The sequence below is a fragment of the Eretmochelys imbricata genome, chromosome 28 (assembly GCF_965152235.1).
Source record: "Eretmochelys imbricata isolate rEreImb1 chromosome 28, rEreImb1.hap1, whole genome shotgun sequence".
Classification (NCBI taxonomy): domain Eukaryota; kingdom Metazoa; phylum Chordata; order Testudines; family Cheloniidae; genus Eretmochelys; species Eretmochelys imbricata.
The window spans coordinates 2,637,800-2,779,520 of record NC_135599.1 but is presented as its reverse complement, the minus strand read 5'-3'; the positions used below and the strand labels follow the sequence as shown (position 1 = coordinate 2,779,520).

Here is a 141,721-nt window from a genome sequence, read left to right as displayed (position 1 = left end):
AGTGAGATCTCAGGGACACATTGTAAGGCAGAATCACAGGAATATATATGAAAGGAGCATAGGGCCATAAGGACGTAAGAACGGCCATACTGGGTCAGACCAAAGGGCCCTGTAGCCCAGTCTCCTGTCTTCCCATAGTGGCCAATGTCAAGTGCTTCAGAAGGAATGAACACAACACGTAATCATCAAGTGATCTATCCCTTGTCGGCCATTCACAGATCCTGGCAAACAGAGGGTAGGAACACCATCCCTATCCATCTTGGCTAATACCCATTGGTAGGCCTATCCTCCATGAATATATCTGGTTCATTTTTTGAACCCTGTTATAGTCTTGGCCTTCACAATATCCTTTGGCAAGGAGTTCCACATGTAGACTGTGGGTTGTGTGAAAAAATACTTCTTTTTGTTTGTTTTAAACATGCTGCCTATTAATTTCATTTGGTGGCCCCTAGTTCTTGTCTTAGGAGATGGAGTCAATAACACTGCCTTATTTACTTACTCACACCAGTCATGATTTTATAGACCTCTAGAATATCCCCCCTTAGTCATCTTTTTTCCAAGCTGAAAAGTCCCAGTCTTATTAATCTCTCCTCCTATGGCAGATGCTCCATACCCCTAATCATTTTTGTTGTCCTTTTCTGAACTTTTTTAATCCAATATGTCTTTGAGGTGGGGCGACCACATCTGCATGCAGTATTCAAGATGTAGGTGTTCCATGGATTTATATAGAGGCAATATGATCATTTCTGTCTTACTATCTATCCCTTTCTTAATGATTCCCAAGATTCTCTTTGCTTTTTTGACGGCCGCTGCACATTGAGTGGATGTTTTCAGAGAACTATTCACCGTGACTCCAAGATCCCTCTCTTGAGTGGCAACAGCTATTTTAGACCTCATCATTTTATATGTATAGTTGGGATTATGGTTTCCAATGTGCATGATTTTGCATTTATCAACATTGAATTTCCTCTGACATTTTGTTGCCCTTTCACGCTGTTTTGTGAGGTTTTTTTGTAACTCTTTGCATTCTGCTTTGGACTTTGAGTAATTTTGGATCATCTGCAAATTTTGCCACCTCACTGTTTACTCCCTTTTTCCAGATCATTTATTAATACGCTGAAGAGTACTGATCCCAGTACCGACCCCCTGGGGGACACCACTATTTACCTTTCTCCATTTTGAAAACTGACCATTTATTCCTACCTTTTAGCCAGTTATTGATCCATGAGAGGACCTCCCCTTTCATCCCATGACAGCGTAATAGAGCAGAATAGGGTTTCCTTGGCAGGGGGAGTAAACTGAGAACATATCAAGAGGTTGTACACATTTATTATCCTGGTGAAAAAGTGTGTCTGATACTCAGTCTTTGCTGCTCCTGCCGGCTGTGACTGCTGAGGACATTTTCCTTCTCTCCTCCTGGGTCTCTCTTCTGCCAGATTCTTGGCCAGTGCGGCCACCCTGCAGGCGATGGCAGAGCAGTTTGGTAATAGGCTGCTGGACTCACCACATAAGAGCGCAGCTGCTATAGCACCTTGACTGATCATGGGCCAGGTCCTGCAGCCCTGGCAGCCCAGGATAACCTCCCACTGATGGCAATGGGAATTTAGCCTTTGTAACTAGCTGCTTGTACCTGAGGTCTCAGCTATGAAGTAAGCTGGTGGCACACACAGCTTCATCCAAAGAAGTGAAGGATGTAAGCGAAAGAAGAAAGTTGGCCACCTGGGGAGCTGCTGCAGTCCCATAAGCACAGCTGGAAGGGAGAAGAGGAAAAACTCCCTGAAGTACTCAAAGCAGCACCAAGAAAAGGAAGTTTGTCAGTGAGATCAGTAGCAATAAATATGAAATGAAGGAGTGCTTTCCCCTCTGTGATTCCATGTTCGAATTATGTTACTTTACGATGAGATAAAGCTTGAAAATATCCTGCTCTAATTTCAGGATGGGTCTGTAACCATAATCGTTCTCTGTGGGAAGTGGCCTCTAGATAGCGATCTTTGGGAAGAGCTGGCTGAAGAGCCTTCCTACGAACCAGGAGATCATGGCTTGGCCTGCCAGTTCTTCCTTGCTGAACCTGGCTTGTCTGCTAGGCTCCTCTTTTTGTATCTCTTCTCATAAAAAGAAAAGACCTCACAGCACAATCCTTGTAAGTGCTCATTCAGGACGGAGAGAGCTTCCTTGTGGTAAAGCCTTGGAAAGTGGCAAATGCTAAGTCTGAAGCTGATGGAAAGGTACCATGAGTCAGAGTTGAGTTGAAGTTGCTGTGACTGAAACCCAGAGCACTAACCACTCTAGGATGACAGCAGCTTGTGGGAGAAGCGCATGTTAGAAGCCCTCTGTCAACTCAGCTGTGGCTTTCCAAGCACAGAAAGCCAGCCCACTCAAGCTCTGCAAGTTTTGTGGGAAATGGGGAACGTCTGTACTTTGGCATAGGAAGGTGTTGTCTTGGACCATCAAGGGGAACAGTTGCAAATAGCTAGTTGAGGAAGGCACCACGGCTTAGTAGGTTAAAGCACCTGTCTTGTAAACAGGAGATCCTGGGTTCAACTCCCAGTAGTGCCTTGTTGTAAAGCTTTTTTCTCCTCTGCTCATGTTTTCCTCTGTCTTCCTAGGAAACAGAAGAGACCTCTCTTGGCAATGTAAGTAATTGCTTCCTAAGGAAAAGGCTTCTTTGCAGAGGAGCGTTGGAGAGAATCAAATCACCAGCCTGGAGTTGATGAAAAGGCTATTGGTGTTGGGAAGGAGGTTGCTTTGACTGCAATTGCTATGACACCAGACCTTGTGTCCCATGCCCATGCAATTCACTAGAAATGTCTATGCACAGAGACCCTTCTAGAGGGTTCCCTGTAGGGCTTGCAGGAAATGGAGAATTACTGTCCTTTCACCTTTCATTTTATTGTTGATGAAAGATGGAGCAGTTACGTGAGAAGTCCCAGAGAGTGGCACCGTGGCAGAGCTTCCCAATAAACCTGCTGGATAAAGAGAAAATTCAGGATCCAGCATCCAGTGCTTCCTTGCTGAACGTGCCTCCTCTTGTCACCTTTTGGTCAATGTTTTTTGTTCACGGAGAAACCCGCCTTTGACTAGCCATACCCATGCTTGCAAAAGGAACAGGTCTTTTTGCTGACAAGTGTTGAAAGGAGGCATCAGATGAACATGGAAACAAGGCAAAGGTTGCTGTAACACATCTTCAGGCACGGCTGTTGAATCTGGGCTGCCTCTTACAATACTGTGCTAGTGACAAGTAGCAAAACCCCTCCAGGTGCTGTGATCACTTGGCCAACAACATGCCGTGACACACTATGGACACGCTATGGTCCATGTTAAAGAGCTTTCCCTCAACCCTCCCGCTTCCCTGGTTCTTGTCAGACAAGCAGCAAAAGGCCAGAAGTCCAAAGCACAGACAATGCGATGTTTACTGGGGTTAGTTTCCAAGCAATCATATTTCGGAGCCCTTCACACCACTTGGGCTTATCTCTATACGCCAATAGAGTCTGTTCCCCAGTGTTCCCTTCCAAGCTCTCATGCCACAGAGCATTTACCCTGTATCCCCCTTCCCAGCTCTGACGCCGCAGAGCCTTGCCTGTGTCCCTGTTTCCCGTCCCCTCCCTTAGCAAGCATGATTCCAATTTCCCTTCCACTTCCTGTTTGACCCCAGTTTATATAATATTCTCAGCTATACTTTAAGCAATCGTTTTACTGAAATTTAACTAACCAATCCTAACATATCGTAACATAATTCTCTAACCAACTATATCCCACTACCTTAATTAACTTACATCTAGCAAAATTAATTATAGAGCAGACAGAAACAAATAGCAAACCAGACAGATTAACAATAGAAAACTGGGGGGCATAAAGATAAAACATACAGAAATGAGGGTTTCACAGCCACAACCATTGATAAGTGATTTCTTGCCAGACAGGATGCTGGCAAACGAAGTTTTCTTTAACCATCTTAAGATCCGTTCCTTTATCTAGTGGTGATGGGCACTCTCTGGACAGGATCTTCTTCCTAACCGCTCAATACCACCTTATTTCAGTGTGTCTGGTTTGGGATGTGACAATGTGACCGTACGCTTCCCAGCTTATGGCTGCCCCTGCTGCTTAGCCAAAGGGCTTAGCCTAAGAACAGGGTCTCCGACTATCCTAGTGAGAGCAGGCCCATACACAGGTGGACTGTGATTTTGATTCTTCATTTTTATACCCCTGTAACTAGCTAAGTGATAAAAACACACCTAAGTGCTATAGCAGTCTCACATCTAGATGTAGCGAGGCCAGAGCTGGCTCCGGTTCGCACTGTGGATGCTCACACACAAAAACAACAGCGATGACAACACAAAAATATTTCTGTTGTTGACAGGATTTGAACCTGCGTCGGGGGGACCCCCACAAGGGATTTTAAATCCATCACCTTAACCACTCGGCCACAACTATTTGATGGACAGCTGCTTAGCTACACTATGATTCTGTTCTCACAGAATTATCCCTTCAAATTGCTTGCTCAGACCAGCTTCCCCAACACAAGTGTGTCCATGGCGGAACAGAGAGAATTTCTGCCCATTTCTCTTCCGGCTGGAGCATGATCGGAGTATGTTTGTCGTTAATGACTTTGCAATAGATTGTTGTTCATTCCCCACTTCGACAAGTCAGACAGTCCCTTTCCTATTCAAATATCCAGCACATCGCTTCAACAGCAGGGGTCAGGATTTCTGTGGGGCACTGTCAGGGATGCAGGTAGCTACATCCCCTCTGTCTGACTATAGCCATTGTAGGAGAGAAGGTTTCAATGGAATTGAATGCCCTGGCTCAGACAAGAGACACAGGGAGGTTTTACTGTTCATGGATCTGTGCAAAGGAAATTGTGTTTCTGTGTGAAATTGAGGAGGGAAATAAAACATTCATGTGGTGGCCCAATGCCCTAAGGAATGTGGGCGAAGGACTCGGGCTGAGAAATGATTTAACGGGTTTGTATCAATTTCTTGCCCTGATTAAAAACTATGGCTAAAAGGCAGCCTTTGTTGTTAGTACTGCTACCTGTGTAGCGACACCCGGGTGGGTGTCAAGTCCATGGCCTTAACCAGGGGTAGTCGATTATTTTATCAAGGTCCAAATTTCTTGGTCAAGGTATAGTCATTGTCTAGATTCCAGAGAAAATAATACACTGATGATAATAAGTATAGGAATTCTTTTGCAATCACTATGGGCATAACTGTGATGATTGTAAAACGAAAAGGAGTACTTGTGGCACCTTAGAGACTAAATAATTTATTTGAACATAAGCTTTCGTGAGCTACAGCTCACTTCATCGGATGCATGTTGTGGAAAGTTTAGAAGATCTTATATACACACAAAGCATAAAAAAATACCTCCTCCCACCCCACTCTCCTGCTGGTAATAACTTATCTAAAGTGATCACTCTCCTTACAATGTGTATGATAATCAAGTTGGGCCATTTCCAACACAAATCCAGGATTTCTCACCCCCCCCAACACAAAAACTCACTCTCCTGATGGTAAAAGCTTATCCAAAGTGACCACTCTCCTTACATTGTGTATGTTAATGAAGGTGGGCCATTTCCAGCGCAAATCCAGGGTTTAACAAGAATGTCTGGGGGGGGGGGTAGGAAAAAACAAGGGGAAATAGGCTACCTGGCATAATGACTAAGCCACTCCCAGTCTCTAGTCAAGCCTAAGTTAATTGTATCCAATTTGCAAATGAATTCCAATTCAGCAGTTTCTCGCTGGAGTCTGGATTTGAAGTTTTTTTGTTGTAAAATAGCGACTTTCATGTCTGTAATCGCGTGACCAGAGAGATTGAAGTGTTCTCCGACTGGTTTATGAATGTTATAATTCTTGACATCTGATTTGTGTCCATTTATTCTTTTACGTCGAGACTGTCCAGTTTGACCAATGTACATAGCAGAGGGGCATTGCTGGCACATGATGGCATATATCACATTGGTGGATGTGCAGGTGAAGGAGCCTCTGATAGTGTGGCTGATGTTCTTAGGCCCTGTGATGGTGTCCCCTGAATAGATATGTGGGCTCAGTTGGCAACGGGCTTCTGTTGTGTGGTATGTGGTTGCTGGTGAGTATTTCCTTCAGGTTGGGGGGCTGTCTGCAGGCAAGGACTGGCCTGTCTCCCAAGATTTGTGAGAGTGTTGGGTCATCCTTCAGGATAGGTTGTAGATCCTTAATAATGCATTGGAGGGGTTTTAGTTGGGGGCTGAAGGTGACAGCTATTGGCATTCTGTTATATTCTTTATTAGGCCTGTCCTGTAGTAGGTGACTTCTGGGATTTCTTCTGGCTCTATCAATCTGTTTCTTCACTTCCGCAGGTGGGTACTGTAGTTGTAAGAATGCTTGATAGAGATCTTGTAGGTGTCTGTCTCTGTCTGAGGGGTTGGAGCAAATGCGGTTGTATCGCAGAGTTTGGCTGTAGACGATATATCGTGTGGTGTGGTCAGGGTGAAAGCTGGAGGCATGTAGGTAGGAATAGCGGTCAGTAGGTTTCCGGTATAGGGTGGTGTTTATATGACCATCGTTTATTAGCACTGTAGTGTCCAGGAAGTGGATTTCCTGTGTGGACTGGACCAGGCTGAGGTTGATGGTGGGATGGAAATTGTTGAAATCATGGTGGAATTCCTCAAGAGCTTCTTTTCCATGGGTCCAGATGATGAAGATGTCATCAATATAGCGCAAATGGAGTAGGGGCGTTAGGGGACGAGAGCTGAGGAAGCGTTGTTCTAAATCAGCCATAAAAATGTTGGCATACTGTGGGGCCATGCGGTTACCCATAGCAGTTCCGCTGATCTCAAGGTATACATTGTCCCCAAATGTAAAATAGTTATGGGTAAGGACAAAGACACAAAGTTCAGCTGTTACTCTGAAACCTGTGATGATTGTGTCGTGTTTCACTCTATATCTTGTGCCACCACCTTTCCCTTTAGCCTTGTCGTTTACCAAGGGTAAAAACTAAACATCTCTTCAGACACAAGGGAGTGTTTGTGTTCATTCCTGTGAGCTACAGAAGGGTTTGATGTTGCTGCTTTCAATCCTCCGGCTCTTCCGGGACAAGGAACAATTCAGGCTGTCACTGAACTGAAGGAGGGAGATCATTTTTTGACAGGGAGAGGGATGCCTCCTCTTAAAGGTGTTTGTCTGGCTGGCAGCCCTGGTTCCCAGGTCTCTCCTGAGAGAAGAAATTTTTGATATAAAATACTAAAACTTTTAAGGTAGAGGAGGGAAAGGTGATGGCCACATGATGGGGCCGGTCTGAACCACAAGATGGTTCTTTCACGTGGGATGACTCTGAACACTGACTGATCTCCACGCCCTCGGATTTGAAGAGATGTTTAGTTTCGCACTTGGTAGACTACAAGGCTGAAGCAATTTTATGGATGGTGACACTATGATTGAAGTGTTATTTAATGTTGTAAAAATTGGTAAAAACACTTAGCTTAAACTTGAGCTGCCTGTTATTAAAGGTTGATTTCCCCACGTCAGTTCCATCAGCTCTTCTAGTATTCCCCTGGGTTGTCTCATGCCTCTGTGGGAAGTAAAGGGAATCGTCCCATGCTGCCCTTGGCTCCAGGCTGATTTATCGGGGAAGGGGACGTGGAATTGATTTGTTTGCTGTTGAGAAGTGAGCCAGGCCAGTTCTCAGGGAACGAGAACTCCCAGCATCTTTAGCAAAGCTTTCGACACGGTCTCCCACAGTATTCTTGTCAGCAAGTTAAAGAATACGGGCTCGATGAATGCACTATAAGGTGGGTAGAAAGTTGGCTACATTGTCGGGCTCAACGGGTAGTGATCAATGGCTCCATGTCTAGTTGGCAGCTGGTATCAAGTGGAGTACCCCAAGGGTCGGTCCTGGGGCCGGTTTTGTTCAATATCTTCATAAATGATCTGGAGGATGGTGTGGATTGCACTCTCAGCAAATTTGCGGATGATACGAAACTAGGAGGAGTGGTAGATACAGTGGCAGGTAGGGATAGGATACAGAGGGACCTAGACAAATTGCAGGATTGGGCCACAAGAAATCTGATGAGGTTCAACAAGGATAAGTGCAGGGTCCTGCACTTAGGACGGAAGACTCCCATGCACCGCTACAGACTAGGGACTGAATGGCTAGGCAGCAGTTCTGTGGAAAAGGAGCTAGTGGTGACAGTGGATGAGAAGCTGGATATGATTCAACAGTGTGCCCTTGTTGCCAAGACGGCCAATGGCATTTTCGGATGTATAAGTAGGGGCATAGCCAGCAGATGGAGGGATGTGATCGTTCCCCTCTATTGGACATTGGTGAGGCCTCATCTGGAGTACTGCGTCCAGTTTTGGACCCCACACTACAAGAAGGATGTGGATAAATTGGAGAGAGTCTACGAAGGGCAGCAAAAATGATTAGGGGTCTGGAACACATAAGTTATGAGGAGAGGCTGAGGGAACTGGGATTGTTTAGCCTGCAGAAGGGAAGAATGAGGGGGGATTTGATAGCTGCTTTCAACTACCTGAAAGGGGGTTCCAAAGAGGATGGTTCTAGACTATTCTGAGTGGCAGAAGATGGCAGGACAAGGAGTAATGGTCTCAAGTTGCAGTGGGGGAGGTTTAGGTTGGATATTAGGAAAAACTTTTTCACTAGGAGGGTGGTGAAACACTGGAATGCGTTACCTAGGGAGGTGGTAGAATCTCCTTCCTTAGAAGTTTTTAAGGTCAGGCTTGACAAAGCTCTGGCTGGGATGATTTAATTGGGGATTGGTCCTGCTTTGAGCAGGGGGTGGGACTAGATGACCTCCTGAGGTCCCTTCCAACCCTGGTATTCTATGATTCTATGATTCCCAGCCCAACCCAGGCTGCTGTCCTGTCCCAGCCTCTGTCCCCCTGGGGGCCATGCATGTCTGACCCGAGACCATGCTGGGAGCAGCAGCTGACGCAGAGGACAGTCTGGGCTGGGCAAGTGCTAGAAGCTCAGCTCCAGAGGCTCCCTGCTCAGGAGGAAACAATCAGTCCCCGACCCCACCCCAGGACAGCAGCCGAGAGCTAAGGGTAGGGCCGAGTGGGGGTTTCTCTTTTTTCTCTTCCTGGAGTGAGCAGGCACCTGGGGGGGTTTCTAGCAGAGCAGTTGGAACTAAATTGGGGAACCAGCTTTTAATAACAGGCAGCTCAGGTTCAGACTAATTTTGTTACAATTTTCTCTATAATGTAAAATAAATCGAAAGTAAACGGGCAACAATTATTGGAACTCTTCTCTGCTAGTGTTCCCTGCCATAGAACGAAATGGCTTTGTGACTTTTCATGATGTGGGAGTCAGGTTCCCTCACTGTTCAGAGTCAATGTGCACAGAAGAAGCCTTTTGTGTTTCATTTCTTGTGTTTCATTTCATTTCTGCTGCTATCGTGTGGCCATTTCCTTCCCCTCCTTTCTGTCCAAAGGGCAGAGCTCAGTTCCTCCAGGGAGAGAGGGACATCTTTCTTCCTTCCTTCCTAAACAGCCCCTTTCCTTGGATTACCCTTTGCTGGGATCTGGATGGGGAAAAGCCATTTCTGAGGATTCATCTAACACCATATTTGGTGTTGATATATAGATTTTACAGCCAGACTAGATCACTATATACATCTGGTCTGACAAAGGAGCTCTGCGTTTCTGGTCTAAATGGAATTATTTGGCCATTAATTCTATCGGGATGAAGGGGTTCTAGTTACCTGTGCCCTGTACCGCTCGGGCAACGCTGGAGAGATTGGAGGGCGTGGAGCTGGGGAGCAGTGTGTGCTCCAAGGAAAGTTGTTGCTGTCCCCTGGTAACAGAGGGCAGGTGTGGTGATTTTGTAAGCCGTGGTGTTTGTATATATATAAAGTGTACTAAATCTCCAGGTTCCAACCCATCCCTTGTCTGGGCTATCCAAGGCGCTCTTTGTTGAGTGTATAGCTCAGTGATTGAACATTTGCCTGCCTGGCAATGGGTTCCTCCTTCAAATCCCAGTGCTTCTGTTTATAAACTTTGTTGAATGAAAATCGATTTCCTTACCCCTCTCCAGTATGATCAGGAATGATGCTTGTAATAAATTTAAAAACTCCGCATTTTACTAGGCAAATGTATAAAAACCTAGCAAACCTGTCCATCAGCTGAAATCCATTCCAGTCCTCGGCATCTCTCAGAGGGACACTGTATTTGAGGCATGTGGGACACCTCTGTGATGATGATCGGTTGAAAAATGCTGGATTCAATGAAAGATGAGACCATAGGAGGGAAAGGTGAATGGCAGCACCACACAGGGTCATAACACTCAGACACGGGGCTTCACTGTCACTACCCCTGTGTGTTCCATCATTTATATCCTAGAGAATCATACCCTCCCCATCCCCACACACTGTCACACAAAATCTTTTCCCCTTGAGCCCAATCCAACCCCAATGATTAGGGGAGTGGAACACATGACTTATGAGGAGAGGCTGAGGGAAGTGGGGTTGTTTAGTCTGCAGAAGGGAAGAATGAGGGGGGATTTGATAGCTGCTTTCAACTACCTGAAAGGGGGTTCCAAAGAGGATGGCTCTAGACTGTTCTCAGTGGTAGCAGATGACAGAACAAGGAGTAATGGTCTCAAGTTCAGTGGGGGAGGTTTAGGTTGGATATTAGGAAAAGCTTTTTCATTAGGAGGGTGGTGAAACACTGGAATGCGTTAGCTAGGGAGGCAGTGGAATCTCCTTCCTTAGAAGTTTTTAAGGTCAGGCTTGACAAAGCCCTGGCTGGGATGATTTAGTTGGGGATTGGTCCTGCTTTGAGCAGGGTGTTGGACTAGATGACCTCCTGAGGTCCCTTCCAACCCTGATATTCTATGATTCTATGATTCAACCCCACTGTAAGGGGACTGTTGCCTCCTTACTAACATTGAGTGGGCATGTTTTAGTTGCTAGCTCCCAGTACTCAAAGGGGAAGGGTTGATGGGGAATCAGGACCCTGAGACTGACGGTCACCAGGAACAATGGGGAGAGGCCAGTGCTCCAGGTCAGCGTGAGTGACAGGGCGGGCAGGCTAATCAGGGAGTCAGGAGGCCAGGGAGGTCCCATCCTCCATGTGAGCTGGAATTGCCTGGGTCAGACAGAGTGGGGCCGAGCGAAGGAGAAAGCAGGGGCCCAAGCTTAGGTGGGGAGCAGAGCTGGGCCAGATCCAGAGGGACCAGAAAAGCAGCCCAGAGAGAGCAGCCGCTGTCCTGGGAGCAGAGCTGCAGCCCCAAAGCCAGAGGCACAGCCCAGAGACAGGAAACCCTGTTGTGACGAAGTGGGACTGTTCTTAATGTTTCCTCTGAATAATGTGGGGGTGCCTCAGTTTCCCCTAGGCAGTTCTTAAGTCTCTAGGTGGCGGGTAAGGGTGTATGATCATTGCAGAGCCCTAGAGGGCAGGTGTGTGCAGGGTTCTGGACACAGAGAATGGCCGACACCCTGTTTCCTGGCAACTGATGGCCTGGGACATTCCCCCCTGCAAGGTGAGAGCTAAAGGGTTGGAGAACAAAGGAATCCGGTGACCTCCTGGCCCAGGGAAAGGAACAAAGCCCAGGGGGGAGGGGCTGGAGGGAGTTTCAGTTTGGGACTGGCTGGGACATGGAGTGAACGGCAGACGTGCCTGTTTGGCTCACTGCCCCCCAAAATGGACCCAGATGAGGGGTCCCGTTCTCTGCACCTACAAGCTCTGTTTTAGACCGTGTTCATGTCATTTAATGGACCTCTGTTTTGCTGGCTGGCTGAGAGTCACTGCGAAGTTGGGGTGCAGGACCCTCTGGCTTCCCCAGGAGCCCCACCTGAGCGGACTCGCTGTGGGAAGCGCATGGAGGGGCAGAGAATGCTGAATGCTCTGAGGTCAGACCCAGGAAGGTGGAAGCTGTGTGAGCTGTGTGTCCTGAAGGCAGGCTGCTCACAGAAAGGAGACTTCCCCAGAGTCCTGACTGGCTTCATGGGGAGCAGTTCCAGAATATCGCCCAGGGACTCCGTGACAACGGTGGTAGCGGTGGGATGTACTGCCCCCCATGGATGGCACTTCCTGCAGTAAGTGAATGGGGGAGCAATAAAACGAAGGGGGATTGACGAGGACCAGGCGTGCTGAAGGCTCAGAGAGGAGCTGTTTGGGGGGGCGGTTAACACCTGTGAGTGTGTGACCAGCGAGAAGGACTGTGCAGTAATGGGGTCCCCCTGGGGACTGTGGTGAACAGTCTCAGGGGTGGAGGTGCCTACGGCTTGGCCCTGGGACAGAGAAGGACTTTTTCAGAAACAGAGTTCCCCTGGGGATTGCAGCGAGTGCTGGGACCGGAGGAGTCTGCAGCTCGACCCTGGCAAAGAGGTGGTGACCTCGAGAAGGGCTGGCACACAAGGGGTTATCCCTGGAAATCGTGGGCAGCTGAGAGCACACAGGCCTGTGAGTCCACAACAACTTGGGAAGAGCGGAGTGACGGCCTATCACCATCTCCTTAAGAAGGACATTGTAACCCGGTGCAGAAAGAGAGGGTTACACGTTGGAAAGTTCACCAAGGCACAGTTAATCGTGCAGCTGGAGAAGGATGATCCCTCTAAGGAGCAGATTCCTGACCCCAAATTGGGCTATAGCAGGATCTGGGAGCAGCTGGAGTAGTAGCCAGGCATCGCCGAGACTCCTGTCCTCGACTAGACGGGGGTCTTCACGATCGGGTTCCCCATCGGGGGATCGGAGACGGACGGGATTGGAGGCTGAGTCTGAGAGAGCCAGAGGACTGTGAGAGACAGTGAGAGCCCGAGAAAAAGCTGCAGAAGCAGCAGCAGCATGAACTGGCGGTGGGGGAGCGGAGAGGCCTTGGGGACCTCCCAGGGGTGAGTGGGGATAGAGCCCGGGGGGCCAGTTCCGCAGGGAACCTCGAGACTAAATTTCTGCCCCTGGTTAAGGAGGGCGGAGGATGTGGTAGCCCACTTCGCTGCCTTTGAGCAGGCTGGAGATTTGAACTAGGGGGACCCTGCAGAAAAGCCCCAGTATCTAGCTCCCTTGCTGGGTTCCAAGGCCATAGACTCCGTCAGCCAGATGGGTGGGGAGGTGGACAAGCTCTCACTCCTGACCCCAACCTGTATGTCTGTGTGGAGTTCCCTGGGGCCAGGCCCCTCGAACCTCCAGTAGGAGCAGATGGTGATGGTCAATGGGGAGACATTCATGGGGTGGCGAGATCCTGGGACAGAGAGAACTGTTGTCAGGCCCCGGGCGGTTCAGCCTCAGATGCTGAGGGGCTGTGTGAGCTGGGTGAGGGTCCCAGGGACGAAGCCCCTCGCCCTGCCTATGGCCCAGATCCCTGTGCAGACCCAGGAGGGGTGGGGCTGGCTGGCCGTTGGGGTTCTCCGGGATTTCGGCTGTGAGTCTCCATTGTGGGGTGACTGTGTCTCTTTGGGATAGGATCCAGGCCCTGCTCCGGTAACTGCCGAGGGTTTGAATTTGAATCCAGGGAACCAATCGGTGGAGAGGGAAATGGTCAGTGAAAATGCAGATGACCTGGCTGGCAGCAGGGAGGAGCTTCTAGGCTCAGGATACCTACCTGCCTGTAACCAGACCCCTGGGTTTGGGTGGGACAGAGAGACGCCCCTTGCCCTGTTGCCACATTGGAAACTGGAGAGGGGGGCTCAGGGGGCTCACGCTGGCTCTGAAGCAGCAAGGAAAGCAGCGAGCTTGCTGCCTACCCCTACTGGGACAGCAAGGGCAGTGCTGAGCACAGTGGGAGCTGAGACCCCAGCTGAGGGTGGGGAGACACAGGCAGGGCAGGGGATCTGTTGGGAGTGGCAAGGTGCTTGGTAAGGAAAGCCTGGATGAGCCTAGGCAGCCTTGTGAGCTGCTGGCTGTGTCTAGTCAGCAGGGTGTGAAGGCGAGGAGAGTGGAAGATGAGTGTCCCTGGACCTTACCTGTTAGCTGGGTGGAGGATTGTGAAAGGGAAGGAAACGTGCCTGTGTCTGCCAGGGGTATTGACTTGCCTATGGAGGGAGCTACCCTTATCACCAAGCAGTTGACTGTGACCAGCCCTGTGTGCTTGGACAAGGGGAAAGAGATCCCAAGCTGGGTGTCTGGGAAAGGAGAATGTGTCTCCGGCTCTTAAAGGGGCCTTTCAGCCTGTGATGGTTGAGGGTCGTGCAGTTGTCTCAGAGTTGGTTCTGGATTCAGCTAAAGCCCAGGAAGGGAAGGGTCCTAAGGTTTTGTCTACTTAGGAGAATGGCACCGTAAAAAGCTCACCTCCAGTTAGTGTCTATGTAAAATCCCAGAGACCAGACAATTCTGGTGCTTGTATTTTGCCTGTTGCTAGTGTGTTGTTGGAAAGGGTGCAGCAACTCTGTCTAATCAGGGTGAGATCCTAGCCAGGGCACAAGAAGAGCAGAAAGGTGATTTGATCGTGTTACCTCCTGAGGGTGTGGAAACCTGTAGCAAGAAGGAAAAGATTCCTGAACTTATGTGTGGCACAGGGAAGGAGAATGCTTCTAACCTTTTATCTAAGAAGTCTGTAAGTTTGTCTGAAAGGGGATGGTGTAGGAATCTGCCGGATGGGCCAGAGATAATTCTGGATGTAAGGGAGACCCAGAAAGAGTCTGTTGTTGCTCAGGAAAGTGTTCCTCTATAGCAAGCCCTAGGTGAAGAGGGTAAGAGCAGAATTTCTATGAAGGCTGAATTGTTGCATAGAAAAGCCCTAGGGAAAGGAATCCTCATGGAGTTTTTGCAAGCAGTTTTCTGCAGCTGAAGGATGTGAAAGTGATTTAATCAAGAAAATTTCAGTTCCTAACAGCCAGAAATTTTCTGTTGTGAATGGATCCACTGACTTTCCTGTTGAAAGATGCAGTGTGGAGAGCTTTGAGAAGGTCTTGGTGGCTTTGAACTTCCCCAGGTCACTGGCCAAAGTGACCCCGCTCAGTTCAATCTTGAAGGAGGGACAGATGTGACGAAGTGGGACTATTCTTAATGTTTCCTCTGAATATTGTGGGGGTGCCTCAGTTTCCCCTATGCAATTCTTAAGTCTCTAGGTGGTGGGGTAAGGGTGTATGATCATTGCAGAGCCCTAGAGGGCAGGCGTGTGCAGGGGTCTGGACACAGACAATGGCCGACACCCTGTTTCCTGGCAACTGATGGCCTGGTCCTTCCCCCCTGCAAGGTGGAAGCTGTGTGAGCTGTGTGTCCTGAAGACAGGCTGCTCACAGGAAGGCGACTGCCCCAGAGTCCTGACTGGCTTCTTGGGGGCAGTTCCAGAGCATCGCCCGGGGACTCCGTGACACCTGTCCTGGGAGCAGAACTGCAGCAACCAGAGCCAGAGGGGCCAGAGAAGCAGCCCAGGGAGCTGGAGGCAGAGCAGCAGCTGTGCTGAGGCAGAGTGAAGCTGGAGCTGGAGCAGTCCGGAATCGGGTGTGGTGAGCAGCGGGGGAGAGTGAGGTGGGACCATGGGTAGTGGGCCCAGCACAGGGAGACGCCTCAGCCAGGAGGCTCTGCAGGCCAGACTTGAAGGGGGATTGGTAACCCCGACAGTCCTCAGGGGAGTGGGGGAGGGCCTGGGACGGAGCAGGGGTTGGGAAGAGGCGGGGTGGGGCAGATAAGGGGTGGGGATTTGGGGAAGGGGTGGAGTGGGGTGGGGGCTATGGAGAGGACGTGGAGCAGGGGCTGGAGCAGCACCCAGCTGCAGAGGGTGCCAGGAAATTTGCAGCTGTGTACTTTGTGTATGGGTAAGGATGGCCCTGGTGGTGACACTAGGATTGAAGGATTATTTAGTGCGATAGTGAATTGTAAAACACAAACAAACCCAGTTAGCTTAAATTAGAGCTGCCTGTTATTAAAGGCTGTTTTCCCCACATCAGTTCCAAAAGTTCTTCTAGAAACGCCCTGGCTTCCCTCACGCCTCGATGGGAAGTAAAGGGAATTGTCCAGTGCTGCCCTTGGCTCCAGGCTGATTTTCCTGGGAGGGGATGTGGAACTGATTTGTTTGCTGTTGAGAAGGGAGCCAGGCCAGTTCTCAGGGAAGGAGAACTCCCAGCATCTTCCCAGCTCAAGCCAGGCTGCTGCCCTGTCCCACCCTCTGTCCCCCTGGGGGCCCTGCATGTATGACTCGACAGCATGCAGGGAGCAGCCGCTGACGCAGAGGACAGCCTGGGCTGGGCAAGTGTTTGGAGCTCAGCACCAGAGGCCTATACTGCCTCCCTCCCCAGCAGCAAACAATTGGTCCCCACCCCCACCCTGGGAGAGCAGCCTGGAGTTAAGGGCAGCACCCAGTGGGGGTTTCTCTTTTTGCCCTACTGGGGTGAGCAGGGACCTGGGGGTGTTTCTAGCAGAGGAGTTGGCACTGAATTGGGGAACCAGTTTTTAATACCAGGCAGCTCACGTTCAGACAAATCTTGTGGCAAATTTATTTAGAACATAAAAGAATTCATAAGTAAATGGGCAGGAATTATTGGAACTCTTTTCTCTTAGTGTTCCCGGCCATAGAAAGAAATGGCTTTTTGGCTTTTCATGATGTGGGAATCAGATTCGTTTGCTGTTCAGAATCAATGTACAAACAAGCCTGTTGTGTTTCATTTCTTAGGTTACAGCGCCATCATGTGTCCATTTCCTTCCCCTCCTTTGGCACCTTAGAGACTAACCAGTTTATTTGAGCATAAGCTTTCGTGAGCTACAGCTCACTTCATCGGATGCGTACTGTGGAAAGTGTAGAAGATCTTTTTATACACACAAAGCATGAAAACCCCTCCCACACACTAACCCACTCTCCTGCTGGTAATAGCTTATCTCCTAACAACGTGTACGATAATCAAGTTGGGCCATTTCCAGCACAAATCCAGGTTTTCTCCTCCCCCGACCCCACTCTCCTGCTGGTAATAGCTTATCAAAAGTGATCACTCTCCTTACAATGTGTATGATAATCAAGTTGGGCCATTTCCAGCACAAATCCAGGTTTTCTCCCCTCCCACACATACACACAAACCCACTCTCCTGCTGGTAATAGCCTGTCTAAAGTGACCACTCTCCTTACAATGTGTATGATAATCAAGGTGGGCCATTTCCAGAACAAATCCACGGTTTAACAAGAACGTCTGGAGGGGGGTGGGGGTAGGAAAAATCAAAGGAAAATAGGTTACCTTGCAGAATGACTTAGCCACTCCCAGTCTCTATTCAAGCCTAAGTTAATTATATCCAATTTGCAAATAAACTCCAATTCAACAGTCTCTTTGAATTGAATACACATTGTAAGGTAGATAAGCTATTACCAGCAGGAGAGTGGGTTTTGGGGGTGGGGGGGGGAAACCTGGATTTTGGCTGGAAATGGCCAAACTTGATTATCATACACATTGTAAGGAGTCTCTACGTAAAAGAATAAATGGACACAAATCAGATGTCAAGAATTATAACATTCATAAACCAGTCGGAGAACACTTCAATCTCTCTGGTCACATTATTACACACATGAAAGTTGCGATATTACAACAGAAAAACTTCAAATCCAGACTCCAGCGAGAGACTGTTGAATTGGAATTCATTTGCAAATTGGATACAATTAACTTAGGCTTGAATAGAGACTGGGAGTGGCTAAGTCATTATACAAGGTAACCTATTTCCCCTTGATTTTTCCTTCCCCCTCCCCTCCCCGACGTTCTTGTTACTTGCACGGCTGTTACTCTGAAACCTTTCGCCTCCTTTCTGTGCAAAGCACTGGTATTTTGCACAGTAAAGGTACTTCCTGAGGAGGGAAAGGGAGCTGCATTCACTTAATGAACAATCACTAGAAAATGAACATCAGAACAGCCACGCTATGTCAGACCAATGGTCCAGCTAACCAGTATCCTGTCTTCTGACAGTGGCCAATGCTAGGTACTTCTGAGGGAATGAACAGAACAGGGACTCATCAAGTGATCCATCCCCTGTTGCCCATTCCCAGCTTCTGGTGACAGTTTAAACCCATTAGATGAGGCCTCCATCCCTCACAGAAATCATCTCCCTTCTTCAATTAAGGGACATTCTGGATCTTTCCTTATCCTTGAAAAGACCAATGGTTGGAATCTGCTGTATCCAGCCACTTCTGTACATAGCAGGAATGAACACAAAAAGTTCCTTTAGAAGGAGCTGTCTCCTTCCTTCGCAGGTTAGATTTTTCTATGATTTTTCTTCCTCCCACACTTTTCATCACGCTTGGAGCCTGACTCAGTTCAGAGCTGAAATGCTGCCTCTTTGAACACATTCAAGAAAATGTCTGTGCTATGGACAGAAATGAGATTCAGACCCCCTTCTCTACAGGAAGCTATTGCTTGAATACATTGAAATACATTGTGCGACCCTCTGTGTAGGTGGGAAAAGAGAAGCCAGCTCAGCACATGATGAAACTGGAGCCTAATTCCTCCGAGGAGAGGAAGACCTCTTTCTTCTCTTTGTCCTAAACAGCCCCCTTCCTTGGATAACCCTTTGCTGGGATCAGAATGGATGGGGAACAGCCGTTTCTGAGGATTAAATTCACATCATATTTGGTGTTGATTCCTAGATTTTACAGCCAGACTAGATCACTATGTACATCCGGTCTGACCTCATTCGTAACAGAGTCCAGAGAATTTTTCCCAGTGACTCCTACATCCACCCCAACGTCTTCTGGTTGAATGAGCACGGTTCATTCAGAAAGTCATAAGGTTTGGATGTAAAAGGTGTGGAAGTGATGGGAAAACTGGCCCTTCCTCCTAGCTTAAATTCTTTAACTCCTACATCTAGACAATAATATTCTGCTCTTTACTGGCCATAAATGAAACCCAGGTCTCGGTAGGGTTGATCAAAGCGGTTTTTCTGTACCGTCAGCAGGGTTGAGTGGTCTAAGGCACAAGACTCTATATCTCAAGTCAGTGTTCTGGTCTCTGTATAGAGATGTTCAAATCACACTCCATTGGCTCATTTCAATCAGCTTTGTCACATGGAGACACAGTAGCTGGAGAAAGCCTAGTATGGCTGTCAAAAATCTGTGTGCATGCATTCCCCAGTGGTTAGAATTTTGTTCTCTTACTCTCAATTCCCAGTTGGGGAAGGACTTTTTCTAACAAAAATTTACTTCCCATTCTTCACTTGCAAGTCAAACAAGAAATACAATATTCCCCCCACCCCAACTCCCCATCCTTCTTCATTCTGCTGGAAAACTCTGTACCTTAAAGCCCAGGCTCTACGCCCTTTTATAGAACTAGATCTGCTTTTCCCCCCTGATTCATTGCATCAGGTTTCTCAGCTTTGGCTGCCCCGTTTGTCAACTCTGTGCAGGCAGGAAGCAGCCAAAGTGCTGATTTCCTGGCGCATTGGTTATGGGATCATGGTTTTTGCACAGCATCTGCAGGTCCATCTTTCACCTCCTTGTCCTCCTCAGTAAGCCGAACCCTTTCCCACAGATACTTCGATCAGAAACCGTAGTGACCCAAGGACCTGCAGGTTTCCCTAACTCATCTTTATTATACTGCATTTCAGTGTTTTGTATGGTTGTCACTGGAAGCTGTCAGGGAAACGTCCGTGAAAAAGCAGAGTGGATATGAGCTTTGTTGGTTGTGAGATTTGTTTGTGTTTTGTGTCATTGTGAGATGCGCAAATTGGAGGTGCCCTTGCAGCATTTGTGAGGATTGTCTGAGTTAAAACAGAAGTTCTTGGTGCCGTTTGCTTCCCTGTTCTTCAAAGTGACACCAGCTGATGTAGTGGCTTCTGAGAGAGCCTTCAAAAAGGGCCCCAAAAGTGACAGTAACTGGTTTCTGTAGTGTAGTGGTTATCACATTTGCCTAATGCGCAAAAGGTCCCTGGTTCAAAACCAGGCAGAAACAGTGCTGCTTTCTCTCTTGTGGCTCCTGTTGTCTTCTTTCCATCCAACTCCTTTCTCAAATGCATCCATAGCTTCTATGCTTTCTTCCTCGTTGTTTTTTTTTTCTTTCATGAAACTTGAAGTTCAAAAGGAGAACGTTAGCCTGCATGTTCAGGGGCGGAATAGACCATCATTTGGGAGATTCCCAGCTACATATCAAATCTGAGCATAGAAGAATCCCAACACTTTGTCCAGCATAGCTACCTCCCAGCCAGCAGTGTTCCTCCTCGCTTTTGTTTATTTTGAGCTAACCGCAAACAGCCTCGTGTACCCTTTCTATGTCAGAAAAATCTATTTCCTGATTACCACATTTCCCCTCCTTTCCTGGCTAGGCAGGGTTGTGATGTAAGGAATCAGAACATAATAATTGGAAGTCGCTAGCCTAGTCACAACATAATCATTGTAGAGCTTAAACTTTGTTCTGTAAACCAGCTAATACCTGTTATCTGCCCATGTATTTTCTGTTCCTAGACCAAACACTGCCCTGTTGGATCCGAGTTCTCCGGAATTCTCAGCCATTGTTTCTGTGGGGGATTGGCTCCAGGCCATTAAAATGGATCACTATAAGGATAACTTCACAGCTGCTGGCTATACAACATCACTTTTCCCTTTCTAAATAACATTTTTCCCATAATATTTTTTAACACTCAACAGCTTGCTCATCTTCAAACCATGTAAACACAAGCTCTGAGCTACAAATTTCCTACCTGTTCCCTTGATTTTTTTAGCACAGTAAATTGATATAAAAGAAACAGAAATCAAAACAATTTCCAATATTATACATTGAGGACAGGTCTTTTTTTTTTTTTTTTTCATGCAGGTCCCCAACAGATGTGGGGACCTGCATGAAAACCTCCTAAGCTTATCTTTACCAGCTTAGGTCAAAACTTCCCCAAGGTACAAAATATTCCACCCTTTGTCCTTGGATTGGCCGCTACCACCACCAAACAAATACTGGTTACTGGGGAAGAGCTGTTTGGAAACATCTTTCCCCCAAAATTCTTCTCAAAACCTTGCACCCCACTTCCTGGACAAGGTTTGGTAAAAAGCCTCACCAATTTGCCTAGGTGACTACAGGCCCAGACCCTTGGATCTTAAGAACAATGAACAATCCTCCCAACACTTGCACCCCCCCATTCCTGGGAAATGTTGGATAAAAAACCTCACCAATTTGCATAGGTGACGGCAGACCCAAACCCTTGGATCTGAGAACAATGCAAAAGCATTCAGTTTTCTTACAAGAAGACTTTTAATAGAAATAGGAGTAAATAGAAGTAAAGAAATCCTCTCTGTAAAATCAGGATGGTAGATACCTTACAGGGTAATTAGATTCAAAAACATAGAGAACCCCTCTAGGCAATTCAGCACAATTCTTTTCTCAGCCATTTAAAGAAATCATAATCTAACACATACCTAGCTAGATTACTTACTAAAAGTTCTAAGACTCCATTCCTGGTCTGTCCCCGACAAAAGCAGCATATAGACAGACAGAGACCCTTTGTTTCTCTCCCTCCTTCCAGCTTTTGAAAGTATCTTGTCTCCTCATTGGTCATTTTGGTCAGGTGCCAGCGAGGTTTCAACACATATCTTCACTTCTTCTTCCCTCAACCGGTACTTCATCATGCTCAGATGGGTTTTGGATACTACGTGAAACTCAAACGGCCTCAGAACAGAGCATAGGCATGTTCCGATTGTGGACCTTTCATACAAGTAGAGCTGTGCAAATCATTTATTTCCTTCCTTGCTAGCTAGCCTAACCTATATAATAATAATACTAATTAATAATCATCCAGCTTGACCCAAGATTATTTTTTTTCAGTTTTCTTGGTGAAACAAAATTTAAAATAATCATTTTTGGTCCACCAAAATATTTCAGTAAATAAAATATTCATCCAAAAACTATTCACCCAGCTCCATAAACTAGTCTTCAGAATTAAGCAGCTGGAGAGAAGGATCAGTAGCCTCTTCCATTCCTGAAGTCTAGCTGCTGAAGGGTGGGATGGATCAGAAAATAACAACTGGAAATTTCTAAGCCAGCCTTTCAACACACACAGCACCACTTTTCCCTTTTGAAATACCATTATTTCCTTAGCCCTTTTTCACATCAACCTCTTGTTCTTCTTCAAATGATGTTACCACAAGCTCTGAGATACTAATTTCCTTACTGCGCCCCTAATATTTTTAAAAACAACAAGGAGTCCTTGTGGCACCTTAAAGACTAGAAAATTTATTTGGGCATAAAATTTTGTGGGCTATAACCCACTTCATCAGATGTATGGAGTGGAAAATACCATAGGCAGGTATAAATACACAGCACATGAAAAGATGGGAGTTACCTTACAGAGTGTGTGTGGAGGGGGGTCAATGCTAACGAGTCCAATTCAGTTAGGGTGGATGTGGCCCATTTCCAACAGTTGACAAGGAGTTGTGAGTATCAACAGAGGGAAAATTATTTTTTGTAGTGACTTGGCCACTCCCAGTCTTTATTCAGGCCTAAGTTGATGGTGTAAAGTTTGCAAATTAATTCCAGTTATGCAGTTTCTCATTGAACTCTGTTTTTGAAGGGTTGTTTTGTTAAAAAATGGCCACTTTTAAATCTATTACTGACGGTCCAGGGAGATTGAAGTGCTCTCCTACTGGTTTTTTAATGTTACAATTTTTGATGTCTGATTTGTGTCCATTTACTCTTTTGCATCGAGAATGTCTGGTTTCTCCAATGTACATGGCAGAGGGGCATTGCTGGCACATGATGGTATCTCTCAGGGGGTGGGATAAGTCAGGGTTTGAGCATTGGCCTGCTAAACCCAGGGTTGTGAGTTCACTTCTTGATGGGGCCATTTAGGGATCAGGGGCCAAAATTGGGGATGGGTCCTGCTTTGAGCAGGGAGTTAGACTAGATGACCTCCCTGAGGTCCCTTCCAACCCTGGTAGTCTATGATCATGTTAGTAGATGTGCAAGTGAACAAGCCCCTGATGCTGTGGGTCCTATGATGGTGTCCCTTGAATATGTGAAAATGTGAGTTTGTTGTCTCTTCCTGTGCTATCTAAACTAAGAGGAAGAGACATTTCCTGCATAAGATTGTTGAGAGGCAAGAAAGTGCATTTCATTTTGGGCTCACCATGTAAACAAAAAAGTACTCTTTAGGTAGTAAGATCAAGCACCCAACATGGGGCTCAAACCCATGACCCTGAGATTAAGAGTCTCATGTTCTACCAACTGAGCTAGCCAGGCTGTGTGTAGCATTTCTTCAAAAGGCACAGTCCCAGTGTGAGTTGAGATTCCTTTTCTGACATTTGCCTTCTGTCTTCATTCCTTCACTCTCCAGCTAGCAAGCAGGGGCTATTACAAGGCTGGTTAGATGCTGGTTTCTACATCAGAGAGCTGGGGTTGATTTACCAGCCTGTCAGAGAAACAAGGATGGGAGGGTGGAATTTAGTGTTCTCCCACCATGGGGAGATGCTCTTTGACTCAGCTCTCAGCTCCCAGAGAGGGGGTAGACAAGTAGATCTCCCCAAGCCACACACATATTTTTACAGGACATCAGACCTCCTGCGGAGAAGCTTCTCAAAGAATATGTGGCCTCAGGAAGGTCAGAGAAGGGAATCACAGTTTGCCTTACGAGGTAGGGGAGGGAAACCTGTAGGTCCTTAGGTCCCTCCAGTATCTGATGAAACCATTTGTGGGAAAGAGTCTGGGGTAGCCGAGCAGGACAAGGAGAGGACAGAAGGGCTTGCAGCTGGTGTGCAATCCCCAGACTTCCATGGCCCAAAAGAAGCAGGGTTCAGCACTTTGTCAGCTTCCTGAGAGCGCAGCGCTGACAAAATGAGAGCTACACTAAGGGGCAGCTAAAGCCATGAGACCTGTGAAAATGAATCAGCCTCCCATCAGGTGGCATCAACTCCCCTCTCTGGGTTTCTATCCCAGAAATACTTTCAGCTCAGTGATTTTTTCCCCTGACAGAGGCTCCAGATTATAAACAGAAGAAGAAGCGGAGAGGAGTGCACTGGGGTCAATGAAAGCAGAGGAAAATTGCTCCTCTGGTGATTTCTTTGTTTTGCTCCTGTGATGCTGATGGAGGAACTGGAAGCATAATTTGAGATTGCGATACCGTGTTGTCCATTTTTGGGGCTCGGTTTGTGACACTGAGCACAGGGGATCCTTCACTCTCTGTTTTTGTTCCTTCAGGGCAATGGAGACTGGAGCAGCATCTGAGATTGGCGAAGTAGGAGCCTGAGAAAGCCAAAGCTGGTTGTCAGAAAGAAATGGCCCTACGTGGCCCTTTAAGTGGTGGACTCTGGGGTTTTAACAGCTGAGTTGTGGGTTCGATTCCCACAGGGCAATGAAAGTTTTTTAAACAAAAATCTCCATTCATTGCGCATTTGAAATTGGGAGCAAAAGAGGGCTCCTTGTCCTTATCAACAAGGGAGAGAATGGCTTTTTTCTTAGCAAATATTTTTAAAAGGCACTGACTAGAGCTGCAGGTCTCATTTCATTTGTATTTACAATGATATGATTCTTTCTAGTATAGACAGAAATTCTTCAGCTAGCCTTGGATTCCACAGGAATACTAGAAGCAATGGTGTCTAACTAATACCTGCCTTTTTTTCGGAGAACAGGAATATCTGAGTTTTCCATGGACATTTCCCGTCCAGCACCTTCGGCCTCATCCAACAATATAGGAAACCGACATGCAGTCAAATACATGGAAAGTTTCTCAGCAAAGGGTTCACTGAGCAGGCCAGGTGAAAAGTTTTGCCAGAACTCTTGGTTATAATATCCCACCCTGACCTGAAATGGAAAGCAAGGAGATGACTCTCAGAGCACACAACCAGAGTAGGTAGGGCACCCACTTACGACTCAAAACCACCAATTGTGAGTCTCACGTTCTACATTGTCAATGTACTGCGCCCTTCTCCCTCCACCTGTATATTGAACAGATAAGCCTGCCTCCCCTCAAGCCATGTCAAGTCTCTTCTGGATAAGGAGCATGGAATTTACCCAACTAGGTGGCCTGAATGCACAGCTTTGGAGGATCTTTGAATTCCCTCCAACTTCTACCATAAAATGCTAAGCAGTTGGTTTTGTAATGTTACTGGAGAGGTTGAAATCATAGAATCATAGAAACGATAGAAATGAGGACATTTCTTCAGGTAGAAGACAACGATTGTGTCAGGAGGAAGCCTCATAGTCACCACTGTCATATAATGATGATATGGTTTGTACAACATGTGTCTTGTGAGGTATCATTGTAAAAGTTATGATCTGTTGAACATTAATACCCGGTTGGATGGTGTGTGCTATCGTTTTTTGTCTGGGAAGTGATGAAGTTTTACTGTGTGTGCGTTATTGAAATATGTTCTGAGGTTCGGAAATGCTCAACAGCAGCCTTTCAGGTGCGACAATGGAAAAGCTATGCTCGCTGCTGGCCCATTAAAGGTATCCACACTCCCAAGGTCTATCCCAGGAACCATGTATAATGCAGAGTTCTCCAAGATAGCACAGAGACAATGGACACTGCTTGACTCACATCCTAGCAAAGGAGCTTTCTAGAAAGTTGGAAGAAACTATGAAAGAGGGGAAGAGACATCATGACTTGGCCTCGCTCCCCCACAAATCAACAACTTGAAACACATCAGGAGGACAAAGACTGAACTGAAATAATTCAGAGATCAGAAGAGAATAATAATAATTCATTCAAATCAAAGTCCCCAAACAGACTAGTATTGGTTTTTCAGAAGAAAATTTTCAATTTGGGAGATTTTGTTTTCCCAGTCAGACCTTGCCAAGGGAGGCAGAGAGAAAATGTTTGAGTTGCCTCCTTCAGAACAGCTTGGCCTGGACACTCTAGCTGTGGGTCACTGTCGTGGCCTTGCTGTGGACGGGGGCATTTTAATAATTTGGGGAGGTCCCAGGGTGTTTGGGGGAGATTATGAGGATATTACCTTTTGAGATAAGTTATAGTGAGCTAGACAATTCTTTCAGCACCACATTTCATTTAAAGCGGGGGATCTGAGTTCCTAAGAAGGTTTTTGTTTGCAGGAAGCACCATGGTTTGGTCTGTCATTGTACCAAAGGGGGATATGGTTGTTTGTAAAGGAAGAGAGAAGACTGAACGCCTTCGATGAGGATGGGATTCGAACCCATGCGTGCAGAGCACAATGGATTAGCAGTCCATCCCCTTAACCACTCGGCCACCTCATCCAAGCTGTCAGGGAAAGGACATGAGGAGAAATCTAAGGCCAGCAGAGATAGGGCCAATAAGGAGTTTTTAAATACAAAGCGTAAGCAGGGTCTGAATGAGCTCCCCCCTCACATCTCGTGAGGAGCTGGGAGGAAAGACTTCAGGAACAGACCGTTTGGATAGACACGCCTACTCTGCCTACCTACGCAGCGTGATGGAGCCACTTTGCCAGAATGACCCATTTTGGCTGGTGTCAGGTTACAAATCACTTTAGCATTCAGTGAAATGAAATGTTATCCTTCCTGTATGAGTGAAGGGCAGCAGAACATACCTAGTCCATCCTGATGGAGGGGCTAGGTGGGTGAGGGAATACTTTTTACTGGACTGCATAGAAGTGATTGAGGACTTCACCTAAACCAGTTGTCCCCAAACTTGTGCCCTTTTATCCGTGTCTGCGGCCCCTCGGAAGCTGCAGTCGAGAACCACGGCTGGGAGTGAGGCTCTTGTTTCCTGGGAAGAGGGGTGCGGACGGTGGTAAAGGGGATGAGGCTGGGCCAGAAGCCAGGGGCCCAGGCTGAGGGTGGGGTTGGGGAATAGAATCATAGAATATTAGGGTTGGAAGGGACCTCAGGAGGTCATCTAGTCCACCCCCCTGCTCAAAGCAGGACCAATCCCCAATTAAATCATACCAGCCAGGGCTTTGTCAAGCCTGACCTTAAAAACTTCTAAGGAAGGAGGTTCTACCACCTCCCTAGGTAACACTTTCCAGTGTTTCACCACCCTCCTAGTGAAAAAGTTTTTCCTAATATCCAACCTAAACCTCCCCCACTGCAACTTGACACCATTACTCCTTGTCCTGTCCTCTTCTACCACAGAGAATAGTCTAGAACCATCCTCTTTGGAACCACCTCTCAGGTAGTTGAAAGCAGCTATCAAATCCCCTCTCATTCTTCTCTTCTGCAGACTAAACAATCCCAGTTCCCTCAGCCTCTCCTCATAAGTCATGCGTTCCAGACCCCTAGTCATTTTTGTTGCCCTTCGCTGGACTCTGTTCAATTTATCCACATCCTTCTTGTAGTGTGGGGCCCAAAACTGGACACAGTAGTCCAGAGGAGGCCTCACCACTGTCGAATAGAGGGGAACAATCACGTCCCTCGATCTGCTGGCTATGCCCCTACTTATACATCCCAAAATGCCATTGGTCTTCTTGGCAACAAGGGCACACTGTTGACTCATATCCAGCTTCTCATCCACAGTCACCCCTAGGTCCTTTTCCGCAGAACTGCTGCCTATCCATTCCGTTCCTAGTCTGTAGCGGTGCATTGGGTTCTTCCATCCTAAGTGCAGGACCCTGCACTTATCCTGATTGAACCTCATCAGATTTCTTTTGGCCCAATCCTCCAATTTGTCTAGGTCGCTCTGTATCCTATCCCTCCCCTCCAGCGTATCTACCACTCCTCCCAGTTTAGTATCATCCGCAAATTTGCTGAGAGTGCAATCCACACCATCCTCCAGATCGTTTATGAAGATATTGAATAAAACCGGCCCCAGGACTGACCCTTGGGGGCCCTCCACTTGATACCGGCTGCCAACTAGACATGGAGCCATTGATCACTACCCGTTGAGCCCGACAATCTAGCCAACTTTCTACCTAGCTTATAGTGCATTCATCCAACCCATACTTCTTTCACTTGCTGACAAGAATACTGTGGGAGACCGTGTCAAAAGATTGGCTAAAGTCAAGAAACAATACATCCACTGCTTTCCCTTCATCCAAAGAACCAGTAATCTCATCATAGAAGGCGATTAGATTAGTCAGGCATGACCTTCCCTTGGTGAATCCATGCTGACTGTTCCTGATCACTTTCCTCTCGTGTAAGTGCTTCAGGATAGATTCCTTGAGGACCTGCTCCATGATTTTTCCAGGGACTGAAGTGAGGCTGACTGGCCTGTAGTTCCCAGGATCCTCCTTCTTCCCTTTTTTAAAGATTGGCACTATATTAGCCTTTTTCCAGTCATCCGGGACTTCCCCTGTTCGCCACGAGTTTTCAAAGATCATGGCCAATGGCTCTGCAATCACAGCTGCCAATTCCTTTAGCACTCTCGGATGCAATGCATCCGGCCCCATGGACTTGTGCATGTACAGCTTTTCTAAATAGTCCCTAACCACCTCTTTCTCCATAGAGGGCTGCCCACCTACTCCCCATGCTATGTTGCCCAGCGCAGCAGTCTGGGAGCTGACCTTGTTCGTGAAGACAGAGGCAAAGAAAGCATTGAGTACATTAGTTTTTTCCACATCCTCTGTCACTAGGTTGCCTCCCTCATTCATTAAGGGGCCCACACTTTCCTTGGCTTTCTTCTTGTTACCAACATACCTGAAGAAACCCTTCTTGTTACTCTTAACATCTCTTTCTAGCTGCAGCTCCAGATGTGATTTGGCCCTCCTGATTTCATTCCTACATGCCCGAGGACTATTTTTATACTCTTCCCTGGTCATCTGTCCAATTGTCCACTTCTTGTAAGCTTCTTTTTTATGTTTAAGATCCCCAAGGATTTCACCATTAAGCCAAGCTGATCGCCTGCCATATTTACTATTCTTTCAACACATCGGGATGGTTTGTCCCTGTAACCTCAATAGGGATTCCTTGAAATAAAGCCAGCTCTCCTGGACTCCTTTCCCCCTCATGTTATTCCCCCAGGGGATCCTGCCCATCAGTTCCCTGAGGGAGTCGAAGTCTCCTTTCCTAAAGTCCAGTGTCCATATTCTGCTGCTTACCTTTCTTCCCTGTGTCAAGATCCTGAACTCGACAAACTCATGGTCAGTGCCTCCCAGGTTCCCATCCACTTTTGCTTCCCCCACTAATTCTTCCCAGTTTGTGAGCAGCAGGTCAAGAAAAGCTCCCCCTGTAGTTGGCTCCTCCAGCACTTGCACTAGTAAATTGTCCCCTACGCTTTCCAAAAACTTCCTGGATTGTCTATGCACCGCTGTAGTGCGCTCCCAGCAGATATCAGGATGATAAAAGTCTCCCATGAGAACCAGGGCGTGTGATCTAGTAGATTCTGCGAGCTGCCGGAAGAAAGCCTCGTCCACCTCATCCCCCTGGTCCGGTGGTCTATAGCAGACTCCCACCACAACATCACCCTTGTTGCTCACACTTCTAAACTTAATCCAGAGACACTCAGGTTTTTCTGCAGTTTCGTACCGGAGCTCTGAGCAGCCATACTGCTCCCTTACATACAGTGCTACTCCTCCAGCTTTTCTGCCCTGCCTGTCCTTCCTGAACAGCTTATATCCATCCATGACAGTACTCCAGTCATGTGAGTTATCCCACCAAGTCTCTGTTATCCCAATCATGTCATAATTCCTTGACATCACCAGGACCTCCAGTTCTCCCTGCTTGTTTCCAAGGCTTTGTGCATTTGTGTATAGGCACTTGAGATAACCTGCTGATCGCCCCTCATTCTCAGTATGAGGTAGGAGCCCTCCCCTCTCACACGCTCCTGCTCGTGCTTCCTCCCGGTATCCCGCTTCCCCACTTACCTCAGGGCTTTGGTCTCCTTCCCCCGGTGAACCTAGTTTAAAGCCCTCCTCACTAGGTTAGCCAGCCTGCTCGTGAAGATGCTCTTCCCTCTGCTCGTAAGGTGGAGCCCGTCTCTGCCCAGCACTCCTCCTTCATGGAACACCATCCCATGGTCAAAGAATCCAAAGCCTTCTCTCCGACACTACCTGCGTAGACATTCGTTGACTTCCACAATTTGATGATCCCTACCCCGGCCTTTTCCTTCCACAGGGAGGATGGACGAGAAGACCACTTGCGCCTCAAACTCCTTTATCCTTCTTCCCAGAGCCACGTAGTCCGCAGTGATCCACTCAAGGTCATCCTTGGCAGTATCATTTGTGCCCACGTGGAGAAGCAGGAAGGGGTAGCAATCTGAGGGCTTGATGAGTCTCGGCAGTCTCTCCGTGACATCCCGAATATGAAGAGCAGGGGCAGAGTGGAGCTGAGTGGTGCTCCCTCCCTGCCCTCCATGGGGGCTGGCTCAGGCCCTGAGGTGCCCCCATGAACATTCCTCTGTGCCTCCCTTGGAGGCATACCCCACATTTTGGGGACCACTGACCCAACTCGCTAAGCAGGGACTAGTGATGCCAAAGCCCAGGGAAAGGGAGAAGAAGTGCAGGGACCCCGGCACTGGAACCATGGCCCTGCCCCCCCTTCTGCCTGCAGCCCCACCCTCTTCACGCCTTCCACCCATGGCCCCATCAACTACGTCATTTCTGTTTTACCCCTTCCCCCACTGCCCCACCCTGCTCGCTCCTTAACCCCCCCGTGTCCCTGAGACCAGAGAAACTCTGTGCCCCTGCTGCAGGCCCCCGGCCATAGCAGGGGGTGAGAGCACCTCCAGCCCTGGGGCCGACATAGGGGTGACTTTTCCAGGGGGCCTAATTTGGCCAGGTGCCCTAATCATGGGCCCCACAACTTTGGGAAGGCTTAGCTTCCCCGAGCCTGCATTACATACCACCCAGGCTACCACTGCTCAGTGTGTGACCAGTGTCTCTGTGTCCTTTGCTGTTTGTGCTGGCCTTCGGGGTGGGCCACCCGAGCAGGCACCCAGGGCACCCGGTCATCAAAGGGGCACCATGCAGCAGTGCAAAGGTGCACACTGCCAGTGGAGTGTCAGAAACTGCTTCCTGGGGGGGGCTCCCAGATTTCTCCCTGCTTCTTCCCGGCTCAACCCCTCCCACAGTGTTCCTCCATAGCCCCATAGAGGGTTGCGGGGGAGCGAGGAGCAACACGAAGTGTTCCATGCATCCTGGTCACTTTCCCCACCTGGGCTGTGCTCAGAGGCGAGCATCAGAAGCTGCTTCTCTCTGCCCTCCCCTTATACAGCCCAGGGGAGGAAAGTGACCTGGATGCAGGGAGCTCTGAAGTCACTCCTCACCCCCCTCAAGCCCCGCAGCCCCTAGGGGTGCCCGGAAGAGCAGCATTCCAGAGAGAAGAAGGCAGCAATGCCAGCTGCTCTATGCACACAGGTCAGTTTCCCCACATGGGTGCAGGAGGGGTACAGAAATTAGTGGTGAAGGGGGTGCAGGAGGGGAATATGGGAGTTAAGGGCAAAGGGGACACAGTGTAGTGGTTAGGGCACAGGAGGGGGCAGGGGTTGGGGTGAAGGAGGTGCAAGGGTTGGGAGTGCAGGAACTAGGGGCAAAGGGGGAGTGGGGAGCCCACAGGGGCCTGGGGCAATGGGTGTGCCAAAGTACAAGTTTTGCCCAGGGTGCCATTTTCCCTAAGGCTGGTCCTGGGGAGGAGTTTCCCCATTGATAACAATTCTTGCTGGGAGGGGGAAGAAGAGAAAAGAGGTGTTTTCTCTCTCTCTTTCCTCTCCATTTTTTTTACATTCCTTCATTTCCAGAATTCTTCCTTGTATTTCAGACTGGGATTAAAGGCAGCTCCAGGCTTTCCCTGTCTCCCTTCTGGGAAATCAAGTTCAAGTTTTTACAAGGAACGAAAGAAGTCTCAATTCCGCATCTGAATTAATGTCACATTTCTCACTACTTGACAGAAAGAAATGTCATGTCAATCCCAGGTGAGTCCACTCCAGTCATGCCATAGGGCATTGCGTCACCACGTGGCCATTTCACTTCCCTCCTCAGTTTCACCCAGAGACACAATTTCCTTTGCACAGATCCATGAACAGCAAAAGCTTTCTGTGTCTCTAGTCTGAGCGAGGGCATTCAATTGCATTGAAACCTTCTCTCCTGCAATGGCAACTTTTGGACAGAGGGGACGTGGCCACCTTCAGCCCTGACAGTGAGATATTCCCTCTCCTCTTTCTTCATGCTGCTGCTGTTATTCCATGAAACATGATGATGGAATAAAAATCTAGGTTTACTCCAGGCTGAGGAAAGAAAAGAACTCCCCAAAAAATCTCAGTGACCTAAAGAAAACCCGCCCCTGCTATTGGAGATACAAAAGGAAAAGGGACTGTCTGAATTGTCAAAGCAGGGAATGAACAATCTACAGCAAAATCATTAACCACAAACACACTCTAACCATGCTCCAGCCAGTAGGGAAACGGGCAGAAATTCTCGCTGTTCAGCCATGGCCACACTTAGAGAACTGCACAGCGGCGAGTGTGCTGGGTAAGCTGGTCTGAGCAAACAATCGGAAATGACCTTTCTATGAGAACAGAACCATAGTGTAGAAAAGCCCGTGTATTAAGTGGTTGTGGCTGAGTGCTTAGGGAGGTGGACTAGGAAACCATGGGGGTCTTTCTGCGGAGGTTTGGTTCTTGCCAACTAGGGAAGGCTGGTGTGTGGTGTCTTCATGGCTGTACCTTCAGTGCCTGAGCACCAGGGAGCCAAGTCTAGTCTTCCTCTCAGGCCAAGGACAAGTCTACATTTCAAGCATTGAGTCTACACTGCTGCAGCTCGGTAATGAAGATGCTCTGTGCCAGGGTTTCTCAAACTTCATTTCACTGCAACCCCCTGCTGCCAAAGAAACTTACTGCATAACCCCGGGAAGGGGGACCAAACACCAAGCCCCTCCACATTTGGCCGGGGGGAGCTAAAGCTGAAGCCCAAGCCCTGCCCCACTGGGGGGAGGGCAAAAGCAAAGCTTGAGGGCTTCAGCCCTGGGTGGTGGGTAATCAGACTTTTGGCTTCAGACCCAAGCCCCAACAACTCTAACGCCAGCCCTGGTGACCCCATTAAAACAGGGTCACGACCCACCTTGGGATCTTCTCCCACAGTTTGAAAACCACTGCTCTGTGCTGATGGGTGTTACGAATTACACCTGATAGGACACACACAGTTCGAATCTAGGCTGAGTCCACAACTGCAGAGTTCCCAAAAAACACCAAGTTTATTACGCTCGAGCGTGGTGCCTGGAGGGGACCCCGAATACAGATTGTACAAAGGTTATATACTTTTTAGCAAAGCATGTTGCCCTCGTGCATCGGAAACCTTAGCCAATAAACAAACCCTTTTCTTATCTCCCACCTATCCCTGCTTGGTGCATTCCTCGTGCTAAACTAGTATGTTAATTAGACAGCATGGTCCTAAAGCCATGCATCAGTAACTTTTATTATCAGGATGGGAGGCCTCACATCAAAGGCCAGGAGATAGGGAGTTAGGGACAGACAAAGAACAGATACTGGGAGTCAAGGCATGCTGGAGACAAGGAGGAGAATTTTCACAGGAATGCAGTATCTAAGGAACACTCCTCGTGGTGCATGATGTGCTTGCTTTTAGACAATGGTGGGCCCCAAACCAAAATGGAGTCACATGTGCTAACTTTTCCTTACCATGGGAGAGAGTTTTCTGTCAGTGTAGTTAATTCACTTCCCCAGGAGGTGGGAGCAATGTCAGTGGGAGAAGCTATGTCATTGGGTGTGCAAGTTGTGGTGTTTACCACATTTATGAAGTTTAATCAAACCCCGTTATTAAAACCACCTGTGGTCTGGGAGTAGTAAAGGAGCTCGCTGAAGCAGGGTCTGTCCTTCAAAGTGGGGATTGGTCCTGCTTTGAGCAGGGGGTTGGACTAGATGACCTCCTGAGGTCCCTTCCAACCCTGATATTCTATGATTCTATGCTTCTATGAAAGTCCTGGAGATCATGTTTCCAGCCCGTTGTTGTTATGGGGGTATAGCTCAGTGGTAGTGCAGTGTTTGACTGCAAATCAAGTGGTCTGTGGTTCAAATTCAAGTGCCCTCTTATAAGCGCTTTTTTTTAAAAAAGAAAAGGAAAACATTTTCATTTCCATTCTCCATTATGTTCATGAATTCAACTGTATGAGGATTCTTGAAATGAATGTAAACCCTCGATGTTTCACTGTGCAAATGCATAAAAACATAGCAAACCTGGCTATCAACTGAAATCATTCCAGTCTTCTGTGTCTAGTTTATGTTTTCATAAATTAAACAAAGGTATAGTATGAATAAGCATTTCCAGATCCGTGTTCTCCAGGGGCTATTGTTAGGATATAGATATTCAGGCCTGTCTGTAAAGGCCTGTACTCTAAGAATTTCGGTGTATTCTTATCACTTGGCTAGTTCTAGAGGTATAAAAGAATCAAAATCACTGTCTGCCGGTATAAGGGCCTTCTCTTAACTGTGACAGTCTGAGGCCCCTGTGCTTAGGGCTAAGGCCTTTGGCTAAGCAGCAGAGGCAGCCATAAGCTGGGAAGTGAAAGGTCACCTCCTCACATTTCAACCTAGTCACATTGAAATAAGGTGCTATTGGGCTGAGAGTAATACAATCCTGTCCTGATAATGCCTATCCCTCCAGAGAAAGGGAAGTGCCTAAAAGATGTAAAAGGAAACTTAGTTTGATAGCATCCTGTCTGGCAAGAACTGACTTATCAATAGCTGGGATGTGAAATCCTCATTTCTGTCTTTGTTCTATCACTGTAGTCCCCATTTCCCTATTGTTTGTCTGTATCATCTCTGTCTAGTTCTGTGATTGTTTCTGTCTGCTGTATAATTAATTTTGCTGGGTGTAAACTAATTAAGGTGGTGGGATACAATTGGTTCCATAATCATGTTACAATATGTTAGGATTGGTTAGTTAAATTTCAGGAAAATGTTTGGTTAAGGTATAGCTAAGCAGAACTCCCGGGTGGGGAAATTGGAATCATATTTAGCTAAAGGGGGAAATGGGAACAGGGACACAGGTGTAAGGCTCGGTGGTGTCAGAGCTGGGAAGGGGGACACTAAGGAAGGAAACTGGAATCCTGCTTGCTGGAAGTTCACCCCAATAAACATCGAATTGTTTGCACCTTTGGACTTTGGGTATTGTTGCTCTCTGTTCATGCGAGAAGGACCAGGGAAGGAAGTGGGGGAAGGAATAAATCCCCTAACAGCTATGCTGTGCAGAAGAAGATAAAGCGCATCCAGTTGGGGTTCAGGATTCTGATGAGCAAAGGCAACTTGGTGCAGGCTAAAGTCACCAGCACCTTGCCTGCTTCACATTCAACCAGCAGCTAGGAAAAGGACATGGCATGAGAAGAAGACAGTGGCTCTGAGTGGAATATAGCCACCAAGAAGCTGGCTAAAGCTGCCAAGATCCCCAGGAAGGCCACCATGCCCATGTCTAGGAACAATCATCAGAATACGGTGACTGCAGGGAGGACTAAAAAGGCAGAGAAAAGCCCTCAAAAGGTGTAATCTGCCAAGCCCCAAAAGGTGGTCAAGATCCCACCTAAAATCAAGACTGGAGAGCCAACTTCAAAGCACCCAAATCCAGGGCTAAGAAGGTGCACTGAGAAAGAAGTGAAGAGATTTCTATTGGGATGACTCCTGCTCCCCGAATGGCTCTTTTATGAATCACCATGGACCACCCAGAGAGATCAAAGTCCTGCAGAACAAACAGCCCCATGGATAGTATCATGAAGTGGTGGCAGTGGGGGGAAGGGTTTCTCTTCCAGAGGGGAAGTGCTGTGTTTTGTGTAACACCTCCCAGGTGTATGATGCACTGACAGGGCAGCTGCCTAGAGCTCCCACATGAGCTCATTCTCTTTGACCTGCTTCTCTTCTTATTTCAGAACCAGCACGAGTGGGAGTGTGTCCCTGTCACTTCACCAGCTATAGAACAGGCTCTGTCTGCATCCCATCTTTGATTAATCCCACTTCTTAATGTATTCCTATTGTGATACTTTCCCAGTTCTCTGCCTCATTCTAACATTCTGGTCAGAGATTGACTATGGGGAGGAATGGACTAGTTTGCATGACATTTGGTAAGTTGCCATAGTACGTGATTGAAAACTCTGCTGGAGGTGGGCAAGAGCCTGTTACAAACATAAAATAGCTAAGCTTTACCAAACGTACCTGTTAAACATTCAAACCTTCCTGTGTACACACAATAGAAATCAACAGCCTCTGGAACAACTCTGACATCATAATAAAAAAGGCTAACAAAGGATGTGCTGTCGTCATCATGACTAAGTTGGAATATGAACAAGAGGCTGCTAGGCAGCTCTCTAACTCCACATTCTACAAGCCATTATCCTCTGATCCCACTGAGGATTACCAGAAGAAACGACACCGTCTGCTCAAGAAACTTCGCGCTTATTCACCCTGTATACTGGCACAGCAGTGAAGGCCAGAAAGGAGCAGCGGTTCTCACTGGAACATGTCCACCCACTGCTCACAGGCAATTCCCAGGCCCACCACAGCACACTGTCTTGAAGAGAAAGGATCCCACTCGGCTTAACCATTGCTTCTTTTCTTTCCACCTGGAACCCTGCTTCTTTTTCTGGGCTACAAGTAGCCATCCCTGGGATGCCAAGAGGCAGGCACAGGATTCTACCTCCCAGCAGCCAACCACACTACCATGGGTTCGGCCCTCAGAAGGGATCCCAGTTGCTCACAGCCAGCCCAACCCCCGCTTCCAAAGCCGTCAATCACGCCCCCTGGTCGGCCACAAAGGAGGAGTGGTTCTCGCTGCTCCATGTGTGGCAGGGAGCCTCTCAAGCCCATCACCACACTCCCATCTTGGCCAGAAAAGAGCACCGGCGCACACAAACTCGGACTCCGCTTTGCTTGTATTCCTTTCACCCAGAACCGTCCTTCTTCTCCTGGACTGCAAGTAGCCATCCCTGGGAAACCAGGAGGCAGGCACAGGATTCTACCTCCCAGCAGCCAACCGCGCCGCCCCTCGCTTTGGCAGAACGAACGGTGATGCTCTGCTAACCCCACTGAGGCACTTAGCTTCTGCCCTGTCTTCCTCAGCATGACTTTCCTCTTTTGCCCTATTCCTGCCTCACTCCCTCCTTTGGCAAGTCATGCAAAGGAGGGCAGTTGGAAGAGCCAGCCTCCATAGGCCAACACCCAAGGGCAGAGGAGGCCAAGCCACAAGGCTCCAAAAGGTGACTGGCCTAGACCCTCTAGATTTCTCAGCTCACATCACAACCCTCTCTCCTGAGGGGGTCGGGGTTACCCCAGGGACAGGCCAGTGATAGAAGTAGGAGCGCCTTGCTGGAGAGCTAGAAAAAGTAAGCCATCATGTTTCTGCCTGGTTTCGAACCAGGGGCCTTTTGCGTGTGAGGCAAACGTGATAACCACTACACTACAGAAACTCTGTCACAGAACTCTGCCCCTCCCTTCAAATTCCATCCACTTGGCTGGCTCTCACCCTGGCACACACTGATGGGCAGACCTGGAGAAAGTGGCGGCAGCCCTTCGGTAGGTCAGTTGGGAGAGCAAAGGACTGGAGCCGGCGCTCAGGAAGTCGTCTTTATGTCTCCCTTGTGACTCCAGCATGAAGGAGAGCTTCTTTTTCTTCCCCTTGCTGAGAAAGAGGAAGTTTCTCACTATAACACTAGTTAAGACTGGTCCACCCTGTGTTGGTGGCCATTCAATTTCTAGATGTTAGTACATTTCAGTTACTGTTAAAATTTAAAAAATTCTATATGCTTAAAGGAAATAAACTTTTGTATTTGATTATTTCTGGCATGAATAAAAACAGATGTACAGATCCTAGCCTGCAAATTTATCATCTTATATGAGAGAGAAAATCATGCATACAAATTCTGCATCAAAATCGTGAAATGAGTTGCAAATGCAATAAAAATAAAATATTCAAAAGTTTAACACGTGAGGGGGGGCACCGCAGACGATTCTAGGGGAAGCCTGTCAGGGAGAACAGGAGTTAGTTTCACATACCTCTTTTCAGGCTGTAATCTGTGGTCACCCTGCCCTGTTGGAGTGATCACCGTAGCCCAGACTCAAGGCTGGAACAGGCCCCTGTTTTAGGAGGAGGCTGCATGGTTTAGAGCAGGGGTGGCCAACCTGAGCCTGAAAAGGAGTCAGAATTTACCAGTGTACATTGCCAAAGAGCCACAGTAATATGTCAGCAGCCCTGCATCAACTCCACCCCCCCCAGCTCTCACCGCCTCCCGCCCACCGAATGCCCCGCCAATCAGTGTCTCCTCCCTCCCCACACCGCCCAATCACCGGTTTCGTGGCATGCAGGAGGCTCTGGGCGGAGGGGAGAGGAGCGAGGACACGGCAGGCTCAGGGGAGTGGGCTGGAAGGGTTGGAGTGGAGGCAGGGCCTATGGAAGAGCCAGAAGTTGAGCAGTGAGCACCCCGGCACATTGGAAAGTTGGCATCTATAGCTCCAGCCCCGGAGTCAGCACCTATAGAAGGAGCCGCATATTAACTTCTGAAGAGCCGCACGTGGCTCTGGAGCCACAGGTTGGCCTCCCCTGGCTTACAGCAACCTGATGCCTCAAAGAATCTGTCTCTCCCAAAGTCTTGGATCTGCATCCCCAGAAGGCTCCTGCACTGCCTCCCCCCTTTTCACAGTCTATAGAAAGGAGCAGCATCAAGGGTTAGTGATGAGCGACAAGGTACAACATGGGTGGCAGAGGCTTCAGGATCCCAGAGTGGGGTTTGCCTGTCTGGGGCATTTTGAGTGAGATCTCAGGGGCACATTGTAAGGCAGAATCCCAGGAATATATATGAAAGGAGCATAGGACCATAAGGAAGTAAGAACGGCCATACTGGGTCAGACCAAAGGTCCCTATAGCCCAGTCTCCTGTCTTCCCATAGTGGCCAATGTCAAGTGCTTCAGAAGGAATGAACAGAACACGTAATCATCAAGTGATCTATCCCTTGTCGCCTATTCACAGCTCCTGGCAAACAGAGGGTAGGAACACCATCCCTATCCATCTTGGCTAATACCCATTGGTAGGCCTATCCTCCAGGAATATATCTCGTTCATTTTTTGAACCCTGTTATAGTCTTGGCCTTCACAATATCCTTTGGCAAGGAGTTCCACATGTAGACTGTGGGTTGTGTGAAAAAAATACTTCTTTTTGTTTGTTTTAAACATGCTGCCTATTAATTTCATTTGGTGGCCCCTAGTTCTTGTCTTAGGAGAGGGAGTAAATAACTCTACCTTATTTACTTACTCACACCAGTCATGATTTTATAGACCTCTAGAATATCCCCCCTTAGTCGTCTTTTTTCCAAGCTGAAAAGTCCCAGTCTTATTAATCTCTCCTCCTATGGCAGATGCTCCATACCCCTAATCATTTTTGTTGTCCTTTTCTGAACTTTTTTAATCCAATATGTCTTTGAGGTGGGGCGACCACATCTGCATGCAGTATTCAAGATGTAGGTGTACCATGGATTTATATAGAGGCACTATGATCTTTTCTGTCTTACTATCTATCCCTTTCTTAATGATTCCCAAGATTCTCTTTCCTTTTTTGACGGCCGCTGCACATTGAGTGGATGTTTTCAGAGAACTATCCCCCGTGACTCCAAGATCCCTCTCTTGAGTGGCAACAGCTATTTTAGACCTCATCATTTTATATGTATAGTTGGGATTATGGTTTCCAGTGTCCATGACATTGCATTTATCAACATTGAGTTTCCTCTGCCATTTTGTTGCCCTTTCACCCAGTTTTGTGAGGTTTTTTTGTAACTCTTTGCATTCTACTTTGTACTTAACTCTCCTGAGTAATTTTGGATCATCTGCAAATTTTGCCACCTCACTGTTTACCCCCTTTTTCGAGATCATTTATGAATATGTTGAAGATTACTGATCCCAGTACCGACACCCTGGGGGACACCACTATTTACCATAGGGTTTCCTTGGATGGGGGAGTAAACCTGAGAACATATCAGGAGGTTGTACACATTTATTGTCCTGGTGAAAAAGTGTGTCTGATACTCAGCCTTTGCTGCTCCTGCCGGCTGTGACTGCTGAGGACATTTTCCTTCTCTCCTCCTGGGTCTCTCTTCTGCCAGATTCTTGGCCAGTGCGGCCACCCTGCAGGCGATGGCAGAGCAGTTTGGTGATAGGCTGCCGGACTCACCACATAAGAGTGCAGCTGCTGTAGCAGCTTGACTGATCATGGGCCAGGTCCTGCAGCAATGGCAGCCCAGGATAACCTCCCACTGATGGCAATGGGAATTTAGCCTTTCCAACTAGCTGCTGGTACCTGAGGTCTCAGCTATGAAGTAAGCTGGTGGCACACACAGCTTCATCCAAAGAAGTGAAGAATGTAAGCAAAAGAAGAAAGGTGGCCACCTGGGGAGCTGAGGCAGTCCAAGAACCACAGCTCAAGAGAGAAGAGGAAAAACTCCTTGAAGAGCTCAAAGCAGCACCGAGAAAAGGAAGTTTGTCAGTGAGATCAGTAGCAATAAATATGAAATGAAGGAGTGCTTTCCCCTCTGTGATGCCATGTTCGAATTATGGTACTTTACAATGAGATAAAGCTTGAAAATATCCTGCTCTAATTTCAGGATGGGTCTGTAACCATAATCGTTCTCTGTGGGAAGTGACCTCTAGATAGTGATCTTTGGGAAGAGCTGGCTGAAGAACCTTCCTACAAACCAGGAGACCATGGCTTGGCCTGCCAGTTCTTCCTTGCTGAACCTGGCTTGTCTGCTAGGCTCGTTTTTTTGTATCTCTTCTCATAAAAAGAAAAGTCCTCACAGCACAATCCTTGTAAGTGCTCATTCAGAATGGAGAGAGCTTCCTTGTGGCGAAGCCTTGGAAAGTGGCAAATGCTAAGTCTGAAGCTGATGGAAAGTTACCATGACTCAGAGTTGAATTGAAGTTGCTGTGACTGAAACCCAGAGCACTAACCACTCTAGGATCACAGCAGCTTGTGGGAGAAGCGCACGTTAGAAGCCCTCTGTCAACTCAGCTGTGGCTTTCCGTGCACAGAGAGCCAGCCCACTCAAGCTCTGCAAGTTTTGTGGGAAATGGGGAACGTCTGTACTTTGGCATTTGGAGATGTTTTCTTGGACCTTCAAGGGGAACAGTTGCAAATAGATAGTTGAGGAAGGCACCATGGCTTAGTAGGTTAAAGCACCTGTCTTGTAAACAGGAGATCCTGGGTTCAACTCCTAGTGGTGTCCTGTTGTATAGCTTTTGTCTCCTCTGCTCATGTTTTCCTCTGTCTTCCTAGGCAATGTAAGTAATTGCTTCCTAAGGAAAAGGCTTCTTTGCAGAGGAGCGTTGGAGAGAATCAAATCACCAGCCTGGAGTTGATGAAAAGGCTATTGGTCTTGGGAAGGAGTTTGCTTTGACTGCAATTGCTATGACACCAGAGCCTGTGTCCCATGCCCATGCAATTCACTAGAAATGTCTATGCACAGAGACCCTTCTAGAGGGTTCCATGTAGGGCTTGCAGGAAATGGAGAATTACTGTCCTTTCACCTTTCATTTTATTGTTGATGAAAGATGGAGCAGTTACGTGAGAAGTCCCAGAGAGTGGCACCGTGGCAGAGCTTGCCAATAAACCTGCTGGATAAAGAGCAAATTCAGGATCCAGCATCCAGTGCTGCCTTGCTGAACGTGCCTCCTCTTGTCACCTTTTGGTCAATCCTTTTTGTTAACGGAGAAACCCGCCTTTGACTAGCCATACCCATGCTTGCAAAAGGAGCAGGTCTTTTTGCTGACAAGTGTTGAAAGGAGGCATCGGATGAACATGGAAACAATGTAAAGGTTGCTGTAACTCATCTGGCAGGCACGGCTGTTGAATCTGGGCTGCCTCTTACAATACTGTGCTAGTGACAAGTAGCAAAACCCCTCCAGGTGCTGTGATCACTTGGCCAACAACATGCCATGACACACTATGGACACACTATGGTCCATGTTAAAGAGCTTTTCCTCAACCCTCCCGCTTCCCTGGTTCTTGTCAGGCAAGCAGCAAAAGGCCAGAAGTCCAAAGCACAGACAATGCGATGTTTATTGGGGTTAGTTTCCAAGAAATCATATTTCGGAGCCCTTCACACCAGTTCGGCTTATCTCTATATGCCAATAGAGTCTGTTCCCCAGTGTTCCCTTCCAAGCTCTCATGCCACAGAGCATTTACCCTGTATCCCCCTTCCCAGCTCTGACGCCGCAGAGCCTTGCCTGTGTCCCTGTTTCCCGTTTCCCCCCTTAGCAAGCATGATTCCAATTTCCCCTCCACTTCCTGTTTGACCCCAGTTTATATATTATTCTCAGCTATACCTTAACCAATCGTTTTACTGAAATTTAACTAACCAATCCTAACATATTGTAACATAATTCTCTAACCAACTATATCCCACTACCTTAATTAACTTACATCTAGCAAAATTAATTATACAGCAGACAGAAACAAATAGCGAACCAGACAGATTAACAATAGAAAACTAGGGGGCATAAAGATAAAACATACAGAAATGAGGGTTTCACAACCACAACCATTGATAAGTGATTTCTTACCAGACAGGATGCTGGCAAACTAAGTTTTCTTTAACCATCTTAAGATCAGTTTCTCTATCTAGTGGTGTTGGGCACTCTCTGGACAGGATCTTCTTCCTAACCGCTCAATACAGCCTTATTTCAGTGTGTCTGGTCCCAGCTTATGGCTGCCCCTGCTGCTTTGCCAAAGGCCTTAGCCTAAGAACAAGGCCTCCGACTATCCTAGTGAGAGCAGGCCCATACACAGGTGGACTGTGATTTTGATTCTCTGTTTTTATACCCCTGTAACTAGCTAAGTGATAAAAACACACCTAAGTGCTATAGCAGTCTCACATGTAGATAGAGCGAGGCCAGAGCTGGCTCCGGTTCGCACTGTGGATGCTCACACACAAAAACAACAGCAATGACAACACGCTAACGTTTCTGTAGTTGACAGGATTTGAACCTGCGTGGGGGGGACCCCCACAAGGGATTTCAAATCCATCACCTTAACCACTTGGCCACAACTACTTGATGAACAGCTGCTTAGCTACACTATGATTCTGTTCTCACAGAATTGTCCCTTCAAATTGCTTGCTCAGACCAGCTTCCCCAGCACAAGTGTGTCCATGGCGGAACAGCGAGAATTACTGCCCATTTCTCTTCCGGCTGGAGCATGATCGGGGTGTGTTTGTGGTTAATAACATTGCAGTAGATTGTTGTTCATTCCCCACTTCAACAAGTCAGACACTCCCTTTCCTATTCAAATCTCCAGCACATCGCTTCAAGAACAGGGGTCAGGATTTCTCTAGGGCACTGTCAGGGATGCAGGTAGCTACATCCCCACTGCCATTGCAGGAGAGAAGGTTTCAAAGGAATTGAATGCCCTGGCTCAGACAAGAGACACAGGGAGGTTTTACTGTTCATGGATCTGTGCAAAGGAAATTGTTTCTCTGTGTGAAATTGAGGAGGGAAATGAAACTTGGTGACCCAATTCACCCATTCACGTGGCGGCCCAGTGCCCTAAGGAATGTGGGTGAAGGACTCGGGCTGAGAAATGATTTCACGGGTTTCTATCAATTTCATGACCTGATTAAAAACTATGGCTAAAAGGCAGCCATTGTTGTTCTACTTGTACCTGTGTAGGGACACCCGGGTGGATGTCAAGTCCATGGGCTTAACCATGGGTAGTTGATTATTTTATCAAGGTCCTAATTACTTGGTCAAGGTATAGTGATGGTCTAGATTCCAGATAAAATAAAACACTGATGATAATAAGTATATAAAAAAAAATTGCAATCACTATGGGCATAACTGTGATGATTGTATCATGTTTCACTCTATATCTTGTGCCACCGCCTTTCCCTTTAGCCTTGTCGTTTACCAAGGGTAAAAACTAAACATCTCTTCAGACACAAGGGAGTGTTTGTGTTCATTCCTGCGAGCTACACAAGGGTTTGATGTTGCTGCTTTCAATCCTCCAGCTCTTCGGGGACAAGGAACAATTCAGGCTGTCACTGAACTGAAGGAGAGAGATCATTTTTTGACAGGGAGAGGGATGCCTCCCCTTAAAGGTGTTTGTCTGGCTGGCAGCCCTGGTTCCCAGGTCTCTCCTGAGGGAAGAAAGTTTTGATGCAAATACTGAAACTTTTAAGGGAGAGGAGAGAAAGTCAATGGGCACATGATGGGGCCGGTCTGAACCACAACATGGTTCTTTCATGTGGGATGACTCTGAACACTGACTGATCTCCACGCCCTTGGATTTGAAGAGGTGTTTAGTTTTGCACTTGGTAGACTACAAGGCTGAAGCAATTTTATGGATGGTGACACTATGATTGAAGGGATATTCAATGTTGTAAAAATTGGTAAAAACACTTAGCTTAAGCTTGAGCTGCCTGTTATTAAAGGCTGGTTTCCCCACGGTCAGTTCCATCAGCTCTTCTAGTTTTGCCCTGGGTTGTCTCATGCCTCGGTGGGAAGCAAAGGGAATCGTCCCATGCTGCCCTTGGCTCCAGGCTGATTTATTCGGGGAGGGGACGTGGAATTGATTTGTTTGCTGTTCAGAAGGGAGCCAGGCCAGTTCTGAGGGAATGAGAACTCCCAGCATCTTCCCAGCCCAAGCCAGGCTGCTGCCCTGTCCCAGCCTCTGTTCCCTGGGGGCCCTGCATGTCTGACTCGAGAGCATGCGGGGAGAAGCAGCTGGTGCAGAGGAAAGTCTGGACTGGGCGGATGCTAGGACCATAGCACCAGAGGCTCCCTGCTCAGCAGAAAACAATCAGTCCCCGTCCCCACCCTAGGACAGCAGCCTGGAGCTAAGGGCAGTGCGGAGTGGAGGTTTCTCTTTTTTCTCTTCCTGGGGTGAGCAGGCACCTGGGGGCGATTCTAGCAGAGCAGTTAGACCTGAATTGGGGAACTAGCTTTTCATAACGGGCAGCTCAAGTTTAAGATAAGTGTTTTTACCAATTTTTACAACTAGTAATTAGTTCAGACTAATTTTGTTACAATTTTCTTTGTAACGTAAAAAAAATCGAAAGTAAAGCGGCAACAATTTTTGGAACTCTTCTCTGCTAGTGTTCTCTGCCATAGAAAAAAACAGCTTTGTGACTTTTCATGATGTGGGAGTCAGGTTCCCTGACTGTTCAGAATCAATGTGCACAGAAGAAACCTTTTGTGTTTCATTTCTTGTGTTTCATTTCATTTCTGCTGCCATCGTGTGGCCATTTCCTTCCCCTCCTTTCTGTCCAAAGCACAGAGCTCAGTTCCTCCAGGGAGAGAGGGACATCTTTCTTCTTTCCTTCCTAAACAGCCCCTTTCCTTGGATTACCCTTTGCTGGGATCTGGATGGGGAACAGCCGTTTCTGAGGATTCATCTAACACCATATTTGGTGTTGATATATAGATTTTACAGCCAGACTAGATCACTATGTACATCTGCTCTGACAAAGGAGCTCTGCGTTTCTGGTCTAAATGGAATTATTTGGCCATTAATTCTATCGGGATGAAGGGGTTCTAGTTACCTGTGCCCTGTACCGCTCAGGGATTGGGGCAACGCTGCAGAGATTGGAGGGCGTGGAGCTGGGGAGCAGTGTGTGCTCCAAGGAAAGTTGTTGCTGTCCTCTGGTAACAGAGGGCAGGTGTGGTGATTTTGTAAGCCGTGGTGTTTGTATATATATAAAGTATACTAAATCTCTAGGTTCCAACCCATCCCTTGTCTGGGCTATCAAAGTCGCTTTTTGTTGAGTGTATTGCTCAGTGATTGAACATTTGCCTGCCTGGCAATGGGTTCATCCTTCAAATCCCAGTGCTTCTGTTTATAAACTTTTTTGAACGAAAATCAATTTCCTTACCCCTCTCCAGTATGATCAGGAATGATGCTTGTAATAAATTTAAAAACTCAGCATTTTACTAGGCAAATGTATAAAAACCTAGCAAACCTGTCCATCAGCTGAAATCCATTCCAGTCGTCGGCATCTCTGAGAGGGACACTGTATTTGAGGCATGTGGGACACCTCTGTGATGATGATCGGTTGAAAAATGCTGGATTCAATGAAAGATGAGACCATAGGAGGGGAAGGTGAATGGCAGCACCACACAGCGTCATAACACTCAGACACGGGGCTTCACTGCAACTACCCCTGTGTGTTCCATCATTTATCTACTAGAGAATCACACACTCCCCATCCCCACACACTGTCACACAAAATCTTTTCCCTTGAGCCCAATCCAACCCCAATGATTAGGGGAGAGGAACACATGACTTATGAGGAGAGGCTGAGGGAACTGGGATTGTTTAGTCTGCGGAAGAGAAGAATGAGGGGGGATTTGATAGCTGCTTTCAACTACCTGCAAGGGGGTTCCAAAGAGGATGGATCTAGACTGTTCTCAGTGATAGCAGATGACAGAACAAGGAGTAATGGTCTCAAGTTCAGTGGGGGAGGTTTAGGTTGGATATTAGGAAAATCTTTTTCACTAGGAGGGTGGTGAAACACTGGAATGCGTTACCTAGGGAGGTGGTGGAATCTCCTTCCTTAGAAGTTTTTAAGGTCAGGCTTGACAAAGCCCTGGCTGGGATGATTTAGGTGGGGATTGGTCCTGCTTTGAGCAGGGGGTTGGACTAGATGACCTCCTGAGGTCCCTTCCAACCCTGATATTCTATGATTCTATGATTCAACCCTACTGTAAGGGGACTGTTGCCCCCTTACTAAGATTCAGTGGGCGTGTTTTAGTTGCTAGCTCCCAGTACTCAAAGGGGAAGGGTTGATGGGGAATCAGGACCCTGAGACTAACAGTCCCCAGGAACAATGGAGAGAGGACAATGCTCCAGGTCAGCGTGAGTGACAGGGCGGGCAGGCTAATCAGGGAGTCAGGAGGCCAGGGAGGTCCCATCCTCCATGTGAGCTGGAATTGCCTGGGTCAGACAGAGTGGGGCCGAGCTAAGGAGAAAGCAGGGGCCCAAGCTTAGGTGGGGAGCAGAGCTGGGCCAGATCCAGAGGGACCAGAAAAGCAGCCCAGAGAGAACAGCCCCTGTCCTGGGAGCAGAGCTGCAGCCCCAAAGCCAGAGGCACAACCCAGAGAGAAGAGACCCTGTTGTGACGAAGTGGGACTGTTCTTAATGTTTCCTCTGAATATTGGGGCGGGGGCGTCAGTTTTCCCTATGGAATTCCTAAATCTCTAGGTGGGGCTAAGGCTGTATGATCGTTGCAGGACTGTGCAGTAATGGGGTCCCCCTGAGGACTGCGGTGAGCACTGTCAGGGGCGGAGGAGCCTGCGGCTTGGCCCTGGGAGAGAGAAGGACTTTTCCAGTAAGAGGTGTGATGAAGTGGACTGTTCTTAATGTTTCCTCTGAATAATGTGGGGGTGCCTCAGTTTCCCCTAGGCAGTTCTTAAGTCTCTAGGTGGGGGGTAAGGGTGTATGATCATTGCAGAGCCCTAGAGGGCAGGTGTGTGCAGGCGTCTGGACACAGACAATGGCCGACACCCTGTTTCCTGGCAACTGATGGCCTGGTCCTTCCCCCCTTCAAGGTGGAAGCTGTGTGAGCTGTGTGTCCTGAAGACAGGCTGCTCACAGGAAGGTGACTGCCCCAGAGTCCTGACTGGCTTCATGGGGAGCAGTTCCAGAGCATCGCCCAGGGACTCCGTGACAACTGTCCTGGGAGCAGAGCTGCAGGAACCGGAGCCAGAGGGGCCAGAGAAGGAGCTCAGGGAGCTGGAGGCAGAGCAGCGGCTGTGCTGAGGCAGAGTGAAACTGGAGCTGGAGCACTCCGGAGCCGGGTGTGGTGAGCAGCTGGGGAGAGCGAGGTGGGACCCTGGGCAGTGGGCCCAGCACAGGGAGATGCCTCAGCCAGGAGGCTCTGGAGGCCAGACTTGAAGGGGCATTGGTAACCCCGACAGTCTTCAGGGGAGTGGCGGAGGGCCTGGGACGGAGCAGGGGTTGGGAAGAGGCAGGGTGGGGCAGATAAGGGGTGGGGATTTGGGGAAGGGGTGGAGTGGGGTGGGGCTTGGACAGAGCAGGGGTGGGGGCTATGGAGACGACGTGGAGCAGGGGCTGAAGCAGCACTCAGCTGCACAGGGCGCCAGGAAATTTGCAGCTGCGTACTTTGTGTATGGGTAAGGATGGCCCCTGTGGTGACGCTAGGATTGAAGGATGATTTAGTGCGATAGTGAATTGTAAAACACAAACAAACCCAGTTAGCTTAAATTAGAGCTGCCTGTTATTAAAGGCTGTTTTCCCCACATCAGTTCCAAAAGTTCTTCTAGAAACTCCCTGGGTTGCCTCACGCGTTGGTGGGAATTAAAGGGATTTGACCCGTGCTGCCCTTGACTCCAGGTTGATTTTTCCTGAGAGGGGATGTGGAACTGATTTGTTTGCTGTTGAGAAGTTTCTCTTTTTGCCTCTACTTTGGTAAGCAAGGATCTGGGGGTGTTTCTAGCAGAGGAGTTGGCACTGAATTGGGGAACCAGCTTTTAATAACAGGCAGCTCACGTTCAGACAAATCTTGTGGCAAATTTATTTATAAATAAAAGAATTCATAAGTAAACGGGCAGGAATTATTGAAACTCTTTTCTCTTAGTGTTCCCGTCCAAAGAAAGAAATGGCTTTTTGGATTTTCATGATATGGGAATCAGATTCGTTTGCTTTTCAGAATCAATGAACACACAAGCCTGTTGTGTTTCATTTCTTAGTTTACAGCGCCATCATGTGTCCATTTCCTTTCCCTACTTTGGCACCTTAGAGACTAATCATTTTATTTGAAAAAAGAAAAGGAGTCCTTGTGGCACCTTAGAGACTAACCAATTTATTTGAGCATGAGCTTTCGTGAGCTACAGTAGCTCACGAAAGCTCATGCTCAAATAAATTGGTTAGTCTCTAAGGTGCCACAAGGACTCCTTTTCTTTTTGCGAATACAGACTAACACGGCTGTTACTCTGAAACCTGTCATTTTATTTGAGCATAAGCTTTCGTGAGCTACAGCTCACTTCATCGGATGCATACTGTGGAAAGTGTAGAAGATCTTTTTATACACACAATGCATGAAAAAATACCTCTCCCCACCCCATTCTCTTCATTCAGAAAGTCATGATGTTTGGATGTAAAAGGTGTGAAGTGATGGGAAAACTGGCCCTTCCCCCCACCCCAACTCCCCATCCTTCTTCATACTGCTGGAAAACTCTGTACCTTAAAGCCCAGGCTCTATGCCCTTTTATAGAACTAGATCTGCTTTTCCCCCCGATTCATTGTAACAGGTTTCTCAGCTTTGGCTGCCCCGTTTGTCAACTCTGTGCAAGCGGGAAGCAGCCAAAGTGCTGATTTCCCGGCGCATTGGTTACGGTATCATGGTGTTTGTACAGCATCTGCATGTCCATCTTCCACCTCCTTGTCCTCCTCAGTAAGGCGAACCCTTTCCCACAGATACTTCGATCAGAAACTGTAGTGACCCAAGGACCTGCAGGTTTCCCTCACTCATCTTTATTATACTGCATTTCAGTGTTTTGTATGGTTGTCACTGGAAGCTGTCAGGGAAACATCCATGAAAAAGTAGAGTGGATGTGAGCTTTGTTGGTTGTGAGATTTGTCTGTATTTTGTGTCATTGTGAGATGCGCAAATTGGAGGTGCCCTTGCAGCATTTGTGAGGATTGTTTGAGTTAAAACAGAAGTTCTTGGTGCCCTTTGCTTCCCTGTTCTTCAAAGGGAGACCAGCTGATGTAGTGGCTACTGAGAGAGCCTTCAAAAAGGGCCCCAAAAGTGACAGTAGCCGGTTTCTGTAGTGTACTGGTTATCACATTTGCCTAATGCACAAAAGGTCCCTGGTTCAAAACCAGGCAGAAACAGTGCTGCTTTCTCTCTAGAGGCTCCTGTTGTCTTCTTTCCATCCAACTCCTTTCTCAAATACATCCATAGCTTCTATGCTTTCTTCCTCGTTGTTTTTTTTTTTCATGAAACTTGAAGTTCCAAAGGAGAATGTTAGCCTGCATGTTGAGGGGCGGAATAGACCATCATTTGGGAGATTGCCAGCTACTTATCAAATCTGAGCATAGAAGAATCCCAACCCTTTGTCCTGCCTAGTTACCTCCCAGCAAGCAGTGTTCCCCCTCGCTTTTGTTTATTTTGAGCTAGCCACAAACAGCCTCGTGTACCCTTTCCATGTCAGAAAAATCTGTTTCCTGATGATCACATTTCCCCTCCTTTCCTGGCTAGGCAGGATTGTGATGTGAGGACTCAGAACATAATAATTGGAAATCGCTAGCGTAGTCACAGCGTAATCATTGTGGAGCTTAAACTTTGTTCTGTAAACCAGCTAATACCTAAAAAGAAAAGGAGTACTTGTGGCACCTTAGAGACTAACCAATTTATTTGAGCATGAGCTTTCGTGAGCTACAGCTCACTTCATCAGATGCATACCGTGGAAACTGCAGCAGACTTTATATATACACAGAGAATATGAAACAATACCTCCTCCCACCCCACTGTCCTGCTGGTAATAGCTTATCTAAAGTAGTCATCAGGTTAGGCCATTTCCAGCACAAATCCAGGTTTTCTCACCATCCACCCCCCCACACAAGTACTCCTTGTCTTTTTGCGAATACAGACTAACACGGCTGTTACTCTGAAACCAGCTAATACCTGTTATCTGCCCATGTATTTTCTGTTCCTAGGCCAAACACTGCCCTGTTGGATCCGAGTTCTCCGGAATTCTCAGCCGTTGTTTCTGTGGGGGATTGGCTCCAAGCCATTAACATGGATCGATATAAGGATAACTTCACAGCTGCTGGGTATACAACATCAGTTTTCCCTTTCTAAATAATATTTTTCCCATAATATTTTTTAACGCTCAACAACTTGCTCATCTTCAAACCATGTTAACACAGGCTCTGAGCTACAAATTTCCTCCCTGTTCCCTTGATTTTTTTAGCACAGTAAATTGATATAAAAGAAACAGAAAACAAAACAATTTCCAATATTATACATTGAGGACAGGACTTTTTTTTTTTTTTTTTTAAGTTTTAATGCCATCTCATTTTACTCTCTGGCCGGTTTTTATAAATCATCACAAATGCAGTAATGAGGAGTTACAGAAATATACAAGGAATGGATACACTGTGACCCAGTTGATGGACAGAGAGCTGACTCCATCCGCAGCCTGAAACAATCTCTGTGACAATAAAGAGGGCTGGGAAGGATCTGACACGGAAGTACTTATATGCCCAATGCAGAGTTGGCACCAATGTAGGAAGAAGTAGGGAAGCTACAGATCGCTGAAGGGGACAGTGAGCCCCTGAAGGGTTATGTTTCCCTCTCTTAGCTAGGCTAGAATAGAAGAGGAGAAAATTCTCTCTCACTCTCGGAGGATGATGGCAATGTCAATTTGTCCTCTCTTTCTGTTCCACTAAAGCTCAGAGACAGGAGGAGACATTTCCTGCCTAAGGGCCTTGAGAGAGCAAGGCTAGGGAGCAGGCAAAGCTAAGGGCCCCGTTACACGGAACCTCCTATCAGCTCGTGTGAGGTGCTATCAAAACCCCTCCCTGGGCTTCTAGGATAGAGTTAGGATTGGCTCCATGTGTTTTCCTGGAAGAGCCTCTAGGTAGGAGGAAGAAGAAGCAGAGAGGGTTGCGATGGGCCTAAATGGAACAGACAAGGAGTGTATTTCTTGGGGTTTGTTTGTGTTGCTCTTGTGATCCTGGTGGAGGAAGCTGAAGCATCATTTGAGTTTGTGTCAATGCCTTTGGTTTGGCTCAGTTTGTGACCCTGAGCACAGTGGATCCTTCACCCTCTGTTCTTGTCCCCTCAGGGAAATTGAGAACAGACCAGGTTCCAAAATTAGTCAGAGTAGTCGGCGAAAGCCTAGTCCAGGTAATAAAAAACCACACTCCCTCGTGGTCTAATCTAGTGGTTAAATTTCAGTGCTTTCACCACCGAGACCTGAGTTTGATTTCCAGCCAGGAAATGAAGCTTTTCAACACATATCTTTACTTGTTGTTCCCTCAACTGGTACTTCATCATGCTCAGATGGGTTTTGGATACTACGTGAAACTCAAACGGCCTCAGAACAGAGCATAGGCATGTTCCGATTGTGGACCTTTCATACAAGTAGAGCTGTGCAAATCATTTATTTCCTTGCTTGCTAGCTAGCCTAACCTATATAATAATAATACTAATTAATAATCATCCAGCTTGACCCAAGATTAATTTTTTCAGTTTTCTTGGTGAAACAAAATTTAAAAAAATCATTTTTGGTCTACCAAAATATTTCAGTAAATAAAATATTCATCCAAAAACTATTCACCCAGCTCCATAGACTAGTCTTCAGAATTAAGCAGCTGGAGAGAAGGATCAGTAGCCTCTTCCATTCCTGAAGTCTAGCTGCTGAAGGGTGGGATGGATCAGAAAATAACAATTGGAAATTTCTAAGCCAGCCTTTCAACACACACAACACCACTTTTCCCTTTTGAAATACCATTATTTCCTCAGCCCTTTTTCACATCAACCTCTTGTTCTTCTTCAAATGATGTTACCACAAGCTCTGAGATACTAATTTCCTTACTGCACCCTTAATATTTTTAAAAACAACAAGGAGTCCTTGTGACACCTTAAAGACTAGTAAATTTATTTGGGCATAAAATTTTGTGGGCTAAAACCCACTTCATCAGATGCATGGGGTGGAAAATACATTAGGCAGGTATAAATACACAGCACATGAAAAGATGGGAATTATCTTACAGAGTGTGTGTGTGTGTGGGGGGTCAATGCTAACGAGTCCAATTCAATTTGGGTGGATGTGACCCATTTCCAAAAGTTGACAAGGAGGTGGGAATATCAGAGGGAAAATTATTTTTTGTAGTGACTTGGCCACTCCCAGTCTTTATTGAGGCCTAAGTTGATAGTGTAAAGTTTGCAAATTACTTCCAGTTCTGCAGTTTCTCATTGAACTCTGTTTTTGAAGGGTTTTTCGGTTAAAAATGGCCACTTTTAAGTCTGTTATTGAGTGTCCAGGGAGATTGAAGTGCTCTCCTACTGGTTTTTTAATGTTACAATTTTTGATGTCTGATTTGTGTCCATTTACTCTTTTGCATCGAGACTGTGTGGTTTGTCCAATGTACATGGCAGAGGGGCATTGCTGGCACATGATGGTATCTCTCAGGGGGAGGGATAAGTCAGGGTTTGAGCATTGGCCTGCTAAACCCAGGGTTGTGAGTTCACTTCTTGATGGGGCCATTTAGGGATCTGGGGCCAAAATTGGGGATGGGTGCTGCTTTGAGCAGGCGGTTGGGCTAGATGACCTCCCTGAGGTCCCTTCCAACCCTGATATTCTATGATCATGTTGGTAGATGTGCAAGTGAACAAGCCCCTGATTGTGTGGCTGATGTGGTTAGGTCCTATGATGGTGTCCCTTGAATATGTGGAAATGTCAGTTTGTTCTCTCTTCCTGTGCTATCTAAGCTAAGAGGAAGAGACATTTCCTGCATCAGATTGTTGAGAGGCAAGAAAGTGCATTTCATTTTGGGCTCACCATATAAACAAAAAAGTACACTTAAGGTAGTAATATCAAGTACCCAACATGGGGCTCAAACCCATGACCCTGAGACTAAGAGTCTCATGTTCTACCAACTGAGCTAGCCAGACTGTCTGTAGCACTTCTTCAAAGGCACAGTCAGAGTGTGAGTTGAGATTCCTTTTCTGACATTTGCCTTCTGTCTTCATTCCTTCACTCTCCAGCTACCAAGCAGGGGCTATTACAAGACTGGTTAGATGCTGGTTTCTACATCAAAGAGCTGGGGTTGATTTACCAGCTGGTCAGAGAAACAAGCACAGGAAGATGGAATTTAGTGTTCTCCCACCATGGGGAGATGCTCTTTGACTCCCATAGTGGGGGAGAGTCAGAAAAAGCTTCTCAGCGCCCAGAGAGTCGGTAGACAAGTAGGTTCCCCCCAAGCCACACACACATTTTTGCAGGACATCAGACCTCCTGCGAAGAAGCTTCTCAAAGAATATGTGGCCCCAGGAGTGTCAGAAAAGGGAATCACAGTTTGCCTTATGAGGTGGGTGAGGGAAACCTGTAGGTCCTTAGACCCCTCCAGCATCTGATGAAACCATTTGTGGGAAAGAGTCTGGGGTAGCCGAGCAGGACAAGGAGAGGACAGAAGGGCTTGCAGCTGGTGTGCAATCCCCATGCTCCCAGTGGCCCAAAGGGAGCAGGGTTCAGCACTTTGTCAGCTTCCTGAGAGCGCAGCGCTGACAAAATGAGAGCTACACTAAGGGGCAGCTAAAGCCATGAGACCTGTGAAAATGAATCAGCCTCCCATCAGGTGGCATCAACTCCCCTCTCTGGGTTTCTATCCCAGAAATACTTTCAGCTCAATCATTTTTTCCCCTGACAGAGGCTCCAGATTATAAACAGAAGAAGAAGCGGAGAGGAGTGCACTGGGGTCAGTGAAAGCAGAGGAAAATTGCTCCACTGGTGATTTCTTTGTTTTGCTCCTGTGATGCTGATGGAGGAACTGGAAGCATAATTTGAGATTGTGACACCATGTCGTCCATTTTTGGGGCTCGGTTTGTGACACTGAGCACTGGGGATCCTTCACTCTCCCTTCTTGTCCCGTCAGGGCAATGGAGACTGGAGCAGCGTCTGAGATTGGCGAATTGGGAGCCTGAGAAAGCCAAAGCTGGTTGTCAGAAAGAAATGGCCCTACCTGGTTCTTTAAGTGGTGGGCTCTGGGGTTTTAACAGCTGAGTCGTGGCTTCGATTCCCACAGGGCAATGAAAGTTTTTAAACAAAAATCTCCATTCATTCCGCGTTTGAAATTGGGAGCAAAAGAGGGCTCCTTGTCCTTATCAACAAGGGAGAGAATGGCTTTTTTCTTAGCAAATATTTTTAAAGGGCACTGACTCGACCTGCAGGTCTCATTTCATTTGTATTTACAATGGAATGATTCTTTCTAGTATAGACAGAAATTCTTCAGCTAGCCTTGGATTCCACAGGAAGACTAGATGCAATGGTGTCTAACTAATACCTGCCTTTTTTTCAGAGAACAGGAATATCTGAGTTTTCCATGGACATTTCCCATCCAGCACCTTCGGCCTCATCCAACAATATAGGAAACCGACATGCAGTCAAATACATGGAAAGTTTCTCAGCAAAGGGTTCACTGAGCAGGCCAGGGGAAAAGTTTTGCCAGAACACTTGGTTATAATATCCCACCCTGACCTTAAATGGAAAGCAAGGAGATGACTCTCGGAGAACACAACCAGAGTAGGTAGGGCACCCACTTATGACTCAAAACCACCGATTATGAGTCTCACGTTCTACATTGTCAATGTACTGCGCCCTTCTCCCTCCACCTGTATATTGAACAGATGAGCCTGCCTCCCCTCAAGCCATGTCAAGTCTCTTCTGGATAAGGAGCATGGAATTTACCCAACTAGGTGGCCTGAATGCACAGCTTTGGAGGATCTTTGAATTCCCTCCAACTTCTACCATAAAATGCTAAGCAGTTGGTTTTGTAATGTTACTGGAGAGGTTGAAATCATAGAATCATAGAAACGATAGAAATGAGTCCGTTTCTCAGGTAGAAGACAACGATTATGTCAGAAGAAAGCCCCATAGTTACCACTGTCATATCATGATGATATGGTTTGTACAACATGATATGGTTTGTACAACATGATATGGTTTGTACAACAAGTTATGATCTGTTGAATGTTAATACCTGGTTGGATGGTGTGTGCTATCCTTTTTTGTCTGGGAAGTGATGAAGTTTTCCTCTGGGTGCATTATTGAAATATGTTCTGAGGTTGGGAAGTGCCCACCACCAGCCTTTCAGGTGCGACAATGGAAAAGCTAGGCTCGCTGCTGGCCCATTAAAGGTATCCACACTCGCAAGGTCTATCCCAGGAACCGTGTATAATGCAGACTTCTCCAAGATAGCACAGAGACAATGGACACTGCTTGACTCAAATCCTAGCAAAGGAGCTTTCTAGAAAGTTAGAAGAAACTATGAAAGAGGGGAAGAGACATCATGACTTGGCCTCGCTCCCCCACAACTCAACACCTGGAAACACATCAGGAGGACAAAGACTGAACTGAAATAATTCAGAGATCAGAAGAGAATAATAATAATTCATTCAAATCAAAGTCCCCAAAAAGACTAGTATTGGTTTTTCAGAAGAAAATTTTCAATTTGGGAGATTTTGTTTTCCCAGTCAGACCTTGCCAAGGGAAGCAGAGAGAAAACGTTTGAGTTCCCTCCTTCAGAACAACTTGGCCTGGACACTCTAGCTGTGGGTCACTGTCGTTGCGTTGCTGTGGACGGGGGCATTTTAATAATTTGGGGCGGTCCCAGGGTGTTTGGGGGAGATTATGAGGATATTACCTTTTGAGATAAGATATAGCGAGCTAGACAATTCTTTCAGCACCACATTTCATTTAAAGCGGGGGATCTGAGTTCCTGAGAAGGTTTTTGTTTGCAGGAAGCACCATGGTTTGGTCTGTCATTGTACCAAAGGGGGATATGGTTGTTTGTAAAGGAAGAGAGAAGACTGAACGCCTTCGATGAGGATGGGATTCGAACCCATGCGTACAGAGCACAATGGATTAGCAGTCCATTACCTTAACCACTCGGCCACCTCATCCAAGCTTTCAGGGAAAGGACAGGAGGAGAAATCTAAAGCCACCAGAGATAGGGCCAATAAGGAGTTTTTAAATACTAAGCGTAAGCAGGGTCTGAATGAGCTCCCCTCTCACATCTAGTGAGGAGCTGGGGGGAAAGAATTCAGGAACAGACCGTTTGGATAGACACGCCTACTCTGCCTAGGTACACAGCGTGATGGAGCCGCTTTGCCAGAATGACCCGTTTTGGCTGGTGTCAGGTTACAAATCACTTCAGCATTCAGTGAAATGAAATATTATCCTTCCTGTATGAGTGAAGGGCAGCAGAACATACCTAGTACATCCTGATGGAGGGGCTAGGTGGGTGAGGGAATACTTTTTACTGGACTGAATAGAAGTGATTGAGGACTTCACCTAAACCAGTGGTCCCCAAACTTGTGCCCTCTTATCCGTGTCTGCGGCCCCTCGGAAGCTGCAGGCCGGAACGAGGGCTGGGAGTGGGGCTCTTGTTTTCTGGGAAGTGGGGTGCGGACGGGTGTAAGGACGACGAGGCTGGGCCAGAAGCCAGGTGCCCAGGCTGAGGGTGGGGTTGGGAAATAGAATATCAGGGTTGGAAGGGACCTCAGGAGGTCATGTAGTCCAACCCCCTGCTCGAAGCAGGACCAATCCCCAATTAAATCATCCCAGTCAGGGCTTTGTCAAGCCTGACCTTAAAACTTCTATGGAAGGAGATTCTTCAACCTCCCTAGTTAGCGCATTCCAGTGTTTCACCACCCTCCTAGTGAAAAAGTTTTTCCTAATATCCAACCTAAACTTCCCCCACTGCAACTTGAGACGATTACTCCTTGTCCTGTCCTCTTCTACCACTGAGAATAGTCTAGAACCATCCTCTTTGGAACCACCTCTCAGGTAGTTGAAAGCAGCTGTCAAATCCCCCCTCATTCTTCTCTTCTGCAGACTAAACAATCCCAGTTCCCTCAGCCTCTCCTCATAAGTCATGTGTTCCAGACCCCTAATCGTTTTTGTTGCCCTTCGCTGGACTCTCTCCAATTTATCCACATCCTTCTTGTAGTGTGGGGCCCAAAACTGGACACAGTACTCCAGATGAAGCCTCACCAATGTCAAATAGAGGGGAACGATCACGTCCCTCGATCTGCTGGCTATACGCCTACTTATACATCCCAAAATGCCATTGGCCTTCTTGGCAACAAGGGCACACTGTTGACTCATACCCAGCTTCTCGTCCACTCTCACCCCTAGCTCCTTTTCCGCAGAACTGCTGCCTAGCCATTCGTTCCCTAGTCTGTAGCGGTGCATTGGATTCTTCTGTCCTAAGTGCAGGACCCTGCACTTATCCTTGTTGAACCTCATCAGATTTCTTTTGGCCCAATCCTCCAATTTGTCTAGGTCCCTCTGTATCCTATCCCTACCTGCCACCGTATCTACCACTCCTCCTACTTTAGTATCATCTGCAAATTTGCTGAGAGTGCAATCCACACCATCCTCCAGATCATTTATGAAGATATTGAAGAAAACCGGCCCCAGGACAGACCCTTGGGGCACTCCACCTGATACCGCCTGCCAACTAGACATGGAGCCATTGATCACTACCCGTTGAGCCCGACAATGTAGCCAACTTTCTACCCACCTTATAGTGCATTCATCCAGCCCGTACTTCTTTCACTTGCAGACAAGAATACTGTGGGAGACCGTGTCAAAAGCTTTGCTAAAGTCAAGAAACAATACATCCACTGCTTCCCCTTCATCCACAGAACCAGTAATCTCATCATAGAAGGCGATTAGATTAGTCAGGCATGACCTTCCCTTGCTGAATCCATGCTGACTGTTCCTGATCACTTTCCTCTCATGTAAGTGGTTCAGGATAGATTCCTTGAGGACCTGCTCCATGATTTCTCCAGGGACTGAGGTGAGGCTGACTGGCCTGTAGTTCCCATTATCCCCCTTCTTCCCTTTTGTAAAGATATGAACTACATTAGCCTTTTTCCAGTCATCAGGGACTTCCCCCGTTCGCCACAAGTTTTCAAAGATAATGGCCAATGGCTCTGCAATCACAGCCGCCAATTCCTTTACCACTCTGGGATGCAACTCGTCCGGCCCCATGGACTTGTGCACGTCCAGCTTTTCTAAATAGTCCCTAAACACCTCTATCTCCACAGAGGGCTGGGCACCTACTCCTCATGCTGTGTTGCCCAGCGCAGCAGTCTGGGAGCTGACCTTGTTCGTGAAGACAGAGGCAAAGAAAGCATTGAGTACATTAGCTTTTTCCACATCCTCTGTCACTAGGTTGCCTCCCTCATTCATTAAGGGGCCCACACTTTCCTTGGCTTTCTTCTTGTTGCCAATATACCTGAAGAAACCCTTCTTGTTACTCTTAACATCTCTTGCTATCTGCAGCTCCAGGTGTGATTTGGCCCTCCTGATTTCATTCCTACATGCCCGAGCAATCTTTTTATACTCTTCCCTGGTCATCTGTCCAATCTTCCACTTCTTGTAAGCTTCTTTTTTATGTTTAATATCCGCTAGGATTTCACCGTTATGCACAGCTGATCGCCTGCCATATTTACTATTCTTTCGAAACATCGGGATGGTTTTTCCCTGTAACCTCAATAGGGATTCCTTGAAATACAGCCAGCTCTCCTGGACTCCTTTCCCCCTCATGGTATTCCCCCAGGCGATCCTACCCACCAGTTCCCTGAGGGAGTCAAAGTCTGCTTTTCTGAAGTCCAGGGTCCGTGTCCTGCTGCTTACCTTTCTTCCCTGTGTCAGGATCCTGAACTCGACCAACTCATGGTCAGTGCCTCCCAGATTCCCATCCACTTTTGCTTCCCCTACTAATTCTTCCTGGTTTGTAAGCAGCAGGTCAAGAAAAGCTCCCCCCCAGTTGGCTCCTCCAGCACTTGCACCAGGAAATTGTGCCCTACGCTTTCCAAAAACTTCCTGGATAGTCTATGCACCGCTGTAGTGCTCTCCCAGCAGATATCAGGATGATTAAAGTCGCCCATGAGAACCAGGGCATGCGATCTAGTAGCTTCTGCGAGTTGCCGGAAGAAAGCCTCGTCCACCTCATCCCCCTGGTCCGGTGGTCTATAGCAGACTCCCACCATGACATCACCCTTGTTGCTCACACTTCTAAACTTACTCCAGAGACTCTCAGGTTTCTGTGCAGTTTCATACCGGAGCTCTGAGCAGTCATACTGCTCCCTTACATACAGTGCTACTCCCCCACCTTTTCTGCCCTGCCTGTCCTTCCTGAACAGTTTATAACCATCCATGACAGTACTCCAGTCATGTGAGTTATCCCGCCAAGTCTCTGTTATTCCAATCACGTCATAATTCCTTAACATCATCAGGACCTCCAGTTCTCCCTGCTTGTTTCCAAGGCTTTGTGCATTTGTATATAGGCACTTGAGATAACCTGCTGATCGCCCCTCATTCTCAATATGAGGTAGGAGCCCTCCCCTCACAGACGTTCCTGCCTGTGCTTCCTCCCGCTATCCCGCTTGCCCACTTACCTCAGGGCTTTGGTCTCCTTCCCCCGGTGAACCTAGTTTAAAGCCCTCCTCACTAGGTTAGCCAGCCTGCTCGCAAAGATGCTCTTCCCTCTCTTGGTTAGGTTGAGCCCGTCTCTGCCCAGCACTCCTTCTTCATGGAACACCATCCCATGGTCAAAGAATCCAAAGCCTTCTCTCCGACACCGCCTGCTTAGCTCTTCGTTGACTTCCACAATTCGACGGTCTCTACCCAGGCCTTTTCCTTCCATAGGGAGGATGGACGAATAGACCACGTGCTCCTCAAACTCCTTTATCCTTCTTCCCAGAGCCATGTAGTCTGCAGTGATCCGCTCAAGGTCATTCTTGGCAGTATCATGGGTGCCCACATGGAGAAGCAGGAAGGGGTAGCGATCCGAGGGCTTGATGAGTCTCGGCAGTCTCTCCATCACATCACGAATCTGAAGAGCAGGGGCAGAGTGGAGCTGAGTGGTGCTCCCTCCCTACCCTCCATGGGGGCTTGCTCAGGCCCTGAAGTACCCCCATGAACGTTCCTCTGTGCCTCCCTAGGAGGCATACCCCACTTTTTGGGGACCACTGACCCAACTCGCTAAGCAGGGACTAGTGATGCCAAAGCCCAGGGAAAGGGAGAAGAAGTGCAGGGACCCTGGCACTGGAACCATGGCCCTGCCCCCCTTCTGCCTGCAGCCCCACCCTCTTCACGCCTTCCACCCATGGCCCCATCAACTACGTCATTTCTGTTCCACCCCTTCCCCCACTGCCCCACCCTGCTCGCTCCTTAACCCCCCCGTGGCCCTGAGACCAGAGAAGCTGTGTGCCCTGGCTGCAGTCCCCCGAGAGCACCTCCAGCCCTGGGGCTGACATAGGGGAGACTTTTCCAGGGGGCCTAATTTGGCCAGGTGCCCTAATCATGGGCCCCATTGGCCCATGTGGCAACCCGCCACTGCCCCCTTGGCAACACAGCTTTGGGGAGCCTGTGCACTCTGCCAGTGTAGTGTCAGAAACTGCTTCCTGGGAGGGCTCCCAGATTTCTCCCTCCTTCTTCCCAGCTCAACCCCTCCCACAATGTTCCTCCGTGGCCCCATAGAGTTTTGCGGGGGAGCGAGGAGCAACACGAAGTGTTCCATGCATCCTGGTCACTTTCCCCTCCTGGGCTGTGCTCAGAGGCGAGCATCAGAAGCTGCTTCTCTCTGCCCTCCCCTTATACAGCCCAGGGGAGGAAAGTGACCTGGGTACAGGGAGCTCTGAAGTCACTCCTCACCCCCCTCAACCCCCTCAGCCCCTAGGGGTGCCCGGAAGAGCAGCATTCCAGAGAGAAGAAGGCAGCAATGCCAGCTTCCCCATGCACACACGTCTGTTTCCCCACATGGGTGCAGGAGGGGTACAGCAATTAGGGGTGAAGGGGTACAGGAGGGGAGTATGGGAGTTAAGGGCAAAGGGACACAGTGTAGGGGTTCGGGCACAGGACGGGGCAGAGGTTAGGGGTGAAGGAGGTGCAAGGGTTGGGAGTGCAGGAACTAGGGGCAAAGGGGGAGTGGGGAGGCCACAGGGGTCTGGGGCAATGAGTGTGCCAAAATACAAGTTTTGCCCAGGGTGCCATTTTCCCTAAGGCTGGTCCTGGGGAGGAGTTTCCCCATTGATAACATTTCTTGCTGGGAGGGGGAAGAAGAGAAAAGAGGTGTTTTTGCTCTCTCTTTCCTCTCCATTTTTTCCCATTCCTTCAGTTCCAGAATTCTCCCTTGTATTTCAGACTGGGATTAAAGGCAGCTCCAGACTTCCCCTCTCTCCCTTCTGGGAAATCAAGTTCAAGTTTTTACAAGGAGCGAAAGAAGTCTCAATTCCGCATCTGAATTAATGTCACATTTCTCACTACTTGACAGAAAGAAGTGTCATGTCAATGCGAGGTGAGTCCACTCCAGTCATGCCGTAGGGCATTGCATCACCACGTGGGCATTTCACTTCCCTCCTCAGTTTCACCCAGAGACACAATTTCCTTAGCACAGATCCATGAACACCAAACCTTTCTGTGTCTCTAGTCTGAGCGAGGGCATTCTTTTTTTTCATAGATATTTAGGTCAGAAGGGACCATTATGATCATCTAGTCTGACCTCCTGCACAACGCAGGCCACAGAATTTCACCCACCACTCCTACAAAAAAAACCTCACACCTATATCTGTGCTATTGAAGTCCTCAAATTGTAGTTTAAAGACCTCAAGGAGCAGAGAATCCTCCAGCAAGTGACCCGTGCCCCATGCTACAGAGGAAGGCGAAAAACCTCCAGGGCCTCTTCCAATCTGCCCTGGAGGAAAATTCCTTCCCGACCCCAAATATGGCGATCAGCTAAACCCTGAGCATATGGGCAAGATTCATCAGCCAGATACTACAGAAAATTCTTTCCCAGGTAACTTGGATCTTTGAAACCTTCTCTCCTGCAATGGCAACTGTCAGACAGAGGGGAAGTGGCCACCTTCAGCCCTGACAGTGAGATATTCCCTCTCCTCTTTCTTCATGCTGCTGCTGTTATTCCATGAAACATGACTGATGGAATAAAAAGCTAGGTTGACTCCAGGCTGAGGAAAGAAAGGAGCCACCAACTCCCCAAAAAAATCTCAGTGACCCAAAGAAAACCCGCCCCTGCTATTGGAGATACAACAGGAAAAGGGACGGTCTGAATTGTCAAAGCAGGGAATGAACAATCTACAGCAAAATCATTAACCACAAACACACTTTAACCATGCTCCAGCCAGAAGGGAAACGGGCAGAAATTCTCGCTGTTCAGCCATGGCCACACTTACAGAACTGCAGAGCAGTGAGTGTGCGGGGTAAGCTGGTCTGAGCAAACAATTGGAAATGACCATTCGATGAGAACAGAACCATAATGTAGAAAAGCCCCTGTATTAAGTGGTTGTGGCTGAGTGCTTAGGGAGCTGGCCTAGGAAACCATGGGGGTCTTTCTGTGGAGGTTTGGTTCTTGCCAACTAGGGAAGGCTGGTGTGTGGTGTCTTCATGGCTGTACCTTCAGTGCCTGAGCACCCAGGGAGCCAAGTCTAGTCTTCCTCTCAGGCCAAGGACAAGTCTACATTTCAAACATTGAGTCTACACCGCTGCAGCTCGGTAATGAAGATGCTCTGTGCCAGGGTTTCTCAAACTTCATTTTACTGCAACCCCCTGCTGCCAAAGAAACTTGCTACATAACCCCGGGAAGGGGGACCAAACACCAAGCCCCTCCACACTGGGCTTGGGGGAGCTAAAGCTGAAGCCCAAGCCCTGCCCCACTGGGGGGAGGGCAAAAGCAAAGCTTGAGGGCTTCAGCCCTGGGTGGCGGGTAATGAGACTTTTGGCTTCAGACCCAAGCCCCAACAAGTCTAACGCCAGCCCTGGTGACCCCATTAAAACAGGGTCACGACCCTCCTTGGGATCTTGTCCCACAGTTTGAAAACCACTGCTCTGTGCTGATGGGTGTTACAAATTACATCTGATAGGACACACACATAACTGCTACGAATTACTGTAGCCAGACAGCCAGCCCTCCCGCTCAGACCAACATTGCTGGAAACACAAGGGGAAGCCGGAACAGGGCACTTAACATATATTCCAGCACAGCCTTTGAAGCTGTGAAAAGCACAGGTGTGCTGCTACAATGTGCCTCTGGGAACAGATACAACGATTAAGCTCACAGCAGACAGAGGCCCTGTGACAGACATGGCTCTTAGCCCCTACTAAATAGCGTGATGCACACATACCAACATCCTAGGTGGGAAAATATTTACCCTGATAAAAGAAATGTCCAGTAGTTGACACTTATTGTTTCTCTCCCTTGCAAGTGTAAACTACTCTTGCGAAAGCTGGCGTCACCCAGACAGACCAGCCTCAATTTGGCATAAGAAAGGAGAAAGAGAATAAAGGAGTACAGAGGTATAAGTAGGGGACCTACAGCACCATGATTTTTGAGTGCTTTTCACTATCTATCTGCTGGTCAGATAAGTGACAGCCTCCCAAGGCTTCTGCAGCTAAGAGGGTCCCTAAGCCTTGTCCCTTATTCGTCTTTCCGTGGAATTGAGTGACCGTTCCTGGCTTGGCACCGCTGGAATCGAGAGATGCAAGGAGGGTAAGAAGCACCCACACCTGATCTCCTATCTTTAGTGTACACATATTTTGAAATAGAGCTCTATACTTTGTTTTCTTTCTTTGGGATTGTGGCTTCAGTTTTGTAACTTGTTTGTGTGTGTAACATCTCTACATTTCAATAAGTAGGCACTAGCAATTTTGTAACCACATGATAAGAATCTAGCTTAATAAATTTTGGTAACCATTTATGCATAAGCCTGACTTGTTTTCTCTGGTTTACTGTAAAGCAGCTGACACAATTAAAGAACCTCAGCCATTTTGGCTCTAAAGCCTGGCCATTAGGTGCGAGTACTAAGAGGCTAGTGTTGAGTTGTGCCGCCTCCACGGGGCAAACTCTTGGGGCACCTGTCAGTCAATCCTGGCTGCCCGCTGCAAAGGAGCTCTGAGCTCTAGCAGTTAAAGTCACGGGTGGTTAGGACCTTGGGGCATCCGTCAGCCTAGCCCGGGCTGCCCACCGTGAAGGGACAGTGCGTCCCAGCGGTTAAAGTCACGGATGGTATAAACGGGCATAGCTGGCACCTCACCAAACATCCTTGGCCGTCGGCTAACAATTACACCTGATAGGACACGCACAGTTCGAATCTAGGCTGAGGCACATAAACAAAGTCCACAACTGCAGGGTTCCCAAAAAACACCAAGTTTATTACGCTCAAGCATGGTGCCTGGAGGGGACCCCGAATACAGATGGTACAAAGGTTATATACTTTTTATCAGAGCACGTTACCCTCGTGCATCGGAAACCTTAGCCAATAAACAAACCCTTTTCTCATTTACCACCTATCCCTGCTTGGTGCATTCCTCGTGCTAAACTAGTATGTTAATTACACAGCATGGTCCTAAAGCCATGCATCAGTAACTTTTATTATCAGGATGGGAGGCCTCACATCAAAGGCCAGGAGATAGGGAGTTAGGGACAGACAAAGAACAGAAACCGGGAGTCAAGACAGGCTGGAGACAAGGAGGAGGATTTTCACAGGAATGCAGTATCTAAGGAACACTCCTCCTGGTGCATGACGTGTTTGCTTTTAGACAATGGTGGGCCCCAAACCAAAATGGAGTCACATGTGCTAACTTTTCCTTACCATGGGAGAGAGTTTTCCTGTCAGTGTAGTTAATTCACTTCCCCAGGAGGTGGGAGCAATGTCAGTGGGAGAAGCTATGTCATTGGGTGTGCAAGTTGTGGTGTTTACCACATTTATGAAGTTTAATCAAACCCCATTATTAAAACCACCTGTGGTCTGGGAGTAGAAAAGGAGCTCGCTGAAGCAGGGTCTGTCCTTCAAAGTGGGGATTGGTCCTGCTTTGAGCAGGGGGTTGGACTAGATGACCTCCTGAGGTCCCTTCCAACCCTGATATTCTATGATTCTATGATTCTATGAAAGTCCTGGAGATCATGACTCCAGCCCACTGTTGTTATGGGGGTATAGCTCAGTGGTAGTGTTTGACTGCAAATCAAGTGGTCTGTGGTTCAAATTCAAGTGCCCTCTTATATGCGCTTTTTTTAAAAAAAAAAAAAGGAAAACATTTTCATTTCCATTCTCCATTACGTTCATGAATTCCACCGTATGAGGATTCTTGAAATGAATGTAAACCCTCAATGCTTCACTGTGCAAATGCATAAAAACATAGCAAACCTGGCTATCAACTGAAATCATTCCAGTCTTCTGTGTCTAGTTTATGTTTTCATAAATTAAACAAAGGTATAATATGAATACACATTTGGAGATCCGTGTTCTCCAGGGGCTATTGTTAGGATATAGATATTCAGGCCTGTCTGTAAAGGCCTGTACTCTAAGAATTTCGGTGTATTCTTATCACATGGCTAGTTCTAGAGGTATAAAAGAAAGAATCAAAATCACTGTCTGCCGGTGTAAGGGCCTTCTCTTACAGTGACAGTCTGAGGCCCCTGTGCTTAGGGCTAAGGCCTTTGGCTAAGCAGCAGAGGCAGCCATAAGCTGGGAAGTGAAAGGTCAGCTCCTCACATTCCAACCTAGTCACATTGAAATCAGCTGCTATTGGGCTGATAGGAACACAATCCTGTCCTGATAATGCCTATCGCCTCCAGAGAAAGGGAAGTGCCTAGAAGATGTAAAAGGAAACTTAGTTTGATAGCATCCTGTCTGGCAAGAACTCACTTGTCAATAGCTGGGATGTGAAATCCTCATTTCTGTCTTTGTTTTATCTCTGTAGTCCCCATTTCCCTATTGTTTGTCTGTATCATCTCTGTCTAGTTCTGTGATTGTTTCTGTCTGCTGTATAATTAATTTTGCTGGGTGTAAACTAATAAAGGTGGTGGGATATAATTGGTTCCATAATCATGTTACAATATGTTAGGATTCGTTAGTTAAATTTCAGGAAAATGATTGGTTAAGGTATAGCTAAGCAGAACTCCTGGGTGGGGAAATTGGAATCATATTTAGCTAAACGGGGAAATGGGAACAGGGACAGAGGTGTAAGGCTCGGTGGTGTCAGAGCTGGGAAGAGGGACACTAAGGACGGAAACTGGAATCATGCTTGTTGGAAGTTTACCCCAATAAACATAGAATTGTTTGCACGTTTGGACTTTGGGTATTGTTGCTCTCTGTTCATGCGAGAAGGACCACGGAAGGAAGTGGATGAAGGAATAAGCCCCCTAACAGCTATGCTGTGCATAAGAAGAAGAACCACATCCAGTTGGGGTACAGGAGTCTGATGAGCAAAGGCAACTTGGTGCAGGCTAAAGTCACCAGCACCTTGGCTCCTTCACATTCAACCAGCAGCCAGGACAAGGACATGGCATGAAAAGAAGACAGTGGCTCTGAGCAGGAATATAGCCACCAAGAAGCTGGCTAAAGCTGCCAAGATCCCCAGGAAGGCCACCATGCCCATGTCTAGGAATAATCATCAGAATACGGTGACTGCAGGGGGGACCAAAAAGGCAGAGAAAAGCCCTCAAAAGGTGTAATCTGCCAAGCCCCAAAAGGTGGTCAAGATCCCACCTAACATCAAGACTGGAGAGCCAACTTCAAAGCACCCAAAGCCAGGGCTAAGAAGGTGCACTGAGAAAGAAGTGAAGAGATTTCTATTGGGATGACTCCTGCTCCCCTAATGGCTCTTTTATGATTCACCATGCACCACCCAGAGAGATCAAAGTCCTGCAGAACAAACAGCCCCATGGATAGTATCATGAAGTGGTGGCAGTGGGGGGAAGGGTTTCTCTTCCAGAGGGGAAGTGCTGTGTTTTGTGTAACACCTCCCAGGTGTGTGATGCACTGACAGGGCAGCTGCCTAGAGCTCCCACATGAGCTCATTCTCTTTGACCTGCTTCTCTTGTTATTTCAGAACCAGCACGAGTGGGAGTGTGTCCCTGTCACTTCACCAGCTAGAGAACAGGCTCTGTCTGCATCCCATCTTTGATTAATCCCACTTTTTAATGTATTCCTACTGTGATACTTTCCCACTTCTCTGCCTCATTCTAACATTCTGGTCAGAGATTGACTATGGGGAGGAATGGACTAGTTTGCATGACATTTGGTAAGTTGCCATAGTATGTGATTGAAAACTCTGCTGGAGGTGGGCAAGAGCCTGTTACAAACATAAAATAGCTAAGCTTTACCAAACGTACCTGTTACTCCCTCAAACCTTCCTGTATACGCACAATAGAAATCAACAGCCTCTGGAACAACTCTGACATCATAATAAAAAAGGCTAACAAAGGATGTGCTGTCGTCATCATGACAAAGTTGGAATATGAACTAGAGGCTGCTAGGCAGCTCTCTAACTCACATTCTACAAGCCATTATCCTCTGATCCCACTGAGGATTACCAGAAGAAACGACACCATCTGTTCAAGAAACTCCAGGCTTATTCACCCTGTATACTGGCACAGCAGTGAAGGCCAGAAAGGAGCAGCATTCTCACTGGAACATGTCCACCCCCTGCTCACAGGCAATTCCCAGGCCCACCACAGCACACTATCTTGATGAGAAAGGATCCCACTCGGCTTAACCATTGCTTCTTTTCCTTCCACCCGGAACCCCGCTTCTTTTTCTGGGCTACTAGTAGCCATCCCTGGGATGCCAAGAGGCAGGCACAGGATTCTACCTCCCAGCAGCCAACCACACTACCATGGGTTCGGCCCTCAGAAGGGATCCCAGTTGCTCACAGCCAGCCCAACCCCCGCCTCCAAAGGCGTCAATCACGCCCCCGGGTCGGCCACAAAGGAGGAGTGGTTCTCGCTGCTCCATGTGTGGCAGGGAGCCTCTCAAGCCCATCACCGCACCCCCATCTTGGCCAGAAAAGAGCACCGGCACACACAAACTCGGACTCCGCTTTGCTTGTCTTCCCTTCACCCAGAACCGTCCTTCTTCTCCTGGACTGCAAGTAGCCATCCCTGGGAAACCAGGAGGCAGGCACAGGATTCTACCTCCCAGCAGCCAACCGCCCCACCCCTAGCTTTGGTAGAACGAACGGTGACGCTCTGCTAACCCCACTGAGGCACTTAGCTTCTGCCCTGCCTTCCTCAGCATGACTTTCCTCTTTTGCCCTATTCCTGCCTCACTCCCTCCTTTGGCAAGTCATGCAAAGGAGGGGAGCCGGAAGAGCCAGCCTCCATAGGCCAATGTCCAAGGGCAGAGGAGGCCAAGCCACAAGGCTCCAAAAGGTGACTGGCCTAGACCCTCTAGATTTCTCAGCTCACTTCACCACCCTCTGTCCTGCGATGGTCGGGGTTACCCCAGGGACAGGCCAGTGGTAGAAGTAGGAGCGCCTTGCTGGCGAGCTAGAAAATAAACCATCATGTTTCTGCCTGGTTTCAAACCAGGGGCCTTTTTCGTGTGAGGCAAACGTGATAACCACTACACTACAGAAACTCTGTCACAGAACTCTGCCCCTCCCTTCAAATTCCATCCACTTGGCTGGCTCTCACCCTGGCACACACTGATGGGCAGACCTGGAGAAAGTGGTGGCAGCCCTTCGGTACGTCAGCTGGGAGAGCAAAGGACTGGAGCCGGCGCTCAGGAAGTCGTCTTTATGTCGTCCTTGTGACTCCAGCTTGAAGGAGAGCTTCTTTTTCTTCCCCTTGCCGAGAAAGAGCAAGAGAAGAAAGAAAGCTCAGGTGGGCCACCTGCGTTTACAACCCCACACTTCTTTTTCCTGCTGCAGAGCCCAAAATGAGGGACTCACGGCGGGTAAAGGCACCGCTGCACTTCCAGAAAACAGCCCACCCCCGCACACAAAGGGACAAAACAACATGCCAAAGCCTGGGATTGAAGCAGGGACCTTTAAATCTTCAGTCTAATGCGCTCCTGGCTGAGCTACTTTGAGAGTTACTAGGTTTCTCTTTGGCCTGCTGTTTCTCGGTCTAGGATGTTTTTGTCAGCCATGGCACACAAAAAGGACCTCACTGTGAGTGGCCCACGAAGGCAAGATGAATTTTTGCCTGCCTTGCTCAGCTTGACTTGCTTCCTCACCCCATTCCTGCCTTAGTTCCTGGGTTACCTGGTGGCTGAAGGCGACTGGGGCCTAGCGGCATGGGGAAGAAGTTGGGCAGCTGAACCCTGGTGGCAAGAGTCCTGCTGCCACTTGGCACCCCACTCTGTATTCCCGGCTTTACCTACTGGCCACCAGGGACTTCGTGCCCAGCAGCACAGGGGAAGGAGGTGGACAGAGCTACCCTCGCCTTGAAGCTCAGGCTCATAAAAACATATGTTCAGTCTAAGATGGCCAATGAGAGACCGACGTCACTTGCTATTTTATCACTTGAAAATGCCATTGGCCAGTCTTTGGATCTCTCTAATGCTGCGCTTCAGTTCATGAGGACAAAGTCGAGAAAGTGACCTTTGAACTAAAGGACTCGGGTTAACAGTCTAACGCTGTTTCTCACTGTAACACTAGTTAAGACTGGTCCACCCTGTGTTGGTGGCCATTCAATTTCTAGATCTTAGTACATTTCAGTTACTGTTAAAATTAAAAAAAATCTATATGCTTAAAGGAAATAAACTTTTGTATTTGATTATTTCTGGCATAAATAAAAACAGATGTACAGCAAACGTATCACCTTATATGACAGAGAAAATCATGCATACAAATTCTGCATCAAAATCATGAAATGAGTTGCAAATGCAATAAAAATAAAATATTCAGAAGTTTAACATGTGAGGGGGGGCATCGCAGACGCTTCTTGCCTGGGGTGCCTTTTGATCTAGGGGAAGCCTGTCAGGGAGAACAAGAGTTAGTTTCACAAACCTATTTTCAGGCTGTAATCTGTGGGCACCCTGCCCTGTGGGAGGGATCCCAGTAGCCCAGACTCAGGGCTGGAACAGGCCCCTGTTTTAGGGGGAGACTGCATGGTTTAGAGCAGGCGTGGCCAATGTGAGCCTGAGAAGGAGCCAGAATTTACCGTATACGTTGCCAAAGAGCCACAGTAATATGTCAGCAGCCCTGCATCAACTCCACCCCCACAGCTCTCACCGCCTCCCACCCACCTAGTTCCCCTGCAGATCAGTGTCTCCTCCTCCTTCCCCGCACCGCCTGATCAGCTGTTTCGTGGCATGCAGGAGTGTCTGGGCAGAGGGCAGAGGAGCGAGGGCACGGCAGGGTCAGGGGAGTGGCCTGGAAGGGTTGGAGTGGAGGTAGGTCTTGTGGAAGAGCCAGAGGTTGAGCAGTGAGCACCCCCGGCACATTGGAAAGTTGGCATCTGTAGCTCCAGCCCCGGAGTCAGAACCTATAGAAGGAGCCGCATATTAACTTCCGAAGAGCCGCACATGGCTCTGGAGACACAGGTTGGCCTCCCCTGGCTTACAGCAATCTGATGCCTCAAACAATCTGTCTCTCCCAAAGTGTTGGATCTGCATCCCCAGAAGGCTCCTGCACTGCCTCCCCCCTTTTCACAGTCTATAGAAAGGAGCAGCATCAAGGGTTAGTGATGAGTGACAAGGTACAACATGGGTGGCAGAGACTACAGGATCCCAGAGTGTTTGCCTGTCTGGGGCATTTTGAGTGAGAACTCAGGGACACATTGTAAGGCAGAATCCCAGGAATATATATGAAAGGAGCATAGGGCCATAAGGACGTAAGAACAGCCATACTGGGTCAGACCAAAGGTCCCTATAGCTCATAGTGGCCAATGTCAAGTGCTTCAGAAAGAATGAACAGAATACGTAATCATCAAGTGATCTCTCCCTTGTCGCCCATTCACAGCTCCTGGCAAACAGAGAGTAGGAACACCATCCCTATCCATCTTGGCTAATACCCATTGATAGGCCTATCCTCCATGAATATATCTGGTTCATTTTTTGAACGCTGTTATAGTCTTGGCCTTCACAATATCCTTTGGCAAGGAGTTCCACATGTAGACTGTGGGTTGTGTGAAAAAATACTTCTTTTTGTTTGTTTTAAACATGCTGCCTATTAATTTCATTTGGCGGCCCCTAGTTCTTGTCTTAGGAGAGGGAGTAAATAACACTGCCTTATTTACTTACTCACACCAGTCATGATTTTATAGACCTCTAGAATATCCCCCCTTCGTCTTCTTTTTTCCAAGCTAAAAAGTCTCAGTCTTATTAATCTCTCCTCATATGGCAGTTTGTCAGTGAGATCATTAGCAATAAATATGAAATGAAGGACTGCTTTCCCCTCTGTGATGCCATGTTCGAATTATGTTACTTTACGATGAGATAAAGCTTGAAAATATCCTGCTCTAATTTCAGGATGGGTCTGTAACCATAATTGTTCTCTGTGGGAAGTGGCCTCTAGATAATGATCTTTGGGAAGAGCTGGCTGAAGAGCCTTCCTACGAACCAGGAGATCATGGCTTGGCCTGCCAGTTTTTCCTTGCTGAACCTGGCTTGTCTGCTAGGCTCCTCTTTTTGTGTCTCTTCTCATAAAAAGAAAAGACACCCCTGGAACCCCGAATTGGGATATTCTATCTACTACCCAAGATCCATAAACCTGGAAATCCTTGGCGCCCCATCATCTCAGGCATTGGCACCCTGACAGCAGGATTGTCTGGCTATGTAGACTCCCTCCTCAGGCCCTTTGCTACCAGCACTCCCAGCTACCTTCGAGACACCACTGACTTCCTGAGGAAACTTCAATCCATCGGTGATCTTCCTGATAACACCATCCTGGCCACTATGGATGTAGAAGCCCTCTACACCAACATTCCACACAAAGATGGACTACAAGCTGTCAGGAACACTATCCCCGATAATGTGACGGCTAACCTGGTGGCTGAACTTTGTGACTTTGTCCTTACCCATAACTATTTCACATTTGGGGACAACGTATACCTTCAGATCAGCGGCATTGCTATGGCTACCCGCATGGCCCCACAGTATGCCAACATTTTTATGGCTGATTTAGAACAACGCTTCCTCAGCTCTCGTCCCCTAAAGAACCTACTCTACTTGCGCTACATTGATGACATCTTCATCATCTGGACCCATGGAAAAGAAGCCCTTGAAGAATTCCACTATAATTTCAACAATTTCCATCCCACCACCAACCTCAGCCTGGTCCAGTCCACAGAAGAGATCCACTTCCTGGACACTACAGTGCTAATAAACAATGGTCACATAAACACCACCCTATACCGGAAACCTACTGACCGCTATTCCTACCACCAACACTCTCAGAAATCTTGGGAGACAGGCCAGTCCTTGCCTACAGACAGCCCCGCAACCTGAAGCAAATACTCACCAACAACCACATACCACACAACAGAACCACTAACCCAGGAACTTATCCTTGCAACAAAGCCCGTTGCCAATTGTGCCCACATATCTATTCAGGGGACACCATCACAGGGCCTAATAACGTCAGCCACACTATCAGAGGCTCGTTCACCTGCACATCCACCAATGTGATTTATGCCATCATGTGCCAGCAATGCCCCTCTGCCATGTACATTTGTCAAACTGGACAGTCTCTACGTAAAAGAATAAATGGACACAAATCAGATGTCAAGAATTATAACATTCATAAACCAGTCGGAGAACACTTCAATCTCTCTGGTCACGCAATCACAGACATGAAGGTCGCTATCTTAAAACAAAGAAACTTCAAATCCAGACTCCAGCGAGAAACTGCTGAACTGGAATTCATTTGCAAATTGGATACTATTAATTTAGGCTTAAATAGAGACTGGGAGTGGCTAAGTCATTATGCAAGGTAGCCTATTTCCTCTTGTTTTTTCCTACCCCCCCGCCCCCCAGATGTTCTGGTTTAACTTGGTTTTAAACTTGGAGAGTGGTCAGTCTGGATGAGCTATTACCAGCAGGAGAGTGAGTCTGTGTGTGTATGGGGGTGGGTTTTTGGAGGGGGGTGAGGGAGTGAAAGAACCTGGATTTGTGCAGGAAATGGCCTAACTTCATTATCATGCACATTGTGTAAAGAGTTGTCACTTTGAATGGGCTATCACCAGCAGGAGAATGAATTTGTGTGGGGGGTGGAGAGTGAGAAAACCTGGATTTGTGCTGGAAATGGCCTAACCCGTTGCTCACTTTAGATAAGCTATTACCAGCAGGACAGTGGGGTGGGAGGAGGTATTGTTTCATATTCTCTGTGTATATATAAAGTCTGCTGCAGTTTCCATGGTATGCATCTGATGAAGTGAGCTGTAGCTCATGAAAGCTCATGCTCAAATAAATTGGTTAGTCTCTAAGGTGCCACAAGGACTCCTTTTCTTTTAGCACAATCCTTGAAGTGCTCGTTAAGGGCGGAGAGAGCTTCCTTGTGGCGAAGCCTTGGAAAGTGGCAAATGCTAAACCTGAAGCTGATGAAAAGGTACCATGACTCAGAGTTGAGTTGAAGTTGCTGTGACTGAAACCCAGAGCACTAACCACTCTAGGATCACAGCAGCTTGTGGGAGAAGCGCATGTTAGAAGCCCTCTGTCAACTCAGCTGTGGCTTTCCGTGCACAGAGAGCCAGCCCGCTCAAGGTCTGTAAGTTTTGTGGGAAATGGGGAACATCTGTACTTTGGCATTTGAAGATCTTGTCTTAGACCATCAAGGGGAACAGTTGCAAATAAATAGTTGAGGAAGGCACCAGCTTATGGCTTTCCAGCTTATGGCTGCCCGTGCTGCTTGGCCAAAGGGCTTAGCCTAAGAACAAGGTATCCGACTATCCTAGTGAGAGGAGGCCCATACACAGGTGGACTGTGATTTTGATTCTTCGTTTTTATACCCCTGTTACTAGCTAAGTGATAAAAATCCACCTAAGTGCTATAGCAGTCTCACATGTAGATAGAGCGAGACAAGAGCTGGCTCCGGTTCGCACTGTGGATGCTCACACACAAAAACAACAGCGATGATAACACGCTAACGTTTCTGTAGTTGACAGGATTTGAACCTGCGTGTGGGGGACCCCCACAAGGGATTTCAAATCCATCACCTTAATCACTCGGCCACAACTACTTGATGGACAGCTGCTTAGCAACACTATGATTCTGTTCTCACAGAATTGTCCCTTCAAATTGCTTGCTCAGACCAGCTTCCCCAGCACAAGTGTGTCCATAGTGGAATAGAGAGAATTTCTGCCCATTTCTCTTCCAGCTGGAGCATGATCGGAGTATGTTTGTGGTTAATGACATTGCAATAGATTGTTGTTCATTCCCCACTTCGACAAGTCAGACAGTCCCTTTCCTATTCAAATCTCCAGCACATCATTCCAATACAGGGGTCAGGATTTCTCTGGGGCACTGACAGGGATGCAGGTAGCTACATCCCGTCTGTCTGACTATTGCCATTGTAGGAGAGAAGGTTTCAATGGAATTGAATGCCCTGGCTCAGACAAGAGACACAGGGAGGTTTTACTGTTCATGGATCTGTGCAAAGGAAATTGTGTCTCTTTGTGAAATTGAGGAGGGAAATGAAACATTCACGTGGTGGCGCAATGACCTAAGGAATGTGGGTGAAGGACTCGGGCTGAGAAATGATTTAACGGGTTTGTATCAATTTCTTGCCCTGATTAAAAACTATGGCTAAAAGTCAGCAGTTGTTAGTACTTGTACCTGTGAAGGGACACCCTGGTGGGTGTCAAGTCCATGGCCTTAACCAGGGGTAGTCGATTATTTTATCAAGGTCCAAATTTCTTGGTCAAGGTATAGTCATGGTCTAGATTCCAGAGAAAATAATACACTGATGATAATAAGTATAGAAAATTTTTTGCAATCACTATGGGCATAACTGTGATGACTGTAAAAAGAAAAGGAGTACTTGTGGCACCTTAGAGACTAACCAATTTATTTGAACATAAGCTTTTGTGAGCTACAGCTCACTTCATCAGATGCATACTGTGGAAAGTTTAGAAAATCTTATATACACACAAAGCATAAAAAAATACCTCCTCCCACCCCACTCTCCTGCTGGTAATAGCTTCTCTAAAGTGATCACTCTCCTTACAATGTGTATGATAATCAAGTTGGGCCATTTCCAGCACAAATCCAGGTTTTCTCACCCCACCCACACACACACCCAAAAACTCACTCTACTGCTTGTAATAGCTTATCTAAAGTGACGACTCTTCTTACAACGTGTATGATAATAAAGGTGGGCCATTTCCAACACAAATCCAGGTTTTCTCACCCCCCCACACACAAAAACTCACTCTCCTGATGGTAATAGCTTATCCAAAGTGACCACTCTCCTTACATTGTGTATGATAATCAAGGTGGGCCATTTCCAGCACAAATCCAGGGTTTAACAAGAACGTCTGCGGGGGGGGAGGGGTAGGAAAAAACAAGGGGAAATAGGCTACCTTGCATAATGACTAAGCCACTCCCAGTCTCTAGTCAAGCCTAAGTTAATTGTATCCAATTTGCAAATGAATTCCAATTCAGCAGTTTCTCGCTGGAGTCTGGATTTGAAGTTTTTTTGTTGTAAAATAGCGACTTTCATGTCTGTAATCGCGTGACCAGAGAGATTGAAGTGTTCTCCAACTGGTTTATGAATGTTATGATTCTTGACATCTGATTTGTCTCCATTTACACTTTTACGTAGAGACTGTCCAGTTTGACCAATGTACATGGCAGAGAGGCATTGCTGGCACATGATGGTATATATCACATTGGTGGATGTGCAGGTGAAGGAGCCTCTGATAGTGTGGCTGATGTTCTTAGGCCCTGTGATGGTGTCCCCTGAATAGATATGTGGGCACAGTTGGCAACGGGCTTTGTTGCAAGGATAGGTTCCTGAGTTAGTGGTTCTGTTGCGTGGTATGTGGTTGCTGGTGAGTATTTGCTTCAGGTTGGGGGGCTGTCTGTAGGCAAGGACTGGCCTGTCTCCCAAGATTTGTGAGAGTGTTGGGTCATCCTTCAGGATAGGTTGTAGATCCTTAATAATGCATTGGAGGGGTTTTAGTTGGGGGCTGAAGGTGACAGCTGTTGGCGTTCTGTTATTTTCTTTGTTAGGCCTGTCCTGTAGTAGGTGACTTCTGGGAACTCTTCTGGCTCTATCAATCTGGTTCTTCACTTCCGCAGGTGGGTATTGTAGTTGTAAGAATGCTTGATAGAGATCTTGTAGGTGTCTGTCTCTGTCTGAGGGGTTGGAGCAAATGCGGTTGTATCGCAGAGCTTGGCTGTAGACGATGGATTGTGTGGTGTGGTCAGGGTGAAAGCTGGAGGCATGTAGGTAGGAATAGCGGTCAGTAGGTCTCCGGTATAGGGTGGTGTTTATATGACCATCGTTTATTAGCACTGTAGTGTCCAGGAAGTGGATCTCTTGTGTGGACTGGACCAGGCTGAGGTTGATGGTGGGATGGAAATTGTTGAAATCATGGTGGAATTCTTCAAGGGCTTCCTTTCCATGGGTACAGATGATGAAGATGTCATCAATATAGCGCAAGTAGAGTAGGGGCGTTAGGGGACGAGAGCTGAGGAAGCGTTGTTCTAAATCAGCCATAAAAATGTTGGCATACTGTGGGGCCATACGGGTACCCATCGCAGTGCTGCTGATCTGAAGGTATACATTGTCCCCAAATGTAAAATAGTTATGGGTAAGGACAAAGTCACAAAGTTCAACTGTTACTCTGAAACCTGTGATGATTGTGTCATGTTTCACTCTATATCTTGTGCCACCACCTTTCCCTTTAGCCTTGTCATTTACCAGGGGTAAAAACTAAACATCTCTTCAGACACAAGGGAGTGTTTGTGTTCATTCCTGCGAGCTACACAAGGGTTTGATGTTGCTGCTTTCAATCCTCCGGCTCTTCCAGGACAAGGAACAATTCAGGCTGTCACTGAACTGAAGGAGGGAGATCATATTTGGACAGGGAGAGGGATGCCTCCTCTTAAAGGTGTTTGTCTGGCTGGCAGCCCTGGTTCCCAGGTCTCTCCTGAGGGAAGAAAGTTTTGATGTAAAATAATAAAACTTTTAAGGTAGAGGAGGGAAAGGTGATGGCCACATGATGGGGCCGGTCTGAACCACAACATTGTTCTTTCAGGTGAGATGACTCTGAACACTGACTGATCTCCACGGCCTTGGATTTGAAGAGATGTTTAGTTTTGCACTTGGTAGACTACAAAGCTGAAGCAATTTTATGGATGGTGACACCATGATTGAAGGGTTATTTAATGTTGTAAAAATTGGTAAATACACTTCGCTTAAACTTGAGCTGCCTGTTATTAAAGGCTGATTTCCCCACGTCAGTTCCATCAGCTCTTCTAGTATTGCCCTGGGTTGTCTCATGCCTCTGTGGGAAGTAAAGGGAATCGTCCCATGCTGCCCTTGGCTCCAGTCTGATTTATCCAGGAAGGGGACGTGGAATTGATTTGTTTGCTGTTGGGAAGGGAGCCAGGCCAGTTCTTAGGGAACGAGAACTCCCAGCATCTTTAGCAAAGCTTTCGACACAGTCTCCCACAGTATTCTTGTCAGCAAGTTAAAGAAGTATGGGCTGGATGAATGCACTATAAGGTGGGTAGAAAGTTGGCTACATTGTCGGGCTCAACGGGTAGTGATCAATGGCTCCATGTCTATTTGGCAGCTGGTATCAAGTGGAGTACCCCAAGGGTCGGTCCTGGGGCTGGTTTTGTTCAATATCTTCATAAATGATCTGGAGGATGGAGTGGATTGCACTATCAGCAAATTTGTGGATGATACTAAACTAGGAGGAGTGGTAGATATGGTGGCAGGTAGGGATAGGATACAGAGAGACCTAGACAAATTGGAGGATAGGGCCAAAAGAAATCTGATGAGGTTCAACAAAGATAAGTGCAGGGTCCTCCACTTAGGACAGAAGAATCCCATGCACCGCTACAGACTAGGGACTGAATGGCTAGGCAGCAGTTCTGCGGAAAAGGAGCTAGGGGTGAGAGTGGACGAGAAGCTGGATATGAGTCAACAGTGTGCCCTTGTTGCCAAGAAGGCCAATGGCATTCTGGGATGTATAAGTAGGGGCATAGCCAGCAGATGGAGGGATGTGATCATTCCCCTCTATTCAACATTGGTGAGGCCTCCTCTGGAGTACTGTGTCCAGTTTTGGGCCCCACACTACAAGAAGGATGTGGATAAATTGGAGGGAGTCCAGCGAAGGGCAACAAAAATGATCGTTACAGAGCCCTAGAGGCAGGTGTGTGCAGGGGTCTGGACAGAGACAATGGCCGACACCGTTTCCTGGCAACTGATGGACTTGCCCTTCCCCCCTGCAAGGTGGAAGCTGTGTGAGCTGTGTGTCCTGAAGACAGGCTGCTCAAAGGAAGGCGACTGCCCCAGAGTCCTGACTGGCTTCACGGGGAGCAGTTCCAGAGCATCGCCCAGGGACTCCGTGACACCTTTCCTGGGAGCAGAGCTGCAGCAACCAGAGCCAGAGGGGCCAGAGGAGCAGCCCAGGGAGCTGGAAGCAGAGCAGCAGAGACCGAGTGGTGGGACTGGGGCTGGGGCTGGGGCTGGAGCTGGAGCAGTCCGGAGCTGGGTGCTGTGAGCAGCTGAGAGGATCGAGGGGGACCCTGGGCAGTGGGCCCAGCACAGGGAGACGCCTCAGCCAGGAGTCTCTGCAGGCCAGACTTGACCCTTGGTAACCCCGACAGTCCTCAGGGGAGTGGGGGAGGGCCTGGGACGAGCAGGGGTTGGGAAGAGGCGGGGTGGGTCAGATAACGGGTGGAGATTTCGGGAAGGGGTTAAGTGGGGTGGGGGCTATGGAGAGGACGTGGAGCAGGGGCTGGAGCAGCACCCAGCTGCACAGGGCGCCAGGAAATTTGCAGCTGCGTACTTTGTGTATGGGTAAGGATGGCCCTGGTGGTGACGCTAGGATTGAAGGATTATTTAGTGCGATAGTGAATTGTAAAACAGAAACAAACCCAATTAGCTTAAATCAGAGCTGCCTGTTATTAAAGGCTGTTTTCCCCACATCAGTTCCAAAAGTTCTTCTAGAAACGCCCTGGGTTCCCTCACACCTCAGTGGGAAGTAAAGGGAATTGTCCCGTGCTGCCCTTGGCTCCAGGCTGATTTTTCCTGGGAGGGGACGTGGAACTGATTTGTTTGCTGTTGAGAAGGGAGCCAGGCCAGTTCTGAGGGAATGAGAACTTCCAGCATCTTCCCAGCCCAAGCCAGGCTGCTGCCCTGTCCCAGCCTTTGTCCCCGTGGGGGCCCTGCATGTCTGACTCGAGAGCATGCGGGGAGCAGCCGCTGACGAAGAGGACAGCCTGGGCTGGGCAAGTGCTAGGAGCTCAGCGCCAGAGGCCTATACTGCCTCCCTCCCCAGCAGCAAACAATCAGTCCCGACCCCCACCCTCGGACAGCAGCCTGGAGTTAAGGGCAGCACCCACTGGGGGTTTCTCTTTTTGCCCTACTGGGGTGAGCAGGGACCTGGGGGTGTTTCTAGCAGAGGAGTTGGCACTGAATTGGGGAACCAGCTTTTAATAACAGGCAGCTCATGTTCAGACAAATCTTGTGGCAAATTTATTTATAAATAAAAGAATTCATAAGTAAATGGGCAGGAATTATTGGAACTCTTTTCTCTTAGTGTTCCCGGCCATAGAAAGAAATGGCTTTTTGGCTATTCATGATATGGGAATCAGATTCGTTTGCTGTTCAGAATCAATGTACACACAAGCCTGTTGTGTTTCATTTCTTAGGTTACAGCACCATCACGTGTCCATTTCCTTCTCCTCCTTTGACACCTTAGAGACTAACCAATTTATTTGAGCATAAGCTTTCGTGAGCTACAGCTCACTTCATCAGATGCATAGTGTGGAAAGTGTAGAAGATCTTTTTATACACACAAAGCATGAAACAGCCCCCCACACACACACAAACCCACTCTCCTGCTGGTAATAGCTTATCTCCATTGGCCATTTCCAGCACAAATCCACGTTTTCTCCTCCCCGAACCCCACTCTCCTGCTGGTAATAGCTTATCTAAAGTGATCACTCTCCTTACAATGTGTATGATAATCAAGTTGGGCCATTTCCAGCACAAATCCAGGTTTCCCCCCCACACACACACACAAACCCACTCTCCTGCTGGTAATAGCTTATCTAAAGTGACCACTCTCCTTACAATGTGTATGATAATCAAGGTGGGCCATTTCCAGTACAAATCCAGGGTTTAACAAGAACGTCCGGAGGGGGGCGGGGGTAGGAAAAATCAGGGGGAAATAGGTTACCTTGCAGAATGATTTAGCCACTCCCTGTCTCTATTCAAGCCTAAGTTAATTATATCCAATTTGCAAATAATTTCCAATTCAACAGTCTCTTTGAATTGAATACACATTGTAAGTTAGATAAGCTATTACCAGCAGGAGAGTGGGTTTTCGGGCGGCGGGGGGGGAGAAAACCTGGATTTGTGCTGGAAATGGCCAAAATTGATTATCATACACATTGTAAGGAGTCTCTACGTAAAAGAATAAATGGACACAAATCAGATGTCAAGAATTATAACATTCATAAACCAGTTGGAGAACACTTCAATCTCTCTGGTCACACGATTACAGACATGAAAGTTGCGATATTACAACAGAAAAAATTCAAATCCAGACTCCAGCGAGAGACTGATGAATTGGAATTCATTTGCAAATTCGATACAATTAACTTAGGCTTGAATAGAGACTGGGAGTGGCTAAGTCATTATACAAGGTAACCTATTTCCCCTTGTTTTTTCCTACCCCCTTCCCCCCCCCAGGCGTTCTTGTTACTTTCACGGCTGTTACTGTGAAACCTTTCCCTCCTTTCTGTGCAAAGCACTGGTATTTTGCACAGTAAAGGTATTTCCTGAGGAGGGAAAGGGAGCTGCATTCACTTAATGAGCAATCACTAGAAAATGAACATCAGAACAGCCATGCTATGTCAGACCAATGGTCCAGCTAACCAGTATCCTGTCTTCTGACAGTGGCCAATACTAGGTACTTCTGAGGGAATGAACAGAAGAGGGACTCATCAAGTGATCCATCCCCTGTTGCCCATTCCCAGCTTCTGGTGACAGATTAAACCCATTAGATGAGGCCTCCATCCCTCACAGAAATCATCTCCATTCTTCAGGTAAAGGACATTCTGGATCTTTCCTTATCCTTGAAGAGACCAAGGGTTAGAATCTGCTGTATCCAGCCACTTCTGTACATAGCAGGAACAAACACAAAGAGTTCCTTTAGAAGGAGCTGTCTCCTTCCTTCACAGGTTAGATTTTTCTTCCTCCCACACTTTTCATCACGCTTGGAGCCTGACTCAGTTCAGAGCTGAAATGCTGCCTCTTTGAACACATTCAAGAAAATGTCTGTGCTATGGACAGAAATGGGATTCAGACCCCCTTCTCTACAGGAAGCTATAGCTTGAATACATTGAAATACATTGTGCAACCCTCTGGATAGGTGGGAAAAGAGAAGCCAGCTCAGCACATGATGAAACTGGAGCCTAATTCCTCCGAGGAGAGGAAGACCTTTTTCTTCTCTTTGTCCTAAACAGCCCCCTTCCTTGGATAACACTTTGCTGGGATCAGAATGGATGGGGAAGAGCCGTTTCTGAGGATTAATTTCACATCATATTTGGTGTTGATTCCTAGATTTTACAGCCAGACTAGATCATTATGTACATCCGGTCTGACCTCATTTGTAACAGAGTCCAGAGAATTTTCCCCAGTGACTCCTACATCCACCCCAACATCTTCTGGTTGAATGAGCATGGTTCATTCAGAAAGTCATGAGGTTTGGATGTAAAAGGTGTGAAGTGATGGGAAAACTGGCCCTTCCTCCTAGTTTAAATTCTTTAACTCCTACATCTAGACAATAATACTCTGCTCTTTACTGACCATAAATGAAACCCAGGTCTCGCTAGGGTTGATCGAAGAGGTTTTTCTGAACCGTCAGCACGGTTGAGCGGTCTAAGCACAAGACTCTATATCTCAAGTCAGTGTTCTGGTCTCTGTATAGAGATGTTCAAATCACACTCCATTGGCTCATTTCAATCAGCTTTGTCACATGGAGACACAGTAGCTGGAGAAAGCCTAGTACGGCTGACAAAAAGCTGTGTGCATGCATTCCCCAGTGGTTAGAATTTTGTGCTCTTACTCTCAATTCCCAGTTGGAGAAGGACTTTTTCTAACAAAAATTTACTTTCCATTCTTCACTTGCAAGTCAAACAAAAAATACAATATTCCCCTCACCCCAACTCCCCATTCACCTTCATGCTGCTGGAAAACTCTGTACCTTAAAGCCCAGGCTCTACGCCCTTTTATAGAACTAGATCTGCTTTACCTCCCTGATTCATTGTATCAGCTTTCTCAGCTTTGGCTGCCCCGTTTGTCAACTCTGTGCAGGCAGGAAACAGCCAAAGTGCTGATTTCCCGGAGCATTGGTGAGGGGATCATAGTGTTAGCACAGCGTCTGCATCTCCATCTTTCACTTCCTTGTCCTCCTCAGTAAGCCAAACCCTTTCCCAAAGATACTTCCATGAGAAACTGTAGTGATCCAAGGACCTGCAGGTTTCCCTCACTCATCTTTATTATACTGCATTTCAGTGTTTTGTATGGCTGTCACTGGAAGCTGTCAGGGAAATGTCCATGAAAAAGTAGAGTGGATATGAGCTTTGTTGGTTGTGAGATTTGTCTGTGTTTTGTGTCATTGTGAGATGCACAAATTGGAGGTGCACTTGCAGCATTTGTGATGATTGTCTGAGTTAAAATAGAAGTTCTTGGTGCCGTTTTCTTCACTGTTCTTCAAAGGGACACCAGCTGATGTAGTGGCTACTGAGAGAGCCTTCAAAAAGGGCCCCAAAAGTGACAGCAGCCGGTTTCTGTAGTGTAGTGGGTATCACATTTGCCTAACGCGCAAGAGGTCCCTGGTTCAAAACCAGGCAGAAACAGTGCTGCTTTCTCTCTTGTGGCTCGTGTTGTCTTCTTTCCATCCAACTCCTTTCTCAAATACATCCATAGCTTCTATGCTTTCTTCCTCGTTGTTTTTTTCCTTGCATGAAACTTGAAGTTCCAAAGGAGAGCGTTAGCCTGCATGTTGAGGGGCAGAATAGACCATCATTTGGGAGATTTCCAGCTACATATCAAATCTGAGCATAGAAGAATCCCAACCCTTTGTCCTGCCTAGTGACCTCCCAGCCAGCAGTGTTCCCCCTCGCTTTTGTTTATTTTGAGCTAACCACAAACAGCCTCATGTACCCTTTCCATGTCAGAAAAATCTATTTCCTGATGACCACATTTCCCCTCCTTTCCTGGCTAGGCAGGGTTGTGATGTGAGGACTCAGAACATAATAATTGGAAATCGCTAGCTTAGTCACAGCGTAATCATTGTGGAGCTTAAAGTTTGTTCTGTAATCCAGCTAATATCTGTTACCTGCCCATGTATTTTCTGTTCCTAGACCAAACACTGCCCTGTTGGATCCGAGTTCTCCGGAATTCTCAGCCGTTGTTTCTGTGGGGGATTGGCTCCAGGCCATTAACATGGATCGATATAAGGATAACTTCACAGCTGCTGGCTGTACAACATCACTTTTCCCTTTCTAAATAACGTTTTTCCCATAACATTTTTAACACTCCACAACCTGCTCATCTTCAAACCATGTTAACACAAGCTCTGAGCTACAAATTTCCTCCCTGTTCCCTTGATTATTTTAGCACAGTAAATTGATATAAAAGAAACAGAAAACAAAACAATTTCCAATATTATACATTGAGGACAGGACTTTTTTTTATTTTTTTTAAGTTTTAATGCCATCTCATTTTACTCTCTGGCCGGTTTTTATAAATCATCACAAATGCAGTAACGAGGAGTTTCAGAAATATACAAGGAATGGATACAGTGTGACCCAGTCGATAGGCAGAGAGCTGACTCCATCCGCAGCCTGAAACAATCTCTGTGACAATAAAGAGGGCTGGGAAGGATCTGACACGGAAGTACTTATATGTCCAATGTAGAGCTGGCACCAATGTAGGAAGAAGTAGAGAAGCTACAGATCGCTGAAGGGGACAGTGAGCCCCTGAAGGGTTATGTTTCCCTCTCTTAGCTAGGCTAGAATAGAAGAGGAGAAAATTCTTTCTCACTCTTGGAGGATGATCGCAATGTCAATTTGTCCTCTCTTTCTGTTCCACTAAAGCTCAGAGACACGAGGAGACATTTCCTGCCTAAGAGCCTTGAGAGAGCAAGGCTAGGGAGCAGGCAAAGCTAAGGGCCCCGTTATACGGAATCTAACTCCTATCAGCTCGTGTGAGGTGCTATCAAAACCCCTCCCTGGGCTTCTAGGATAGAGTTAGGATTGGCTCCATGTGTTTTCCTGGAAGAGCCTCGAGGTAGGAGGAAGAAGAAGCAGAGAGGGTTGTGTCAAGGTTCCTCCCCCACTCTGAACGCTGGGGTACAGATGTGGGGACCTGAATGAAAACCTCCTAAGCTTATCTTTACCAGTTTAGGTCAAAACTTTCCCAAGGTACAAAATATTCCACCCTTTGTCCTTGGATTGGCCGCTACTACCACCAAACAAATACTGGTTACTGGGGAAGAGCTGTTTGGAAACGTCTTTCCCCCCAAATTCTTCCCAAAACCTTGCACCCCACTTCCTCGACAAGGTTTGGTAAAAAGCCTCACCAATTTGCTAGATGACTACAGGCCCAGACCCTTGGATCTTAAGAACAATGAACAATCCTCCCAACACTTGCACCCCCCCTTTCCTGGGAAATGTTGGATAAAAAAAGTCACCAATGTGCATAGGTGACGGCAGACCCAAACCCTTGGATATGAGAACAATGAAAAAGCATTCAGTTTTCTTACAAGAAGACTTTTAATAGAAATAGGAGTAAATAGAAGTAAAGAAATCCTCTCTGTAAAATTGGGATGGTAGATACCTTACAGGGTAATTAGATTCAAAACATAGAGAATCCCTCTAGGCAAAACCTTAAGTTACAAAAAAGATACACAGACAGAAATAGTAATTCTATTCAGCACAATTCTTTTCTCAGCCATTTAAAGAAATCATAATCTAACACATACCTAGCTAGATTACTTACTAAAAGTTCTAAGACTCCATTCCTGGTCTATCCCCAACAAAAGAAGCATGTAGTCAGACAGAAACCTTTTGTTTCTCTCCCTCCTCCCAGCTTTTGAAAGTATCTTGTCTCCTCATTCCTCATTTTGGTCAGGTGCCAGCGAGGTTACCTTTAGCTTCTTAACCCTTTACAGGTGAGAGGATTTTTCCTCTGGCCAGGAGCTATTTTAAAGGGATTTACCCTTCCCTTTATATTTATGACAGGTTGCGATGGGCCTAAATGAAACAGACAAGGAGTGTACTTCTTGGGGTTTGTTTGTGTTGCTCTTGTGATCCTGTTGGAGGAAGCTGAAGCATCATTTGAGTTTGTGTCAATGCCTTTGGTTAGGCTCAGTTTGTGACCCTGAGCACAGTGGATCCTTCACCCTCTGTTCTTGTCCCCTCAGGGAAATTGAGAACGGACCAGGTTCCAAAATTTGTCAGAGCAGTCGGCGAAAGCCTAGTACAGGTGATAAAAAACCACCCTCCCTGGTGGTCTAATCTAGTGGTTAAATTTCAGTGCTTGCAGCACCAAGACCTGAGTGTGATTTCCAGCCAGGAAATGAAGCTTTTCAACACATATCTTCACTTGTTGTTCCCTCAACTGGTACTTCATCATGCTCAGATGGGTTTTGGATACTACGTGAAACTCAAACGGCCTCAGAACAGACTCCTGACTGGCTTCATGGGGAGCAGTTCCAGAGCATCGCCCAGGGACTCTGTGACATCTGGTGGCAGCTGTGGGATGTACTGCACCCCATGGATGGCACTTCCTGCAGTAAGTGACTGGGGAGCAGTAAAACGAAGGGGGATTGACGAGGACCAGGCATGCAGAAGGCTCAGAGAGGAGCGGTTTCAGGGGGTAGTTAACCGCTGGGAGTGTGTGACCAGTGAGAAGGACTGTGCAGTAATGGGGTCCCCCTGAGAACTGCGGTGAGCAGTCTCAGGGGTGGAGGAGCCTGCGGCTTCGCCCTGGGAGAGAGAAGAAGTTTTGCAGTAACACGTGTGATGAAGTGGGACTGTTCTTAATGTTTCCTCTGAATAATGTGGGGGTGCCTCAGTTTCCCCTAGGCAGTTCTTAAGTATCTAGGTGGTGGGGTAAGGGTGTATGATCATTGCAGAGCCGTAGAGGGCAGGTGTGTGCAGGGGTCTGGACACAGATAACGGCCGACACCCTGTTTCCTGGCAACTGATGGCCTGGGCTCTTCCCCCCTGCAAGGTGAGAGCTAGAGGATTGGAGAACAAAGGAATCAGGTGACCTCCTGGCCAGGGAAAGGAACAAAGCCCAGAGGAGGAGGGGCTGGAGAGAGTTTCAGATTGGGGCTGGCTGGGACATGGAGTGAAGGGCAGACATGGTTGTTTGGCTCACTGCCCCCCAAAATGGACCCAGTTGAGGGGTCCCATTCTCTGCACCTACAAGCTCTGTTTTAGACCGTGTTCCTGTCGATTAATGGACCTCTGTTTTGCTGGCTGTCTGAGAGTCCCGTCTGACTGCGAAGTTGGGGTGCAGGACCCTCTGGCTTCCCCAGGAACCCCACCTGAGTGGACTCGCTGTGGGAAGCGCACGGAGGGGCAGAGGATGCTGAATGCTCCGAGGTCAGATCCAGGAAGGTGGAAGCTGTGTGAGCTGTGTGTCCTGAAGGCAGGCTGCTCACAGAAAGGAGACTTCCCCAGAGTCCTGCCTGGCTTCATGGGGAGCAGTTCCAGAGCATCGCCCAGGGACTCTGTGACAACTGTTGGCAGGGGTGGGATATACTGCCCCCCATGGATGGCACTTCCTGCAGTAAGTGGCTGGGGAGCAGTAAAACGAAGGCGGATTGATGAGGACCAGGCATGCTGAAGGCTCAGAGAGGAGCGGTTTCAGGGGACGGTTAACCCCTGGGAGTGTGTGACCAGCGAGAAGGACTGTGCAGTAATGGGGTCCCCCTGGGGACTGTGGTGAGCAGTCTCAGGTGTGGAGGAGCCTACGGCTTGGCCCTGGGAGAGAGAAGGACTTTTCCAGTAACAGGGTTCCCCTGGGGATTGCATCGAGCGCTGGGACCGGAGGAGGCTGCAGCTCGACCCTGACAAAGAGGTGGTGACCTCGAGAAGGGCTGGCACACTAGGGGTTCTCTCTGGAAACCATGGGGAGCTGAGAGCACACAGGCCTGTGAGTCCACAACAACTTGGGAAGAGCGGAGTGACGGCCTATCACCATCTCCTTAAGAAGGACATTGTAACCCGGTGCAGAAAGAGAGGGTTGAGCATTGGAAAGTTCACCAAAGCACAGTTAATCGTGCAGCTGGAGGAGGATGATCCCTCGAAGGAGCAGATTCCTGACTCCAAATTGGGCTATAGCAGGATCTGGGAGCAGCTGGAGTAGTAGCCAGGCATCGCCGAGACTCCTGTCCCCGACCAGACGGGGGGTCTTCACGATCAGGTTCCCCATCGGGGGAACGGGGATGGACGGGATTGGAGCTGAGTCCGAGAGACCCAGAGGACTGTGAGAGACAGTGAGAGCCCGAGAAAAAGCTGCAGAAGCAGCAGCAGCATGAACTGGCAGTGGGGGAGCGGAGAGGCCTAGGGGACCTCCCAGGGGTGATTGGGGATAGAGCCCGGGGGGCCAGTTCCGCAGGGAACCTCGAGACTAAATTTCTGCCCCTGGTTAAGGAGGGCGGGGGATGTGGACGCCCACCTCGCTGCCTTTGAGCAGGCTGGAGATTTGAACCAGGGGGACCCTGCGGAAAAGCCCCAGTATCTAGCTCCCTTGCTGGGTTCCAAGGCCATAGACTCTGTCAGCCAGATGGGTGGGGAGGTGGACAAGCTCCCACTCCTGACCCCAACCTGTATGTCTATGTGGAGATCCCTGGGGCCAAGCCCCTCGAACCTCCAGTGGGAGCGGAAGGTGATGGTCAATGGGGAGACATTTGTGGGGTGGCGAGATCCTGGGACAGAGAGAACTGTTGTCAGGCCCCGGGCGGTGAGCCTCAGATGCTGAGGGGCTGTTTGAGCTGGGTGAGGGTCCCAGGGACGAAGCCCCTCGCCCTGCCTATGGCCCAGATCCCTGTGCAGACCCAGGAGGGGTGGGGCTGGCTGGCCGTTGGGGTTCTCCGGGATATCGGCTGTGAGACCCTGTTGAGGGGTGACTGTGTCTCTTTGTTATAGGATCCAGGCCCTGCTCCAGTAACTGCCGAGGGTTTGAATTTGAATCCAGGGAACCAATCAGTGGAGAGGGAAATGGTCAGTGAAAATGCAGATGACCTGGCTGGCAGCAGGGAGGAGCTTCTAGGCTCAGGATACCTGCCTGCCTGTAACCAGACCCCTGGGGCTGGGTGGGACAGAGAGACGCTCCTTGCCCTATTGCTCCATTGCAAACTGGAGAGGAGGCTTAGGGGGCTCACGCTGGCTCTGAAGAAGCAAGGAAAGCAGCGAGCTCACTGCCTACCCCTACTGGGACAGCAAGGGCAGCGCTGAGCACAGTGGGAGCTGAGACCCCAGCTGAGGCGGGGGAGACACAGGCAGGCAGGTGATCTGTTGGGAGTGGCATGGTGCTTGGTAAGGAAAGTCTGGATGATCCTAGGCAGCCTTGTGAGCTGATGGCTGTGTCTAGTCAGCAGGGTGGGAAGGCGAGGAGAGTGGAAGATGAGTGTCCCTGGACCTTACCTGTTAGCTGGGTGGAGGATTGTGACAGGGAAGGAAACGTGCCTGTGTCTGCCAGGGGTATTGACTTGCCTATGGAGGGAGCTACCCTGATCTCCAAGCAGTTGTCTGTGACCAGCCCTGTGTGCTTGGACAAGGGGAAAGAGATCCCAAGCTGGGTGTCTGGGAAAGGAGAATGTGTCTCCGGCTCTTAAAGGGACCTTTCAGCCTGTGATGGTTGAGGGTAGTGCAGTTGTCTCAGAGCTGGTTCTGGATTCAGCTAATGCCCAGGAAGGGAAGGGTCCTAAGTTTGTGTCTGCTCGGGAGAATGGCCCTGTAACTAGGTCGCATCCAGTGAGTGTCTATGTAAAATCCCAGAGATGAGACAATTCTGGTGCTTGTATTTTGCCTGTTGCTAGTGTGTTGTTGGAAAGGGTGCAGCAACTCTGTCTAATCAGGGTGAGATCCTAGCCAGGGCACAAGGAGAGCAGAAAGGTGATTTGATTGTGTTACCTTCTGAGGGTGTGGAAACCTGTAGCAAGAAGGAAAAGATTTCTGAACTTGTGTGTGGCACAGGGAAGGAGAATGCTTCTCACCTTTTATCTAAGAAGTCTGTAAGTTTGCCTGAAAGGGGATGGTGTAGGAATCCGCCGGATGGGCCAGAGGTAATTCTGGATGTAAGGGAGACCCAGAAAGAGTCTGTTGTTGCTCAGGAAAGTGTTCCTCTAGAGCAAGCCCTAGGTGAAGAGGGTAAGAGCAGAATTTCTGTGAAGGGTGAATTGTTACATAGAAAAGCCGTAGGGAAAGGAATCCTCAGGGAATTTTTGCAAGCAGTTTACTGCAGCTGAAGAGTGTGAAAGTGATTTAATCAAGAAAGCTTCAGTTCCTAACAGCCAGAAATTTTCTGTTGTGAATGGATCCACTGACTTTCCTGTTGAAAGATGCAGTGTGGAGAGCTTTGAGAAGGTCTTGGTGGCTTTGAACTTCCCCAGGTCACCGGCTAAAGTGACCCCGCTCAGTTCAATCTTGAAGGAGGGACAGATGTGACGAAGTGGGACTATTCTTAATGTTTCCTCTGAATATTGTGGGGGTGCCTCAGTTTCCCCTATGCAATTCTTAAGTCTCTAGGTGGTGGGGTAAGGGTGTATGATCATTGCAGAGCCCTAGAGGGCAGGCGTGTGCAGGGGTGTGGACACAGACAATGGCTGCCACCCTGTTTCCTGGCAACTGAAGGCCTGGTCCTTCCCCCCTGCAAGGTGGAAGCTGTGTGAGCTGTGTGTCCTGAAGACAGGCTGCTCAAAGGAAGGCGACTGCCCCAGAGTCCTGACTGGCTTCACGGGGAGCAGTTCCAGAGCATCGCCCAGGGACTCCGTGACACCTTTCCTGGGAGCAGAGCTGCAGCAACCAGAGCCAGAGGGGCCAGAGGAGCAGCCCAGGGAGCTGGAAGCAGAGCAGCAGAGACCGAGTGGTGGGACTGGGGCTGGGGCTGGGGCTGGAGCTGGAGCAGTCCGGAGCTGGGTGCTGTGAGCAGCTGAGAGGATCGAGGGGGACCCTGGGCAGTGGGCCCAGCACAGGGAGACGCCTCAGCCAGGAGTCTCTGCAGGCCAGACTTGACCCTTGGTAACCCCGACAGTCCTCAGGGGAGTGGGGGAGGGCCTGGGACGAGCAGGGGTTGGGAAGAGGCGGGGTGGGTCAGATAACGGGTGGAGATTTCGGGAAGGGGTTAAGTGGGGTGGGGGCTATGGAGAGGACGTGGAGCAGGGGCTGGAGCAGCACCCAGCTGCACAGGGCGCCAGGAAATTTGCAGCTGCGTACTTTGTGTATGGGTAAGGATGGCCCTGGTGGTGACGCTAGGATTGAAGGATTATTTAGTGCGATAGTGAATTGTAAAACAGAAACAAACCCAATTAGCTTAAATCAGAGCTGCCTGTTATTAAAGGCTGTTTTCCCCACATCAGTTCCAAAAGTTCTTCTAGAAACGCCCTGGGTTCCCTCACACCTCAGTGGGAAGTAAAGGGAATTGTCCCGTGCTGCCCTTGGCTCCAGGCTGATTTTTCCTGGGAGGGGACGTGGAACTGATTTGTTTGCTGTTGAGAAGGGAGCCAGGCCAGTTCTGAGGGAATGAGAACTTCCAGCATCTTCCCAGCCCAAGCCAGGCTGCTGCCCTGTCCCAGCCTTTGTCCCCGTGGGGGCCCTGCATGTTTGACTCGAGAGCATGCGGGGAGCAGCCGCTGACGAAGAGGACAGCCTGGGCTGGGCAAGTGCTAGGAGCTCAGCGCCAGAGGCCTATACTGCCTCCCTCCCCAGCAGCAAACAATCAGTCCCGACCCCCACCCTCGGACAGCAGCCTGGAGTTAAGGGCAGCACCCACTGGGGGTTTCTCTTTTTGCCCTACTGGGGTGAGCAGGGACCTGGGGGTGTTTCTAGCAGAGGAGTTGGCACTGAATTGGGGAACCAGCTTTTAATAACAGGCAGCTCATGTTCAGACAAATCTTGTGGCAAATTTATTTATAAATAAAAGAATTCATAAGTAAATGGGCAGGAATTATTGGAACTCTTTTCTCTTAGTGTTCCCGGCCATAGAAAGAAATGGCTTTTTGGCTATTCATGATATGGGAATCAGATTCGTTTGCTGTTCAGAATCAATGTACACACAAGCCTGTTGTGTTTCATTTCTTAGGTTACAGCACCATCACGTGTCCATTTCCTTCTCCTCCTTTGACACCTTAGAGACTAACCAATTTATTTGAGCATAAGCTTTCGTGAGCTACAGCTCACTTCATCAGATGCATAGTGTGGAAAGTGTAGAAGATCTTTTTATACACACAAAGCATGAAACAGCCCCCCACACACACACAAACCCACTCTCCTGCTGGTAATAGCTTATCTCCATTGGCCATTTCCAGCACAAATCCACGTTTTCTCCTCCCCGAACCCCACTCTCCTGCTGGTAATAGCTTATCTAAAGTGATCACTCTCCTTACAATGTGTATGATAATCAAGTTGGGCCATTTCCAGCACAAATCCAGGTTTCCCCCCCACACACACACACAAACCCACTCTCCTGCTGGTAATAGCTTATCTAAAGTGACCACTCTCCTTACAATGTGTATGATAATCAAGGTGGGCCATTTCCAGTACAAATCCAGGGTTTAACAAGAACGTCCGGAGGGGGGCGGGGGTAGGAAAAATCAGGGGGAAATAGGTTACCTTGCAGAATGATTTAGCCACTCCCTGTCTCTATTCAAGCCTAAGTTAATTATATCCAATTTGCAAATAATTTCCAATTCAACAGTCTCTTTGAATTGAATACACATTGTAAGTTAGATAAGCTATTACCAGCAGGAGAGTGGGTTTTCGGGCGGCGGGGGGGGAGAAAACCTGGATTTGTGCTGGAAATGGCCAAAATTGATTATCATACACATTGTAAGGAGTCTCTACGTAAAAGAATAAATGGACACAAATCAGATGTCAAGAATTATAACATTCATAAACCAGTTGGAGAACACTTCAATCTCTCTGGTCACACGATTACAGACATGAAAGTTGCGATATTACAACAGAAAAAATTCAAATCCAGACTCCAGCGAGAGACTGATGAATTGGAATTCATTTGCAAATTCGATACAATTAACTTAGGCTTGAATAGAGACTGGGAGTGGCTAAGTCATTATACAAGGTAACCTATTTCCCCTTGTTTTTTCCTACCCCCTTCCCCCCCCCAGGCGTTCTTGTTACTTTCACGGCTGTTACTGTGAAACCTTTCCCTCCTTTCTGTGCAAAGCACTGGTATTTTGCACAGTAAAGGTATTTCCTGAGGAGGGAAAGGGAGCTGCATTCACTTAATGAGCAATCACTAGAAAATGAACATCAGAACAGCCATGCTATGTCAGACCAATGGTCCAGCTAACCAGTATCCTGTCTTCTGACAGTGGCCAATACTAGGTACTTCTGAGGGAATGAACAGAAGAGGGACTCATCAAGTGATCCATCCCCTGTTGCCCATTCCCAGCTTCTGGTGACAGATTAAACCCATTAGATGAGGCCTCCATCCCTCACAGAAATCATCTCCATTCTTCAGGTAAAGGACATTCTGGATCTTTCCTTATCCTTGAAGAGACCAAGGGTTAGAATCTGCTGTATCCAGCCACTTCTGTACATAGCAGGAACAAACACAAAGAGTTCCTTTAGAAGGAGCTGTCTCCTTCCTTCACAGGTTAGATTTTTCTTCCTCCCACACTTTTCATCACGCTTGGAGCCTGACTCAGTTCAGAGCTGAAATGCTGCCTCTTTGAACACATTCAAGAAAATGTCTGTGCTATGGACAGAAATGGGATTCAGACCCCCTTCTCTACAGGAAGCTATAGCTTGAATACATTGAAATACATTGTGCAACCCTCTGGATAGGTGGGAAAAGAGAAGCCAGCTCAGCACATGATGAAACTGGAGCCTAATTCCTCCGAGGAGAGGAAGACCTTTTTCTTCTCTTTGTCCTAAACAGCCCCCTTCCTTGGATAACACTTTGCTGGGATCAGAATGGATGGGGAAGAGCCGTTTCTGAGGATTAATTTCACATCATATTTGGTGTTGATTCCTAGATTTTACAGCCAGACTAGATCATTATGTACATCCGGTCTGACCTCATTTGTAACAGAGTCCAGAGAATTTTCCCCAGTGACTCCTACATCCACCCCAACATCTTCTGGTTGAATGAGCATGGTTCATTCAGAAAGTCATGAGGTTTGGATGTAAAAGGTGTGAAGTGATGGGAAAACTGGCCCTTCCTCCTAGTTTAAATTCTTTAACTCCTACATCTAGACAATAATACTCTGCTCTTTACTGACCATAAATGAAACCCAGGTCTCGCTAGGGTTGATCGAAGAGGTTTTTCTGAACCGTCAGCACGGTTGAGCGGTCTAAGCACAAGACTCTATATCTCAAGTCAGTGTTCTGGTCTCTGTATAGAGATGTTCAAATCACACTCCATTGGCTCATTTCAATCAGCTTTGTCACATGGAGACACAGTAGCTGGAGAAAGCCTAGTACGGCTGACAAAAAGCTGTGTGCATGCATTCCCCAGTGGTTAGAATTTTGTGCTCTTACTCTCAATTCCCAGTTGGAGAAGGACTTTTTCTAACAAAAATTTACTTTCCATTCTTCACTTGCAAGTCAAACAAAAAATACAATATTCCCCTCACCCCAACTCCCCATTCACCTTCATGCTGCTGGAAAACTCTGTACCTTAAAGCCCAGGCTCTACGCCCTTTTATAGAACTAGATCTGCTTTACCTCCCTGATTCATTGTATCAGCTTTCTCAGCTTTGGCTGCCCCGTTTGTCAACTCTGTGCAGGCAGGAAACAGCCAAAGTGCTGATTTCCCGGAGCATTGGTGAGGGGATCATAGTGTTAGCACAGCGTCTGCATCTCCATCTTTCACTTCCTTGTCCTCCTCAGTAAGCCAAACCCTTTCCCAAAGATACTTCCATGAGAAACTGTAGTGATCCAAGGACCTGCAGGTTTCCCTCACTCATCTTTATTATACTGCATTTCAGTGTTTTGTATGGCTGTCACTGGAAGCTGTCAGGGAAATGTCCATGAAAAAGTAGAGTGGATATGAGCTTTGTTGGTTGTGAGATTTGTCTGTGTTTTGTGTCATTGTGAGATGCACAAATTGGAGGTGCACTTGCAGCATTTGTGATGATTGTCTGAGTTAAAATAGAAGTTCTTGGTGCCGTTTTCTTCACTGTTCTTCAAAGGGACACCAGCTGATGTAGTGGCTACTGAGAGAGCCTTCAAAAAGGGCCCCAAAAGTGACAGCAGCCGGTTTCTGTAGTGTAGTGGGTATCACATTTGCCTAACGCGCAAGAGGTCCCTGGTTCAAAACCAGGCAGAAACAGTGCTGCTTTCTCTCTTGTGGCTCGTGTTGTCTTCTTTCCATCCAACTCCTTTCTCAAATACATCCATAGCTTCTATGCTTTCTTCCTCGTTGTTTTTTTCCTTGCATGAAACTTGAAGTTCCAAAGGAGAGCGTTAGCCTGCATGTTGAGGGGCAGAATAGACCATCATTTGGGAGATTTCCAGCTACATATCAAATCTGAGCATAGAAGAATCCCAACCCTTTGTCCTGCCTAGTGACCTCCCAGCCAGCAGTGTTCCCCCTCGCTTTTGTTTATTTTGAGCTAACCACAAACAGCCTCATGTACCCTTTCCATGTCAGAAAAATCTATTTCCTGATGACCACATTTCCCCTCCTTTCCTGGCTAGGCAGGGTTGTGATGTGAGGACTCAGAACATAATAATTGGAAATCGCTAGCTTAGTCACAGCGTAATCATTGTGGAGCTTAAAGTTTGTTCTGTAATCCAGCTAATATCTGTTACCTGCCCATGTATTTTCTGTTCCTAGACCAAACACTGCCCTGTTGGATCCGAGTTCTCCGGAATTCTCAGCCGTTGTTTCTGTGGGGGATTGGCTCCAGGCCATTAACATGGATCGATATAAGGATAACTTCACAGCTGCTGGCTGTACAACATCACTTTTCCCTTTCTAAATAACGTTTTTCCCATAACATTTTTAACACTCCACAACCTGCTCATCTTCAAACCATGTTAACACAAGCTCTGAGCTACAAATTTCCTCCCTGTTCCCTTGATTATTTTAGCACAGTAAATTGATATAAAAGAAACAGAAAACAAAACAATTTCCAATATTATACATTGAGGACAGGACTTTTTTTTATTTTTTTTAAGTTTTAATGCCATCTCATTTTACTCTCTGGCCGGTTTTTATAAATCATCACAAATGCAGTAACGAGGAGTTTCAGAAATATACAAGGAATGGATACAGTGTGACCCAGTCGATAGGCAGAGAGCTGACTCCATCCGCAGCCTGAAACAATCTCTGTGACAATAAAGAGGGCTGGGAAGGATCTGACACGGAAGTACTTATATGTCCAATGTAGAGCTGGCACCAATGTAGGAAGAAGTAGAGAAGCTACAGATCGCTGAAGGGGACAGTGAGCCCCTGAAGGGTTATGTTTCCCTCTCTTAGCTAGGCTAGAATAGAAGAGGAGAAAATTCTTTCTCACTCTTGGAGGATGATCGCAATGTCAATTTGTCCTCTCTTTCTGTTCCACTAAAGCTCAGAGACACGAGGAGACATTTCCTGCCTAAGAGCCTTGAGAGAGCAAGGCTAGGGAGCAGGCAAAGCTAAGGGCCCCGTTATACGGAATCTAACTCCTATCAGCTCGTGTGAGGTGCTATCAAAACCCCTCCCTGGGCTTCTAGGATAGAGTTAGGATTGGCTCCATGTGTTTTCCTGGAAGAGCCTCGAGGTAGGAGGAAGAAGAAGCAGAGAGGGTTGTGTCAAGGTTCCTCCCCCACTCTGAACGCTGGGGTACAGATGTGGGGACCTGAATGAAAACCTCCTAAGCTTATCTTTACCAGTTTAGGTCAAAACTTTCCCAAGGTACAAAATATTCCACCCTTTGTCCTTGGATTGGCCGCTACTACCACCAAACAAATACTGGTTACTGGGGAAGAGCTGTTTGGAAACGTCTTTCCCCCCAAATTCTTCCCAAAACCTTGCACCCCACTTCCTCGACAAGGTTTGGTAAAAAGCCTCACCAATTTGCTAGATGACTACAGGCCCAGACCCTTGGATCTTAAGAACAATGAACAATCCTCCCAACACTTGCACCCCCCCTTTCCTGGGAAATGTTGGATAAAAAAAGTCACCAATGTGCATAGGTGACGGCAGACCCAAACCCTTGGATATGAGAACAATGAAAAAGCATTCAGTTTTCTTACAAGAAGACTTTTAATAGAAATAGGAGTAAATAGAAGTAAAGAAATCCTCTCTGTAAAATTGGGATGGTAGATACCTTACAGGGTAATTAGATTCAAAACATAGAGAATCCCTCTAGGCAAAACCTTAAGTTACAAAAAAGATACACAGACAGAAATAGTAATTCTATTCAGCACAATTCTTTTCTCAGCCATTTAAAGAAATCATAATCTAACACATACCTAGCTAGATTACTTACTAAAAGTTCTAAGACTCCATTCCTGGTCTATCCCCAACAAAAGAAGCATGTAGTCAGACAGAAACCTTTTGTTTCTCTCCCTCCTCCCAGCTTTTGAAAGTATCTTGTCTCCTCATTCGTCATTTTGGTCAGGTGCCAGCGAGGTTACCTTTAGCTTCTTAACCCTTTACAGGTGAGAGGATTTTTCCTCTGGCCAGGAGCTATTTTAAAGGGATTTACCCTTCCCTTTATATTTATGACAGGTTGCGATGGGCCTAAATGAAACAGACAAGGAGTGTACTTCTTGGGGTTTGTTTGTGTTGCTCTTGTGATCCTGTTGGAGGAAGCTGAAGCATCATTTGAGTTTGTGTCAATGCCTTTGGTTAGGCTCAGTTTGTGACCCTGAGCACAGTGGATCCTTCACCCTCTGTTCTTGTCCCCTCAGGGAAATTGAGAACGGACCAGGTTCCAAAATTTGTCAGAGCAGTCGGCGAAAGCCTAGTACAGGTGATAAAAAACCACCCTCCCTGGTGGTCTAATCTAGTGGTTAAATTTCAGTGCTTGCAGCACCAAGACCTGAGTGTGATTTCCAGCCAGGAAATGAAGCTTTTCAACACATATCTTCACTTGTTGTTCCCTCAACTGGTACTTCATCATGCTCAGATGGGTTTTGGATACTACGTGAAACTCAAACGGCCTCAGAACAGAGCCTAGGCATGTTCCGATTGTGGACCTTTCATACAAGTAGAGCTGTGCAAATCATTTATTTCCTTGCTTGCTAGCTAGCCTAACCTATATAATAATAATAATACTAATTAACAATCATCCAGGTTGACCCAAGATTAATTTTTTTCAGTTTTCCTGTTGAAACAAAATTTAAAAAAATCATTTTTGGTCCACAAAAATATTTCAGTAAATAAAATATTCATCCAAAAACTATTCACCCAGCTCCATAGACTAGTCTTCAGAATTAAGCAGCTGGAGAGAAGGATCAGTAGCCTCTTCCATTCCTGAAGTCTAGCTGCTGAAGGCTGGGATGGATCAGAAAATAACAATTGGAAATTTCTAAGCCAGCCTTTCAACACACACAACACCACTTTTCCCTTTTGAAATAACGTTATTTCCTCAGCCCTTTTTAACATCAATCTCTTGTTCTTCTTCAAACGATGTTACCACAAGCTCTGAGATACTAATTTCCTTACTGCACCCTTAATATTTTTAAAAACAACAAGGAGTCCTTGTGGCACCTTAAAGACTAGCAAATTTATTTGGGCATAAAATTTTGTGGGTTATAACCCACTTCATCAGATGTATGGAGTGGAAAATACCGTAGGCAGGTATAAATACACAGCACATGAAAAGATGGGAGTTACCTTACAGAGTGTGTGTGGAGGGGGGTCAATGCTAACGAGTCCAATTCAGTTAGGGTGGATGTGGCCCATTTCCAATGGTTGACAAGGAGGTGTGAGTATCAACAGAGGGAAAATTATTTTTTGTAGTGACTTGGCCACTCCCAGTCTTTACTCAGGCCTCACTTGATGATGTAAAGTTTGCAAATTAATTCCAGTTCTGCAGTTTCTCATTGAACTCTGTTTTTGAAGGGTTTTTGGTTAAAAATGGCCACTTTTAAGTCTGTTATTGAGTGTCCAGGGAGATTGGAGTGCTCTTCTCCTGGTTTTTTAATGTTACAATTTTTGATGTCTGATTTGTGTCCATTTACTCTTTTGCATCGAGACTGTCTAGTTTGTCCATGGCAGAGGGGCATTGCTGGCACATGATGGTATCTCTCAGGGGGAGGGATAAGTCAGGGTTTGAGCATTGGCCTGCTAAACCCAGGGTTGTGAGTTCACTCCTTGAGGGGGCCATTTAGGGATCTGGGGCCAAAATTGGGGATGGGTCCTGCTTTGAGCAGGGGGTTGGACTAGATGACCTCCCTGAGGTCCCTTCCAACCCTGATATTCTATGATCATGTTGGTAGATGTGCAAGTGAACAAGCCCCTGATGGTGTGGCTGATGTGGTTAGGTCCTATGATGGTGTCCCTTGAATATGTGGAAATGTCAGTTTGTTCTCTCTTCCTGTGCTATCTAAGCTAAGAGGAAGAGACATTTCCTTCATAAGATTGTTGAGAGGCAAGAAAGTGCATTTCATTTTAGGCTCACCATACAAACAAAAAAGTACACTTAAGGTAGTAAGATCAAGCACCCAACATGGGGCTCAAACCCATGACCTGAGACTAAGACTCTCATGTTCTACCAACTGAGCTAGCCAGGCTGTCTGCAGCACTTCTTCAAAGGCACAGTCCCAGTGTGAGTTCAGATTCCTTTTCTGACATTTGCCTTCTGTCTTCATTCCTTCACTCTCCAGCTAGCAAGCAGGGGCTATTACAAGGCTGGTTAGATGCTGGTTTCTACATCAGAGAGCTGGGGTTGATTTACCAGCTGGTCAGAGAAACGAGCACGGGAGGGTGGAATTTAGTGTTCTCCCACCATGGGGAGATGCTCTTTGACTCACATAGTGGGGGAGAGTCAGAAAAAGCTTCTCAGCTCCCAGAGAGGGGGTAGGGAAGTAGTTCCCCCCAAGCCACACACACATTTTTGCAGAACACCAGACCTCCTGCGGAGAAGCTTCTCAACGAATATGTGGCCCCAGGAATGTCAGAGGAGGGAATCACAGATTGCCTCACGAGGTAGGTGAGGGAAACCTGTAGGTCCTTAGGGCCCTCCAGCATCTGATGAAACCATTTGTGGGAAAGAGTCTGGGGTAGCCGAGCAGGACAAGGAGAGGACAGAAGGGCTTGCAGCTGGTGTGCAATCCCCATGCTCCCAGTGGCCCAAAAGAAGCAGGGTTCAGCACTTTGTCAGCTTCCTGAGAGCGCAGCGCTGACAAAATGAGAGCTACACTAAGGGGCAGCTAAAGCCATGAGACCTGTGAAAATGAATCAGCCTCCCATCAGGTGGCGTCAACTCCCCTCTCTGGGTTTCTATCCCAGAAATACTTTCAGCTCAATGATTTTTTCCCCTAACAGAGGCTCCAGATTATAAACAGAAGAAGAAGCGGAGAGGAGTGCACTGGGGTCAATGAAAGCAGAGGAAAATTGCTCCTCTGGTGATTTCTTTTTTTTGCTCCTGTGATGCTGATGGAGGAACTCGAAGTATAATTTGAGATTGTGACACCATATCGTCCATTTTTGGGGCTCGGTTTGTGACACTGAGCACAGGGGATCCTTCACTCTCTGTTCTTGTCCCTTCAGGGCAGTGGAGACTGGAGCAGCGTCTGAGATTGGCGAATTAGGAGCCTGAGAAAGCCAAAGCTGGTTGTCAGAAAGAAATGGCCCTTCCTGGTCCTTTAAGTGGTGGGCTTTGGTATTTTAACAGCTGAGTCGTGGGTTCGATTCCCACAGGGCAATGAAAGTTTTTAAACAAAAATCTCCATTCATTGCGCATTTGAAATTTGGAGCAAAAGAGGGCTCCTTGTCCTTATCAACAAGGGAGAGAATGGCTTTTTTCTTAGCAAATATTTTTAAAGGGCACTGACTCGAGCTGCAGATCTCATTTCATTTGTATTTACAATGGAATGATTCTTTCTAGTATAGACAGAAATTCCTCAGCTAGCCTTGGATTCCACAGGAAGACTAGAAGCAATGGTGTCTAACTAATACCTGCCTTTTTTTCAGAGAACAGGAATATCTGAGTTTTCCATGGATATTTCCCGTCCAGCACCTTCGGCCTCATCCAACAATATAGGAAACCGACCTGCAGTCAAATACATGGAAAGTTTCTCAGCAAAGGGTTCAGTGAGCAGGCCAGGGAAAAAGTTTTGCCAGAACACTTGGTTATAATATCCCACCCTGACCTTCAATGGAAAGCAAGGAGATGACTCTCAGAGAACACAACCAGTGTAGGTAGGGCACCCACTTATGACTCAAAACCACCGATTATGAGTCTCACGTTCTACATTGTCAATGTACTGCGCCCTTCTCCCTCCACCTGTATATTGAACAGCTAAGCCTGCCTCCCCTCAAGCCATGTCAAGTCTCTTCTGGATAAGGAGCATGGAATTTACCCAACTAGGTGGCCTGAATGCACAGCTTTGGAGAATCTTTGAATTCCCTCCAACTTCTACCATAAAATGCTAAGCAGTTGGTTTTGTAATGTTACTGGAGAGTTTAAATCATAGAATCATAGAAACGATAGAAAAGAGGGTGTTTCTCAGGTAGAGGACAACAATTGTGTCAGGAGGAAGCCCCATAGTTACCACTGTCATATAATGATGATATGGTTTGTACAACATGTGTCTTGTGAGGTATCATTGTAAAAGTTGTGATCTGTTGAACGTTAATACCGGGTTGGATGGTGTGTTCTAGCCTTGTCTGGGAAGTGATGAAGTTTTCCTCTGGGTGCGTTGTTGAAATATGTTCCGATGTTGGGAAATGCCCACCACCTTTCAGGTGCGACAATGGAAAAGCTATGCTCGCTGCTGACCCATTAAAGGCATCCACACTACCAAGGTCTATCCCAGGAACCGTGTATAACGCAGACTTCTCCAAGATAGAATAGAGACAATGGAGACTGCTTGACTCACATCCTAGCAAAGGAGCTTTCTAGAAATTGGAAGAAACTGTGAAAGAGGGGAAGAGACATCATGACTTGGCCTCGCTCCTCCACAACTCAACACCTGGAAACACATCAGGAGGACAAAGACTGAACTGAAATAATTCAGAGATCAGAAGAGAATAATAATAATTCATTCAAATCAAAGTCCCCAAAGAGACTGGTATTGGTTTTTCAGAAGAAAATTTTCAATTTGGGGGATTTTTTTTTCCCAGTCAGACGTTGCCCAGGGAAGCAGAGAGAAAATGTTTGAGTTGCCTCCTTCAGAACAGCTTGGCCTAGACAATCTAGTTGTGGGTCACTGTCATGATCTTGCTGGAGACGGGGGCATTTTAATAATTTGGGGAGGTCCCAGGGTGTTTGGGGGAGATTATGAGGAGGATGTTACCTTTTGAGATAAGATATAGAGAGCTAGACAATTCTTTCAGCACCACATTTCATTTAAAGCGGGGGATCTGAGTTCCTGAGAAGGTTTTTGTTTGCAGGAAGCACCATGGTTTGGTCTGTCATTGTACCAAAGGGGGATATGGTTGTTTGTAAAGGAAGAGAGAAGACTGAACGCCTTCGATGAGGATGGGATTCGAACCCATGCGTGCAGAGCACAATGGATTAGCAGTCCATCACCTTAACCACTCGGCCACCTCATCTGAGCTGTCAGGGAAAAGACAGGAGGAGAAATCTAAAGCCAGCAGAGATAGGGCCAATAAGGAGTTTTTAAATACTAAGCATAAGCAGGGTCTGAATGAGCTCCCCCCTCACATCTAGTGAGGAGCTGGGAGGAAAGACTTCAGGAACAGACCGTTTGCATAGACACGCCTACTCTGCCTACCTACGCAGCGTGATGGAGCCGCTTTGCCAGAATGACCCGTTTTGGCTGGTGTCAGGTTACAAATCACTTTAGCATTCAGTGAAATGAAATGTTATTATCCTTCCTGTATGAGTGAAGGGCAGCAGAACATGGCTAGTCCATCCTGATCGAGGGGCAAGGTGGGTGAGGAATAATTTTCATTGGACTGCATAGAAGTGATTGAGGACTTCACCTAAACCAGTGGTCCCCAACTTGTGCCCTCTTATCCGTGTCTGCGGCCCCTCGGAAGCTGCAGTCGAGAACCAGGGCTGGGAGTGGGGCTTTTGTTTCCTGGGAAGTGGGGTGCGGACTGGGGTAAGGGCGAAGAGGCTGGGCCAGAAACCAGGGTCCCAGACTGAGGGTGGGGTTGGGGAATAGAATATCAGGGCTGGAAGGGACCTCAGGAGGTCATCTATTCCACCCCCCTGCTCAAAGCAGGACCAATCCCCAGTTAAATCATTCCAGCCAGGGCTTTGTCAAGCCTGACCTTAAAAACTTCTAAGGAAGCAGATTCTGCCACCTCCCTAGGTAACGCATTCCAGTGTTTCACCACCCTCCTAGTGAATAAGTTTTTCTTACTATCCAACCTAAACCTCCCCCACTGCAACTTGAGACGATTACTCCTTGTCCTGTCCTCTTCTACCACTGAGAATAGTCTAGAACCATCCTCTTTGGAACCCCCTTTCAGGTAGTTGAAAGCAGTTATGAAATCCCCCCTCATTCTTCTCTTCTGCAGACTAAACAATCCCAGTTCCCTCAGCCTCTCCTCATAAGTCATGTGTTCCAGTCCCCTAATCATCTTTGTTGCCCTTCACTGGACTCTCTCCAATTTATCCACATCCTTCTTGTAGTGTGGGGCCCAAAACTGGACACAGTACTCCAGATGAGGACTCACCAATGTCAAATAGAGGGGAATGATCACGTCCCTCCATCTGCTCGCTATGCCCCTACTTATACATCCCAAAATGCCATTGGCCTTCTTGGCAACAAAGGCACACTGTTGACTCATATCCAGCTTCTCGTCCACTGTCACTCCTAGGTCCTTTTCCGCAGAACTGCTGCCTAGCCATTCGGTCCCTAGTCTGTAGCGGTGCACTGGATTCTTCTGTCCTAAGTGCAGGACCCTGCATTTATCCTTGTTGAACCTCATCAGATGTCTTTTGGCCCAATCCTCCAATTTGTCGAGGTCCCTGTGTATCCTATCCCTACCTGCCACCATATCTACCACTCCTCCTAGTTTAGTATCATCCGCAAATTTGCTGAGAGTGCAATCCACACCATCCTCCAGATCATTTATGAAGATATTGAACAAAACCGGCCCCAGGACCACCCTTGGGGCATTCCACTTGATCCCACCTGCCAACTAGACATGGAGCCATTGATCACTACCCGTTGAGCCCAACAATCTAACCAACTTTCTACCCACCTTATAGTGCATTCATCCAGCCCATACTTCTTTAACTTGCTGACAAGAATACTGTGGGAGACCATGTCAAAAGCTTTGATAAAATCAAGAAACAATACATCACTGCTTGCCCTTCATCCACAGAACCAGTAATCTCATCATAGAAGGTGATTAGATTAGTCAGGCATGACCTTCCCTTGGTGAATCCATGCTGACTGTTCCTGATCACTTTCCTCTCGTGTAAATGTTTCAGGATAGATTCCTTGAGGACCTGCTCCATGATTTTTCTGGGGACTGAGGTGAGGCTGACTGGCCTGTAGTTCCCATTATCCCCCTTCTTCCCTTTTTTAAAGATTGGCACTATATTAGCCTTTTTCCAGTAATCCGGGACTTCCCCCATTCGCCATGAATTTTCAAAGATAATGGCCAATGGCTCTGCAATCACAGCCGCCAATTCCTTTATCACTCTCGGATGCAACTCGTCCGGCCCCATGGACTTGTGCACGTCCAGCTTTTCTAAATAGTCCCTAACCACCTCTTTCTCCACAGAGGGCTGGCCACCTACTCCCCATGCTGTGTTGCCCAGCGCAGCAGTCTGGGAGCTGACCTTGTTCGTGAAGACAGAGGCAAAGAAAGCATTGAGTACATTAGCTTTTTCCACATCCTCTGTCACTAGGTTGCCTCCCTCATTCAGTAAGGGGCCCACACTTTCCTTGGCTTTCTTCTTGTTGCCAATATACCTGAAGAAACCCTACTTGTTACTCTTAACATCTCTTGCTAGCTGCAGCTCCAGGTGTGATTTGGCCCTCCTGATTTCATTCCTACATGCTCGAGCAATATTTTTATACTCTTCCCTGGTCATCTGTCCAACCTTCCACTTCTTGTAAGCTTCTTTTTTACATTTAAGATCCGCAAGGATTTCACCGTTAAGCCAAGCTGATAGCCTGCCGTATTTATTATTCTTTCGACACATCGGGATGGTTTGTCCCTGTAAGCTCAATAGGGATTCCTTGAAATACAGCCAGCTCTCCTGGACTCCTTTCCCCCTCATGTTATTCACCCAGGGGATCCCACCCATCAGTTCTCTGAGGGAGTCAAAGTCTGCTTTCCTGAAGTCCAGGGTCCATATTCTGCTGCTTACCTTTCTTCCCTGTGTCAGGATCCTGAACTCGATCAACTCATGGTCAGTGCGTCCCAGATTCCCATCCACTTTTGCTTCCCCTTCTAATTCTTCCCGGTTTGTGAGCAGCAGGTCAAGAAAAGCTCCCCCCCAGTTGGCTCCTCCAGCACTTGCACCAGGAAATTGTCCCCTACGCTTTCCAAAAACTTCCTGGATTATCTGTGCACCGCTGTATTGCTCTCCCAGCAGATATCAGGATGATTAAAGTCTCCCATGAGAACCAGGGCGTGCGATCTAGTAGCTTCTGGAGTTGCTGGAAGAAAGTTTCGTCCACCTCATCCCCTGGTCCGGTGGTCTATAGCAGACTCCCACCATGACATCACCCTTTTTGCTCACACTTCTAAACTTAATCCAGAGACACTCAGGTTTTTCTGCAGTTTCATACCGGAGCTCTGAGCAGTCATACTGCTCCCTTACATACAGTGCTACTCCTCCACCTTTTCTGCCCTGCCTGTCCTTCCTGAACAGTTTATAACCATCCATGACAGTACTCCAGTCATGTGAGTTATCCCACCAAGTCTCTGTTATTCCAATCACGTCATAATTCCTTGACATCACCAGGACCTCCAGTTCTCCCTGCTTGTTTCCAAGGCTTTGTGCATTTGCATATATGTACTTTAGATAACCTTCTGATCGCCCCTCATTCTCAGTATGAGGTAGGAGCCCTCCCATCACAGACGTTCCTGCCTGTGCTTCCTCCTTGTATCCCACTTGCCCACTTACCTCAGGGCTTTGGTCTCCTTCCCTCGGTGAACCTAGTTTAAAGCCCTTCTCACTAGGTTAGCCTACTACTCTCAAAGATGCTCTTCCCTCTCTTCGTTAGGTGGAGCCCGTCTCTGCCCAGCACCCGTCTATGCCCAGTTCCTTCATGGAACATCATCCCATGGTCAAAGAATCCAAAGCCTTCTCTCCGACACCACCTGCTTAGCCATTCGTTGATTCCACGATTCGACGGTCTCTACCCGGGCCTTTTCCTTCCACAGGGAGGATGGACGAGAAGATCACTTGCACCTCAAACTCCTTTATCCTTCTTTCGAGAGCCACGTAGTCCGCAGTGATCTGCTAAAGGTCATTCTTGGCAGTATCATTGGTACCCACGTGGAGAAGCAGGAAGGGGTTGCGATCCAAGGGCTTGATGAGTCTCGGCAGTCTCTCCGTCACATCACGAATCTGAAGAGCAGGGGCAGAGTGGAGCTGAGTGGTGCTCCCTCCCTGCACTCCATGGGGGCTGGCTCAGGCCCTGAGATGCCCCCATGAACATTCCTCTGTGCCTCCCTAGGAGGCATACCCCACATTTTGGGGACCACTGACCCAACTCGCTAAGCAGAGACTAGTGATGCCAAAGCCCAAGGAAAGGTCGAAGAAGTGCAGGGACCCTGGCACTGGAACCATGGCCCTGCCCCCCCGTTCTGCCTGAAGCCCGAGCCTCTTCACGCCTTCCACCCATGGCCCCATCAACTACATAATCTCTGTTCCACCCCTTTCCCCACTGCCCCACCCTGCTCGCTCCTTAACCCCCTCCCCGTGGCCCTGAGACCAGAGAAGCTGTGTGCCCTGGCTGCAGTCCCCCGGCCATAGCAGGGAGCGAGAGCACCTCCAGCCCTGGGGCTGACATAGGGGAGACTTTTCCAGGAGGCCTAATTTGGCCAGGGGCCCTAATCATGGGCCCCATTGGCCCATGTAGCAATCGGCCACTGCCCCCTTGGCAACACAGCTTTGGGGAGGCTGTGCCCTCTGCCAGCATAGTTTCAGAAACTGCTTCCTGGGGGGGGGCTCCCAGATTTCTCCCTCCTTCTTCCCAGCTCAACCCCTCCCACAATGTTCCTCCGTGGCCCCATAGAGGGTTGCGGGGGAGCGAGGAGCAACACAAAGTGTTCCATGCATCCTGGTCACTTTCCCCACCTGGGCTGTGCTCAGAGGCGAGCATCAGAAGCTGCTTCTCTCTTCCCTCCTCTTATGCAGCCCAGAGCAGGAAAGTGACCTGGGTGCAAGGAGCTCTGAAGTCACTTCTCACCCCCCACAACCCCCGCAGCCCCTAGGGGTGCCCGGAAGAGCAGCATTCCAGAGAGAAGAAGGCAGCAATGCCAGCTGCCCCATGCAAACAGGTCAGTTTACCCACATGGGTGCAGGAGGGGTACAGCAATTATGGGTGAAGGAGGGGAGTATGGGAATTAAGAGCAAAGGGGACACAGTGTAGGGGCTAGGGCACATGTGGGGGCAGGGGTTAGGGGCGAAGGAGGTGCAAGGGTTGGGAGTGCAGGAACTAGGGGCAAAGGGGGAGTGGGGAGCCCACAGGGGCCTGGGCCAATGGGTGTGCCAAAGTACAAGTTTTGCCCAGGGTGCCATTTTCCCTAAGGCTGGTCCTGGGGAGGAGTTTCCCCATTGATAACATTTCTTGCTGGGAGGGGGAAGAAGAGAAAAGAGGTGTTTTCTCTCTCTCTTTCCTCTCCATTTTTTCCCATTCCTTCAATTCCAGAATTCTCCCTTGTATTTCAGACTGGGATTAAAAGCAGCTCCAGGCTTTCCTGCTCTCCCTTCTGGGAAATCAAGTTCAAGTTTTTACAAGGAGCGAAAGAAACCTCAATTCTGCATCTGAATTAATGTCACATTTCTCACTACTTGACAGAAAGAAATGTCATGTCAATCCCAGGTGAGTCCACTCCAGTCATGCCGTAGGGCATTGCGTCACCACGTGGGCATTTCACTTCCCTCCTCAGTTTCACCCAGAGACACAATTTCCTTTGCACAGATCCATGAACAGCAAAACCTTTCTGTGTCTCTACTCTGAGCGAGGGCATTCAATTGCATTGAAACCTTCTCTCCTGCAATGGCAACTGTCAGACAGAGGGGACGTGGCCACCTTCAGCCCTGACAGTGAGATATTCCCTCTCCTCTTTCTTCATGCTGCTGCTGTTATTCCATGAAACATGACCGATGGAATAAAAAGCTAGGGTTTACTCCAGGGTGAGGAAAGAAAGGAGCCACCAACTCCCCAAAAAATCTCAGTGACCCAAAGAAAACCCGTCCCTGCTATTGGAGATACAACAAGAAAAGGGACTGTCTGAATTGTCAAAGCAGGGAGTGAACAATCTACAGCAAAATCATTAACCACAAACACACTCTAACCATGCTCCAGCCAGTAGGGAAATGGGCAGAAATTCTCGCTCTTCAGCCATGGCCACACTTACAGAACTGCACAGCGGCGAGTGTGCTGGGTAAGCTGTTCTGAGCAAACAATTCGAAATGACCTTTCGATGAGAACAGAACCATAGTGTAGAAAATCCAAAATTTCCTTCAAAAAATGTTTTTTCTATGCCCTTACATCGTGACACACATAAAGCATAATTACCCTGGGCCACCATATCAATAGACCGTATTTGGATTGTAACATTCCAGTTAAATGTAGTGTTCGCCCATAGCTTAGTTTGGAGTGTTCGATTAAGGCGGATAGGTACCCCTACCAACGGGACCCCCTGACCCAAATATGTGGGGGTATGAATACAAATCCAACACTGCATTTGATTTACACCCTGTTTGATAGCGCGGGTTAAATTGAAGAACCTATTGCCCTCCCATCCTTGTACTGGACTTGGGAATAGGGAGAGGAACCCCTCAGGCAAACCCTACCAATGTCGGCATCCTCTTTTATACCATACAAAAAAACACCACCAATGTAAATCCGATAAACAGGAACACAAGAAGTCCTCGTGGGCTATAAATGTCCCAATAGCTGGAAAGCTTATTCCATGGGTTGGTCGTGGTGTTCATTTGTGAAGTGGCTTGTCCAATGGCTTGTCAGGGTCAGGTGGGGGTCCCAGCGCCAACTTAACGTAGCTATGGTGGATCCAGGAACCTTTACCTGCAAGGGAATGGTGCAGATGGTGGGAGTAATGTTCGTGGCTGTAAGGCGTTTTTGATATCATACTTGCCCACAAGCACAGATTCCAGCTCCTGGAATAAACCCACCCCACCACTTCACTTCACATTCCCAAGAATACATCCCACAACTTCCTCCCTGCCAATGTACAATGCTCCGTCTTTGCCACCAAGGCCAATTCTCAGCGTCTCTTGCAGTTAGGAATTCTTGGATCTTGGTGGTTTCAGCAGAGCAGGCGTTCCTTCTTCTCTCTTGGAAGAGTCATGGTTTTGCATTATACAGGGGAGAGGTTACTAGCATGTCACCCTGTAGTGCTTTGGTTTCTTTAGCAAATACTGAATGCAGATTAGCTCTGTCTAGGTTACTAGCACTTCACCTTGTCCTTTTCCCTGCTGTCCAAAAGGGAGGAAAGAAAAAAAAAACCAGAAGGAGGGACAGGCTGATCAGTAGTCGAAGTGAAGTTATCTCGAGGTGGAGGGGTCTTTTTGCACTAAGAAGCATGGGTCCAGGCAGTCAGTCCTTGGCACTTCACAGCGGTGTTGGTAGATAGCAGGACTTAATAAGGGCCTTTCCAGCATGGGGCCAGAGTAGTCTTTTGTTGATGGACCTTTATGTAGACCCAGTCACCTGGTTTTAACAAATGGCAGGTTTGCTCAGGATTCTTGAAGCAGGACTTCTTTCACCTGTAAATACAGAGACCTAACACATTTCATTAATGTCTGGCAGTGTGTTGCAGATCTCACAGCTGCTTGGGCACATTCAAGCCCCCCTCTTTCTTGGCTGTTAGCCAAATCCTAGCTGTGAGTAGTGTCCTTGGGCAGGCCAGTGTCTTATCTTTGGACCGAGCCAGCCAGCTGCAGCGTTGAATTAGCTCGTTTTTTGGTTTTGGTTTTTTTTTCTTTCCTTCTTGGCTTTTATTAACCTGCAAAGGAAACTTACTTTTTACTTATAAACCTTTGTTTAAAAATGAACACATATACATTCCCCATTATACAGCACTTTAGTCTTATTGTTCAATGTGTGCCACATACACCCTTCTAGGAAAATGACTTTATTACAGAGCTTTGGAGCAACAAGCCAGGACAAGCACACCCACTTTTGAGGAGTCCACTTGGTACAACCTCTGGTGTCCAATAGCTTTCCTCCCTCCCCAGCCCTCTGGCTAGAAATTTGAGGTAGCTAGAAGGCTCTCATGTATAATATGGGGAGTGGGTTACCCTTTCATGTCATTGCTTCCAAAGACTGTTGGTGTGCGAATTTTAACAACAATTTTTTTCAATTAAAAGATCTGGCCAATGAAATTTTTTTTTTTTTTTACTTAAGCAAATTTATTAAACTTGAGTATATCACATTTTTCTGATATTATCCAAACACTTTGTATTCCAGGTTGAATAAAACAAGTATCTGCATTTTGATTTAACCCTTCTATTTAGTTTTAAACTAAACTGTCCTATGAAAAATTAAACACAGCAATTCTGGCCACAAGACAAACACCACAAGACAGAACATAGAACACAGAACAGAATTCCTATTGTGCCAGTAAATTCATGAGATGTTGAATTGCTTTTTAGCTGGCATCAGTTTTCTCTGATTTTCTGAAAGACAAAAAAGAACAGAGATGTACCCCTTCTGGGCAGTCAGTCATTGCTTAAAATATTTCCTTTTTATACAAATACCCTTGTTAATTCCAGGCAAAACAGGAATTACACATACTTTTTTGTATTTGTTTCATAGGCAGCCCAGGTTTTAGTGGCTTCTACCTTATCAGTTAGGTAATTTCCATTAAAACAAATGCTTTCCGGCTTGCTTTTGGATCCACAGCTTAAAGATTCTTACTTTAAAAAGGGCACAATAAACTTTTCCAGACTTTTGATTGCCTTTTACTTTTAACTCTTGCTGTTAAACACACAGCGACCTGAAAAGGAAGACACCACCTATTGTAGCCCCTTGGAGCCTAGTAGGCTATTAATTAAGTAGCACTGTATAATTGCATTCCTTTGGAAAAGGGCCCATTTTCCTTAAAATGGCTGCAAAGAAACCAAGAATTCTTTTTCTTTCCAGTATTTCACAAAGTTCAACTGCTTAATTCTTTCCAGCAACTACAGAGTTAACTTCTCACTTTTCTTTCTTAAATCACTTGCTTATTTCCCAGAACGACACCCAATTAACTCAGATTTTACCATTTCAAGTATTATTCCGGGATTTACGTTTCCCATTCCTGTAATTATTTACTCCTCTTTTTCCACTATGACCTCCACGTTTTCAACCTGTTTTCCAATCTCTCTCTGTTGCCTGCCCGCTTGGGCACGATCCTGTTTTCTCTCTAAACTGTCCCTTCCATTAGCACCAGCTTTGTTTCACTCACTACCAATTTAACAAGGAGCTTGGGCTTCTTAACTAGCCCCCCAGCCCTCCTGGTCTCTTCTCTTAAATATTCTCACTCACAAGGGCTACCCAAGTCCTCCCCCGTGGGGCTTGTCACCTGGACAGAACGCACGGCCAATTGGCAAGCAAGGAGGTGACGGGCATAAGTCAGAAAGCCGAGGGTAAGCCGGAGGAGCAGCAGAAGCAGGCATAGCACAGAGTGGGGCTGGAGACCCCTGAGATGAATTAGTAAAGGAGGAGGAAAGAGGACATCCTTTTGCATGTGCATAAACCCAGTTCCCCATACATACCAATAATCCATCTGGGCTGGAGCTTTGTTCTCCAGCCTTTTCCTAAGCACTGTAAATTTTTCCCCAGCAAAGGAACCATCCGGTGGCCATTAAAAAGGTGTTTGAGTTGTTAGTGCTGGCCACTCAACCTCGCACAAGATTACAACTTTTTTTTTTTTTTACCTAACCCATAGGTACCAGAAATATTCTCCCAATTCTCGAGAATTTCAACCAAAGGGCTCCCCTTACTTACACGCTGCCCAGAACCCATAATGAGCTACCAAAAGGATACCAAATGTGCCACCTTATCGCCTATGCAACGGCTCACACCCTCCCCCCCTTGGAGTTCTCAAAGGTGAACTCACCCTTTGCCGGCTGGAGCTGTCCGAGAGGAGGAGTGTGGTCTCGCTTGTCGCGGTGAGCCTAGGGTCCCTTCGTGGTCGCCAAAACTGCTGCGAATTACACCTGATAGAACATGCACACAAATGATACAAATTACACCTCGTAGGACACGCACACAACTGCTACAAATTATACCTGATAGGTCACGCACAGTTTGAATCTAGCCTGACGCACATAAACAAAGTCCACAACTGCAGAGTTCCCCAAAAACACCAAGTTTATTACGCTCAAGCGTGGTGCCCCCCTGCTAGCCAGAAGGGGACCCCGAATACAGATTGTACAAAGGTTATATACTTTTTAGCAAAGCATGTTGCCCTCGTGCATCAGAAACCTTAGCCAATAAACAAACCCTTTTCTTATCTACCACCTATCCCTCCTTGGTGCATTCCTCCTGCTAAACTAGTATGTTAATTACACAGCATGGTCCTAAAGCTATGCATCAGTAACTTTTATTATCAGGATGGGAGGCCTCACATCAAAGGCCAGGAGATAGGGAGTTAGGGACAGACAAAGAACAGATACCGGCAGTCAAGACAGGCTGGAGACAAGGAGGAGGATTTTCACAGGAATGTATTATCTAAGGAACACTCCTCCTGGTGAATGATGTGCTTGCTTTTACACAATGGTGGGTCCGAAACCAAAATGGAGTCACATGTGCTAACTTTTCCTTACCATGGGAGAGAGTTTTCCTGTCAGTGTAGTTAATTCACTTCCCCAGGAGTTGGGAGCAATGTCAGTGGGAGAAGCTGGGTCATTGGATGTGCAAGTTGTGGTGTTTACCACATTTATGAAGTTTAATCAAACCCCACTATTAAAAGCACCTGTGGTCTGGGAGTAGAAAAGGAGCTCCCTGAAGCAGGGTCTGTCCTTCAAAGTCCTGGAGATCATGACTCCAGCCCACTGTTGTTATGGGGGTATAGTTCAGTGGTAGAGTGTTTGACTGCAAATCAAGTGGTCTGTGGTTCAAATTCAAGTGCCCTCTTATAAGCGCTTTTTTTTAAAAAAAAAAAGGAAAACATTTTCATTTCCATTCTCCATTATGTTCATGAATTCCACTGTTTGAGGATTCTTGAAATGACTGTAAACCCTCAATGTTTCATGGTGCAAATGTATAAAAACGTAGCAAACCTGGCTATCAACTAAAATCATTCCAGTCTTCTGTGTCTAGTTTATGTTTTCATAAATTAAACAAAGGTATAATATGAATACACATTTGCAGATCCGTGTTCTCCAGGAGCTTTGTTAGGATATACATATTCAGGCCTGTTTGTAAAGGCCTGTACTCTAAGAATTTAGGTGTATTCTTATCACTTGGCTAGTTCTAGAAGTATAAAAGAAAGAATCAGAATCACTGTCTGCCGGTGTAAGGGCCTTCTCTTACAGTGACAGTCTGAGGCCCCTGTGCTTAGGGCTAAGGCCTTTGGCTAAGCAGCAGAGGCAGCCATAAGCTGGGAAGTAAAAGGTCACCTCCTCACATTCCAACCTAGTCACATTGAAATCAGGTGCTATTGGGCTGATAGTAATACAATCCTGTCCTGATAATGCCTATCGCCTCCAGAGAAAGGGAAGTGCCTAGAAGATGTAAAAGGAAACTTAGGTTGATAGCATCCTGTCTGGCAAGAACTCACTTATCAATAGCTGGGATGTGAAATCCTCATTTCTGTCTTTGTTCTATCACTGTAGTCCCCATTTCCCTATTGTTTGTCTGTATCATCTCTGTCTAGTTCTGTGATTGTTTCTGTCTGCTGTATAATTAATTTTGCTGGGTGTAAACTAATTAAGGTGGTGGGATATAATTGGTTAAATAATCATCTGACAATATGTTAGGATTGGTTAGTTAAATTTCAGGAAAATGCTTGGTTAAGTTATAGCTAAGCAGAACTCCCGGGTGGAGAAATTGGAATCATATTTAGCTAAAGGGGGAAATGGGAACAGGGACACAGGTATAAGGCTCGGTGGTGTCAGAACTGAGAAGGGGGACACTAAGGAAGGAAACTGGAAACATGCTTGCTGGAAGTTCACCCCAATAAACATCGAATTGTTTGCACCTTTGGACTTTGGGTATTGTTGCTCTCTGTTCATGTGAGAAGGACCAGGGAAGGAAGTGGGGGAAGGAATAAGCCCCCTAACAGCTATGCTGTGCAGAACAAGAAGAACCACATCCAGTTGGGGTTCAGGAGTCTGATGAGCAAAGGAAACTTGGTGCAGGCTAAAGTCACCAGCACCTTGGCTCCTTCACATTCAACCAGCAGCTAGGACAAGGACATGGCATGAGAAGAAGACAGTGGTTCTCAGCAGGAATATAGCCACCAAGAAGCTGGCTAAAGCTGCCAAGATCCCCAGGAAGGCAACCACGCCCATGTCTAGGAATAATCATCAGAATGCGGTGACTGCAGGGGGGACCAAAAAGGCAGAGAAAAGCCCTCAAAAGGTGTAATCTGCCAAGCCCCAAAAGGTGGTCAAGAGCCCACCTAAAATCAAGACTGGAGAGCCAGCTTCAAAGCACGCAAAGCCAGGGCTAAGAAGGTGCACTGAGAAAGAAGTGAAGAGATTTCTATTGGGATGACTCCTGCTCCCCTAATGGCTCTTTTATGAATCACCATGGACCACCCTGAGAGATCAAAGTCCTGCAGAACAAACAGCCCCATGGATAGTATCATGAAGTGGTGGCAGTGGGGGGAAGGGTTTCTCTTCCAGAGGGGAAGTGCTGTGTTTTGTGTAACACCTCCCAGGTGTGTGATGCACTGACAGGGCAGCTGCCTAGAGCTCCCACATGAGCTCATTCTCTTTGACCTGCTTCTCTTGTTATTTCAGAACCAGCACGAGTGGGAGTGTGTCCCTCTCACTTCACCAGCTATAGAACAGGCTCTGTCTGCATCCCATCTTTGATTAATCCCACTTTTTAATCTATTCCTATTGTGATACTTTCCCAGTTCTCTGCCTCATTCTAACATTCTGGTCAGAGATTGACTATGGGGAGGAATGGACTAGTTTGCATGACATTTGGTAAGTTTCCATAGTATGTGATTGAAAACTCTGCTGGAGGTGGGAAGAGCCTGTTACAAACATAAAATAGCTAAGCTTTACCAAACGTACCTGTTACTCCTTCAAACCTTCCTGTATACACACAATAGAAATCAACAGCCTCTGGAACAACTCTGACATCATAATAAAAAAGGCTAACAAAGGATGTGCTGTCGTCATCATGACTAAGTTGGAATATGAACAAGAGGCTGCTAGGCAGCTCTCTAACTCCACATTCTACAAGCCATTATCCTCTGATCCCACTGAGGATTACCAGAAGAAATGACACCATCTGCTCAAGAAACTTCAGGCTTATTCACCCTGTATACTGGCACAGCAGTGAAAGCCAGAAAGGAGCAGCAGTTCTCACTGGAATATGTCCACCCCCTGCTCACAGACAATTCCCAGGCCCACCACAGCACACTATCTTGATGAGAAAGGATCCCACTCGGCTTAAACATTGCTTCTTTTCCTTCCACCCGGAACCCCGCTTCTTTTTCTGGGCTACAGGTAGCTCTCCCTGGGATGCCAAGAGGCAGGCACAGGATTCTACCTCCCAGCAGCCAACCACACTACCATGGGTTCGGCCCTCAGAAGGGATCCCAGTTGCTCACAGCCAGCCCAACCCCCGCCTCCAAAGGCGTCAATCATGCCCCCGGGTCGGCCACAAAGGAGGAGTGGTTCTCGCTGCTCCATGTGTGGCAGGGAGCCTCTCAAGCCCATCACCGCACCCCCATCTTGGCCAGAAAAGAGCACGGGCGCACACAAACTCGGACTCCGCTTTGCTTGTCTTCCTTTCACCCAGAACCGTCCTTCTTCTCCTGGACTGCAAGTAGCCATCCCTGGGAAACCAGGAGGCAGCCACAGGAGAAGAAGTCTCCCAGCAGCCAACCGCCCCGCCCCTGGCTTTGCCAGAACGAACGGTGACGCTCTGCTAACCCCACTGAGGCACTTAGCTTCTGCCCTGTCTTTCTCAGCATGACTTTCCTCTTTTGCCCTATTCTTGCCTCACTCCCTCCTTTGGCAAGTCACGCAAAGGAGGGCAGCCGGAAGAGCCGGCCTCCATAGGCCAACGTCCAAGGGCAGAGGAGGCCAAGTCACAAGGCTCCAAAAGGTGACTGGCCTAGACCCTCTAGATTTCTCAGCTCATTTCACCACCCTCTGTCCTGCGGGGGTCGGGGTTACCCCAGGGACAGGCCAGTGGTAGAACTAGGAGCGCCTTGCTGGAGAGCTAGAAAAAGTAAACCATCATGTTTCTGCCTGGTTTCGACCCAGGGGCCTTTTGCGTGTGAGGCAAACGTGATAACCACTACACTACAGAAACTCTGTCACAGAGCTCTGCCCCTCCCTTCAAATTCCATCCACTTGGCTGGCTCTCACCCTGGCACACACTGATGGGCAGACCTGGAGAAAGTGGCAGCAGCCCTTCGGTAGGTCAGCTGGGAGAGCAAAGGACTGGAGCCGGCGCTCAGGAAGTCATCTTTCTGTCTCCCTTGTGACTCCAGCTTGAAAGGAGAGCTTCTTTTTCTTCCCCTTGCCGAGAAAGAGCAAGAGAAGAAAGAAAGCTCAGGTGGGTCACCTGGGTGTACAAGCCCACGCTGCTTTTTCCTGCTGCAGAGCCCGAAATGAGGGACTCACGGCTGGTAAAGGCACCGCGGCACTTCCATAAAATAGCCCACCCCTGCACACAAAGGGACAAAACAACATGCCGAAGCCTGGGATTGAAGCAGGGACCTTTAAATCTTCAGTCTAATGTGCTCCTGGCTGAGCTAATTGAGAGTTACGAGGTTTCTCCTTGGCCTGCTGTTTCTCTGTCTGGGATGTTTTTGTCAGCCATGGCACACAAAAAGGACATCACTGTGAGTGGCCCACGAAGGCAAGATGAATTTTTGCCTGCCTTGCTCAGCTTGACTTGCTTCCTCACCCCATTCCTGCCTTAGTTCCTGGGTTACCTGGTGGCTGAAGGCGACTGGGGCCTAGCGGCACGGGGAGGAAGTTGGGCAGCTGAACCCTGCTGGCAAGAATCCTGCTGCCACTTGGCACCCCACCCTGTATTCCCGGCTTTACCTACTGGCCGCCAGGGATTTGGTGCCCAGCAGCACAGAGGAAGGAGGTGGACAGAGCTACCCTCACCTTGAAGCTCAGGCTCATTAAAACATATTCAGTCTATGATGGCCAATGAGAGACCGACATCACTTGTTATTTTATCACTTGAAAATGCATTAGCCAGTCTTTGCATCTCTCTAATGCTGCGCTTCAGTTCATGAGGACAAAGTGGAGAAAGGTTTCAGAGTAAGAGCCGTGTTAGTCTGTATTCGCAAAAAGAAAAGGAGTACTTGTGGCACCTTAGAGACTAACCAATTTATTTGAGCATGAGCTTTCGTGAGCTACAGCTCACTTCATCAGATGCATCTGAAGAGAGCTGTAGCTCACGAAAGCTCATGCTCAAATAAATTGGTTAGTCTCTAAGGTGCCACAAGTACTCCTTTTCTTAAAGTGGAGAAAGTGACCTTTGAACTAAAGGACTCGGGTTAACAGTCAAACGCTGTTTCTCACTGTAACACTAGTTAAGACTGGTCCACCCTGTGTTGGTGGCCATTCAGTTTCTAGATCTTAGTACATTTCAGTTACTGTTAAAATTAAAAAAAAAATTCTATATGCTTCAAGGAAATAAACTTTTGTATTTGATTATTTCTGGCATTAATAAAAACAGATGTACAGATCCTAGCCTGCAAATGTATCATCTTATATGACAGAGAAAATCATGCATAAAATTCTGCATCAAAATCATGAAATGAGTTGCAAATGCAATAAAAATAAAATATTCCAAAGTTTAACATGTGAGGGGCGGCATCGCAGACGCTTCTTGCCTGGGGTGCCTTTTGATCTAGGGGAAGCCTGTCAGGGAGAACAGGAGTTACTTTCACATACCTATTTTCAGGCTGTAATCTGTGGGCACCCTGCCCTGTGGGAGGGATCCCGGTAGCCCAGACTCAGGGCTGGAACAGGCCCCTGTTTTATGGGGAGGCTGCATGGTTTAGAGCAGGGGTAGCCAACTTGAAACTGAGAAGGAACCAGAATTTACCAGTATACGTTGCCAGAGAGCCACAGAAATATGTCAGCAGCCCTGCATCAACTCCACCCCCCCAGCTCTCACCGCCTCCCACCCACCGAGTGCTCAGCCGATCAGTGCTTCCTCCTCCCTCCCCGCACCGCCCGATCAGCTGTTTCGTGGCATGCCTTAGGCTCTGGGCGGAGGGGAGAGGAGCGAGGGCACTGCAGGCTCAGGGGAGTGGGCTGGAAGGGTTGGAGTGGAGGCAGGGCCTGTGGAAGAGCCAGAGGTTGAGCAGTGAGCAACCCCGACACATTGGAAAGTTGGTATCTGTAGCTCCAGCCCCGGAGTCAGCACCTATAGAAGGAGCGGCATATTAACTTCTCAAGAGCCGCACGTGGCTCTGGAGTCACAGGTTGGCCTCCCCTGGCTTACAGCAATCTGATGCTTCAAAGAATCTGTCTCTCCCAAAGTGTTGGATCTGCATCCCCAGAAGGCTCCTGCACTGCCTCCCCCCTTTTCACAGTCTATAGAAAGGAGCAGCATCAAGGCTTAGTGATGAGCGACAAGGTACAACATGGGTGGCAGAGGCTACAGGATCCCAGAGTGGGGTTTGCCTGTCTGGGGCATTTTGAATGAGATCTCAGGGACACATTGTAAGGCAGAATCCCAGGAACATATATGAAAGGAGCATAGGGCCATAAGAACGTAAGAACGGCCATACTGGGTCAGACCAAAGGTTCCTGTAGCCCAGTATCCTGTCTTCCCATAGTGGCCAATGTCAAGTGCTTCAGAAGGAATGAACAGAATACCTAATCATCAAGTGATCTATCCCTTGTCGCCCATTCACAGCTCCTGGCAAACAGAGGGTAGGAACACCATCCCTATCCATCTCGGCTAATACCCAATCATAGGCTTATCCTCCAGGAATATATCTGGTGCATTTTTTGAACCCTGTTATAGTCTTGTCCTTCACAATATCCTTTGGCAAGGAGTTCCACATGTAGACTGTGGGTTGTGTGAAAAAATACTTCTTTTTGTTTGTTTTAAACGTGCTGCCTATTAATTTCATTTGGTGGCCCCTAGTTCTTGTCTTAGGAGAGGGAGTCAATAACACTGCATTATTTACTTACTCACACCAGTCATGATTTTATAGACCTCTAGAATATCCCCACTTAGTCATCTTTTTTCCAAGCTGAAAAGTCCCAGTCTTATTAATCTCTCCTCCTATGGCAGATGCTCCATACCCCTAATCGTTTTTGTTGCCCTTTTCTGAACTTTTTCCAGTCCAATATGTCTTTGAGGTGGGGCGACCACATCCGCATGCAGTATTCAAGATGTAGGTGTACCATGGATTTATATAGAGGCAATATGATCTTTTCTGTCTTACTATCTATCCCTTTCTTAATGATTCCCAAGATTCTCTTTGCTTTTTTGACGGCCGCTGCACATTGAGTGGATGTTTTCAGAGAACTATCCACCGTGACTCCAAGATCCCTCTCTTGAGTGGCAACAGCTATTTTAGACCTCATCATTTTATCTGTATAATTGGGATTATGGTTTCCAATGTGCATCACTTTGCATTTATCAACATTGAGTTTCCTCTGCCATTTTGTTGCCCTTTCACCCAGTTTTGTGAGTTTTTTTTGTAACTCTTTGCAGTCTGCTTTGGACTTAACTCTCCTGAGTAATTTTGGATCATCTGCAAATTTTGCCACCTCACTCTTTACCCCCTTTTTCCAGATCATTTATGAATATGTTGAAGATTACTGATCCCAGTACCGACACCCTGGGGGACACCACTATTTACCATAGGGTTTCCTTGGATGGGGGAGTAAACTGAGAACATATCAGGAGGTTGTACACATTTATTGTCCTGGTGAAAAAGTGTGTCTGATACTCAGCCTTTGCTGCTCCTGCCGGCTGTGACTGCTGAGGACATTTTCCTTCTCTCCTCCTGGGTCTCTCTTCTGCCAGATTCTTGGCCAGTGCGGCCACCCTGCAGGCGATGGCAGAGCAGTTTGGTAATAGGCTGCCGGACTCACCACATAAGAGCGCAGCTGCTATAGCAGCTTGACTGATCATGGGCCACATCCTGCAGCCCTGGCAGCCCAGGATAACCTCCCACTGATGGCAATGGGAATTTAGTCTTTGTAACTAGCTGCTGGTACCTGAGGTCTCAGCTATGAAGTAAGCTGGTGGCACACAGCTTCATCCAAAGAAGTGAAGGATGTAAGCGAAAGAAGAAAGTTGGCCACCTGGGGAGCTGCTGCAGTCCCATAAGCACAGCTGGAAGGAAGAAGAGGAAAAACTCCCTGAAGTGCTCAAAGCAGCACCGAGAAAAGGAAGTTTGTCAGTGAGATCAGTAGCAATAGATATGAAATGAAGGAGTGCTTTCCCCTCTCTGATGCCATGTTTGAATTATGTTACTTTACGATGAGATAAAGCTTGAAAATATCCTGCTCTAATTTCAGGATGGGTCTGTAACCATAATCGTTCTCTGTGGGAAGTGGCCTCTAGATAGTGATCTTTGGAAAGAGCTGGCTGAAGAGCCTTCCTACGAACCAGGAGATCATGGCTTGGCCTGCCAGTTCTTCCTTGCTGAACCTGGCTTGTCTGCTAGGCTCCTCTTTTTGTATCTCTTCTCATAAAAAGAAAAGACCTCACAGCACAATCCTTGTAAGTGCTCCTTCAGGACGGAGAGAGCTTCCTTGTGGCGGAGCCTTGGAAAGTGGCAAATGCTAAGTCTGAAGCTGATGGAAAGGTACCATGACTCAGAGTTGAGTTGAAGTTGCTGTGACTGAAACCCAGAGCACTAACCACTCTAGGATCACAGCAGCTTGTGGGAGAAGTGCATGTTAGAAGCCCTCTGTCAACTCAGCTGTGGCTTTCCATGCACAGAAAGCCAGCCCACTCAAGCTCTGCAAGTTTTGTGGGAAATGGGGAACGTCTGTACTTTGGCATTTGAAGGTGTTGTCTTGGACCATCAAGGGGAACAGTTGCAAATAGATAGTTGAGAAAGGCACCACGGCTTAGTAGGTTAAAACACCTGTCTTGTAAACAGGAGATCCTGGGTTCAACTCCCAGTGGTGTCTTGTTGAATAGCTTTTGTCTCCTCTGCTCATGTTTTCCTCTGTCTTCCTAGGAAACAGAAGAGACCTCCCTTGGCAATGTAAGTAATTGCTTCCTAAGGAAAAGGCTTCTTTGCAGAGGAGCATTGGAGAGAATCAAATCACCACCCTGGAGTTGATGAAAAGGCTATTGGTGTTGGGAAGGAGGTTGCTTTGACTGCATTTGCTATGACACCAGAGCTTGTGTCCCATGCCCATGCAATTCACTAGAAATGTCTAGGCACAGAGACCCTTCTAGAGGGTTCCCTGTAGGGCTTGCAGGAAATGGAGAATTACTGTCCTTTCACCTTTCATTTTATTGTTGATGAAAGATGGAGCAGTTATGGGAGAAGTCCCAGAGAGTGGCACCGTGGCAGAGCTTGCCAATAAACCTGCTGGATAAAGAGCAAATTCAGGATCCAGCATCCAGTGCTGCCTTGCTGAACGTGCCTCCTCTTGTCACCTTTTGGTCAATCTTTTTTGTTCACGTAGAAATCCGCCTTTGACTAGCCATACCCATGCTTGAAAAAGGAACAGGTCTTTTTGCTGACAAGTGTTGAAAGGAGGCATCAGATGAACATGGAAACAACGAACAGGTTGCTGTAACTCATCTGGCAGGCACGGCTGTTGAATCTGGGCTGCCTCTTACAATACTGTGCCAGTGACAAGTAGCAAAACCCCTCCAGGTGCTGTGATCACTTGGCCAACAACATGCCGTGACACACTATGGACACGCTATGGTCCATGTTAAAGAGCTTTCCCTCAATCCTCCCGCTTCCCTGGTTCTTGTCAGGCAAGTAGCAAAAGGCCAGAAGTCCAAAGCACAGACAATGCAATGTTTATTGGGGTTAGTTTCCAAGCAATCATATTTCGGAGCCCTTCACACCAGTTGGGCTTATCTCTATATGCCAATAGAGTCTGTTCCCCAGTGTTCCCTTCCAAGTTCTCATGCCACAGAGCATTTACCCTGTATCCCCCTTCCCAGCTCTGACGCCGCAGAGCCTTGCCTGTGTCCCTGTTTCCCGTTCCCCCCCTTAGCAAGCATGATTCCAATTTCCCCTCCACTTCCTGTTTGACCCCAGTTTATATAATATTCTCAGCTATACCTTAACCAATCGTTTTACTGAAATTTAACTAACCAATCCTAACATATCGTAACATAATTCTCTAACCAACTATATATCACTACCTTAATTAACTTACATCTAGCAAAATTAATTGTACAGCAGACAGAAACAATTCGCGAACCAGACAGATTAACAATAGAAAACTGGGGGGCATAAAGATAAAACATACAGAAATGAGGGTTTCACAACCAAAACCATAGATAAGTGATTTCTTGCCAGACAGGATGCTGGCAAACTAAGTTTTCTTTAACCATCTTAAGATCCCGTTCCTTTATCTAGTGGTGATGGTCACTCTCTGGACAGGATCTTCTTCCTAACCGCTCAATACCACCTTATTTCAGTGTGTCTGGTTTGGGATGTGACAATGTGACCGTACGCTTCCCAGCTTATGGCTGCCCCTGCTGCTTCGCCAAAGAGCTTAGCCTAAGAACAAGGCCTCCGACTATCCTAGTGAGAGCAGGCCCATACACAGGTGGACTGTGATTTTGATTCTTCGTTTTTATACCCCTGTAACTAGCTAAGTGATAAAAATACACCTAAGTGCTATAGAAGTCTCACATGTAGATGGAGCGAGGCCAGAGCTGGCTCCGGTTCGCACTGTGGATGCTCACACACAAAAACAACAGCGATGACAACACGCTAATGTTTCTGTAGTTGACAGGATTTGAACCTGCGTGTGGGGGACCCCCACAAGGGATTTTAAATCCATCACCTTAACCACTCGGCCACAACTATTTGATGGACAGCTGCTTAGCTACACTATGATTCTATTCTCACAGAATTGTCCCTTCAAATTGCTTGCTCAGACCAGCTTCCCCAACACAAGTGTGTCCATGGCGGAAAGCGAGAATTTCTGCCCATTTGTCTTCCGGCTGGAGCATGATCGGAGTATGTTTGTGGTTAATGACCTTGCAATAGATTGTTGTTCATTCCCCACTTCGACAAGTCAGACAGTCCCTTTCCTATTCAAATCTCCAGCACATCTCTTCAATAGCAGGGGTCAGGATTTCTGTGGGGCACTGTCAGGGATGCAGGTAGCTACATCCCCTCTGTCTGACTATTGCCATTGTAGGAGAGAAGGTTTCAATGGAATTGAATGCCCTGGCTCAGACAAGAGACACAGGGAGGTTTTACTGTTCATGGATCTGTGCAAAGGAAATTGTGTCCCTGTGTGAAATTGAGGAGGGAAATGAAACATTCACGCAGTGGCGCAATGTGGGTGAAGGACTCGGGCTGAGAAATGATTTAACGGGTTTGTATCAATTTCTTGCCCTGATTAAAAACTATGGCTAAAAGGCAGCAGTTGTTAGTACTTCTACCTGTGTAGGGACACCCGGGTGGATGTCAAGTCCATTGCCTTAACCAGGGGTAGTCAATTATTTTATCAAGGTCCAAATTTCTTGGTCAAGGTATAGTCATGGTCTAGATTCCAGAGAAAATAATACACTGATGATAATAAGTATAGAAAAAAATTTGCAGTCACTATGGGCATAACTGTGATGATTGTAAAAAGAAAAGGAGTACTTGTGGCACCTTAGAGACTCACCAATTTATTTGAACATAAGCTTTCGTGATCTACAGCTCACTTCATCAGATGCATACTGTGGAAAGTTTAGAAGATCTTATATACACACAAAGCATAAAAAAATACGTCCTCCCACCCCACTCTCCTGCTAGTAATAGCTTATCTAAAGTGATCACTCTCCTTACAATGTGTATGATAATCAAGGTGGGCCATTTCCAGCACAAATCCAGGGTTTAACAAGAACGTCTGAGGGTGGGGGGGGGTAGGAAAAAACACGGGGAAATAGGCTACCTTGCATAATGACTAAACCACTTCCAGTGTCTAGTCAAGCCAAAGTTAATTGTATCCAATTTGCAAATGAATTCCCATTCAGCAGTTTCTCGCTGGAGGCTGGATTTGAAGTTTTTTTGTTGTAAAATAGCAACTTTCATGTCTGTAATCGCGTGACCAGAGAGATTGAAGTGTTCTCCGACTGGTTTATGAATGTTATAATTCTTGACATCTGATTTGTGTCCATTTATTCTTTTACGTAGAGACTGTCCAGTTTGACCAATGTACATGGCAGAGGGGCATTGCTGGCACATGATGGCATATATCACATTGGTGAATGTGCAGATGAAGGAGTCTCTGATAGTGTGGCTGATGTTCTTAGGCCCTTTGATGGTGTCCCCTGAATAGATATGTGGGCACAGTTGGCAACGGGCTTTCTTGCAAGGATAAGTTCCTGGGTTAGTGGTTCTGTTTTGTGGTATGTGGATGCTGGTGAGTATTTGCTTCAGGTTGGGGTGCTGTCTGTAGGCAAGGACTGGCCTGTCTCCCAAGATTTGTGAGAGTGTTGGGTTATCCTTCAGATAGGTTGTAGATCCTTAATAACGCTTTGGACGGGTTTTAGTTGGGGGCTGAAGGTGACGACTAGTGGCGTTCTGTTATTTTCTTTGTTAGGCCTGTCCTGTAGTAGGTGACTTCTGGGAACTCTTCTGGCTCTATCAATCTGTTTCTTCACTTCCGCAGGTGGGTATTGTAGTTGTAAGAATGCTTGATAGAGATCTTGTAGGTGTTTGTCTCTGTCTGAGGGGTTGGAGCAAATGCGGTTGTATCGCAGAGCTTGGCTGTAGATGATGGATCGTGTGGTGTGGTCAGGGTGAAAGCTGGAGGCATGTAGGTAGGAATAGCGGTCAGTAGGTTTCCGGTATAGGGTGGTGTTTATATGACCATCGTTTATTAGCACTGTAGTGTCCAGGAAGTGGATCTATTTTGTGGACTGGACCAGGCTGAGGTTGATGGTGGGATGGAAATTGTTGAAATCATGGTGGAATTCCTCAAGGGCTTCTTTTCCATGGGTCCAGATGATGAAGATGTCATCAATATAGTGCAAGTAGAGTAGGGGTGTTAGGGGACGAGAGCTGAGGAAGTGTTGTTCTAAATCAGCCATAAAAATGTTGGCATACCGTGGGGCCATGCGGGTACCCATCGCAGTACTGCTGATTTGAAGGTATACATTGTCCCCAAATGTAAAATAGTTATGGGTAAGGACAAAGTCACAAAGTTCAGCTGTTACTCTGAAACTTGTGATGATTGTGTCGTGTTTCACTCTATATCTTGTGCCACCGCCTTTCCCTTTAGCCTTGTCGTTTACCAAGGGTAAAAAAAAACATCTCTTCAGACACAAGGGAGTGTTTGTGTTCATTCCTGCAAGCTACACAAGGGTTTGATGTTGCTGCTTTCATTCCTCCGGCTCTTCCGGGAAAAGGAACAATTCAGGCTGTCACTGAACTGAAGGAGGGAGATCATTTTTTGAAAGGGAGAGGGATGCCTCCTCTTAAAGGTTTTTATCTGTCTGGCAGCCCTGGTTCCCAGGTCTCTCCTGAGGGAAGAAAGTTTTGATGTAAAATAATAAAACTTTTAAGGTAGAGGAGGGAAAGGTGATGGCCACATGATGGGGCCAGTCTGAACCACAACATGGTTCTTTCACGTGGGATGACTCTGAACACTGACAGATCTCCACGCCCTTGGATTTGAAGAGATGTTTAGTTTTGCACTTGGTAGACTACAAAGTTGAAGCAATTTTATGGATGGTGACACTATGACTGAAGGGTTTCAGAGTAACAGCCGTGTTAGTCTGTATTCTCAAAAAGAAAAGGAGTATTTGTGGCACCTTAGAGACTAACCAATTTATTTGAGCATGAGCTTTCGTAAGCTACAGCTCACTTCATCGGATGCATACCGTGGAAACTGCAGCAGACTTTATATACACACAGAGAATATGAAACAATACCTCCTCCCACCCCACTGTCCTGCTGGTAATAGCTTATCTAAAGTGATCATCAAGTTGGGCCATATCCAGCACAAATCCAGGTTTTCTCACCCTCCACCCCCCCCACCACAAATTCACTCTCCTGCTGGTGATAGCCCATCCAAAGTGACAACACTCTACACAATGTGCATGATAATCAAGTTGGGCCATTTCCTGCACAAATCCAGGTTCTCTCACCCCCTCACCCCCCTCTCAAAAACCGCACACAGAAACTCACTATCCTGCTGGTAATAGCTCATCCAAAGTGACCACTCTCCCGACAATGTGCATGATAATCAAGGTGGGCCATTTCCAGCACAAATCCAGGTTTTCTCACCCCCCCACACCCATACACACACAAACTCACTCTCCTGCTGGTAATACTTAATGTAGTAAGACCAAGCACCCAACAAGGGGCTCAAACGCATGACCCATGACCCTGAGACCCTGAGGAACCGGAAGCATAATTTGAGATTGCGACACCATGTCTTCCATTTTTGGGGCTCGGTTTGTGACACTGGGCACAGGGGATCCTTCACTCTCTGTTCTTGTCCCTTCAGGGCAATGGAGACTGGAGCAGCTTCTGAGATTAGCGAAGTAGGAGCCTGAGAAAGCCAAAGCTGGTTCTCAGAAAGAAATGACCCTACCTGGTCCTTTAAGTGGTGGGCTCTGGTGTTTTAACAGCCGAGTCGTGGGTTCGATTCCCACAGGGCAATGAAAGTTTTTAAACAAAAATCTCCATTCATTGCGCATTTGAAATTTGGAGAAAAAGAGGGCTCCTTGTCCTTATCAACAAGGGAGAGAATGGCTTTTTTCTTAGCAAATATTTTTAAAGGGCACTGACTCAAGCTGCAGATCTCATTTCATTTGTATTTACAATGGAATGATTCTTTCTAGTATAGACAGAAATTCTTCAGCTAGCCTTGGATTCCACAGGAATACTAGAAGCAATGGTGTCTAACTAATACCTGCCTTTTTTTCGGAGAACAGGAATATCTGAGTTTTCCATTGACATTTCCCTTCCAGCACCTTCGGCCTCATCCAACAATATAGGAAACCGACATGCAGTCAAATACATTGAAAGTTTCTCAGCAAAGGGTTCACTGAGCAGGCCAGGTGAAAAGTTTTGCCAGAACCCTTGATTATAATATCCCACGTTGACCTTAAATGGAAAGCAAGGAGATGACTCTCAGAGCACACAACCAGAGTAGGTAGGGCACCCACTTATGACTCAAAACCACCGATTATGAGTCTCATGTTCTACATTGTCAATGTACTGCGCCCTTCTCCCTCCACCTGTATATTGAACAGCTAAGCCTGCCTCCCCTCAAGCTATGTCAAGTCTCTTCTGGATAAGGAGCATGGAATTTACCCAACTAGATGGCCTGAATGCTCACCTTTGGAGGATCTTTGAATTCTCTCCAACTTCTACCATAAAATGCTAAGCAGTTGGTTTTGTAATGTTACTGGAGAGGTTGAAATCATAGAATCAGAGAAACGATAGAAATGAGGGTGTTTCTTCAGGTAGAAGACAACAATTGTGTCAGGAGGAAGCCCCATAGTCACCACTGTCGTATAATGATGATATGGTTTGCACAACATGTGTCTTGTGAGGTATCATTGTAAAAGTTGTGATCTGTTGAACGTTAATACCTGGTTGGATGGTGTGTGCTATCCTTTTTTGTCTGGGAAGTGATGAAGTTTTCCTCTGGGTGCAGAGTAACAGCCGTGTTAGTCTGTATTCGCAAAAAGAAAAGGAGTACTTCTGGCACCTTAGAGACTAACCAATTTATTTGAGCATGAGCTTTCGTGAGCTACAGCTCACTTCATCACATCATCTGATGAAGTGAGCTGTAGATCACGAAAGCTCATGCTCAAATAAATTGGTTAGTCTCTAAGGTGCCACAAGTACTCCTTTCCTCTGGGTGCGTTATTGAAATATGTTCCGAGGTTGGGAAGTGCCCACCACCAGCCTTTCAGGTGCGACAATGGAAAAGCTATGCTCGCTGCTGGCCCATTAAAGATATCCACACTCCCAAGGTCTATCCTAGGAACCGTGTATAATGCAGACTTCTCCAAGATAGCACAGAGACAATGGACACTGCTTGACTCACATCCCAGCAAACGAGCTTTCTAGAAAGTTGGAAGAAACTATGAAAGAGGGGAAGAGACATCATGACTTGGCCTTGCTCCCCCACAACTCAACACCTGGAAACACATCAGGAGGACAAAGACTGAACTGAAATAATTCAGAGATCAGAAGAGAATAATAATAATTCATTCAAATCAAAGTCCCCAAAGAGACTAGTATTGGTTTTTCAGAAGAAAATTTTCAATTTGGGGGATTTTGTTTTCCCAGTCAGACCTTGCCAAGGGAAGCAGAGAGAAAATGTTTGAGTTGCCTCCCTCAGAACAGCTTGGCCTGGACACTCTAGCTGTGGGTCACTGTCCTAGCCTTGCTGTGGACGGGGGCATTTTAATAATTTGGGGAGGTCCCAGGGTGTTTGGGGGAGATTATGAAGATGTTATCTTTTGAGATAAGATATAGAGAGCTAGACAATTCTTTCAGCACCACATTTCATTTAAAGCGGGGGATCTGAGTTCCTGAGAAGGTTTTTGTTTGCAGGAAGCACCATGGTTTGGTCTGTCATTGTATCAAAGGAGGATATGGTTGTTTGTAAAGGAAGAGAGAAGACTGAACGCCTTCGATGAGGATGGGATTCGAACCCATGCGTACAGAGCACAATGGATTAGCAGTCCATCACCTTAACCACTCGGCCACCTCATCCAAGCTTTCAGGGAAAGGACACAAGGAGAAATCTAAAGCCAGCAGAGATAGGGCCAATAAGGAATTTTTAAATACTAAGCGTAAGCAGGGTCTGAATGAGCTCCCCCTCACATCTAGTGAGGAGCTCGGGGGAAAGACTTCAGGAATAGACCGTTTGCATAGACACTGCGACTCTGCCTACGTACGCAGCGTGATGGAGCCGCTTTGCCAGAATGACCCTTTTTGGCTGGTGTCAGGTTACAAATCACTTTAGCATTCAGTGAAATGAAATGTTATTATCCTTCCTGTATGAGTGAAGGGCAGCAGAACATACCTAGTCCATCCTGATGGAGGGGCTAGGTGGGTGAGGAATACCTTTTATTGGACTGCATAGAAGTGATTGAGGACTTCACCTAAACCAGTGGTCCCCAACTTGTGCCCTCTTATCCGTGTCTGCGGCCCCTCGGAATCTGCAGTCGAGAACCAGGGCTGGGAGTGGGGCTCTTGTTTCCTGGGAAGTGGGGTGCGGACGGGGGTAAGGACGACGAGGCTGGGCCAGAAGACAGGGGCCCAGGCTGAGGGTGGGGTTGGGGAATAGAATATCAGGGTTGGAAGGGACCTCAGGAGGTCATCTAGTCCAACTGCCTGGTCAAAGCAGGACCAATCCCCAATTAAATCATCCCAGCCAGGGCTTTGTCAAGCCTGACCTTAAAAACTTCTAAGGAAGGAGATTCTAGCACATCCCTAGCTAAAACATTCCAGTGTTTCACCACCTTCCTAGTGAAAAAGTTTTTCCTAATATTCAACCTAAACCTCCCCCACTGCAACTTGAGACCATTACTCCTTGTCCTGTCATCTTCTACCACTGAGAATAGTCTAGAAGCATCCTCTTTGGAACCACCTCTCAGGTAGTTGAAAGCAGCTATCAAATCCCCCCTCATTCTTCTCTTCTGCAGACTAAACAATCCCAGTTCCCTCAGCCTCTCCTCATAAGTCATGTGTTCCAGACCCCTAATCGTATTTGTTGTCCTTCGCTGGACTCTCTCCAATTTATCCACATCCTTCTTGTAGTGTGGGGCCCAAAACTGTACACAGTACTCCAGATGAGGCCTCACCAATGTGGAATAGAGGGGAACGATCATGTCCCTCGATCTGCTGGCTATGCCCCTACTTATACATCCCAAAATGCCATTGGCCTTCTTGGCAACAAGGGCACACTGTTGACTCATATCCAGCTTCTCGTCCACTCTCACCCCTAGCTCCTTTTCCGCAGAACTGCTGCCTAGCCATTCGGTCCCTAGTCTGTAGCGGTGCATTGGATTCTTCTGTCCTAACTGCAGGACCCTGCACTTATCCTTGTTGAACCTCATCCGATTTCTTTTGGCCCAATCCTCCTATTTGTCGAGGTCCCTCTGTATCTTATCCCTACCTGCCACCGTATCTACCACTCCTCCTAGTTTAGTATCATCTGCATATTTGCTGAGAGTGCAATCCACACCATCCTCCAGATCATTTCTGAAGATATTGAAAAAAACAGGCCCAAGGACCGAGCCTTGGGGCACTCCACTTGATACCGCCTGCCAACTAGACATGGAGCCATTGATCACTACCCGTTGAGCCCGACAATCTAGCCAACTTTCTACCCAGCTTATAGTGCATTCATCCAGCCCATACTTCTTTAACTTGCTGACAAGAATACTGTGGGAGACCGTGTCAAAAGCTTTGCTAAAGTCAAGATACAATACATCCAATGCTTGCCCTTCATCCACAGAACCAGTTATCTCATCATAGAAGGCGATTCGATTAGTCAGGCATGACCTTCACTTGGTGAATCCATGCTGCCTGTTCCTGATCACTTTCCTCTCATGTAAGTGGTTCAGGATATACTCCTTGTGGAGCTGCTATATGATTTTTCCGGGGACTGAGGTGAGGCTGACTGGCCTGTAGTTCCCATTATCCTCCTTTTTCCCTTTTTTAAAGATGGGAACTACATTAGCCTTTTTCCAATCATCCGGGACTTCCCCCGTTTGCCACGAGTTTTCAAAGATAATGGCCAATGGCTCTGCAATCACAGCCGCCAATTCCTTTAGCACTCTCGGATGCAACTCGTCCGGCCCCATGGACTTGTGCACATCCAGCTTTTCTAAATAGTCCCTAACCACCTCTTTCTCCACAGAGGGCTGGCCACCTACTCCCCATGCTGTGTTGCCCAGCGCAGCAGTCTGGGAGCTGACCTTGTTCGTGAAGACAGAGGCAAAGAAAGCCTTGACTACATTAGGTTTTTCCACATCCTCTCTCACTAGGTTGCCTCCCTCATTCAGTGAGGGGCCCACACTTTCCTTGGCTTTCTTCTTGTTACCAATATACCTGAAGAAACCCTTCTTGTTACTCTTAACGTCTCTTGCTAGCTGCAGCTCCAGGTGTGATTTGGCCCTCCTGATTTCATTCCTACATGCCCGAGCAATCTTTTTATACTCTTCGCTGGTCATCTGTCCAATCTTCCACTTCTTGTAAGCTTCTTTTTTATGTTTAAGATCCACAAGGATTTCACCGTTAAGCCAAGCTGGTCTCCTGCCATATTTACTATTCTTTCTACACATCGGGATGGTTTGTCCCTGTAACCTCAATAGGGATTCCTTGAAATACAGCCAGCTCTCCTGGACTCCTTTCCCCTTCATGTTAGTCCCCCAGGGGATCGTACCCATCAGTTCTCTGAGGGAGTCAAAGTCTGCTTTCCTGAAGTCCAGGGTCCATATTCTGCTGCTTACCTTTCTTCCCTGTGTCAGGATCCTGAACTCGACGAACTCATGGTCACTGCCTCCTAGATTCCCATCCACTTTTGCTTCCACTACTAATTCTTCCCGGTTTCTGAGCAGCAGGTCAAGAAAAGCTCCACCCCCCCGCCCCCATAGTTGGCTCCTCCAGCACTTGCACCAGGAAATTTTCCCCTACGGTTTCCAAAAACTTTTTGGATTTTCTATGCACCGCTGTAGTGCTCTCTCAGCAGATATCAGGGTGATTGAAGTCGCCCATGAGAACCAGGGCCTGCGATCTAATAGCTTCTGCGTGTTGCCGGAAGAAAGCCTCGTCCACCTCATCCCCCTGGTCCGGTGGTCTATAGCAGACTCCCACCATGACATCACCCTTGTTGCTCTCGCTTCTGAACTTAATCCAGAGACTCTCAGGCTTTTCTGAAGTTTCATACTTGAGCTCTGAGCAGTCATACTGAACTCTTACATACAGTGGTACTCCCCTACCTTTTCTGTCCTGCCTGTCCTTCCTGAACAGTTTATAACCATCCATGACAGTACTCCAGTCATGTGAGTTATCCCACCAAGTCTCTGTTATTCCAATCACGTCATAATTATTGACATCACCAGGACCTCCAGTTCTCCCTGCTTGTTTCCAAGGCTTTGTGCATTTGTATGTAGGCACTTCAGATTACCTTCTGATTGCCCCTCATTCTCAGTATGAGGTAGGAGCCCTCCCCTCACAGACGTTCCTGCCTGTGCTTCCTCCCGCTATCCCGCTTGCCCACTTACCTCAGGGCTTTGGTCTCCTTCCCTCGGTGAACCTAGTTTAAAGCCCTCCTCACTAGGTTAGCCAGCCTGCTCGCAAAGATGCTCTTCCCTCTCTTCGTTAGGTGGAGCCCGTCTCTGCCCAGCACTCCTCCTTCATGGAACACCATCCCATGGTCAAAGAATTCAAAGCCTTCTCTCCAACAACACCTGCATAGCCATTCGTTGACTTCCACGATTCGATGATCCCTACCCCGGCCTTTTCCTTCCATGGGGAGGATGGACGAGAAGACCACTTGCACCTCAAACTCCTTTATCCTTCTTCCCAGAGCCACGTAATCCACAGTTATCCTCTCAAGGTCATTCTTGGCAGTATCCTTGGTGCCCACGTGGAGAAGCAGGAAGGGGTAGCGATCCGAGGGCTTGATGAGTCTCGGCAGTCTCTCCGTCACATCGCGAATCTGAAGAGCAGGGGCAGAGTGGAGCTGAGTGGTGCTCCCTCCCTGCACTCCATGGGGGCTGGCTCAGGCTCTGGCCCTGAGGTGCCCCCATGAACATTCCTCTGTGCCTCCCTAGGAGGCATACCCCACATTTTGGGGACCACTGACCCAACTCGCTAAGCAGGGACTAGTGATGCCAAAGCCCAGGGAAAGGTAGAAGAAGTGCAGGGACCCTGGCACTGGAACAATGGCCCTGCCCCTCCTTCTCCCCGCAGCCCCACCCTCTTCACGCCTTCCACCCATGGCCCCATCAACTACATCATCTCTGTTCCACCCCTTCCCCCACTGCCCCACCCTGCTCGCTCCTTAACACCCCCCGTGCCCTGAGACCAGAGAAGCTGTGTGCCCTGGCTGCAGTCCCCCGGCCATAGCAGTGAGTGAGAGCACCTCCAGCCCTGTGGCTGACATAGGGGAGACTTTTCCATGGGGCCTAATTTGGCCAGGGGACCCACCACTGCCCCCTTGGCAACACATCTTTCGGGAGGCTTAGCTTCCCTGAGCCTGCATTACATGCCACCCAGGCTACCACTGCTCTGTGTGTGGCCAGTATCTCTGTGTCCTTTGCTGTTTGTGCTTGCTGTGGGGTGGGCCACCCAGGCAGCACCCAGGGCACCCGGTCATCAAAGGGGCACCATGCAGCACTGCAAAGGTGCACGCTGCCAGTGGAGTGTCAGAAACTGCTTCCTGGCGGGGGGGGGGGGGTCCCAGATTTCTCCCTGCTTCTTCCCAGCTCAACCCCTCCCACAGTGTTCCTCCATAGCCCCATAGAGGGTTGCAGGGGAGCAAGGAGCAACATGAAGTGTTCCATTCATCCTTGTCGCTTTCCCCACCTGGGCTGTGCTCAGAGGCGAGCATCAGAAGCTGCTTCTCTCTGCCCTCCCCTTATACAGCCCAGGGGAGGAAAGCGACCTGGATGCAGGGAGCTCTGAAGTCACTCCTCACGCCCTTCAACCCCCGCAACCCCTAGGGGTGCCCGGAAGAGCAGCATTCCAGAGAGAAGAAGGCAGCAATGCCAGCTGCCCCATGCACACAGGTCAGTTTCCCCACATGGGTGCAGGAGGGGTACAGCAATTAGGGGTGAAGGAGGGGAGTATGGGAGTTAAGGGCAAAGGGGACACAGTGTTGGGGTTCGGGCACAGGAGGGGGAAGGGGTTAGGGTGGAAGGAGGTGCAAGGGTTAGGAGTGCAGGAACTAAGGGCAAAGGGGGAGTGGGGAGCCCACAGGGGCCTGGGGCAATGGGTGTGCCAAAGTACAAGTTTTGCCCAGGGTGCCATTTTCCCTAAGGCTGGTCCTGGGGAGAAGTTTTCCCATTGATAACATTTCTTGCTGGGAGGGGGGCAGAAGAGAAAAGAGGTGTTTTCTCTCTCTCTTTCCTCTCCATTTTTTCCCATTCCTTCAATTCCAGAATTCTCCCTTGTATTTCAGACTGGGATTAAAGGCAGCTCCAGGCTTTCCCTCTCTCCCTTCTGGGAAATCAAGTTCAAGTTTTTACAAGGAGCTAAAGAAGCCTCAATTCCGCATCTGAATTAATGTCACATTTCTCACTACTTGACAGAAAGAAATGTCATGTCAATCCCAGGTGAGTCCACTCCAGTGGGCATTGCGTCACCACGTGGGCATTTCACTTCCCTCCTCAGTTTCACCCAGAGACACAATTTCCTTTGCACAGATCTATGAACAGCAAAACCTTTCTATGTCTCTAGTCTGAGCGAGGGCATTCAATTGCATTGAAACCTTCTCTCCTGCAATGGCAACTATCGGACAGAGGGGACGTGTCCACCTTCAGCCCTGACAGTGAGATATTCCCTCTCCTCTTTCTTCATGCTGCTGCTGTTAATCCATGAAACATGACCGATGGAATAAAAAGCTAGGTTTACTCCAGGGTGAGGAAAGAAAGGCGCCACCAACTCCCCAAAAAATCTCAGTGACCCAAAGAAAACCCGCCCCTGCTATTGGAGATACAACAGGAAAAGGGACTGTCTGAATTGTCAAAGCAGGGAATGAACAATCTACAGCAAAATCATTAACCACAAACACACTCTAACCATGCTCCAGCCAGTAGGGAAACGGACAGAAATTCTCATTGTTCAGCCATGGCCACACTTACAGAACTGCACAGCACTGAGTGTGCTGGGTAAGCTGGTCTGAGCAAACAATTGGAAATGACCTTTAAATGAGAACAGAACCATAGTGTAGAAAAGCCCCTGTATTAAGTGGTTGTGGCTGAGTGCTTAGGGAGCTGGCCTAAGAAACCATGGGGGTCTTTCTGTGGAGGTTTGGTTCTTGCCAACTAGGGAAGACTGGTGTGTGGTGTCTTCATGGCTGTACCTTCAGTGCCTGAGCACCCAGGGAGCCAAGTCTCATCTTCCTCTCAGGCCAAGGACAAGTCTACCTTTCAAACATTGAGTCTACACCGCTGCAGCTCGGTAATGAAGATGCTCTGTGCCAGGGTTTCTCAAACTTCATTTCACTGCAACCCCTGCTGCCAAAGAAACTTACTACATAACCCCGGGAAGGGGGACCAAACACCAAGCCCCTCCACACTGGGCTGGGGGGAGATAAAGCTGAAGCCCAAGCCCTGCCCCACTGGGGGGAGGGCAAAAGCAAAGCTTGAGGGCTTCAGCTCTGGGTGGCAGGCAATCAGACTTTTGGCTTCAGACCCAAGCCCCAACAAGTCTAACGCCAGCCCTGGTGACCCCATTAAAACAGGGTCACGACCCACCTTGGGATCTTGTCCCACAGTTTGAAAACCACTGCTCTGTGCTGATGGGTGTTACGAATTACACCTGATAGGACACGCACAGAACTGCTACGAATTACACCTGATAGGACACGCACAGTTTGAATCTAGTCTGAGGCACATAAACAAAGTCCACAACTGCAGAGTTCCCAAAAAACACCAAGTTTATTACGCTCCAGCGTGGTGCCTGGAGGGGACCCCGAATACAGATTGTACAAAGGTTATATACTTTTTAGCAAAGGATGTTGCCCTCGTGCATCGGAAACCTTAGCCAATGAACAAACCCTTTTCTTATCTACCACCTATCCCTGCTTGGTGCATTCCTCGTGCTAAACTAGTATATTAATTACACAGCATGGTCCTAAAGCCATGCATCAGTAACTTTTGTTATCAGGATGGGAGGCCTCACATCACAGGCCAGGAGATAGGGAGATAGGGACAGACAAAGAACAGATACCGGCAGTGAAGGCAGGCTGGAGACAAGGAGGAGGATTTTCACAGGAATGCAGTATCTTAGGAACACTCCTCGTGGTGCATGATGTGCTTGCTTTTAGACAATGGTGGGCCCCAAACCAAAATGGAGTCACATGTGCTAACTTTTCCTTACCATGGGAGAGAGTTTTCCTGTCAGTGTAGTTAATTCACTTCCCCAGGAGTTGGGAGCAATGTCAGTGGGAGAAGCTATGTCATTGGGTGTGGAAGTTGTGGTGTTTACCACATTTATGAAGTTTAATCAAACCCCATTATTAAAAGCACCTGTGTTCTGGGAGTAGAAAAGGAGCTCGCTGAAGCAGGGTCTGTCCTTCAAAGTGGGGATTGGTCCTGCTTTGAGCAGGGGTTTCGACTAGATGACCTCCTGAGGTCCCTTCCAACCCTGATATTCTATGATTCTATGCTTCTGTGAAAGTCCTGGAGATCATGACTCCAGCCCACTGTTGTTATGGGGGTATAGCTCAGTGGTAGTGTTTGACTGCAAATCAAGTGGTCTGTGGTTCAAATTCAAGTGCCCTCTTATAAGCGCTTTTTTTAAAAAAAAAAGGAAAACATTTCATTTCCATTCTCCATTATGTTCATGAATTCCACTGTATGAGGATTCTTGAAATGAGTGTAAACCCTCAATGTTTCACTGTGCAAATGCATAAAAAAATAGCAAACCTGGCTATCAACTGAAATCATTCCAGTCTTCTGTGTCTAGTTTTGTTTTCATAAATTAAAGAAAGGTATAATATGAATACACATTTGGAGATCCGTGTTCTCCGGGGCTATTGTTAGGATATATATACATTCAGGCCTGTCTGTAAAGGCCTGTACTCTAAGAATTTAGGTGTATTCTTATCACTTGGCTAGTTCTAGAGGTAGAAAAGAAAGAATCAAAATCACTGTCTGCCGGTGTAAGGGCCTTCTCTTACTGTGGCAGTCTGAGGCCCCTGTGCTTAGGGCTAAGGCCTTTGGCTAAGCAGCAGAGGCACCCATAAGCTGGGAAGTGAAAGGTCACCTCCTCACATTCCAACCTAGTCACATTGAAATCAGGTGCTATTCGGCTGAAAGGAATACAATCCTGTCCTGATAATGCCTATCGCCTCCAGAGAAAGTGAAGTGCCCAGAAGATGTAAAAGGAAACTTAGTTTGATAGCATCCTGTCTGGCAAGAACTGACTTATCAATAGCTGGGATGTGAAATCCTCATTTCTGTCTTTGTTCTATCACTGTAGTCCCCATTTCCCTATTGTTTGTCTGTATCATCTCTGTCTAGTTCTGTGATTGTTTCTGTCTGCTGTATAATTAACTTTGCTGGGTGTAAACTAATTAAGGTGGTGGGATATAATTGGTTCCATAATCGTGTTACAATATGTTAGGATTCGTTAGTTAAATTTCAGGAAAATGATTGGTTGAGGTACAGCTAAGCCGAACTCCCGGGTGGGGAAATTGGAATCATATTTAGCTAAAGGGGGAAATGGGAACAGGGACACAGGTGAAAGGCTCTGTGGTGTCAGAACTGGGAAGGGGGACACTAAGGAAGGAAACTGGAATCATTCTTGCTGGAAGTTCTCCCCAATAAACATCGAATTGTTTGCACCTTTGGACTTTGGGTATTGTTGCTCTCTGTTCATGTGAGAAGGACCAGGGAAGGAAGTGGGGGAAGGAATAAGCCCCCTAACAGCTATGCTGTGCAGAAGAACAAGAACCACATCCAGTTGGGGTTCAGGAGTCTGATGAGCAAAGGCAACTTGGTGTAGGCTAAAGTCACCAGCACCTTGGCTCCTTCACATTCAACCAGCAGCTAGGACAAGGACATGGCATGAGAAGAAGACAGCGGCTCTGAGCAGGAATATAGCCACCAAGAAGCTGGCTAAACCTGCCAAGATCCCCAAGAAGACCACCATGCCCATGTCTAGGAATAATCATCAGAATGCAGTGACTGCAGGGGGGACCAAAAAGGCAGAGAAAAGCCCTCAAAAGGTGTAATCTGCCAAGCCCCAGAAGGTGGTCAAGAACCCACCTAATATCAAGACTGGAGGGCCAACTTCAAAGCACCCAAAGCCAGAGCTAAGAAGGTGCACTGAGAAAGAAGTGAAGAGATTTCTATTGGGATGACTCCTGCTCCCCTAATGGCTCTTTTATGAATCACCATGGACCACCCAGAGAGATTAAAGTCCTGCAGAACAAACAGCCCCATGGATAGTATCATGAAGTGGTGGCAGTGGGGGGAAGGGTTTCTCTTCCAGAGGGGAAGTGCTGTGTTTTGTGTAACACCTCCCAGGTGTGTGATGCACTGACAGGGCAGCTGCCTAGAGCTCCCACATGAGCTCATTCTCTTTGACCTGCTTCTCTTGTTATTTCAGAACCAGCACGAGTGGGACTGTGTCCCTGTCACTTCACCAGCTATAGAACAGGCTCTGTCTGCATCCCATCTTTGATTAATCCCACTTCTTAATGTATTCCTATTGTGATACTTTCCCAGTTCTCTGCCTCATTTTAACATTCTGGTCAGAGATTGACTATGGGGAGGAATGGACTAGTTTGCATGACATTTGGTAACTTGCCATAGTATGTGATTGAAAACTCTGCTGGAGGTGGGAAGAGCCTGTTACAAACATAAAATAACTAAGCTTTACCAAATGTACCTGTTATAAATTCAAACCTTCCTGTCTACATACAATAGAAATCAACAGCCTCTGGAACAACTCTGACATCATAATAAAAAAAGCTAACAAAGGATGTGCTGTCGTCATCATGACAAAGTTCGAATATGAACAAGAGGCTGCTAGGCAGCTCTCTAACTCCACATTCTACAAGCCATTATCCTCTGATCCCACTGAGGATTACCAGAAGAAACGACACCATCTGCTCAAGAAACTCCAGGCTTATTCACCCTGTATACTGGCACAGCAGTGAAGGCCAGAAAGGAGCAGCGGTTCTCACTGGAATATGTCCACCCCCTGCTCACAGGCAATTCCCAGGCCCACCACAGCACACTATCTTGATGAGAAAGGATCCCACTCGGCTTAACCATTGCTTCTTTTCCTTCCATCCGGAACCCCACTTCTTTTTCTGGGCTACAGGTAGCTCTCCCTGGGATGCCAAGAGGCAGGCACAGGATTCTACCTCCTAGCAGCCAACCGCACTACCATGGGTTCGGCCCTCAGAAGGGATCCCAGGTACTCACAGCCAGCCCAACCCCCGCCTCCAAAGGCGTCAATCATGCCCCCGGGTCGGCCACAAAGGAGGAGTGGTTCTCGCCACTCCATGTGTGGCAGGGAGCCTCTCAAGCCCATCACCACACCCCCATCTTGGCCAGAAAAGAGCACAGGTGCACACAAACTCGGACTCCACTTTGCTTGTCTTCCTTTCACCCAGAACCGTCCTTCTTCTCCTGGACTGCAAGTAGCCATCCCTGGGAAACCAGGAGGCAGGCACAGGATTCTACCTCCCAGCAGCCAACCGCAACACCCCTGGCTTTGGCAGAACTAACGTGACGCTCTGCTAACCCCACTGAGGCACTTAGCTTCTGCCCTGTCTTCCTCAGCATGACTTTCCTCTTTTGCCCTATTCCTGCCTCACTCCCTTCTTTGGCAAGTCAGGCAAAGGAGGGCAGCCGGAAGAGCCGGTCTCCATAGGCCAACGTCCCAGGGACAGGCCAGTGGTAGAAGTAGGAGCACCTTGCTAGAGCTAAAAAAAGTAAACCATCATGTTTCTGCCTGGTTTCGAACCAGGGGCCTTTTGCGTGTGAGGCAAACGTGATAACCACTACACTACAGAAACTCTGTCACAGAGCTCTGCCCCTCCCTTCAAATTCCATCCACTTGGCTGGCTCTCACCCTGGCACACACTGATGGGCAGACCTGGAGAAAGTGGTGGCAGCCCTTCGGTAGGTCAGCTGGGAGAGCAAAGGACTGGAGCCGGCGCTCAGAAAGTCGTCTTTATGTCTCCCTCGTGACTCCAGCTTGAAAGGAGAGCTTCTTTTTCTTCCCCTTGCCGAGAAAGAGCAAGAGAAGAAAGAAAGCTCAGGTGGGTCACCTGGGTGCACAAGCCCATGCTGCTTTTTCCTGCTGCAGAGCCCGAAATGAGGGACTCACGGCAGGTAAAGGCACCGCTGCACTTCCAGAAAACAGCCCACCCCTGCAAACAAAGGGACAAAACAACATGCTGAAGTCTGGGATTGAAGCAGGGACCTTTAAATCTTCAGTCTCATGTGCTCCTGCCTGAGCTACTTTGAGAGTTACGAGGTTTCTCTTTGGCCTGCTGTTTCTCTGTCTGGGATGTTTTTGTCAGCCATGACACACAAAAAGGACATCACTGTGAGTGGCCCATTAAGGCAAGATGAATTTTTGCCTGCCTTGCTCAGCTTGACTTGCTTCCTCACCCCATTCCTGCCTTAGTTCCTGGGTTACCTGTTGGCTGAAGGCGACTGGGGCCTAGCGGCACGGGGAGGAAGTTGGGCACCTGAACCCTGCTGGCAAGAGTCCTGCTGCCACTTGGCACCCCACCCTGTATTCCCGGCTTTACCTACTGGCCGCCAGGGACTTGATGCCCAGCAGCACAGAGGAAGGAGGTGGACCTTGAAGCTCAGGCTCATTGAAACATATTCAGTCTATGATGGCCAATGAGAGACCGACATCACTTGTCGTTTTATCACTTGAAAATGCCATTACCCAGCCTTTGGATCTCCCTAATGCTGCGCTTCAGTTCATGAGGACAAAGTCGAGAAAGTGACCGTTGAACTAAAGGACTCGGGTCAACAGTCTAACCCTGTTTCTCACTGTAACACTAGTTAAAATGGTCCACCCTGTGTTGGTGGCCATTCAATTTCTAGATGTTAGTACATTTCAGTTATTGTTAAAATTAAAAAAAAAAATTCTATATGCTTAAAGGAAATAAACTTTTGTATTTGATTATTTCTGGCATGAATAAAAACAGATGTACAGATCCTAGCCTGCAAATGTATCACCTTATATGACAGAGAAAATCATGCATACAAATTCTGCATCAAAATCATGAAATGAGTTGCAAATGCAATAAAAATAAAATATTCCAACGTTTAACATGTGAGGGGGGGCATCACAGACGCTTCTTACCTGGTGTGCCTTTTGATCTAGGGGAAGCCTGTCAGGGAGAACAGGAGTTACTTTCACATACCTATTTTCAGGCTGTAATCTATGGGCACCCTGCCCTGTGGGAGGGATCCCAGTAGCCCAAACTCAGGGCTGGAAAAGGCCTCTTTTTTATTTGGAGGCTGCATGGTTTAGAGCAGGGGTGGCCAACTTGAAACTGAGAAGGAGCCAGAATTTACCAGTATACGTTGCCAAAGAGCCACAGGAATATGTCAGCAGCCCTGCATCAACTCCACCCCCCCAGCTCTCACCGCCTCCCACCCACCGACTGCCCAGCCGATCAGTGCCTCCTCCTCCCTCCCCGCACCGCCCGATCAGCTGTTTTGAGGCATGCAGGAGGCTCTGGGCGGACGGGAGAGGAGCGAGGGCACGGCAGGCTCAGGGGAGTGGGCTGGAAGGTTTGGAGTGGAGGCAGGGCCTGTGGAGGAGCCAGAGGTTGAGCAGTGAGCACCCCCGGCACATTGGAAATTTGG

General features: G+C 47.5%; 20 non-coding genes across 20 annotated transcripts; 7 read left to right on the top strand and 13 right to left on the bottom strand.

The window, feature by feature from the left end:
* Positions 1-2,482: 2,482 nt before the first annotated feature.
* Positions 2,483-2,556, top strand: TRNAT-UGU (transfer RNA threonine (anticodon UGU)). The gene has a single exon. It is a non-coding gene; the product is annotated as a tRNA-Thr (tRNA).
* A 17,157-nt stretch (positions 2,557-19,713) lies between these two features.
* On the top strand, positions 19,714-19,786 carry TRNAI-AAU (transfer RNA isoleucine (anticodon AAU)). Its single transcript has one exon. It is a non-coding gene; the product is annotated as a tRNA-Ile (tRNA).
* A 3,197-nt stretch (positions 19,787-22,983) lies between these two features.
* TRNAK-CUU (transfer RNA lysine (anticodon CUU)) lies at positions 22,984-23,056 on the bottom strand. The gene has a single exon. It is a non-coding gene; the product is annotated as a tRNA-Lys (tRNA).
* A 2,888-nt stretch (positions 23,057-25,944) lies between these two features.
* Positions 25,945-26,026, bottom strand: TRNAS-GCU (transfer RNA serine (anticodon GCU)). Its single transcript has one exon. It is a non-coding gene; the product is annotated as a tRNA-Ser (tRNA).
* Positions 26,027-37,008: 10,982 nt separating this feature from the next.
* Positions 37,009-37,081, bottom strand: TRNAV-CAC (transfer RNA valine (anticodon CAC)). The gene has a single exon. It is a non-coding gene; the product is annotated as a tRNA-Val (tRNA).
* A 3,727-nt stretch (positions 37,082-40,808) lies between these two features.
* On the top strand, positions 40,809-40,882 carry TRNAT-UGU (transfer RNA threonine (anticodon UGU)). Its single transcript has one exon. It is a non-coding gene; the product is annotated as a tRNA-Thr (tRNA).
* Positions 40,883-42,621: 1,739 nt separating this feature from the next.
* Positions 42,622-42,707, bottom strand: TRNAS-UGA (transfer RNA serine (anticodon UGA)). Its single transcript has one exon. It is a non-coding gene; the product is annotated as a tRNA-Ser (tRNA).
* A 6,726-nt stretch (positions 42,708-49,433) lies between these two features.
* TRNAI-AAU (transfer RNA isoleucine (anticodon AAU)) lies at positions 49,434-49,506 on the top strand. The gene has a single exon. It is a non-coding gene; the product is annotated as a tRNA-Ile (tRNA).
* Positions 49,507-53,223: 3,717 nt separating this feature from the next.
* Positions 53,224-53,296, bottom strand: TRNAK-CUU (transfer RNA lysine (anticodon CUU)). Its single transcript has one exon. It is a non-coding gene; the product is annotated as a tRNA-Lys (tRNA).
* A 2,924-nt stretch (positions 53,297-56,220) lies between these two features.
* On the bottom strand, positions 56,221-56,302 carry TRNAS-GCU (transfer RNA serine (anticodon GCU)). The gene has a single exon. It is a non-coding gene; the product is annotated as a tRNA-Ser (tRNA).
* A 12,413-nt stretch (positions 56,303-68,715) lies between these two features.
* TRNAV-CAC (transfer RNA valine (anticodon CAC)) lies at positions 68,716-68,788 on the bottom strand. The gene has a single exon. It is a non-coding gene; the product is annotated as a tRNA-Val (tRNA).
* A 5,459-nt stretch (positions 68,789-74,247) lies between these two features.
* TRNAS-UGA (transfer RNA serine (anticodon UGA)) lies at positions 74,248-74,333 on the bottom strand. Its single transcript has one exon. It is a non-coding gene; the product is annotated as a tRNA-Ser (tRNA).
* An 8,797-nt stretch (positions 74,334-83,130) lies between these two features.
* Positions 83,131-83,203, top strand: TRNAV-AAC (transfer RNA valine (anticodon AAC)). The gene has a single exon. It is a non-coding gene; the product is annotated as a tRNA-Val (tRNA).
* An 11,604-nt stretch (positions 83,204-94,807) lies between these two features.
* TRNAV-AAC (transfer RNA valine (anticodon AAC)) lies at positions 94,808-94,880 on the top strand. Its single transcript has one exon. It is a non-coding gene; the product is annotated as a tRNA-Val (tRNA).
* Positions 94,881-102,181: 7,301 nt separating this feature from the next.
* TRNAS-GCU (transfer RNA serine (anticodon GCU)) lies at positions 102,182-102,263 on the bottom strand. Its single transcript has one exon. It is a non-coding gene; the product is annotated as a tRNA-Ser (tRNA).
* A 13,993-nt stretch (positions 102,264-116,256) lies between these two features.
* Positions 116,257-116,329, bottom strand: TRNAV-CAC (transfer RNA valine (anticodon CAC)). The gene has a single exon. It is a non-coding gene; the product is annotated as a tRNA-Val (tRNA).
* Positions 116,330-121,078: 4,749 nt separating this feature from the next.
* TRNAT-UGU (transfer RNA threonine (anticodon UGU)) lies at positions 121,079-121,152 on the top strand. Its single transcript has one exon. It is a non-coding gene; the product is annotated as a tRNA-Thr (tRNA).
* Positions 121,153-122,943: 1,791 nt separating this feature from the next.
* Positions 122,944-123,029, bottom strand: TRNAL-UAA (transfer RNA leucine (anticodon UAA)). Its single transcript has one exon. It is a non-coding gene; the product is annotated as a tRNA-Leu (tRNA).
* A 5,789-nt stretch (positions 123,030-128,818) lies between these two features.
* On the bottom strand, positions 128,819-128,900 carry TRNAS-GCU (transfer RNA serine (anticodon GCU)). The gene has a single exon. It is a non-coding gene; the product is annotated as a tRNA-Ser (tRNA).
* Positions 128,901-139,826: 10,926 nt separating this feature from the next.
* Positions 139,827-139,899, bottom strand: TRNAV-CAC (transfer RNA valine (anticodon CAC)). The gene has a single exon. It is a non-coding gene; the product is annotated as a tRNA-Val (tRNA).
* Positions 139,900-141,721: the final 1,822 nt, after the last annotated feature.